The sequence below is a fragment of the Crinia signifera genome, chromosome 7, assembly GCF_055691185.1.
Source record: "Crinia signifera chromosome 7, ASM5569118v1, whole genome shotgun sequence".
Taxonomy (NCBI): domain Eukaryota; kingdom Metazoa; phylum Chordata; class Amphibia; order Anura; family Myobatrachidae; genus Crinia; species Crinia signifera.
In genome coordinates, this window is record NC_139223.1 from 124636092 (window position 1) to 124780270 (window position 144179).

General features: G+C 44.0%; 2 protein-coding genes across 2 annotated transcripts; both read right to left on the reverse strand.

Moving 5' to 3' along the window:
- Positions 1–1618: 1618 nt before the first annotated feature.
- Positions 1619–76458, reverse strand: LOC146020529 (sterol 26-hydroxylase, mitochondrial-like). Its single transcript, XM_083153725.1, has 9 exons — positions 76140–76458; positions 42664–42854; positions 31909–32108; positions 27923–28120; positions 25450–25613; positions 23822–23988; positions 17474–17555; positions 15366–15566; positions 1619–1859 (listed from the first exon to the last, which is right to left on the reverse strand). The coding sequence occupies exons 1-9, from the start codon at positions 76374–76376 to the stop codon at positions 1737–1739; spliced, it is 1563 nt and encodes a 520-aa protein (XP_083009851.1). The 5' UTR covers positions 76377–76458; the 3' UTR covers positions 1619–1736.
- LOC146020530 (uncharacterized) lies at positions 60365–64048 on the reverse strand. Its single transcript, XM_083153726.1, has 2 exons — positions 63633–64048; positions 60365–61047 (listed from the first exon to the last, which is right to left on the reverse strand). Exons 1-2 carry the CDS (start codon positions 64038–64040, stop codon positions 60532–60534), a joined length of 924 nt encoding a protein of 307 aa, XP_083009852.1. The 5' UTR covers positions 64041–64048; the 3' UTR covers positions 60365–60531.
- Positions 76459–144179: the final 67721 nt, after the last annotated feature.

Here is a 144179-nt window from a genome sequence, read left to right on the forward strand (position 1 = left end):
TGGCCGCAAACTGCACAGGAGAAAATTACAATGTCAAAACACAGAGTAATGGTGGTATAAACTTGGTCAATGGTCAACTGCAGGGGGGGGGGTTAATAAAAACATATGTAAAATTCCACATGAAAAGCCTGTGTTTTTCCCTCTGTACCTTATTCTGTAGGAGCCCTGACAGGCTCAGCGCTGCCTCTGATTAAAAACCCTCCCATGACGAGGACGCTGCTACTGCTATCCTTCATGGGCCTGAGAAACATATGATGAGCTCCACCAAGCAGAGCTCAGCACAAGCCTCTCAGCCTCTGACCTCTTGTTCAAAGTCTTATGGGACTCCCAGTAATGCATACTTGTGCAGTCAGTGTGCCGATGCTCAGCACCATTAATCATTGTCACATTGGCAGATAGGTGAAGCTGCAGCACTACCCCACTCCCATGCACAAAACCTTTAGGTAAAATTTTTTTTTTTAAATACATGCAAACCACAGGGGGCCCCTAGATGGAGGGGGGCCCAGGGGTACTGACCCCTTGTGCCCCCATTATAATCCAGCCCTGCGACCGGCAACGGTTGCATTTTTGGGAAAATATGACTCGTAAATTGGACAGTTTTACTAATCCGCCATATTTACAGGTTTCGTATTTCCCAGATGGCATAGACGGCCAGATGCAATCTTATTCACGTCCGTATATACGGCCGCTATATACAAATATGTATCAGCAGCCTGCAGGGATCAGTCAGTAAAAAAATAGTAAAATAAAAAAATAATTAAAAAAAACAGACCCGGGCTCAAAGAGCTGTTCCTCATTTTAAAGATTCAGGGAACAATTGACACAGGGGTTTCCTGTAAATTTCGAAATCAGCACCATTCTCAAGGGCCAGTCCTGGTTCCCAAAATACAGTGGACAAAATGAATAGTGGTCCCCCGTATTTTGAGAGCCAGCACAGCACCAGGCCCAACCAGCCAGCAGGGTAATGGCACAGACGGGGGACACTTATGTTATAAGTCCGGCGGCCAAACTATTAACCCCCTGACTAGTCAGCCCGGGCAGGTACCCTGGGGGAGTGGGGACCACCCCAATAAAGGGGTCCCCCCTTCCAGAATTATCCCTGCCCAGGCTGATCTTTGTGTAAAAAATAGAATTATTAACTATTGGGTTCTGCTGTGGAACTATGACTCCCAGCAAGTCCCCCGCATACTGGGACTTAGAGAACCAGCATGCGGGGCATTACTGGGCATGCTGGTACTCTTAGTTCCACAGCAGAACCAATAGCCCAATAAAGAGAAACAAACACCTAAAAATAAAATTTAATTCCATACGTAGTCCATTTATACTGATTCTTACCTACCTTGACACGAAGAATTGGTCCCCTTCTCCAGTAGAATAGCCATTTGTGGTACCTGTGGAAGGAAATTATACTTACAAGCTCCTCTGGTGTGGATCGCCTCCTCTTCTTTCAAAAGTAGCATCCACGCGAACAAAAATATAAGAAAACACCAGTACCCGGCACCAAATGGATCAAGGAACACCAAGTGTGATTTTATCTTAACCCCCCCAGCCAAAATCGTTCTGACGCCCCTTTTGTTCACATAAAGTTGTTTGTTACTTGAGTCTGAAACCCAAAATATAAATTGATGACATTGTAAACTTTAATTTGTACAGTTATACATATAATACATTCTGTGAATCGTAATGTCTGCCGAGTACTGATAGTAATAAAGTGTCCATAGTTGACTTTCTAATCCTTAAACTGACTTTCTATCTATAAAGCGCAGGTTGATGGGTTTGCTTGGTGTAAGGACGATTCGAGCAATGGATTTCACATCTCCAAGCTTAGAGTCTGGTTTTATCTCAAACATCTTGATCATCTGCCGGAAAGAGCAAAGTGCGAGAGAGAATTAACCTTCCGTTATTAACCTAGTGCAATATACAGTATTACTGAAATCAGTGGATGTACTGAATCAATTACAATCATATTACTTACAACAATAAATACCTCAGGGTTGCCAACCCTCCCGGAATGGCCGGGAGGATCCTGAAAATCGGATCCCCCTCCCGGTCCCCCGGAAAGGGGGGCAACCCTCCCGGATTCCGGCTGTCCCCTTCCCCCCTCATGTACCTTGTGGTGGCGGAAGCGTTAAATTGCCGCGATCTGCGGCATTTCGGTGGAAGGGGGCGGGGATAAATATGCAAATCGTGCATATTTAGCCCCGCCCCTCATCGGAGACCCGCGTATTGCAGTATTTGCATTACTGAGGGCAGGAACTGATGATGTCTCCATCAGGCCCCGCCCCCAGAAGTGATGTTGACAGTCTCCTCTCCGGGGTTCTACTCTTCTATGAGGTGAAGTACCACCAGTAACCACTAGAGGCCACTCCACTGACCAAATAACTCCTTTGGGCCAAATGTAATAGGGTGAGAGTTTCAGAAAGTGAGAGATTTTGGGAGGGTTTCCCCATGTTTTTTAAAGGAGCAATCAATTACACTGCTAAACCAGGTTGATTTTGCCATGTAATTGATTGCTGCTTTAAAAAACATGGGAAAACTCTCCCAAAATCTCTCACTTTCTGAAACTCTCACCCTATTACATTTGGCCCTTTGTGTTCTAAAAGATGTCATAACAGAAAGTGAAAGCAATTTTTACAGGAACACTGATCTATTTCAAACTTCCTGGATATGGAGAGAAGGAGGTGTGAAGACAGAGATCGGAGGTAGGAGCAGATAGGTACTTGGGTAGGGTGGAGAGTATGTGGGCTAAAACTGTCACAGCTCAAAGTGAAAGTAAAAATTGTCACAGCTCAAAGTGAAAGTACATTGCAGAAGCCATCATTTTGATGGGCTTTTAACTAGTCAATTGATAAAAAAGAAAAAGTGTTTTGTAGATCAGTAAATCAATCTGTACAATGAAGCCTGTATTATGGATAATATAGTACTAATCTCTCTAATTTTTTTTTTAAATACGGTACATATTTAAAAATAAAAATGCTATGTAATTGTGGGTTTTCATAGGTGGGGGTACATAAAGGTCTGACAAATTCAGAAGGACCTTTTACAGATCTGTGCTCCCACATATACATGGAAGTAATCTATTCTTTTTTTTAATAAGCTATACTATTCACATACATAATGCAGCATTAGAGTTTAGAACTCTGACTGCAGTGGTGCACAAGGGGAAGGGGGAATCCACCCTGGAGGGCAAAATTCATTTTAGAGACTGACACAACTGTCCATTTAAACGCAATCTAGGGAGTTCCAATCTGAAAAGATCTCTTTAGATTGTGGAGCATGGAGCTGCAATTCCTCTATGTCCTCACAAGTGCTGTGGCCAGGGACTGGCTGGCCACTTTCAGTCTGGGGGAAAACACAAGCAAGTGCTCCTGGTTTTTCTTCTAGCACACATATCCTACTGCCAGGGCCGGACTGGGACCAGAAATCGGCCCTGGCATATTAAACACGCAGGCCCACCTAAAGTAGGCGGGACCCTTGCGCGGCAAAAAGGGGGCATGCTCTCATGGAAACACACAAACACACACGTATACCAGGACTCAGCCACATACAAATAGAACACATGTATAAGCATTACACAGTCAGATGCATGCACGCGTCATTCATACCCACTTATCTAAAAATAAAGACTTTTTATTTATTTGAAGAGGAAGGCCTATTTATAACTAACTCTTAATAAAAGGTCCCTTCCTCTAAACTAAGGTGGCGATGAGAAGAATGGTTAAAATATGGACAAAAATGTATGCAAAAAATTATATAATTATATTATATAACCCTGATGGCCAAGGATTGACCATCTGCCACTATCCTTGGCCACCTTAAAATTAAGGATCGGCCTTCTGCCACTATCCTTTTTAAACAAGAAAATAACACCAATATTAAATTCAATCTACTAATGGGCCAACTGCCCCACAATGGTCAGGGATCAACCATCTGCCACTATCTCTGACCATGACCCAGGGGGGGGGATGCTCTAACATCCGCTCCCCAGCTCCGCCGCACATCGCCGCGTTAAGAGCTGTCCTTTGCGATAGTCAGAGGGTCCCATGGGGACCCGGCAGCTCTCCCCTCCCTCCCTTACCCGGTGCTGCTGCTGCTGCGCCGGGCTCTCCTCCTCCCTGCACCCGGAAGAGGATCGGCGGAGGGTTGTGGTAGAAGCCCATTGGCTTCTATGGGGCATCGCCAGATTTTTCTGGCGATGCCCCCTGCCTGCGGGGGATGCTTACAGCATCCCAAAATGCGGTAAAAACCCTGATAGCTTTGTTTTTACCGCATTTTTAGCTTAGAGAATCTCCCCCCCAATCGGTAATGGCAGAGCTGATTACTCCACCCCAATAATTGGGCCAACTACCCGTCAATGGTCAGGGATCGACCATCTGTCATTATCCCTGACCATGGCACAAATGGCAAAGCTGATTACTCTGCCGCCTACGGGAATAATAATTGGGCCAACTACCCCATTCATATAATTACGACAGTCAATCATAAAGTGCTGCGTGGACCCACCTGGACCGGTGATGCCCACCTTCGTGAGCTGATATACATGCCTAGCCACTTATATGACTAAACTGTCCTTCAACCAATATTTTAAATATAAGCAAAACATATAACCATTCTGAACCGGCCACCAATAAAGCCGACACAAAGATTCCAATGTAAAAAACCCAACCACTTAGCGTGGGAGGGTGGGCAACGAATCTGACTGAAAAGAGATGGAACCTTCTAGATCATAGGCATATATCATATGTAGAGCCACTCCCCTGATATTCCATCAACCAATCAAATCAGTACTCCCTTCACACAACGTTCCTCCCCTTAAAAGCTCAACCCCCACATGCCAGTGTATATGATTCCTTGTTACATGCTCATGCTGGTAAGCTTATGTTGCTTCGGATAAAGTAGTTATCCTCTGCAATCTTACACACAGCCACAAATGCACATAAACCAACATTTGTACACACAGCCACACTTACACATACATGTTTACACATAGCTACACACATGCCCATACACACACACACACACACACACACACACACACACTTGTGTATACACATAGATACACAAGTGGCTGTATCAACACAGCCACATGTGCACATACACCCACATTTGTACACACAGCCACACACATATATATATATATATATATATATATACACATAGCTACACACATGCCTATATACACACAACACACAAACGTGTATACACACATGCATATGTACACACAGCCACATATGTCCATATTAGTCTAAATATGAAAAAAGCCCCATATGCACATAAACACAGGAACTGCCCTCCTCTCACATATGAGACCTTGGTCCAGTCAGAAGGACAGAGAGGGCTGGGGAAGTGGAGAGCTGGACGAGCTGCAGGTCTGTCAGGAGGCAGGGGCATTGCCTGAAACTGCAACAAGCCCCGCCTCCTCCTCACACTGAGTCCGGGATTCCAGAGCAGCACGATTCTACACTCCCCTCTCCCGCTCAGTTGCGTCATGACGCAGCAGCGTCATGACGCAACTATGCAAAGTGCCCATTTGAGCTGGAAAAATTTGGCCCACCTGGTCATCGGCCCTTTTGGCATTTGCCAGAAGTGCCAGATGGCCAGTCTGGCCCTGCCTACCGCCCTATTCCAGTGAAAACTTTGGTGCATCCCGTCGGAAGCCGCTCACCATCAAATGGTTTTCCCTTCTGGACACAGTGCTGAGTAAGCCAGGACTGAGTCCGTGTTGCTTTGGCCATGGGGTGAAGGAGGCTGCTGATGATGTCAGCGGCCATCCATCCCAGTGGCCATGGAACACCTGTGTTTAATGGGGCACGCCCAGAAAATGCATGGTTGCCGCTCCCTAATGCCCGCAGGATGTCAATCATCCTGTGAGCATCCAAAAATACATGAGCGGCTTGCGCATATGCACAGCATACCGTGCACATGCGCAGTTATTCTATAATCACACGTGCTGAAATTGCAGCTGTGAGATCGGGTCTGAATCAGGCCCTATGCCACCCAGTAATTTTCCATATTCACATTACGCAACATCCAGTGCTCCTTTTTCACATGAATTCCCCCCGCCCCCCCAAAAATAGGCATAGGTCATGTCCCTTTACACATAAGTCATGCCCCTGTAAGTATAGGTCATGCCTCTTTTCACATATGCAAATCCCCTGTAAGATCAGTAATGGCACTCACCACCTCCTGTGTCATGGCTAGTGGGCTGGCTTGCTGTCTGTTGAGGGATGCAGTGCACTGGTGAGCGCTGATGCTCCTCATCTGTCTTCTCTCCCCCGCGGCCACTCCCATAATGCCAAGTGTGATGCCGACGCACCCAGTACTGGCATTCTGGGAGACTAGGTTTCCCAAGGGCCCGGAGAAGAAGGGACAGCGCCACTATTAGCTGGCGTGCGGCACGGCGCTGGCGGGGTGATTGTGGCTGCAGACCACAGACGATCACCCTGCTCTGCTTGCCTGCTGCTGCTGCCTGCTATAATACAGAGCCGGCCCTAGGCTTCCGAGCCGCATGGAGCTGGCGGGGTGATTGTGGCAACTGACCCTGCTTGCTTGCCGCTGCCTTCTGTAATCTGGAGCCAGCCCCAGTGCTGCATATATGTACTGGCCAGGGAGGAGTGGCTTCAGGGGGAAGGGGTGTGGCCACAAAATAATACCAATTTATATTACAGAGCACAGTTGTCTCCAATATTCTAATTACGGCAATAGAGTTCCACATACATAAATGCCCCCCCAGTGCAGGTGCATAAATGCCCCCAAAGTGCAGGTACATAAATGCCCCCAAAGTGCAGGTGCATAAATGCCCCCACAGTGCAGGTACATAAATGGCCCTCACATAGTAGGTACTCCGTGAACAGAATACACTCTTCCCAGTATACTGTTTCCTAGGTGGCGGGTCCAGCGATGTGGGTGCTGCAGCCACAAATTAGCAAGTTAATATGGCGGCCCAGCAGCAGGACTCGGGCCTGTGGGTGCTCATCAATTTCCGTGGGTGCTCGGGCCCTCGAGCACCCACAGAATCGATACCTATGACTGGTATGTCTTTGTCTGTGTATGAAAGTCATGCTTCTTTTGAAAACTACTGTAGAGTGATGGGAGTTACAGCAGGATGTGCCATCGAGGGGGTGGGTCACATTGCATCAAAAAACGAGCCTAGCTCCACATGTGGGTGAGTCTATTATTAAATGCATGTTGTTGCAAGATATTTTTATATAACATTAGTAACAATATATTTGGGGATATTTTGCAAGTATTGAAAATATTGCTGCCTGCAATTTCGGGTTTCTCGTTTGCAACTATATATTTGCTGTGATATTTCTTGTCTTCTCACTCAGCACAATATACATGATTAATGTGATGCCTGCACAATGATTTCCAAATGCAATTCGACCTTGTGTGAATTTATCCTTAAGCATATCATTATGTAATAAAGGTGTAATAAATGTTATTTTTTGAGACTGACAACCAAGAAGAGGTAAAACATTACAGTTAGTATCCCACCAACACATCTCAACACATTTGTTCCCTATTGGTTACAAGGAGGCTATAAGGGTAGAGAGATTATTCCTCTCTCTCACTCACACTGAAGAAACCAACAGGTGAAACGGTCTGTCTGGAGTCTCTGCTGTGCACGTCAGGGCCCCTCTCTTCACCCTATCTCACTCCTGCCTTGGAATACTATCATCAGGTACACCTTGTTAATTAACTTTTCTTTTTTTCTGGTCACCCGACTAAGGCCAAATGGCCCTCTGGTGGCTAGTTCAATAATTACATCTTCAAATAAAAACTATTTTTTTTTCTTGGGTGATACAGGGTGAGAGGGATATCACCCACTCCCCACCAATATTCTATTAATATGTGGGAGGCAGCAGCATATTCCCTCAATATATCTGTCACCCAATATCTAACACACCCATTTACCTATGCTCGCCTTCTGGATACTCTCATCCTACTGGAACCTACACCAACAAAATTCCTGCAATTGTAGGCCTACAAACAGGAACCAAGGTGTGGGAGACTAGGAAAGCAGATATCATAGGCCACCATACACACAGTGAATAATTGAGCCATGCTCACTTCCCCATCAACGCCCACCTATAGGACAACCTCTAATCCAAGGTGAAGCGCTGGGGAAGAAGCAGCTGCCTCACACACTGGTAGGTGACCTGCCACAGCTTTCTTATTCTCTAACCAAGGTGCATACCTCCCAACTCCTAGCACCTTTGAAGTGGGACCCTCATGCGGCGTAGCTGGGCCACGCCCCCTTTTACACCCGCTGCTTCTCTGAATAGACACTGTGCGCATGTGCACAGCGTCTATTGTGTCAGGCTGGGGGGACTCCCAACTGCCCCCCCTCTGCTGCGGGACACTGCCGGCCCCGGGCGGGGGGCAGGACCGTCCCAAAAAAACAGGACGGTCCCGCCAAAAACGGGACTATTGGGAGGTATGCAAGGTGTACATACCAGTACACACCAGCAAGACCTATAATCCTATCAGCTGACCATATACTAGTACTTAATTGTTTACTTATTACCATTCTTTAGTATGTGACAAAGTTTCCAAGAAGTCAATGTTAAACATTTTTAATTTTAATAGAGGGTGACTCACTGCACGTCAAATATCAGCAGATACAATATTGGATTCATATCCTTCGGAAATCCTGTATTTGATTTATTGACGTGCTTACTGTATATTCATATTTTCACAGGCTTTCAATGATGTTGGCATTTAACTTAACTGCCATTACTAATTGAGGGGAAAGTGTCATATATATATGTATATATATATATATATATATATATATATATATATATATAACAAGAGAAAAAAGAGGAGCGCACAGGTGAGCAAGATTGTAACAGTGTTTACTGAAAAAAGTGCAGGCTCACATACATAGCAGAAAACAGTAGTCGGCATATGCGGGAATCACCGTCAGTTCACCGTTGGATAGCGCGGACCCCAGAGGACATCCAGAAGACCGGCAAGATGGACACAGCGGCGACGGCGGCGTTCTCAGCACACGGACTCAAGACGGGCAGGTACCACAGGTGAGAGTCTGATACGTCGGGTGACCACGCCCCAACGCGTTTCGTCACTGATGACTTCGTCAGGAGGCGTGTCTAAGGTACGTATGGTAGGGCTTTTTATATACGCCGGCTCAATCAATACAAAGCAAACAGCTGATACTAATTGCACATAATATTCATGCAAACACAGAGAGACAGAGTAAAAACATGTAGTTTTAACAGTATCCAAACTGGCAGCAAAAATATACGCCCCAGTAGGAGTTACATACATATCATTGTACAGAAATATAATTTAATAATAAATATACAATATGAATAATATACAAAAATACAAAATACATAATTATAAAGACAATTAAAAAGCTTTTTATGATTAAAAATACACACAATGTATGTCCTCTGGGGTCCGCGCTATCCAACGGTGAACTGACGGTGATTCCCGCATATGCCGACTACTGTTTTCTGCTATGTATGTGAGCCTGCACTTTTTTCAGTAAACACTGTTACAATCTTGCTCACCTGTGCGCTCCTCTTTTTTCTCTTGTTGCATGTGTTCATACTGAGGCCGTGACAAAGCCTCGAAGAGTGAGCTGCATTACTCATTGAAGACAGGTTCCACTACTATAAGTATCATTTTGCGCATTTCCTATTGTATTTGTATTCCCTGTTGTCTTTTTTGGATTTGCTGCATGTGTTATATGTTTATTATTAACCTATTATAGGTAATTTTACAATTTGCTATTTGTATCTGATACTGTCGACCATTAAGGTGGTTTGGTAGTTTTTATGGAGAGACATTCTAAACGTCTGGAAGATTGTCATAGACGTTTTAATAATGTGTTTGAGACCAGTCACAGGATCATTGACGTGCCCGGTACTCAAAGCACTAATGACTTGGATGATCTATGTGCTCAGATAGAGAAACTTAATATTAAGGAAATGAAAATCAATTGGGAAATCACAACCCTGGAGAATTATATTCAAGCCAAAAGAATCCCTAGAGGTTTGCGGCTTACCAAACACCCTACGTTTGGAAATGATAAAAAAGATTTTTCTGATAGCTGGTTTGGTATTTTGGATGATTGCTCTGTACAATTAATGAAATTGATTATTAGAGAAAGAAAAAATGAAATTGCTTTGATTGGTAAAGATATAGATGCATTGGAGATTAAACTCAATCCTGTAAAAGAGCTGAAAGAATTTAAAGAACTAGTCGCCCTTAGTGACCTTAGATTTAAAAAAATTGAAGATGATATTGTGGACATTAAGGTCAGAAAATTCAAACGTGACCTTAATGACTACAAAGAGGGTAATATACATAAATGGCCACAAAATAGGATTTCTAAGTCTGAGAATCAGATGAGATTTAATACCCAAAATCGCCAACAAGATAATGGTTGGCAAAGAGTGCAATATAAAAATAGAAATAGAAATAGGAATTGGACCCGGTACCCCGACTCCCCCCACCAGTCTGAACGTTCAGAGATTCACACACAAAATCGCTTTCAAGTATTTAATACCCCTAATAGAAACAGACAGGAGGTTTTTCAAGATCGCCCTCAATGGAGGAACTACAAGAGAGGCGAAACAGGGACGGAGAACAGCCCCAATGTTTCACAAAAAAGAAAGCAGGAGGTTGTAGACGTGGGAAAAGAGGGGGAAAGAGGACAAAAGCAAAGGAGATACAACCCATGAAAAATATCGGTGTATTTAATTTGTCTAACCATATACTTACTAAAGATGAAAACGATGTACTTAGTAAAGGATTGTCATTTGCTCCCCAGAAAGGTCCTGATCCTTTCGAATTGTTTATAGACGCAAATAAATTTGTGCGCACTCTTACACTCAAACGCCATTTTGCCAAAATAAATAAAAATGATGATATTGTGGACCCTGATGATTCTCAGGTAACCATTATTAATAAATTAAAACCTAAATCTAATTTTTACCCAATTGAGTCCCGTGGCAGCAACGTCGAGACTTTCTTTAATTTGATTAAAAAGGACTTTGATAAATTATGCGAAAATAATAATGGTTCTAAATATAGGGATAATCTGAAAAGTAATGAGAGATCCGCTATAAGAAAATTGGAGGAGAACCCCAGCATTGTTATAAAATCGGCTGACAAGGGGGGTGGGATAGTTATCCTTAACCGCGATGATTATCTTGAGGAAGCCTATCGGCTCCTTAATGATTCTACCACCTACCGCAGGTTGGAGGCTGATCCCACCCCTCTTGTCACTGATAAAATTAAAACCCTTATGAAATTTGGCATTGATAACGGTTTCCTCACCATTAGTGAGTCTAAATATATTATAAACGATAATCCACCTATGGCATTATTTTATTACATGCCAAAAATACATAAAAGACTGATCAAACCCCCTGGACGTCCTATCGTTGCTGGGATTAAATCGGCCACTTCATCTTTATCAGAATATATCGATTTGCATATACAAAAATACGTGATAAAATTAAGCTCTTATACTAAGGACTCTACCCAGATCCTCATGATGTTGGAGGGTCTCGAGTGGAAACATACTTATAGATGGTGCACCATAGATGTAGAGGCGCTTTATACCTCTATTCCACATGAGGGTGGCCTCCAGGCTATCAAATATTACCTTGATAAAGATACCTCTATTAATGAGGGTTTTTGTGCATTTATCCTAGACAGTATTGAACTAGTGATGAGCAATAATACCTTTGTCTTCCAAAATGAATATTATGTCCAGTTATGCGGGGTTGCAATGGGGACTCCTTATGCTCCCAGCCTCGCTAATTTATATTTAGGACAATGGGAAGAGTGTAATACAGAGATTAACCTAACCTATAAGAAAAACATCATTCGATATAATCGTTACATAGATGATATCATCATCGTGTGGGACGGTGATGAAAATATTTTTAATGACTTTGTGAGAGATATTAACATTAACAATTATAATCTTAGGTTTACTTCCAAAACCAATAAATATAAAATTGAGTTCCTCGATCTGCTACTTGACACTACTGAATGGTCTGAAGATAATAAAATGATAGAGACCAGTACATATATAAAGCAAGTTGATAGTAACAGCTATGTCCATTATAATAGTTGTCATCTTAAAAAATGGATCAATAATATACCTTATTCCCAGTTTATACGTGTGCGCAGAAATTGTGCGAATGTAGCTAAATTTGAGGAACAAGCTGACATATATAGCAAAAGGTTTTGTGAGAAAGAGTATCCTTGCGAACTCGTTCGTAGTTGTAAGGAAAAAGCACTCAAAAGAGACAGAAAGGATTTACTTAAATATAAAGTAAAAACTAGTGACCAAAGATCTATGGTCCCTTTTGTCACGAAATTTAATAGTGACAACAATAAGATCAGACAAATCCTGACCCAACATTGGGATGTACTTTTATTAGATCCTATCTTAAAGCCTCTTTTGCCTACAAAACCACAGGTTATATTTAAGAAAGCCTCCTCTTTAAAGAATACATTAGCTCCTAGTATGTTGAGAGATGTTGAAGATCATAAAGAAGGCTGGTTGAAAACCCCTAATGGCTTTTTTCCCTGTAATAAATGCAAGGTGTGTAAGTTTGCTGACAAAGAGAGGTCCACCTATTGGAATGCTGAACATACTAAATCCTTTAAAATTAAAAGTAGGATGTCATGCCTGACCACACACGTGATTTATATGCTTATGTGTAGATGTGGTAAAAAATATATAGGCAAGACAAAAAGGGTTTTAAAATTGCGTATTTTGGAACATACCAGGAGCATTACCAATAAAGTGCTTTCACACAGTGTCCCGAGACACTTTGCTACATGCTGTTCTTCAGATCTTCAACACTTCTCCTTTAAGGCATTAGAACACATCAGCCTAGATGAAAGAGGTGGCGATATCTTGATGAAACTCAGTAAAAGGGAGACATTCTGGATATATACCCTTAATACCATGTCCCCTATGGGTTTGAATGAGGGGGTTGACATTGTGCCTTTTCTGCACTAAGGGCTATTAGTTTGGATCTCTTGTACTGGTCACGTGTTGTTGTTGGGTTGCGGCCCCTTCACGGTACCTATAGTGCTGAGGTCCCGACACTGGGTCTGTGCAGTTCAGTGTTCACCTACCTCATTTATCATTGCTTTTTTGCTTTTTATTGTCAGTATCATCTTTAGTGTTACTTGCTATATGTTCATATCTCTCTTTTCAAAGTTATTGTATTTGCTGCTATGTGACGTTTAATAATATTGAAAGAGTCACGTGATACTAATATTTGTATCTTTTGTCATTTATTTTTCTCCAATAGAGTTTGCCTCTTATCTCCGCTATTAGTAATCATCCGGTCATTCTTAATATGCATTTTTTGTATTTTATGTAGAATCCACACCTAATGGTGTGTGTATTTTTAATCATAAAAAGCTTTTTAATTGTCTTTATAATTATGTATTTTGTATTTTTGTATATTATTCATATTGTATATTTATTATTAAATTATATTTCTGTACAATGATATGTATGTAACTCCTACTGGGGCGTATATTTTTGCTGCCAGTTTGGATACTGTTAAAACTACATGTTTTTACTCTGTCTCTCTGTGTTTGCATGAATATTATGTGCAATTAGTATCAGCTGTTTGCTTTGTATTGATTGAGCCGGCGTATATAAAAAGCCCTACCATACGTACCTTAGACACGCCTCCTGACGAAGTCATCAGTGACGAAACGCGTTGGGGCGTGGTCACCCGACGTATCAGACTCTCACCTGTGGTACCTGCCCGTCTTGAGTCCGTGTGCTGAGAACGCCGCCGTCGCCGCTGTGTCCATCTTGCCGGTCTTCTGGATGTCCTCTGGGGTCCGCGCTATCCAACGGTGAACTGACGGTGATTCCCGCATATGCCGACTACTGTTTTCTGCTATGTATGTGAGCCTGCACTTTTTTCAGTAAACACTGTTACAATCTTGCTCACCTGTGCGCTCCTCTTTTTTCTCTTGTTGCATGTGTTCATACTGAGGCCGTGACAAAGCCTCGAAGAGTGAGCTGCATTACTCATTGAAGACAGGTTCCACTACTATAAGTATCATTTTGCGCATTTCCTATTGTATTTGTATATATATATATATATATATATATATATATATAGGAGAATGGGGCAACAGGGCGGCACTCCAAGGAAGAATTTAATCTGGTGCAAGGTCCATAAGAGAAATGCAAATACACTTACCCCCCCAGGGTGAAGGAGTTCAGACCAGCACTCAGTTGTGAAGTGAAGAAAACGGAGGTTTATTTCATGTACATCAGAAACAAGCAGCAGCTGTCCCGACAGCTGTTTTTGTAAGTGTATTTATATATACAGCGGCAGCGGCACTCACAGGAATTTCAAAAGTTGTATTAAAAAAACGTGACCAAACCAACGTTTCGGGGACTAGCCCCTTTGTCAAGGTGCAGGTAGAACTACCTAGGCTGGTCCCCGAAACGTTGGTTTGGTCACGTTTTTTTAATACAACTTTTGAAATTCCTGTGAGTGCCGCTGTCTGTTTATGCACTACTACACTTCTGATCCAGAAGGCACCAAGGTAAATGCACTGATGAGCTGGAGTGCAGGGCCGCATATACACGTCTGTCTATATATATATATATATATATATATATATATATATATATATAAACCAACCTTTCTCCATACTGTGTATGTTACGTTTATGAATTTATAAGTGTGTTCTACTGTCTGGAACAGTTTTCCAGCTTTTTTAACGCATATCGAATAATAGTTAAATTTTATATACCTAGAGTGCCCCCAGAAAAAGAGAGTGCTTTTCTTTTCCTCTTTCAAGTTTCTACATATACAGTATAGACTCTCAGGGGAGCACCGCTATGTGAGTCAGTGTCCTCTAATACTCTTAAGCTTGGACGATTATTATTGTGGTATCTATTTATGCATTATACCTAACAGCTAGTGCACAGCTTTTCCCACTCTCCCCCCTTCCCTGTTACTCAATATATATATATATATTGCCTGCTCAGTTATACTCAGGACTGCCATCAGAAATTGTGGTGCCCAGGAATGATAAAATAGGCAGGAGCACCTTTCCCCTTCTTGAGCCCCTGGCTTTCCTGGTGTGCCCTCCGGTGTCTGCAGCACTGACTGCACTAGGCAACCCCTACATTGCTTCATGGGAAATGTGAACTTTGTTTATGACATATTATACTTGAAAGACTCCAGTCCTGGGCCCCCTTTTCAGTCTAGGCCCAGGACTGGAATCCCTGCAGTCCCCCACAATGGTCACCCTCGTTACACTATAAATGACAATGCCGGGGTGACATTAATCCCCTCTTAGAGCAGCATAAAACTAACCTGAGATAGTGCTAGGTGCATCTCCAGCTCAGCGATCCGCTTACCAGCACAGGCTCGCACCCCATACCCAAAGGGAATAGAACTAAATGGATGATGGGTCATTCCCTTGTCCCGTACCCATCGTTGAGGAAAAAACTTTTCTGGATCTGAGAAATTAGCTTCATCTCTGGCAATGGCATAATGACTTAAAACGAAGAGTGTCTGCAAGAAGAGATAATACAGGTTGAGTATCCCTTATCCAAATATCCGTTATCCAAATTATTCCGAAAACCATACATTCCGGAAAGTGAACTAAAACATTGTTCTTGCTAAAAGTACTGCAGGGTACATCTGTAACAGCACTACTGAGGACATGATATGTAACTGGCACTACAGGGGACATCTATAACAGCACTACTGGGGACATGATATGTAACTGGCACTACTGGGGACACCTGTAACAGCACTACTGAGGACATGATATGTAACTGTCACTACTGGGAACATCTATAACAGCACTACTGTGGACATGATATGTAACTGGCACTACTGGGGACATCTGTAACAGCACTACTGTGGACATGATATGTAACTGGCACTACTGGGGACATCTATAACAGCACTACTGAGGACATGATATGTAACTGGCACTACTGAGGACATATGTAACAGCACAACAGAGGACATGATATGTAACTGGCACTACAGAGGACATGATATGTAACTGGCACTACTGTTGACATGGTACGTAACTGGCACTACTGGGGACATCTATGACAGCACTACAGAGGATATGATATGTAACTGGCACTAAATATGTGCAAGAAAATGATTGCTTGCCTTTTAAATTCAGTACCTGAGATAGTACACAAACTTTGAATCATGTTTTGGAACCTTGTTTTATGCACAAATAAAATATATTTGTGTGTATTTCATGTGGTTGATGTGTTTGTACAACATAAATGCAAGATACCTCAAGATACATCATTAAAATATAAAAATATTCTGAAATACGGAATAATCCAAAATTCTTCTGGTCCCGAGCATTTTGGATAAAGGATACTCAGCCTGTACATTAATGAGAGGACTCAATCTCTTTAAGTGTGTGTATAATTAGTGCAAATGTATACACACCCTAAAGCAGGGGTTGCCAAACCTGTCCTCAAGATCTACCAACGGTGCATGTTTTCCCGGCAACCTGTGGATCTATAGTAGGAATGAATGCAGCAGGTTTTAAAATGTGACAGTTAGTAATAGTTAGTTAGACTACAGCTGTGCACCAGCTAGGTAACCTGGAAAACGTGGACTGTTGGTAGATCTCGAGGACCGGTTTGGCCACCCCTGCCCTAAAGGAAACATATGTGCATGAATCTAAAATAATAATCAATAAATAAATTGTATAGATTTCAGAGCCTTTCATAACAAAGAACACACAGCACTAACATACCATTTAAAAAAAGGAAGTTTAATTTAAAATAGAACATTCAATGCTAATGGTTGTTAACAGTCCAAAAATACTTTTACATGGGATATTCCTGAAATGTTTAAGTTTTCTTTGAAATGCACTGTATGCTGGTTTGCCATCATTGCAAGACGTTGATAATTTTGTATACAGTATGTAAATCATGGGTCCTCAAACTGCGGCCCTCCAGATGTTGTGAAACTACAAATCCCAGCATGCCTTGCCACAGTTTTAACACTCCCTTATAGCAAAACTGTGGCTAGGCATGCTGGGATTTGTAGTTTCACAACATCTGGAGGGCCGCAGTTTGAGGACCCATGATGTAAATGGACACACAGAGAAAAGTGGGTCCAAGTGAGCGTTGTGTGACCTTGCCCTGTACTGGATGTCCCCCTGCAGACTACCGCTGGAGGCAGTCTGTGACCAGCTCTGAATCAGGCCCTTTGTGTATGCCTTCGCAAACAAGATATAACATGCACTGTAGGAACAAATATGAAAGTCTGGGAATTGCTACGCAAGTCAGATCATCTAAGTGTGTCATGGTATAAAAAAATATTATTGGGACAATTCTGTAGATTCATTTTTGCCCAAACAGCCCACACAAATTATAGATCATGTTATTATACATTCATTTCCCTCACAACTTAATCCAGTTTGTAAAACTTACATTTTTGGGGAATTTATAATTGCCAATTGTCACCTCATGCTCATGGACAATTCTTGCATTGGTCGGTATAACAGGATACAGTCTGCAAATAGGTGTAAAAGAACAGGGCCTTTGTCATACTATTAGGTCAACATTTAAATTCTCTCTACAAAAAGAGAAATACAAATATGTAAGATAAAACCCTTTACTGTAAAATGCTGACTTTGTTGTTCCTTCATTTGCACAATGGCACCTACATGCATACTTACCCAGTCTACTGGATTATCTGCAATACTCCTAAAATGTGAGGAATCTTCCTGCTCTCCTTGAAGAGTAACTAAGGGATAGATGTATGAACGGAAGCAGTGACACCGGAGAAGTGAGCCAGTGGATAAGTGGCCCATGGCAACCAATCAGCACTGAAGTAACATTTATAATTTGCATTATATAAATTTATACAGAGCAGCTGATTGGTTGCATGGGCCACTCCTCTGGCTCACTTCTCCTCCGCTATCACTGCTTCCTTCATCTACCCCTCAGCCTCTTGCATTATACCCACTTATCCAGTGTAATGGGTGGACACTGGACAGGTGTCTTGAGAACATGATTTCTAAAGAATTACCTCATCATAGCTCCAACCCCCCATATATCATGGCATTGCACTTTCAGGGCCACTATCCACTATCACTTGTCCCTCCCCTTCAGGATCTTCTGGAGTGGAGCATATAAAAGTCGGCAAGTATGCATAGTCTATATAAGGTAACAAATCCATTACTTGAGCCCATGTAATATAGGTATATGCCGCATTTTCCATTTGTCTCATGTCACAAGTTTAGGATCTTTCATTTACAGTAGCTGCTCTCTGTGGATAGCTAGGCAAGCTTCAGTCAGGACCATTATACTGGCAGCACAGAAATGACATTAGCTGATGTCCCTAGTGCTTAAACAATCAGGGTCAGATGCACTAAGCTTCAAAAGTGATAAAATGGAGAGTGATTAACAGCCAGCCAATCAGCTCCTGCCTGACATTTTTCAAATGCAGCCCATGACATGACAGGTAGGAGCTGATTGGCTGGCTGTGTAGGACTCTATTTTATCCCTTTTGTAGCTTAGTGCACCTGGCCCTCAGGGGTAGATTTATTAAGCTTGGTGAAGTGATAAAGTGTCTAGGTTTTATCACCGGCCAATCAGCTCCTACCTGTCATTTTTCAAACCAAGCCTGTAACTTCACAGTTAGGAGCTGTTTGGCTGGAGATAAAAACCAGACACTTTATCACTTCACCGAGCTTAATAAATCTGCCCCTGAGTGAGCCAAGCTAGGGTAGGGGATGAATGGCACAGAACCATTTTCTGTACATGCATAGAACTAGTGTGCGCTGTTCCCCCACTGTTGGGTTTATGTACTAATCTGAATCAGACTCATTTGGGCAGATGTATTAAGCCTTAACAAGAGATAAATGCGAGTGTGATAAACATCCAGCCAATCAGCTTCTTACTGACTTTAACATGGCAGTAATCAGGTGATCGGAGGGATGTTTATCTCTCTTTGGGGGAATTCTCCAAAACAGAAATGCGGTAAAAACCCCGGTACTTGTTTCCTAGCACGGCCACAACGATCATGATCGTGGGCATCGTTAGGAAAAATCGGGGATACCTGTGAAGCCCGCGAAGGGACGCGTTTACCTGTGAAGGTATCCGCGTCCCCTCGCGCGGCTCGCTGCGCTCGCCACGCTTCGGGCTCGGTGCCTCGCTGCGCTCGCCACACTATTCTATTCTCAACTCCACGCCGACGTGGATAGTGGGGGTATGAAAAGGTCGTAGGACGCGTACCACCGCCCCTCGCGGGCTCGCTGCGCTCGCCACGCTTCGGGTTCGCGTTGATCGTGGGGTGGCGTCAACTACTTTTGGGGGGACATTTCACTGTTCAGGGGTGTTTTTTGGGTTTTCTGGCCCATTTACCATTGTTCCCTATGATGATTTGGGTCAATTGTGCCTTTTAACATTGATTCCTATGGGAAATCGGGGGCATCGCGAGTAAATTGAGGCATTTAACATTGTTCCCTATGGGGAAATCGGGGGCATCGCGTCTGGACCATTTAAGCCTTTTTTAGCCGCATACGACGCGACCGACGCGATATTGACTTTTTTCAATGCATTTCAATGGGAAAATCGGGGGCATCACGTCGCTCGCGTCATATACCACTAAAAATGACACCCGATGCCCGCGATTGTGGCCGTGCTAGGAAACAAGTACCAAAACCCCGTTATCGGGGTTTTTACCTCATTTTGATATGCAGCAAAACCCGCACGGTGGATTTTCGCTGCAGGGGTTATCGCCAGCTTTTGGCCTATGGGCTTCTTAACGCGACCCACGTCGCCCTGCACCGACCACCGCCGACCCCCCCTCACCTGTGTCCGGGCAGAACAGCGCTGTGCTGCCAGGACCTGTGACCTCCTCCTCCCTGCACTGAAAATCATCTTCCGGGTGCAGGGAGGAGCAGCAAAGTTAGCCGGAGAAAGGGAGGGAGGGTGGAGCCGCCGGGACCCGTCACACATCGCCGCCTCACCGCAAAAGACAGCTCTTAACGCAAGAGCTGTCTTTTGCCATAATTATCGCATATTTTAGAGCATATGCGATGATTATGTTTGCGGTAGCCAGCGATGTGCGGCGGTAAGGGAGCTCAGATGTTAGAGCTTCCCGCCCCCCCCCCTAACACCCTTGCATTTATCTTTTGGTAAGGCTTAATACATCTGCCCCAAAGTCAGGTAAAATGTCTGTCAGAACAACAGTTATCTTATCTGACAGCCTGAAACTTCCTAAGATATCATGAGCATGCACTCTAAAGGCCCCCATACACTAGCCGATTTTGGTCAGATTTCAGCCAGATCAGTCGGATCTGGCCGAAATCGGACCAAAATCGGCTAGTTTTGATGTCCCCTCAGATCCGATGCGCGGTCCCGTGCGCATCGGATCTGCGTCGGGTGGTCGGACCTGCTGCACGTCCGACCACCCGACTTGGGACCTAGTGGGGCGGCGCGGCGGTGGAGGGAGCAGGGGGGGCTGGGGACGCTGCGGGGGACACGTCTGTGTCCCCCGCTGCTGGGGACAGCGTCTGTGCGGCGAGAAGGTAGAGGGAGCAGGGGGGGCTGGAGACGCTGCGGGGGACACAGGCTGCATAGAGCCGTGCAGGGGGAGCCGGCCGGGAGCTGTCAGTAATGAATAAAAAAAAAAAGCCCATACAATGAATGGGCAGCCTGTGATTGGCTGCTGAGCGCTCTCTCAGCCAATTGCTGACTGGCTGAGAGAGCGCTCAGCCAATCACAGGCTGCCCATTCATTGTATGGGCTTTTTTTTTTTATTCATTACTGACAGCTCCCGGCCGGCTCCCCCTGCCCGGCTCTATGCAGCCTGTGTCCCCCGCAGCGTCTCCAGCCCCCCCTGCTCCCTCTACCTTCTCGCCGCACAGACGCTGTCCCCCGCAGCGTCCCCAGCAGCGGGGGACACAGACGTGTCCCCCGCAGCGTCTCCAGCCCCCCCTGCTCCCTCTACCTTCTCGCCGCACAGACGTGTCCCCCGCAGTGTCCCCAGCCCCCCTGCTCCCACCAGCTCCCACCTCTTAGCCCCCCCCCCCCCCCCTGCTCCCCGGGTTTTTTACATGTGATAAATCGAGACGATTTATCACATGTAAAAAATGGCACATCAAGTGCCATTCTAATCAAGCTCCCCCGGGGAGCAGCCGGGGAAGCTCAGGGGGAAGTCGGGGGCGACTTGTCCTAAGGACAAGTCGCCCTAGTGTATGGGGGCCTTAAGATATTGCAGAACATACAATATGCTTATGATAACCGCTTTTACTGAAGTTATAATGTCTGACGGTTATGTAGCCCACACACGCACCGATCCCGGCGTGCGTTGTGGGCTTAACTAGCACACATAGCATCGCATCGTATGCCTTGTGCATACGATGTGCATGCGATGCGATGCTATGCTAGAAAAGGCTAGTACAAAAAGTATGTGCAGCACATACTTTTTGTACTGTACGATGAGGTGCCGCGGGAGCGCGCACCCCATCGTACAGCATCGCACCGCCCGCATCGGTGCGTGTGTGGCCTCCATTAGCCGCGGCGGTGCATTTGCTATGAGATGGAGCTGACCAATGATCGGATCAATGGGGCATTTAGTAAGATTTTGATATCCGTTCAATTATCGCTCACCATATATGACAAGTCAATATGCAATTATTCTCCTGATCCGCGGATAACTGCATTATTTAGGCCCCACTTTAGACCAGACTTTCCCATAGTAAAGTACACCATGTTTTATTGCAATTACACCTATTGTAAAACATCTTGTATTATAATATATATATTGCCAATCACATAGTACATGCACTCCTCAGCTCTGTGCGCATAGGTGTTGCGTTCACTATCTCCTTGAAATGTTTTTTCGGTACTTGTTTCCTAGCACGGCCACAACGATTTCTATCGTGGTGGTCGTGTCGGAAAAAATCGTGTCGGTCGCGTCGGGTGCATACCAAAACGCACCCGACGCGACCGACGCAATGTACCCGATTTCTCCATAGGTATCCGCGTCCCCTCGCGGGGCTCGCTGCGCTCGCCACGCTTCGGGCTCGGTGGCTCGCTGCGCTCGCCACACTAATCTATTCTCAACTCCACGCCGACGTGGATAGTAGGGGAATGAAAAGGTCGGAGGACGCGCACCGCCACCCCTCGCGGGCTCGCTGCGCTCGCCACGCTTCGGGTTTGCGTCAATCGTGACGGGGCCATACCCAATGAGAAATGGCCCATATTGGGCCTTTTCCCATTTTTTCCTATGTTAAATTCAATGTTAAAATAATTTAACATTGAAGCCTATGGAGAAATCGGGTCCATCGTGTCCATAGGCTTCAATGTTAAATTATTTTAACATTGAAACTGAGTCCATTTAACATATTAAAAAATGGGTAAAGGGCCAATATGGGCCATTTCTCATTGGGTATGGCCCCGTCAAGTGTGTAAAAAATAATGTCCCCCCATTGTGGCCGCCACCCCCACGATTGACGCGAACCAGAAGCGTGGCGAGCGCAGCGAGCCCGCGAGGGGCGGCGGTGCGCGTCCTCCGACCTTTTCATTCCCCTACTATCCACGTCGGCGTGGAGTTGAGAATAGATTAGTGTGGCGAGTGCAGCGAGCCACCGAGTCCGAAGCGTTGGCGAGCGCAGCGAGCCCCGCGAGGGGACGCGGACAGCTGTGAAGCCCGCGAGGGGACGCGGATACCTGTGAAGGTATCCGCGTCCCCTCGCGGGGCGCGCTGTGCACGCCACGCTTCGGGCTCGGTGGCTCGCTGCGCTCGCCACACTAATCTATTCTCAACTCCACGCGACGTGGATAGTAGGGGAATGAAAAGGTCGGAGGACGCGCACCGCCACCCCTCGCGGGCTCGCTGCGCTTGCCACGCTTCGGGTTTGCGTCAATCGTGACGGGGCCATACCCAATGAGAAATGGCCCATATTGGGCCTTTTCCCATTTTTTCCTATGTTAAATTCAATGTTAAAATATTTTAACATTGAAGCCTATGGACAAATCGGGTCCATCGCATAGGCTTCAATGTTAAATATTTTAACATTGAAGCCTATGGACAAATCGGGGGCATTGCGTCGGGCGCGCATAAGCTTCAATGTTAAAACATTTTAACATTGAAGCCTATGGGGAAATCGTGGGCATCGCGTCGGTCGCGTCGTGTGCCTTCTTAAGGCACACGACCGACGTGATGTACCACAGTTGTGGTTTTTTCAAGGGAAATCGCGGGCATCGCGGGCATCGTGTGCCTTAAAGTTAAGGCACACGATGCCTGCGATTGTGGCCGTGCTAGGAAACAAGTACCGTTTTTTCATAAGAAGGCAATATAATTGAATCCTTTGAGTGCCAGCAAATGTGCAAAATATTCACTAAAAATGCCAGCATCACTCACCTTTGTTATATAAATGAAATTAAAAAAAATGATGCGTAAAAAAATATCAGGTACTTGTGTATTTGCAAGGTGCCCAATTTACATACGTACGACACCGTAGGAAAATCGCATCGCATGCCATTTGTGGTGCGATGCGATGCAATTTTTCATTGTATAAGCACCCATGCGATGAGATGTGATGGTACTTAATTTTAAAAGCACCCATACACACCCCCACTATCCACATCACCCCCGAAGTGTGGCGTGTGTAGCGAGCCCCTAGAGGGGACATGTTTACGCGTCCTCCCGACCTTTTCATACCCCCACTATCCACGTCGGCGTAGATAATCACTTGGTAACCTGCCTAAACATTACTACTATTGAAATGAGAATGTCTGATCTCTATAATCATCTGGACCTACCGCAGGGTCTCCTTAATTACACCCCTCAGCAGCGGCATCCGGGAAATATCATCAGCTATTGGCATACGATCTTCAGGAACAGCCTCCATGACTTCTTCATACAAGGTATGCTGGAGCTCTGGATCTTTTGCCAGGTGATACAGAGACCAAGATAATGTGTTTGATGTCTGAAAAAAAGTTTAACACGGGCAGATTGTGAGATTTGGGGGTTTAAAATCACATGAATAACTATATATCTATATTTCCAGTTGGTTGCTATGTCAAAGTGTTGCACATTGCCCATATTTTCAGTCATCGACAAGTCAATCTCCAAAATAGGGAGGTTCAGGCGGGTGGGTCGGGGGCGTGGTATGGTGAATTGGGTCATTGCAGATGATTTTAGGCAAAACATTGCCGAGAGAGTGGTGTGACTTGTTCACTTTCCTGAGAGCTGGGAGATTTTCCCCAAAAGTTGGGAGTATCCTGGAAAATACAGGCTGGGCAAGCATGACACTGTCCTATAAGTTGCAAACAAAAGTTTACTTTGCAAAACAGGGGTACGACAGTATTACAGGTGCAGCAAAAATAAATTCGGGTCTTTCTCTAATGTTCTCTTCCATTTCCCACTTTCTCCTCTATTCCCTACACCTTATCTGCCTGATGCACCCATCAACTAGTGTATAGACCACAAAGTAGCATACTATAATTAGAACAAACAATCCCCCTAGGCATAAACAGATTAATCCTGCTGCTAAAATTACTTTACTCTGATTTTCCTAAGAAACAAATAACATTTACACTAGTGCGAAGAGGGGGGAAAATCGGTCCGACTTGAGGAGCCAAACTCTGCCACCCTAGCTCCTGTTTGGAGTAAACGTTCCTTAATCTGGTACCTCCTTCAGCACAGTGTCAGTTTCCCTTGACAAATTTTGAGAGATGGTGCTGCATACTGAAAGTAAAGACTCTGGCTCAGTGTCAGAGCTTTTTCCTTCAAATGCTCATTCACCATCTTTCTGAAAATCACTAGGAAGAAGGCCTTGGTTAAAATGGAAGGACCAGCTTCATTGAATGTCAAGAGGAATGTGTGCTGCAGGTGCCCAGCATTAAAAAAAGAACCATGTATGTGCTCATTAATCCCAAAATCCTGGGATTAGAAGATCCAATATGTGCATCATCTGTATATATATACAGTAACTCTATCAATAATTTAAGATGCCTGCCTGTCAATCACCCTGTATGAAAGTGAGCACGTGTGCAGGATCGCTGGTGGATTTTTGCAAATTTATTTGCAAAAAACCCCCAATGTATTACATTTCATCCATTTTGCATAAAATTTCACTTCTTTTGTTCTAAGTACTTTGTATTGGTATTTTAGCGTTGCTAACTCCATGGCGAGCTAATCTTAGCTACAGTACTGTATTGAGGTTTGACGATAGGTGTAGGTCGACACATCTTTATTAATATAATAAAGGCCCCATGCTTTGTTGCTTGATCGATAGGATTGCTGCCTTATACAATCTCTGATTATGGATTTCGGTATATTTTTAGGCTTTCATTTTGTAGCGCTATCATGGGGTCTCTTACTATAATTTAAAAAAAAATTCTGTAAGACTGCAAACTGTATTTCTATGATCGTTATGAATACCCACCGTATCCACACCAGCCAGCAGCAGCTCACACACACTGCCGTATACCTCCGGCAAGGTCAGTTTACCGCTGGACAGCAGGTACGTCAGGTATTCTCCCTTTATTTCCTCCTCTTTCTCCACCCTGGACTGTATCTCACTCAGCTTCTTGTCAATCAACTTCTTCCCTGGGTTAGAATATCATGAGGTTATTATAGTGTCATCCTGCAGTATTGCAATACAAACAATCACATGAATAGTGAAATGTGGTCATTATCTGCAAACTAAAGATAGTGCACTTGGACATCTGAGAACACTCAACTGTAGAACAGGGGTGGACAAACAAGGCCTCCAGATCCACCAACAGTCATGTTTTCCAGACCACCTGTGGCTCTATACAATGTGTCAAAAATGAATGCAGTACATGATTGAATGTGAGTTAGTAATGATTACACCCAAGGATGTAACTACCACAGGTGAAGGGGGTGCAGTTGCTATGGGGCCCAGAGCTGAGAGGAACCCACCTTCCCTGTTAAAGTATCATGTGCTGTATACATTTTTCAGAATTGAGTGGTGAATAGGGTCCCTGACAAAATTTTGCTGTGGGGCCCACATCTATCTAGTCAGCTAGGTGGTCTGGAAAATGTTAACTTTTAGTAGATCTTGAGGAACAGATTGTCTACCCATACTGAAAAGAGACTTCAGGCATCAGGAGAGTATAGAAAGGCAGACTTAAATGAAGAAAGAGGCACCAGGAGATCTGGGGGCAATATACAGATACTGTATGTCCACATATAACTATCCTCTACAAGATGCTTTACACATATAACATACACATACAACCAAGTAATAATAATAATAATAATTATTTATTATTATTTTATATAGTGCTCTTTCTCCAATAGGGCTCAAGGCGCTGAACAGATAGAATTAATGTAATACAGTACAGGAACAATGAAGTATAAAAAAACTTTTCATTAACCACAGAGAGCATGGAGATAATTAACCCTTTAGTGCCAACATTTCTGTGAGAGATATTCAAGATATCCAGTAAAATGCCAGCATCGCTCACATTTGTTATATAAATTCAATTAAAAAATTTGTAAAAAAAAGATGATGTTTCCTATATAAGGTAAATATTACAGTTCCCTATGCTGAATAAAAATGTTTGCTTGGCAATTTTCACACCTATTTTGACAAATTCACATGACACTCAGAGGGTCAAGGGAATGATGGAAATGCTTGAGTAAACAGGAAAGTCTTGAGTCTGTTTTTTTTTTAAACTGATCTGTAAAGAAATTGTTGTTGAATGGAAACTTAATTGCTTAGTACTAATGCCGTACTAATTAATTAGTACTAATGCCGTAGCTTGAGACTCACGAAAATCTTGGCATTTTGGAGAAGTATGTAATTTGAATTTGTGTAGCTGTCCGATGCATAACCAAGAATCACCCAACAGTGTTTTACTGGAAAACACGGTAGCCTAGCATTTTAAATGCTTTGAGAATAAGAGACATTTTAATGGAAAAAGTGCAAATACAGATGGTGCTGCCGAGTACTGCTATGAAAAGGCGCAACTGGAAGGGCTATTTATGAGCAAGGAAGCTAGGTGTATGTGGACACATCTGTGCTGTAGCTGAATGTTATGAGGAACGAGGAATCAGGAGGTCTGTGGATGGTGGACCTGAGTGCAGAGATACATGGCATCAGGAGGTCAGGAGATGGTACAGATGTCTGAGCTACAGTACTGCAAGAAGAAATACCTGTGTGGGGTATGATGTTAAGCAGCCATTATGCTAGGGATAAAGAGTCCCAAGAGAAAAAACAATATAAGAAAGACAAAGTGGCACTATTAATAACCAATGAGTTGATACTGTACATTCAATAAACTTCTAAATATTTCATATAATAAAAACATAATTAAATCAGACCACCACATCTCATAATGAAGATAAGACTTCAGCTGTCAATTGTATGTACACATATCCGTTCCTATACATTCACACATTACCATGTATGTATGACATAGCAAGTATTGCAATCAGTGAAGCTTTCGATATAACGGGGCTTCTCTTTCCCGCTCAGAAGAACTTTAGAGATTTTCCAAGCTATATGTTGGCAAGTTAAACACGTGTTTAAGACACAGAAACCTTTTGGTTTGGGTTTCAACCAGGATAATCTCTGTTCTTTATTCACAATTGTTACCAGCGGTTTAAGGAATCTAGGAGATAACAAATTCTTCAAAGAAGAAAGACAAAAACTGGTTAAGAATATTACTTATATTTTATATATACTTATTACTTATATATATTACTTTACTATGTTCTGCAATTTTAGGCAATAGTCATGCAATTAGAGATAAAAGATATTTCCCTCTGAAAATATATATTTTTTATGGCCCGGATCATACTGTGAGGAGCATACTATAGTGAACAGATAATATATCTCATATCTGTGTTCTCTCTCTATCACTTATGTATACTTGTTGCAAGCTTACCAAAATCAAAGACATTATCCCAGCCTTCAATATAACGTCTCCAGTACGGCAAGATTCCTCGTGTCCACTCTGGAAGATAGGTCACGTATACTGAATTCTTGAACATTTGCCCAATAGAATCAATAAACTTCTGTGTTTCTGGAGGAATCTGTTTCTCTAGACAGCCAATGCGGGTCTCAAAGACAATATAGGAAACTCCTATAAGAGAAACAAAAAAAAGTTACTGACAAGCACCAAAAAAGTTTGTTCTGGATCCATCTCTGAGTTGCTATGATAACCAGGTGTGCAACAAGCTGTGGCCATACCTATAGAAGAAATTATCTTGGGGTAATGGGGAAAGAAACTTTACTCTGATCTCGATATGTGCTGCAAAGGAACCGAAAATTCACATTAGTTGGTCAGCACATTGCAGACATCTACTCATCACTTGGCCCCACAAGCTGCCACATATGCCACAATGCTGTTAGTTACACCGCTGACAATAAGGTGGATCTGTGCTCAACTAAGGTTTCTGATAATAAAGTGAAATGTCAATTTTACTATAGAAAGCTATTCCTACTTGTGGACCATGGCAGTTTTATCAGAGGAGGCAACATGTGTGTAGTTTCCATGAGGGCACTTCTCCCTGGCATTAGCACTTGTGCAGAGACAATGCTGACAAAATCTACTTTGTATCCACATAGATGTAGCTGGGAAATGCAGCAGGCCCTTGACTCAGGAAGCCTAGTGTATGTCACTCATGATCCTGCAGAATGTGCAGTGGAAGCACCGATGCCATTTCAGATGTGCCGGTTCCTTCGTCTGACAGGTGTCTGGCTGGTGATGCCCGGTGGTCAAGGAACTCTCTTCCGGCTACTGGAGAGGGGCACTGCCATCTTGGAACATGTCACATTACACTCTGAGACCAATAGACACTATTCTGCCCTCAGTTGACTGCTGTGAACAATGGCAGTTGTCTCAGGGGTTTATAAACTGCTCGCAGGATTTGCTCTGGGCGGAAACAATTTCCTCTACAGTCTACAAAGTTTGGTACCTCTTGTCCTTTGCCGTGGTTCTCTGAAACTTCGTGCAACCCCAGATCAAGCATTATTTATCACTGAGTGCAGGTGCAAGTCTCAATTATTCAGTTGTGCCCGGATCAATCATTATTTATCATGTTCTGTAGGTGCAAGTCTCAGTTTTTGCCTGTATCCCCGGATCAAGCATTATTTATCACCAAGTGCAGGTCTCAGTTATTCTGGTGTCCCGGATGATCAAGCATTACTTATTACCAAATCTAGGTGTAGGTCTCAGTTATTCTGGTGTCCTCAGATCAAGCATTACTTATCACCAAGTGCAGGTGTATGTCTCAGTTATTCCGGTGTCCCCGGATCAAGCATTACTTATCACCAAATCTAGGTGTATGTCTCAGTTATTCCGGTGTCCCTGGATCAAGCATTACTTATCACCAAATCTAGGTGTAGGTCTCAGTTATTCTGGTGTCCCCGGATCAAGCATTACTTATCACCAAGTGCAGGTGTATGTCTCAGTTATTTTGGTGTCCCCGGATCAAGCATTACTTATCACCAAATCTAGGTGTATGTCTCAGTTATTCTGGTGTCCCTGGATCAAGCATTACCTATCACCAAGTGCAGGTGTATGTCTCAGTTATTCCGGTGTCCCCGGATCAAGCATTATATATCACCAAGTGCAGGTGTATGTCTCAGTTATTCCGGTGTCCCTGGATCAAGCATTATATATCACCAAGTGCAGGTGTATGTCTCAGTTATTCCGGTGTCCCTGGATCAAGCATTATTTATCACCAAGTCCAGGTGCAATCTCAGTTATTCCAGTGTCCTCGGATCAAGCATTACTTACCACCGAGTCCAAGTGCAAGTACTGTATGTTTATTTTCATATTTCACATACTGTGTTTCTCATATTGTGCCTGCTTCCCTTAGTCATAAACTGTATTATGAGGGGTTATTCTGTGAATTTGCAGCCTTGCGAGTCCACCAGGTGCTGCGCGCCAAACGCTGGTCCACCCGCCTCCCCTTCGCACGCTGTGTAAGTTTGCACGGGCTGCGAATGAATGTCACTGACCATCAAATGATGTGGAGGGTCCACACATATCTAAGGTTACTCTCAGGTAATTTTTTTTTTATATATTTTTATTTTGCAATTAAAAGGCATCATATCTTTACATGTTACATAGCCACGCAACATTGGCATGGCTTGAATATTATTGACATATGTTGATGCATGTTGCCTGAAAATACTTACATATACATTAAACATATAAACACATAATTACATATAAATTACAATATTAAGACAAACAGAAGGACAGTGAGGTGCCTGTTCTATTAGCTGTATGTTAGCCCGATTGGGCCCCGACTGAGAGACCGATTGCGTACATAACCTTTATACAGAATTGAAAAAATGTACATATTACTTATATATTGCCTTAGTTCACAGACCATTTACATATGGATATTTACAAAGAGCAATATACACAAAATGGGATACATAGGACAAAACAGCAAACCCGGTTTGGTAAACCACTGCATAGATAAGTCCCACATGTTCTAACTGCATTATCATGGCTAAGATTGTACAGCTGGCGTATTTAAATTTACTGTGTTCTAACAGCTCGATGTGTTTGGTTCTGCTATCAATATATTTAAAGAATTGCTACAGACAAATTAACGTGATTCTTGTGCATGTGATTATTTTTTTTTATAAATAATTATTTATTGATACAAAGGAGAAATTTACTGTATTACCTTACCCTTAATTTTATTAGTTCCCAAATTTACTGTGTTTTACATCTTGTGCCAATCATTTTTACTTTCTGCCCTATTGTATTTAATTAATGAAAAAGCCTGCCGGAATATAACCAGAGTTGTGCCATCTGTGCCAAATCTTAATATATCTATCATTTTTTTCCTACACAAATAAATATATTTCTCTTGTAAAACCGTGAAATTAATCAAAGGTGTCCAAGCTGTAAAATCCGGGCCATCCTTTGATAGCCATGACCTAGCTATCAGCACCTTAGCCAGTGCACAGGGTTACACATTCCCACATTCTCAGGTAATCTTAGATATGCGTGGACATTTGGCAGGAAGTGGGTGGGCAGCTGACATCCGGTGATGTCAGCTGCCCACCCCCAACACCCATGTCAAGGGGCAGATTACCATGGGAACGCCCAGGAAACGCTGGGTGTTCCCATGGGAGTGACTGTCTGCCACTGGCCACGCCCTCTGGCTGCAGTCTTGGGTGCGTGTAGCTGGCTAAGGTACGTGTACAGAAATGCCCCTGCGCATACCCATATGCCCAACATTGGTCCCCCTTGCGAACTCAAGGGGGTTGCGAAGCGATCTGAATAAGGGCCCATGTCTGCCAATTAATTTTTACCAATGCATGTGATTAATTTATTGCCTATGTATAGTGTACCGATTTACATAGAGTATGCTTCAATGAAAAATGCAAAGAAAAAAAATCAGGGTTTTAACAATTGCTCTAACACTAAAGGCGTGTACACACCGTGCGATTTTTGCTAGTGGACGATTTTGGCTAAGCCATTTTAACTACAGTATATGCTCTGCAGATTTTGTCTATGATAGTATACGATCTAGTCAAAATACACTTCCTTGCTCTGTCTATTTTGCTATGCGATACTGACTTTGCGGGGCCACAAATCGGTATCGGCTACATGTTTAACGCCGTGTTGCTAACCTTCCAGTCGATGTTGACTACCTAGTCAAAATTGCTTGCCAATATCGCACTGTGTGTACACCCCTTTAATTCTTTACCCCACTAACCAGCACATGAAATGCACAATTGAAATGGTGCTATCTATTTTCAGTGGTCAGTAATTAGGCATTAATCAGTAATCGTTGTTTCATTATTTAAGACAGTTAAATATACTAACGCAAAAAAAAAAAAACAGAAATACCATAAACTAGTAATAATTGTTTTCCTTATAATTAGGGTCATTGATACCTTCAAAGGCGAATCTGTACAGTTCATTTGCCACATCATTGACCATATCTCCAGATGGGCTTTCCTTGCGTAAATCCTGCAGTCTGACCATGAAATCTGAAATAACTTCATTGATACTTCCTACATAGGTCTTGGCTTCTAATGGCTTCAGCATCTTCTTGTTTAAAACTGTTCTTAGGGCGTGCCATTTCTCTGCTTGTCTGGGATAAAAAGATAGTCAGAATGTCATACTGGTAATGGTATACTGTACCCAGAAGTATTAAATAATGTAGAAAGCATTATTTATTTTATCTATCTAAAACTGGCCATATACATAAAGATTTATTGTTCAATTTATTGTTCAATATGACTTGTTGGAACAAAAAGCTGGTCATAAATGGGTGCAAATGACAATTGAAATGTTGCTCCCAAACTCTGAAAAACAGCCAAAAATGTTCAATCCACTTGATTGAACCAATTTGCCTGACCAGTTTTGTCAGTTTTTCAACATTTCAGAGCAAATGGTCAATTGTTATTTTCTCCCAAACGTTGCCAGATTTTCTCTTTTTCTCTATTGCATCATATAAAATGATAGAGAGACTATGATGGTTGCTATTGGCAACACTATGGAATGGTTTACTGTTATAATATCGTGTATATCGTTTGCAAAGATAGCATACTGTAGTTTGTACCAAGCTTAGCGTGCCTCGAGGACCAAGGTTGGGAATGCCTGGTATATAAGGTAGGGAACATGAAGCTCTACTCAGGGAGACTGATGGAGCAGCCTGTCCTCCGTACATAGGTGCCGATTTATGTTTTTGCTGGTGGGTGCTCAAGCCAAAAATATAGGGGAGTGGCTTCATGGGAAAGGGGAGTGGCCACAAAATAATACTGATTTATATTACACAGCACAGTTGTCTCCAATATTCAAATTATGGCAATAGGGCCAAATACATAAATGCCCCCACAGTGCAGGTACAAAAATGCCCCCACAGTGCAGGTACATAAATGCCCACACAGTACCTGTGCCAGCGACAAGGGAGGGGGAGTGCAGTGGGACACGGACGGGTGGGCCGCTGCGAAGCGGGTGGGTGCTCATATATTTCCGTGGGTGCTTGGGCCCTCAAGCATCCACAGAATCGGCACCTATGCCTCCGTATGATCATATTTGGTCATCATCAGATTATAGGGCCCATTTATCATTTAATATTTGCAGCTAATTCCCTGAAAACACCTATTTTCGGGGACTTGCCGCAAATGTTAAGTACTTCCAGAATGTAAGTAGAAGGGGCCTATCCTATGCTAAATGCAGACACATCCCCCATAGGTTTTTGTGGGGATGCTAAGCTTCCCAATGTACCAATATTCTAATTGCAAAGCATTCCGAAATGGAGGTATCCCATTGTAGCCTATGCGCTACTACCACCAGTAGCGCACGCAGGGGGGGGGGGTTCTGAGTACCCAGGAACCCCCCCAGGAGCCCTAGCCTGAAAGCTGAGGGTCCCCTCTTTACATGGATACAAGAATTTTAAAAATCGTCCCTTGGGAACAGGAGATATCTGACTTTAAATCAGTGGTCCCCATCCAAGCCTGTTAATTGCTATTCCCAGTCAGATATTTCAGGTTCTGTCTGACGTTTTTCTGAGGGTATATTCCAAAAGCTGTGACTCTCCCCCTTTGAAGGGCAATAGCAGCTTGTCTTTACTGTTCCCAAAACCAGATATATCAGCCTTCCAGCAGCTGGTTACTGCTCCAGCTCCACACACCTGGTATGTTGTTTTATATACTCGTTGGCTGATTGCTCTGCCTTCTGAACTCTGATCCCCTAGTCCCCAATATCATTTGGTAGGAGGGATTCTCTAGTTTTTAATTCCATTAAAATCTAAGAAATTTATTTCTGAGAACTGGAGATATCTGCAGTCAAGCAAGCTGTCCTCCCAACAGAAAATTATGAATAATAAGCCCACTCCACTATACACCCCTCCTCTGCATATTAAACATCCTCTTCCACCCTGGAAGTTATGTATCAGGGGCCCTTCATTCAGCCCAATGCCCCCTTCTCCCATTATATCTCCCACCATCTGTGCAGTAAAGGGGTAATTAGTGGAAATTACTGATCCAGGCCCTACATGTTGAGCGGTTGATATAATACCCGGTAGGTGCCCCGATACATTGCTATGCCCAGGGGTCTACACTGCTGTTGACGCCCCTGTATATATATATATATATATATATATATATTATATATATATATATATGTGTGTGTGTGTGTGTGTATATGTATATATATATATATATATATATATATATATATATATATATATATATATATTTTTTTTTTTTTTATTATTATTATTTATATACATTTGGTCTATCTTTAATACTTTAACTGACCCGGCATATACTGGGTCACCTAAGTGTCCATCTTCGTGCTTTGCTCCGCCCCTCTGAAAACCCCCTTCTGAAAATCCTGTGTTTGCCCCTGACCACAGCGCCAGAGCAGAGCAGTCAGCCAGGGGTCATTGTTAACCGTGCATGAGCAGACCCACCAGCACCTGGCAGAGCAGATAGCAGGAATGGGCTCAATTCGGAGATCCTGTCACTGAGTCTGCCCAGACAATCATTCTGCCATTAAGATCACATATTGCAATGCGATCGTGGGCGGTAAGATCCCACCCAAATCGCATTGTATATACGATTTATAGTAAATAGCTTACCTCCCGCTCACTTATTAGATACATAGCCGTCCCATGCTACCCCACTTCTCCAAATGCACTATGCACCTGTCCTGGAGTAGAATCCTGCAAACGCCTCATTTGTGCCAAGATTGGTGAGTGCCAGAGGCTGGAAGTGAGGCAGGAGCTGCTGGCTACCTTCCTCTCATCACTCGCCCATTGGCCAGGACTCTTCCTGCACTGGTAATGGGTGAGCTGCTGTTGTGACTGTAGGTAGACACAGCTACTGTATAATAATGAAAGAGTGGAAGAAGCAACCTTGGTGGATCCTGCGCAGCCATGGTGGACTATTCGGTGAATAGGATGAGAAGGGAGCTGGCAGGCATACCACAGAGAATGTGGCAGCATGTTTTATATTAGGTGTACAGGTGGGTATGTGTGGGGAAAGCAGGTGGGTAATTTAGAACATGTGATAAAATTTTTGGCTTGCTGCAGGGTGCCTATGAGATAATGGCTTGTGGTCAGCCTGGCATATGAGGAAAGAGATGGTAGAGAGAGGAGTATTTAGGCGAATCAGTGTGCGTGGGGCAGGGGGTGGCGAGGTGCATGTAAAGTACAATATATACATATTTATTTTGTTTCTTTTATTTATAATAGATTCTTTAGCAGGGTACATAATATGTATTCAGCATGTACCCCATGTATTCAGCTAACGGCAGCAGGGGCTGGCTGGCAACTTTCAGCCTGGGGGGCAGACATTTCGAAGTGGCCCAGCTTTTCACAGGAAACGCAATGCAAAAATTGGGGAGACAATTTTGGGGGCATGGCTTTGTGTTATGTGGGCGTGATTTAAACAGCAATTAGGTGCAAGTTTACATTTTTTTTGATAATCAGTTGGGGGCAGGTTTTTCCTAACCCTTCTCTCCCTGTACACACTAACCCTGCTTCCCTCACACACTACACTACTGACAGCTCTGCACTAGGTCCCCGCACACAATACACTACCCTTAACTCTACATCTGCTCCCTATACACATTACACTATTGAAAGCCTTGCACCTGCTCCATGTACACAGTACTGCTAGCCCTACATATGTTCCCCACACACACGCTACCCCTAACCCTGCTTTCTCCACACACTACACCACCACTAGCCCTGCACATGGTCGCTGCACACACTGCCCCACTACACTACCGCTAGCCCTGCACATGGTCCCCACACTACTGCTAGCCTTACATGTGCTCCCTGCACACACTACACTACTGCTAGCCCTGGATCCAATACAATACCCCTAACTCTGCACCTGCTCTCTATACACACTAAACTACCGCAAATCTTGCACCTGCTCCCTGCAAACACTACATCACCAGTAGCCCTACATACAGTATGCTCCACACACTCCCACTACCCCTAACCCTGCTTCCTCCACACACTACACCACCGCTAGCCCTGCGCATTGTCCCTGCACACACTGCCCCACCCCTGCACCATGCACACACTACACTACCGCTAGCCCTGCACATGGTCCCCACACACTACCGCTAGCCTTACATGTGCTCCCTGCACACACTACTGCTGGCCCTGGATCCAATACACCCCTAACTCTGTACTTGCTCTCTACACACACTAAACTACTGCAAACCTTGCACCTGCACACTCAACATTACCACTAGCCCTACATACAGTATGCTCCCCACACACTACTGCTAGCCATACACATGGTCCCCACAATCACTACCCCACCCTTATCCATGCACACAATATCCCTAACCCTGCTGTGCGGGGACACACTACACTACCACTATCCCTGCTCATGGTCCATTCACACACTACACTACCCCTAGCCCTGCACATGGTCCATGCGCACACCACACTACCCCTGCACACACGACACTACCCCTAGCCCTGCACATGCGCAAACTACACTACCCCTAGCCCTGCACACACACTCCACTACCCCTAGCCCTGCACATGCGCAAACTACACTACCCCTAGCCCTGCACACACACTCCACTACCCCTAGCCCTGCACATGTGCACACTACCCCTAGCCCTGCACACACTACATTTCCCCTAGCCCTGCACAAGGTCCATGCACACACTCTACACACAATCAAACAATACATTACTGCTAGTCTTGCACATGCTACCTGCACAAACTACACTGCCACTAGGGCTGCACCTACTCCCTGCACACAAGCTAGTATTTACCTTAAAAAAAAAAAAAATCAAATTTTCACTTAATTGAATACCACAGATATTGGAAGGGTAGTGCACATACGTACCCCTTTGTAAAATTCTAAACAAAGAATGCACAATAAAATGTATATGTGTGTGTGTGTAATTATTTTTATATATATATATATATATATATATATATATATATATATATATATATATATATATATATATATATATATATATATATATATTCATACACACACATACATACATACATACATACATATTAGGGTTACCACCCGTCCGGGATTACTCCGGACAGTCCGGTAATTGACACCGGCGTCCGGAGTCCGGAAGGGTGGCTGTCCCGGACTATACATAGTCCGGGAATTGATCTCAACCCCGCCTGGCAGCGGCCAGCGGCACCGCCGATTACTGTAGGCAGCCATCACAGTGTGACTGTGTGAGTGTCACATTTAGTGACACTCACATGACGCCACGAGACATACCATACCAACTGAAGAAGGAAGATGGAGGGGGCGGCCGCGGGGCGGTGACACACGTCGGAAACCGACCTGTCCTCTTCTATCCATTGACGCTCACTTGGAGGACGAGGGAGGCGGGACACAGACTTGTAAGAGTCACTGTGACAGGTCTGACTCCTCCCCGGCTCCTCCTGCGGGCAGCAGCTGCGGCGCGACACACACCAGCGGCCCGCCTGTGACACGTGAGTGCTGCTGAGGCTGCCTGTGTCGGACTCAGTGAGTTAATGTGGGCTTGTGGCACCGCGCAGCACTGGCATCTTTCAGTAGTTATGATATGGGCTGTATTTACTAAGCAATGGACTTTTCTAGACCAGCTATTTTTGCTTGTAATATTTAAATAGTAATTGTAACATCAGGCAGACACTGTGAGGATGTGATGAAGTCCACTGCTTAGTAAATATACTGTACCCACCTTTTTACTGTGTTTTTTAGGCAACAGTACTTACTACTTAACAATGTTTATTTTCTCCCATTTTATGTTTTATGGACCTAAATTAATAGCTAAATCAAGTATAAGTTTATATAGAGTATTTTAATTAATTGAACTGGGAAAACTGCTCTAAAAGACCTATTGGGATAATTTATATCAGTGCTGACATACTAGTAGTCAGAAGAACAGCGTCAATCCAGATCATTCCTGTGCTAGTATCCTACAGCCTCTGAAAGTTCTCATAGTGGGGTATGGGTAAAAACCGGACCAGGACAAGACCCCCAGACCAGACCTCAAAATCTGCAGTCCGGAGCTTGTAGCATCTGGTCCGGGGTTGTCCTGTCTGGGGGGTGTCCTGTCTGGGTGGGCTGCCTGTGACACCTGTCACCAGGGAGTGGAGGAGGGGGAGAATAAAGCCTCCCTGTATGGTCCGGGCATGTACCAAAAACCGGACGGTCCGGACCACACGGGGAGGCTGCAATCTCCACTTCCCCATGTCCCTGATGATAGCTATCACAGGAACCCCCCCGGACAAGACACCCTCCCCGGACCGGACACTACAAGCCCCGGACTGCAGATTTTGATGTCTGGTCCGGCGGTCCGGGTCCGGTTTTTACATAGTCCCCTCATAGTGTCCTTTTCAGTAAGGAGACATTTATCTGCTCTTAGGGTCAGTTTATATGATATCTGGATGATCAGTCAGTAGGTCAACACCACATAGTCCACATAATCAAAAGTAGGGTTACCATCCGGGATTACTCTGAACAACCCAGTAATTAAGCCTGGTGTCTGGAGTCCGGATGGTGTTCCCGGACTATACAATGTCTGGGCCAGCTCTTTCCAGGGTATGTATATGGCGCAGAAGGCGGAAGCTCCCCAAGGACACTGGGTCAGGGGAGCTGCACTTGTGATCCAGCGGTCCTCTTCCCTCCCGGCGCCATTTGAATTTTGGGTGGCTGCCACTGTGACATCAGGCTGGCTGCTTCCTGTCTGTGTCCAGTGGCAACCACTGCCAGTTCCAGGGTGCCTGTGCCCTGCCAGCTGCCCTACAGAGCAGACTGAGACTGCTAGTAAGTGGGCACTAGCCGGGGAAGTACATCTTGCAGTGTGTAGTGCTACCTGCCCTAGAGGCTACAGCCCAGGGTGGCTGTGTGAGTCTGAGGCTGCCCTGTTCCCAGCTTGCTGAACCGCGTAATGTAACTTGCAATGTAAATGTCAGACCTGCTGTACGTTCTCTGCTCAGCTGCCTGCTGCTGTCACCCTCACCTCCCCTGTGGTAGCAAGCATCTCACTCCCCTTGGCAATGAGCATGCAATAACGTGTAATGGGCATTCTGGTATGTGGTATAATATGGGTGTGTGACGTGTAATATTCATTATGGTGCAAATTTTTGGTGCGCGCCTTGGCCGCGCACTGTCCATTTTGTCCTTATTTTCTTTCTAAATTTTACACTCATGGCATAACGTGTAATGGGCATCACGATGTGTGGCATAATGGGCATCAGTGTGTGGCATAACGTGTAATGGGGGGGCATTGCAGTGTGTGATGTGACGTAATGTGTATGTGGCATTACCATGTGCGAAATCAAGAATAAATTTGAAGCAAATGTAAAAAAAAAAAACTAAAGAGATCAAGGGGCGTGGCTGGAGGCGGGTCAATGGGTGGGCTGTGGGTGTGTCGAGGGGGCGGGTCATTGTCCGGGAATCGCTCAACACAAAGGTGGTGACCCTAATACATATACACACAAACACATACATATGCACACAAACACATATCTCCCCAATATTGTTTGTCAGCCCAGCCCAGCCCCAAATCCCACTTACATCTAGCTGTGACTCCTCACCACAGCCCTGAGCCCTCTCCTTGAGTCCATGGGCTCCAGAACAGAAAGTTATTTCAGGCTGCTCCTGTTTGCACGATGACACAGTTACTGATAAGCTCCGCCCCCTTTTGGCCTCGGGGTTACAGGGAAAGGAATCCTTTCTCCCCATTGGTGAATGATGGCCATCTTTTTGTAGCCTGATATGGGGGCATCCATTTTCTGTTTGCACCTGCTTCTGAATGTGTCCTTTGAGCAGTGACATAGATAGCAATCGCAGCTTCTGCCTGCGTACTGCAGTCCGACGGCCCTCAGACACTTAAATGAACTGGCCTGGGGGGCAGATGGCACCCTGCCCCCCGGCCCAGCCCGCCTCTGAACGGCAGATATGACAAACGACATACAGTATTGTGCAATCTGTACAATGCACAATCTGGTGAACTACTGCAGGCAATAGTTTTCCCGCTACTTCTGAAAGCATGGTATTGTCAGTCACATCTTCAGATTGAGCAGGATGTATGGTCGACTTAAAGATTTGACAACAAAGTCTCACATAGGGGCTAAATCAGATTGGATTGCTTCTGCAATCCAACCAACATTATGTCCAGTAGTGCTGTTCTGTGCACTAGCATAGAACAGCAAAAGTCAACCAATTGGAATCTAATCCTTAAGAACATTATCATCAAGCCATCAGATAAAGGTGGCACCATTGTCATCATGAACAGACAGTGGTACGATGAAGAAATATACAAATAATTACAGGAAATCACATATAGAAAGCTCAACAATGTGCATCCGCTTAAAATTAAGAACAACCTCTGAAGACTATTAGAAGAACATTTCAACCAAGGGACCATAACCAAAGAAGAAAGAAAATTCCTGGAACCATTAAATCCCCTGATTTCTTTCATTCACATCCTACCACAGATTCACAAAAATGCCACAAATCCACCAGGATGACCAATCATATAGGATACAGACATCTAAATAAGCAATTTGTCTATGCACATAGACCATTATCTCCAACCGATTGTCAAGAAAATCACATCATACAGTATCTTATGGATACTACAGACACACTTCTGAAACTCAATAAAATTAAGTTGGAAAAGGTGTGTATTATTTCAGCTGGTATTGTGCTCCACTCCAGTTAGTGCGGGGTGGTGCAGCAGGTTCCGGTTTTTTTTGTCTGTAAGACCCGGTAACTTAATGGCGATTGGTGAGGTGAACTGCGCACTCACTGATATGTCGGGCGTGTGTGGACCTCTAAGTTTACCCAATTAAAGTATTACTGGAGACCGAATCTGTGCAAAAAGTAGATCTTTATTCCAGCTTAATAACAATTGCAGTTAGAGTTTGTGGTGCATAGGGGTGCTGGTTGGTGGGGGTGACCACACAGCTGGGTGGTCATCACAACGACCAGTTCTGTCGTGCAGATCCCACCAGGGTGCCTTCTGCAGAATATGGTGTGTAACCACCTTCCCTGATGGTGAAAACCTGTGTGGTGGGGAGATTGTGGAGGTAATGCACGGATTGGTGTGTTTGGGCAATGCACGGAGTATGCTGGGTTGGACTGGTGGGGGGGGGGGGGGGGAACGAGAGGATGGTGTTGGGGGGGTCTGAGGCCTGGAGGCCACGGGCTGAAGTCTCTGTGAGTGCAATATCTCTGGGGTCAAGGAAAGTGCATGAGTGGCACCGGGGGCTGGTGTCCCTACCTTCCGGTGGTGCACCACACACTTACTCGATACCTGGCAGGCTGATGCGTCACAAAGGATCCCTCGCCATACGTCTCTGGAGTCATCACCGGCGTCCGCACTTCGATCCACACAGCTTCTACAGCCGCTCCTGTCATTTCCGGGGTCATTTTTTTATTTTGAGGATCGAATAAGACAACAATAAAAAAAAAAAAAAACAATTGGGGGGAAATTTACTAAAGGAAATTTGTAAAAAATAGATGTATTTGTATTTAGAAACACACTTATTTTTGACATTTACTATGCCGAAAATACGGCAATTCGTATTCGTATTGATAGCACATCAATACGAATACGAATTGCCATATTTTTGGGATAGTAAATGTAAAAAATAAGTGTATTTCTAAATACAAATACACCTATTTTTTACTAATTTCCTTTAGTAAATTTCAACCTTGGTATCTAATCCTATGAACACAAAATATCAATATTTGCCACGTGACTGGAAGTGATGTTTTATAACTTCCGGTTTGGTCAACGACCATGTGTGAAGTAGATGAGAATTGATGGTACATTTCATAGGATTAGATACCAATTTTTTTTTATTATTGTCTTATTCGATCCTCAAAATAAAAAAATTATGTTACATAAAGATGAGGCAAATAACTAAATCTCATACTGTACAATGTGAACATGAATGCAAAGCATATAAGTGTAATGCTGTTAGTGGTATGTTATAGAAACCACTTTTGCTTCAAAGTCTTTGTTGATTCCTGTAGGTATAAGAGTTTTTAGCTTGAAGATCCATTCCATTTCTTTTCTCGCTAAAAGTGATTCCATGTCCCTATCTTTCCAATTGTCCATATTGGATGCCCAAAAAGTTTTTTATGTGGTTTGGTGTGGTTTGGTGAACAGTCATGTTTGTTTTTAAAGTGTTTGGACAGTGAATGAGTGTTCAAACCTTTTTTTGATGCTTCGAAGATGTCATCCTCGTCTTTTTAAGCACGCCAAACAACAACACCAACAATATTGCTCATGGTACATAGGGTATTGTATAGTGTGTTCCCATCTTCTATCTTGCAGTCAAGGACTACTATACACCAGTAAAAGAGCATTGTCCAGAAATAACATTATTCTCTTCCAATTGAGCCGAGGCAGACCGGCAGTGTTATGTTGAGAGGCGCAGTTTGTGACAATGAGTATATGGTTCTTTGAATTATAAAACTGCATCAGTGGTGATTAGCTTAGAAAAAACTGCAATAATTTAGAGCTATATCTCAAGAGTGTACATTGGTTCTTTACTAAATTGTCACATTTTATTAATGTACAGTATGGTTGTAATTTCCAGCAATGACAATTTGAATATTTAAAAATGTATTAATTTTCAAAGCAGACAGAATATTTCACATAAGACTCTGCTCATTTGAACTCACTCTGTGAAAGGCCCATAGGCGTAGTTCCGTAGATCCCGATGCTCCTTCCAGAGGTCAATCTTCGTTCTCATTGGATATTTCCCTTCCTGCCTCACCATAACCTCCAAAATGTGTGGGTCAGCTATGTTTACCATTTGGAACTTGCCAATAACTGATTTCCACCATGGGCCATAGCGCTTCTTGTAAATCAACTGTCAAAACACAACATACCAATTAAAATGACGTGATACACAGAAGCAAGGAAAGGTTGTTTAATGAAGTAACATGATTTTAGTGCAAAAGTTTTGTTGATTAGTGTCGGTGCAATTTCATAAGTTAAAATTATAGTGACTTTGCGCTTATTGGCGCTTATTGGCGACTTTCAAGTGTTCTGACATGAAAGAATCCACACCACAATAAGATAATTCAAAAACGTCAATGTTTATATAATAATTAATTAGTAATGACAGGTTACAAATTGCATTTATAGATTTCCACACATAAAAATTTGCATAGAAATATATAACGATAATGGAAATGAAAAAAAAAAAGTAAAATAAATAAATAAATAATAGACTATAAACAATGGGAAGAAAAACAATAAAAAGCACAAAATGTATGGTAAAATTGATTGCTAAAATGTATCCGTGCTGTATGTTATTATACTAGAAAGGTGGATCTTAATACTGAGGTACAATTACCTCTGGACAAAAAACTTTGATGTGAATATATTTATATATAAGACTGCCCACTATATCCCCAAGCAAATAGTAGTACAACTGCTCGTTGAAAGCTGCTGTCAGCCACAGTCGACACAGTCTCTACATTTAAATGGAAAATGCTTAATCCTTAATGTCGGAACCAATGTCCATCAAGTCTAAATGCACACATTTATTTTAAGCACCAGATGTATTTATAAGGCTCTATACATTATTCAACTATAAATGTATCTGGTAATTACCACACAAGATCCGGTGGGTCTCCGAGCAGGGAATGGAGCTTCTAAGATGGCAGGTAAGAGGATATGGGCCATGTGGCAGACCCCAGGCACTATGATGATTTGCCAGGGTGATGATAGGTGCTGCCCATTCTGCTAGCTGCACCCTAGAGTCCAGCGGGTCCTCGGACTCGGGACAAAGCCTCTGGACAGGCAGATAATACTACTTTCGCACCAGAAAATGCAGGGACTTGCCCATGAATACAGTCCATGGATCAAGCAGGGACATTCCCAGGTTGGCCCCTTTCACACCAGCCTAGTCCTGCATTTTCTGGTGTGAGAGGGTAGTGACAGCACTGGGAGGGCGCCTAAGTGCAGCAGAGGGTCCTGGCAGTGATGATCCGGGCAGCAGTGGCTGGGAGCTTGTAGCGCTATTTGCCAGGCAGCAGGGTGGGAAACACTGCTGATTTTGAAAACATTTTGAAAAGAATAGCTGGACGCTAATTGGCTGAGAGCTGCCCTGGACTCTGCTGCCCAGACCCCACCACCCGCTGCCTGCCACCCGCTGCCCATCACCCGCTGCCCGGGTCAGTAGCTTTCATACCAGCCAGTAACAGGCTGGTCACAGGTTGAAATCCCCAGCAGGGATGAAATCCCGGAAAATTTTCCCTGGAATTTGGCCCGGGAACCTTTCACACAATCGCTAGTGAAATCCTGGAAATTTGGGCTGGTGTGAAAGGGGTATTAGCTGCTGAAAGCCGAGTAGCAGGTCCCGGGCGTTTGAGTGAATTGGCGGGGTTATGGCAAACACCGCTGAAGTAAATTGCCAGGATGATAGCACACACAGGCAAGTGTGCATCTGAAAGTCGTGTGCTGGGCCCCAGGCAAAGGAGTGGATTACCGGGGTGATGACAAATACCGTCCCTCTTCGCCGACAGCACAGCAGACATTGGGGCAGATGTATTATTGTGCCCTTTACAGCTAAATAAATAACAGGTCCCGCTTCTCCTGTATAACAATGAGAAGCGAGCACTCATAGGGGCTGAATGTATTAACCCCCACGCAGCTGATAAGGAGAGCCGTGGAGCCAGCAGGAGGGCTAGCATTGTTTCTGCAGTGGGTATAGGACAATGCTAGCCCTGAGCTGGCGAAGCAGCTGGGGCGGATTAATGCCTTAATGGCAGTTAATACATCACCCCAGCTGCTAATTACTGGGAGGATTGCAGGTGACAGCCACACCGAGTATTACTTGGCGGGATGTCCCTAGCGCACGTTAAGAAATACAATCCCCCCCAGTTAACTAGTGATCCCCGCAGGTGGTTGCAACCTGACTCCTGTTTGGGAGTTATTCCTCTGTAATGCAGCAGCCACAGATGTCTTCATTGGTGTGCTGTTAAATTGATCAGCATTAATGTTACCATCATAAGCAACAGAAAGGCTCCTGTCAGCGATCCATTCGGGGTAATAGTGGAATTAGTGGGTCCTTCTGAGGCGTTCAATGTTCTGCGCTGTGATCACAGAACCCGTCCTGTGCATGTGCAGATTGGGTCCTGTGTACACACTTAATCCAAACATAGGGCATAGGGCCTGACTCCATTGTAGAAGTGCAGAAATAGCTATTAGGCCATTCCACACCTCTGCGCATGTGCGTACACCAGTGTTCGCATGTACGAACCCTGAAAGTGTGATGATAGCACGACAAGCGATGACCGACCATTTTGTGGGAGTGGTCGGCACAGCACAGGCATGTACAAACCACTCGGGGGGAGAGCTGCGGGAGCTGAGTGACATCACATGTAGCTGCTACAACCTGAAACATGACCCACTGCGCAGCCAGGAGGTACCCGGTGATGTGCAAGTGGTTCACTGCGCTGGACACCCTTGTCTTGTGCTGGGTGGCCCCTCCCATAGCCTAGTGCCAGGAGTTGCAACTTAGCAAATCCTCGCTAAACTACAACAAAGTCTGAATCAAGCGCATAATGGGCCTTATTCTGGTTGGTGCGGCCGGGCCGTACGCGTACGTTCCGGGGTTTTTTATGATCTGCGCATGCGTACATTCGCTAATGCGCAGGCGCGAACACTCCACAACGCTCACGGACGGGTCTCTACGTGCGAAAAAACCTGTACGCGAGTGTACGGTATTGGGGGCGGCATAGGGGCGTGTTGAGGGGAGCGGCCGAAATAATGAGGGAAAATGGGCGTAATTATGGGCGTACACGGGGGTGTGCACCAAAAATGAGCGGTGCTACTACCGCACGATCGACTAAGGCACCGTTCATTTCGGACACAAAACAGGCGGCCGCCAACCGCCAGCTCAAACCACCCCTACAGATACCGCATGCCAGCGTGCGCCTGAGTTTGCTAATTAACGCTGATTCCTACTCAAACACATACACCTGAATGTAATAAGCAATGCTGCAGTCTATTAAGTCCAAACCATGATTTCACTACCTGCAAGCCACACACAGCACTCAAACACATTGGAAGCTTATCTTTCTATACTTCTCGACATTTAAAGGTTTGTTTAATTTAAGGTAAGAATCTTTTGAAGACCTGCTTATATATGCTAAGGTAGCTATTTGCTAAACAGTTAGACACATTCACTACGTGCTTTCATAGACTTTACACAGTAGCACACTCAATCTACACAAGTCGACATGTGTCAACGTGTTCACTCTAATACAAACATAGGTTTTGTATTTAGGATACAATAACATAAACCACATCTAACACCTACAAAGGATGTTTCAGCAATGTTTGAAGCCCATGACCACTATTTTGCACACAATCTTTGTATAGTACCCAAAATACAGAACTCTACCACTATCTCATCTGCTATGAATTGGATTTGACTACACTCTGGATGTAAGATGCCACCAATAACATTATTGCACTCACATCTCTCTAAAGGTGGCCATACACTAGTAAGATTTATCTGCCCAATAAATTGCATCTGATTTCCCGTGAACTTCCCTGGCAGCTCCCCAGGAGGGCTACATACAATTTGACACTTGATGTGCCATTTTGTACATCCAATTTGCCTCAGATAAATTGACTGCAATTTATCAGATGCAATAAATTGCATGCAATTTATCTGATGCTCATCACGTACCACCAGATTTATCTTGTGGGTTGGACCTAGGGGGGTGGCCAAAACAGTGACATAAAAAGCAGGAGACATTTTAAAACTGTGCACACTTCTGCTTACTGAGTAGTGAGGTTGGTTTATACCTTTGGAGCATTCCACTTAGCTACTGTGCATTTGCATTGCTTGGTTTGGCTGAACAAGGTGCTTTCTTGCCTATTTTTGATGGATCCTTATCATTACCTTCTTCAAGCCTATGGCTTTATGAAGTTAAAACGTAAGAGGGATCAGCAACGGAAGAGAGTCAGGTCCTGCTGGACAAAGGAGTGGCTGCTGAAGAGGGGCTCTCTTTCACATATGTCGCTCCTGGCAGAGATTAGGGAGAACAACCCTCACGACTATCATAACTACCTGCGCATGGACGACGCTACCTTCCAGGAGTTGCTGGGTCTGGTGTCTCCCTACATTGAGAGGCAAGACACCAAAATGCGGAAGTCCATCTCTGTAGAGGAGAGGTTGGTGGCTACCCTAAGGTTCCTGGCTACAGGGCGGTCGTTGGAGGATCTGAAGTTTGGGGCCTTCATCTCTGCTCAGGCTTTGGGGCGTATCATCCCTGAGACATGCCAAGCTATAGTGAAAGTGCTGCAGAAACAGTTTTTAAAGGTAAACCCAAAAAAACACATACCTTCGTTGTGAACTATTTAAAATAAAATTATTATGAAAAATCATTTGTTTAACCCCTTCATGACAGAGCCAGTTTGTGCCTTCATGACAGAGCCCTTTTTTTCAAATCTGACATGTCTCACTTAAGTGGGGATAACTTTTTTTTGCTTTTACTTATCCCAGTGATTTTGAGATTGTTTTCTCGTGACACATTGTACTTCAAGTTAGTGGTAAATTTTGGTCGATACAGTCTGTGTTTTTTTGTGAAAAATACCAAAATATCGTGAAAAAATGGAAAATTTAGCAATATGCAAAATGTTAAATTTTCTGCTTGTGAGACAAATAATCATACCACTCAAAATAGTTAATAACTAACATAGACCATATGTCTAATTTATGTTGCCATCATTATTTCAACCCCCTTTTCATTTTTTTGGACACTAGGAGGCTTCAAATATGACTAGCAAATTCTCAAATTTTCAAGAAAATTTCAAACACTGATTTTTTTAGGGACCAGTTCAGTTCTGATGTGACTTTGAGGGACTTGTATGTGAGACACCCCCATAAATGATGCCATTTCAAAAACTGCACCCCTCACAGTATTCAAAACAGCATTTTGGAAGTTTGTTAACCCTTTAGGTGTTTCACAGGAATTAAAACAAAGTGTAGGTGAAATTTCAAAATTTCTTTTTTTTTGCAGAGTTTCAATTTTAATACATTTTTCTAACAAATACAGTAGATTTTACTAGAGAAATGTGACTAAAAATTGATTCCCCCAATTCTTGTGTTTTCAAAAATATCCTATATGTGGCCCTAGTGTGCACGTTGACCAAACCACAGGCTTCATAATAGAAGGAGCACCTACTTGATTTTGGAGCCTCCTTTTTATGAGATTTTTTTTTAGGCACCATGTAGGTTTCTAGGCACCATAAGTGCTAAAAGTTAGGAACCTTCCCCACAAGTCACCCCATTTTGCAATCTACACCCCTCAGGGAATTCATCTAGGGGTATAGTGTACATTTCAAACCCCCAGGGGTTTCACCAATTTTGGTACAACTGGGATGTGAAAATGGAAAATTACATTTTTTTACACAAACATGCAGTTCTGGCTCAAAAGTTTTCATTTTCACAAGGAATGAAGGAGACAAAGCACCCCAAAATCTGTGCCCCAATTTCTCCCGAGTACGGCAATGCCTCACATGTGACCAAAAATAACCAGTGGGGCGCATAGCAGGACTCAGAAGGGAAGGAGTGATTTTTGGATTTGGCAGCACAGATTTTGGTGGAATGAATGGTGGGTGCCATGTTGCATTAGCAAGACTCCCAAAGCACCAATACAGTGGAACCCCCCCACAAGTCACCCCATTTTGCAAAGTACACCCCTCAGGGAATTCATCTAGGGGTATAGTGTACATTTCAAACCCCCAGGGGTTTCACCAATTTTGGTACAACTGGGATGTGAAAATGGAAAATTACATTTTTTTACACAAACATGCAGTTCTGGCTCAAAATTTTTCATTTTCACAAGGAATGAAGGAGACAAAGCACCCCAAAATCTGTGCCCCAATTTCTCCCGAGTACGGCAATGCCTCACATGTGACCAAAAAATACCAGTGGGGCGCATGGCAGGACTCAGAAGGGAAGGAGTGATTTTTGGATTTGGCAGCACAGATTTTGGTGGAATGAATGGTGGGTGCCATGTTGCATTAGCAAGACTCCCAAAGCACCAATACAGTGGAACCCCCCCACAAGTCACCCCATTTTGCAAAGTACACCCCTCAGGGAATTCATCTAGGGGTATAGTGTACATTTCAAACCCCCAGGGGTTTCACCAATTTTGGTACAACTGGGATGTGAAAATGGAAAATTACATTTTTTTACACAAACATGCAGTTCTGGCTCAAAATTTTTCATTTTCACAAGGAATGAAGGAGACAAAGCACCCCAAAATCTGTGCCCCAATTTCTCCCGAGTACGGCAATGCCTCACATGTGACCAAAAAATACCAGTGGGGCGCATGGCAGGACTCAGAAGGGAAGGAGTGATTTTTGGATTTGGCAGCACAGATTTTGGTGGAATGAATGGTGGGTGCCATGTTGCATTAGCAAGACTCCCAAAGCACCAATACAGTGGAACCCCCCCACAAGTCACCCCATTTTGCAAAGTACACCCCTCAGGGAATTCATCTAGGGGTATAGTGTACATTTCAAACCCCCAGGGGTTTCACCAATTTTGGTACAACTGGGATGTGAAAATGGAAAATTAAATTTTTTTTACACAAACATGCAGTTCTGGCTCAAAATTTTTCATTTTCACAAGGAATGAAGGAGACAAAGCACCCCAAAATCTGTGCCCCAATTTCTCCCGAGTACGGCAATGCCTCACATGTGACAAAAAAAAACCAGTGGGGCGCATGGCAGGACTCAGAAGGGAAGGAGTGATTTTTGGATTTGGCAGCACAGATTTTGGTGGAATGAATGGTGGGTGCCATGTTGCATTAGCAAGACTCCCAAAGCACCAATACAGTGGAACCCCCCCACAAGTCACCCCATTTTGCAAAGTACACCCCTCAGGGAATTCATCTAGGGGTATAGTGTACATTTCAAACCCCCAGGGGTTTCACCAATTTTGGTACAACTGGGATGTGAAAATGGAAAATTACATTTTTTTACACAAACATGCAGTTCTGGCTCAAATTTTTTCATTTTCACAAGGAATGAAGGAGACAAAGCACCCCAAAATCTGTGCCCCAATTTCTCCCGAGTACGGCAATGCCTCACATGTGACCAAAAAATACCAGTGGGGCGCATGGCAGGACTCAGAAGGGAAGGAGTGATTTTTGGATTTGGCAGCACAGATTTTGGTGGAATGAATGGTGGGTGCCATGTTGCATTAGCAAGACTCCCAAAGCACCAATACAGTGGAACCCCCCCACAAGTCACCCCATTTTGCAAAGTACACCCCTCAGGGAATTCATCTAGGGGTATAGTGTACATTTCAAACCCCCAGGGGTTTCACCAATTTTGGTACAACTGGGATGTGAAAATGGAAAATTACATTTTTTTACACAAACATGCAGTTCTGGCTCAAAATTTTTCATTTTCACAAGGAATGAAGGAGACAAAGCACCCCAAAATCTGTGCCCCAATTTCTCCCGAGTACGGCAATGCCTCACATGTGACCAAAAAATACCAGTGGGGCGCATGGCAGGACTCAGAAGGGAAGGAGTGATTTTTGGATTTGGCAGCACAGATTTTGGTGGAATGAATGGTGGGTGCCATGTTGCATTAGCAAGACTCCCAAAGCACCAATACAGTGGAACCCCCCCACAAGTCACCCCATTTTGCAAAGTACACCCCTCAGGGAATTCATCTAGGGGTATAGTGTACATTTCAAACCCCCAGGGGTTTCACCAATTTTGGTACAACTGGGATGTGAAAATGGAAAATTACATTTTTTTACACAAAAATGCAGTTCTGGCTCAACATTTTTCATTTTCACAAGGAATGAAGGAGACAAAGCACCCCAAAATCTGTGCCCCAATTTCTCCCGAGTACGGCAATGCCTCACATGTGACCAAAAAATACCAGTTGGGCGCATGGCAGGACTCAGAAGGGAAGGAGTGATTTTTGGATTTGGCAGCACAGATTTTGGTGGAATGAATGGTGGGTGCTATGTTGCATTACCAATACAGTGGAACCCCCCCACAAGTGACCCCATTTTGCAAACTACACCCCTTAGGGAATTCATCTAGGGGTATAGTGTACATTTCAAACCCCCAGGGGTTTCACCAATTTTGGTACAACTGGGCTGTGAAAATGAAAAATTACATTTTTTTACACAAAAATGTACTTCTGGCTCAAAATTGTTCATTTTCACAAGGAATGAAGGAGACAAAGCACCCCAAAATCTGTGCCCCCATTTCTCCAGAGTACGGCAATGCCTCACATGTGACCAAAAAATACCAGTTGGGTGCATGGCAGGACTCAGAAGGGAAGGAGTGATTTTTGGATTTTGCAGCTCAGATTCTGGTGGAATGAATGGTGGGTGCTATGTGGCATTAGCAAGACCCCCGATGCACGGTGAAATGATGAACCTAATAATCCATCGATGTGTGGTATATTTTGAAACACTCCTTTATACATAGGCCGGGTTTGTCGGGGCAAGTTTCACAGTGGAAAATAGTTTCCTTTCTTATTCCCTTTTTATAGCAAACTTTGCACCTTTTTTGTGTCCTGCCCTTTCTTGCAGTGGAGGGGATTTCGTTGGGAAAATGCTGCCCTGGTACAATACGGGGGCCAGTACTAGAAGTACTGGGGCCCTCTGCCTGCTGGTTCCCAAATATTAGGCCCTTTATGACTTCCTCTTGAAAGTGCATAAATGTCCCCCTCTGGCCGGTAGAACGGAATAGCACGTAAGCGTTATACAGTGCCATCTGGATGATATACACGGCCAGCTTCTTGTACCAGATATTTGTTTTCCGCAGGGCACTGTACGGCTTCAGTACCTGATCTGAAAGATCCACTCCGCCCATGTACTTATTGTAATCTAGGATACAATTTGGTTTTGAGGTGTGGGTACTGGTACCTCGTACAGGGATGGAGGTGGTACTGTCTCCATGAATTGTTGTCAGTATAAGGACATCCCTCTTGTCCTTATATTTGACCAACAACATATTTTCGGTGCATATTCCCCTGCTTTCACCCCTTCTCATTACTTGGGCAATGTGCGTTTTGGGGAGGCCTCTTTGATTCTTGCGCACAGTACCGCAAGCTGCTGTACCTCTTGAACCAAGGGCCTTAAACAGGGGGATGCTGGTGTAAAAGTTATCCACATAGAGGTGATAACCCTTATCCAGGAAGGGGTGCATTAAATCCCAGACAATTTTGCCACTAACACCTACGAGGGAGGGGGGGCATTCTGGCGGTTCAATTCTTGAATCCTTCCCTTCATATACCCTAAACTTGTGGGTGTACCCTGTGGTGCTTTCACACAGCTTATACATTTTTATGCCATACCTTGCCCTCTTACTGGGAAGGTACTGGCGGAATTTAACCCTTCCTTTAAAATGTATAAGGGACTCGTCAATACAAATAAATTTTTCAGGGATGTATAGCTCTGCAAATTTGGCACTGAAATGATCAATGACCGGCCTGACTTTGAATAGCCGGTCAAAGGTGGGATCATCTCTGGGTGGGCACTGTGCATTATCGGTGTAATGTATAAATTTATGGATTGCCTCAAAACGAGTCCGAGTCATGGCCATACGGTAAAATGGGGTGCTGTACAGAACATCTGTACTCCAATATTGCCTAATTTGTGGCTTTTTTACTATGCCCATATGAAACACCAGACCCCAAAACGTCATCATCTCTACTGCATCTACAGGGGTCCACCTAGCAAATGATGACGTGGGGTTTTGAGCAATAAACTGCTGGGCATATAAATTAGTTTGGTCCACCATTAAATTTATAAAATCATCAGAGAAAAATAATTTGAAAAAGTCAATTTCTCTGAGACCTGTGGAATCAAATTGGATTCCTGGCATGGCCAAAAACTCAGGAACCTGGGGCTCAAAATTGTCTGGTGGTGGGGTCCATACGAGATCAATTATTGGGGGGGGGGGTCTCAGCTGCTCTACGGGGGCGTCTTTGAGGGGGTCCCTCATCACCAGAGGAGGAAGAGGAGCTTAAGACGAATCCTTCAAATTCCCCGCTTGCCTCACTGGCTGTGTCAGAATCAGAGGCAAGCATGGCATATGCCTCCTCCACTGAATACATTCTTCTGGATGACTGGGATGACATTTGGGATGACATTTGGGATGACATTTTTATTTTTGTGTTACTGGTAGTGAAATGTTTCAACACGTGTATAGTGTAGGGGGGGGTACAAACTTTATTTCAACCCGGGGGGTATGTAGTGTGTTGTGTGTATGTAGTGCAGAACAAAAAAAATACTTTATACAAAAAAAAAAAAAATGAAGGGGTTAAAAAAAAAAAAAAAAATTGAAGGGGTTAAAAAAAAAAAAAATTGAAGGGGTTAAAAAAACAAAAAAAAAGGTCCTGCACCAAAAATTGAGCACAGATGTTGGTCAGTAACGTCTGTCACTGAACAGCGCTCAAAGGCAACAGGAATTTGATCAAAAAAAAAATAATAGATCAACCCTGTGCCGAAAAAGCTGATCAGTGATGTACGTCACTGATCAGCGCACAGTGGCCACAGGACACCCACAAAATCACAGTGTGTGTAAAAAAAAAATTAAAAAAAGACCACACAGCACCCACAAAAAAAAAAAAAAAGGTGATCAGTGATGCGACACTGATTACCAGTGAGGGGCAGCAGGTGCACAACCTTTGGTGCAACTGGCAGCAACTGACAGGTATATATAAAAAAAAAAAACCTCTGCACCCCCAAAAAGTTGCTGATCACCTCAGATATAGTGATCAGCACAAAAGGCGGGGGTAGCAGACACAAAATATACACTCTCTATCACTCTCTGTCACTATCTCTCTCTATCTCTCTATCTCTCACTATCTATCACTATCTATCACTATGACACTGCAGCAGCAGCACTGACAGTTATATATATAAAAAAAAACCTGCACCCCCAAAAAAGGGGGGTAGCAGACACAAATCTCTCTATCTCTCACTATCTATTACTATCTATCACTATCTCTCACTATCTATCACTATCTATCACTATGACACTGCAGCAGCAGCGACAGTTATTTATATATAAAAAACCCCTGCACCCCCAAAAAGGGGGGGTAGCAGACACAAAATATAGCTCTCTCTGTCACTATCTCTCTATCTCTCTCTATCTCTCTCTCTCTATCTCTCTATCTCTCTATCACACTGCAGCAGCAGCAGGAAGTCTCAGGAAGTCAGATCCAGGAAGCGTCCAGCACGCTACAAGCAGTGATCAAGTGATCAGGTAAGGTATTTGCAAGGATCAGGTAAGTATTAGCAAGGATCAGGTCAGTATCACGGCAGATAGGCACGGTGACCGCTCTGCACGCTACTCCAGACCGGAATGGCGTCTGCAGCGCAGTCACCGTTAGTTTAAATGTCGCGCCTTGGCTGTGATTGGTCCGTGGGTCCCACGGACCAATCACAGCCTTGGGGGCAGGTGGGGTGAGGGTTGGGTGAGGTGTCATCGTCACCGATGACCCCCTCATGCCCCCTGACGCCCGGCGGTGATTGACACCTGTGTTACCAAGCGTCTGATTCGCTGGTAACACAGGAAAACGCTGTGAATGGCTGTTCACACTGAACAGCCAATCACAGCGATCGCCGACGGGGGGGCGACATCGCAGCCCCCCCTGGGCATGCAGGGACATGTCTGCTGTCAGGGACAGCAGACATCGTCCCTCTGTCACTGCGTCTCGAGACGCAGTGACAGTTTAAAGTCATGACGTATATATACGTCATGTGTCGGGAAGTACTTCCCGGCCATGACGTATATATACGTCAAATGTCGTGAAGGGGTTAACATATTGTAAATCACAAATGTGTGTTTAGCCTGCATGTGAGAAAAAAAATGTAGAAATGGTTTTGTACGGTTGTAAAGTTAGTAATAAATATGGCTAAGAATATGCAGTGGTGTCTCCTACCTTATGGTAGGAGAGGGAGACTATCACTGTCCATGATACCAGAAACCACAGTCACTACGGTTTATCCTTTCCTTGCAGCTGCTGTAGTACGATGCTGAAAGGCACCAGGAACGCTGCATTTGCTGTAGCTATTGTGGTACTGCGCATGCAGACAGCTCTATAGCCAACTTTGTCAGCTGCACATAGAAGTGAAATCACGTTCTGGCACCTGTACAATGCATCTGACATGCAGCGGGACCAGCGATTGCATAGTTGCGACATAGGTATTGCCAATGCCCCTGGCAGTGGGCTCCTTTAGCTGCAGGCCATAGAACAGGGACTGCCTTGGGTGTCTGCAGTCTATAGGTAAAAACCACCACTAACTAAATGTATACATAAAACCTGGTTAGGCTATACGTTGTTTTGATTTGATATTTGAATATGACAATAAACACAAGCTGTAAAGTTAAGAATCCATGGTCCTGACCCAATGAATTTGCTACTACAGCATGTGTGTAACCATTTATTGAATGTTGGTGTTGGCAAAGGCAGGGGTGGGCAAATAAATTCTAATCGGAGCAACATGAAAAATATGAACTGTGCTGCAAGGCTGAACCAATGATTCTGCCTCACAGTGATTCCACGCATCTGGCCCGCCTTAAATATTCTAAATATCTGCCTCCCCTAGTAGTTCCAAATACCGTAGTAAATCCTCCCCTATAGTAATTCCCCACACACCCCCCTCAGTTATTTAAGGAACCTGCCAGTGGCACTGGTGCCAAATCTTAAACACCATGGATCTAATGGCGCTACCTGCACTGCAGACCTACCAGCGATAGGAGCCTTTTGCGCATGCGCCAGGAGGCTCCTTCTATGCACAAGCTGATCACAGGCAGCAGCTGCACAGGACTGCGCCCCACATGCACACACGCACACGAGTGCCTAGTTGAAGTTGCTCACCCCCCCCCACGAATACACTACGTACACACTCCACACGGTTACGCCACTACTCAGGAGGCGACTGAACTTGGGGGTGTCCATGCAGCTCACCATCAGTTGTGGCTTGAGGGCAGTGGGCTAGTCCGGATCGGTCAGTGTACTGCTTCCAGCACATGGGATGTAGTTTGGCCACCCCTGGGCAAAGGTGTGTTAATGGGGGTATGGTGCCGTCCTCTATAGTAGGTAGTGGCACTGTATTGTTGCAATTGTGTGACAATTATCAAAGCTTGGTTTCTTGGTATATGCACCTTTCAAATTTGGAAGCTTTATGTAGAATAATCTTAATTTAATTACATGTTTTTCTTCCTTTTTTAGCTCCCTGCAAGTGTGGAAGAGTGGCAAGCCGTGGCTGAGGAGTTTGAAAGCAGATGGCATTTCCCTAACTGCGGGGGTGCAATTGATGGCAAACACGTCCGCATCACCCCTCCTGCAAATAGCGGATCAATGTATTATAATTACAAGGGGTACTTTAGTATAGTATTGATGGCAGTAGTGAATGCCAACTATCAGTTTATATTTATAGATGTCGGTAAAAATGGTCGGGCTTCAGATGGTGGTTCATTGAAAAAAACAACATTTTATGACAGTCTGGAAGCAAAGACCCTAAAGTTGCCTACAAGAGAGGTCACTAAGCATGGCCTCAATTTTGTTTTTGTCGGGGATGAGGCCTTTGCGCTGCATGAGAATATAATGAAACCGTTTGCGCAAAGGCACTTGACTAAAGAGAAGCGGATTTACAACTACAGGCTATCCCGGGCACGCCGCATTGTAGAAAATGCCTTTGGAATACTTGCCAACCGCTTCCGTATATTTCATACAACTATAAACTTGAATGTAGACAAAATTGACTGGGTAGTATATGCATGCTGTGTCCTCCATAATTATTTGCGTCACAAAGCAACCCAGCATAGTTACTTTGGCAGCACAGCAATAGAAGACCCCGACCTACCAGAGGAGCATGTACAGATGTCCTCTGTTCAAACACCTCTGGCCATCACTAGGGCAACTGCCCGTGCAAAATTAGTAAGGGAGGAATACTTGGAGTATTTTAATGGGGTAGGTGTGGTCCCCTGGCAGGAGGAGGCCATTAAATAAATTTGTTTAATGTATTTGTAGGCGAGTGAGGCATAGAATGGACTGCAGAATATAACAGCACCTTTCCTTGAAGCCGGTTTATGTTACTCATTTGTAAATTAACGTAAATGTTGAGTTTAAACATTAAAATATATATTCATTGCAGAAATACATTGTTTCATTTCTGATGTTCATTTTTTTCTTAAAATAAGTAGCTAAAAATAAAAACACATGTTCATTGTGGTACTGGGCACATAATTGAGACTATGGTGGGGAAAATATTGCCTTAAAGTGTGGAAAAACACTTTTGCCCTGTTTAAATTGCTTTAAACACATTTGGAAGTGCATAATAGTGACCATAATATGGACATTAATCTGGAATCCTGTTTTAGAATAAACATTCGTAAATAGTATGTTATGTAGATTGGTGGACTGGGTATTCATTCGTGGCTAGTGAGTCTTCCACATCAGGTTGATTGAAGTATACACAAATAAATATGCAATAAATAAATGAAAGGACTGAGATCACGAAAGTGATGTTGACCTTTCCTACCCCTTTTACACCAAAACCCCTGGTCGGACCCTGGTCTTTGAACGCTCAAGTGTTCAGGGTCTGACCCTGCTTTATACCGCATTTACACAGCACTTCAACCTGGGTCGGACCTGGGTCTGCACCATTTACACTGAACCTGGGTCAGCCCTGCCTTTCCTTGTTGATATAGATATCCATATATATCTATATCTATATATATATCTATAGATATATATAGATATATATAGATATATAGCAATACAAAGCCGCCGGCACTCCAGTTAGTCTCAGTCAATATAGGGCCCTGGTGGCCGGACAGAAAGCAGATAATTATCCGAAAAGGCAGCACTCAAGAGGCAGTTTTGATAGAAAAGAACAAGTCTGGATTTAAACGACAAGCTTTCGGGGTGTGACCCCCTTCATCAGGCACAGACAACCAGGTTGTCTGTGCCTGATGAAGGGGGTCACACCCCGAAAGCTTGTCGTTTAAATCCAGACTTGTTCTTTTCTATCAAAACTGCCTCTTGAGTGCTGCCTTTTTGGATAATTATCTCATATATATATATATATATATATATATATATATATATATATATATATGGAAAGGTTTAGAATTTGGTAAGGTGTGCGCCAGGAGGATGTAAACAGGTAAATGTCCAGGAGCGTGATCCCATATATTGCACTCCCCTAATACTCTGGTTGGGGCGTCAGCTAAGTCCAAGAGCGGTGGTGTGCCACTCAGGGGGGGATTTGTAGAAAAGGTTTTTGTTTTGGACTTTGGATAGCGACTACTGTGCACGTATTTCACATGGGACAATGTATAAAAAATAGATGATTTATTTAAACACAGAAGAAAAAAGTTTAAAAATACATATGGATATTCACACAATATTCACACAATATTATAAAACCACAATATAAAATGTATCAGATATATACCACAAGGGAGGGGATGAAATGGATACTAAAAAATGACAATAAATAATACCAGTCTGGGATGGCAATTATATAGTATGATGATTGGACTAGTGGAACACAGCAAGTGTGTTGAAAGAACTGTATTCAAAAAAAGTGTCAATGTGCCAACTGGTATATACGCACATCCGAATAGACCAAGATATATAAAAGAAAATTTAAGAAATGAAATATAGAACAAAGAAATACATAAATAATTTATATAAATATAGTGAACTGCCGTATTTGTTGATAGCAGCCTGAAACGGCAGTTCACTATATTTATATAAATTATAAATATAGTGAACTATATCACATATATATAATGTCTAACACCGACACCATATAGGTCATCGGTCTTTACACATACTTCCTCACACATATACCCATTTAGAGTGAGATAACCAGTCCCTCTGCTAGCCCACAACAGCCCTTAGATGCCCACCTGCCCCATGAGTCAGACATAACTATCGTGTGTACCTCCTGTATCACTCCATCGACATGCCGACACAGGCATAGACGACAGCCTTGATTCACATATAAACAGATGTAATCAGCGAACATGACATCCTTTCCAACAAACAACATCCTAACAGCGGACCCATACTATAATAACTGGACAGTGTGCTATCAAGATCGCTTTATTATAAGTTTTTTAACAGCATGTCATTTTCACTTGTCACGCAGGTGTATTCGGCAGGCAAATGATGACGCCCAGGGGACGCCGCGTCGATCTCCATGGAGATGCGGCGAGTCAGAGCAGGGCGACGGGAGGAGGGCTGAAGCTGTGCTGACGCAGCCTCCCTGAGCCCGCCCTTCCCGGAAGGCGATCGGAGCCGCCGATGGGTGGAGGTTTCTTCCTTTCTTTACTACTTAAGGTAAGCACCTTAGGGTGATCGTTTGTATCTCTTTCTTCCTTGAAAACGGGGCGCATGGGACCCCGAAACGTCGGTATAGAGATGTCTGTTGTCACCAAGTAAAATCCTTTACTTACAGCCAAGTTGATCAGTCTCCGTTATTGTGCTGCAGCACACCCCACCAGCCTATTATATATATATATATATATATATATATATATATATATATATATATATATATATATATATATATATATATATATATATATATATCTTGGAGGGGGTAGAGGGGGGAAGCTGTCCCCAGGTGCTGTTAGAAACGGGGTCCCTGCGGCTGCTGAGGGGAGAGGGGGTACCTGTCAGCCTGACGGGATGATGACCGCCACTGCTGTACCTCCCCCCGCCAGTTGCAAAGTTCCGGCGGCGAATGGACAGTCAGTGTCGGCGTTCCCTCTGGCGCATAGCAAATAGTACTAGTTCCCATGCGCCAGAGGGTCCGCCGACACTGACTGTCCATTCGCCGCAAGGACTGGCTGCCAGGGGGAGGTACAGCAGCGGCGGCAGCAGTCACCATCCCGTCAGGCTGACAGGTATCCCCTCTCCCCTCAGCAGCCGCAGGGACCCCCCTCCTCCTGCAGCACCTGGGTACAGGTTCCCCAGCGCTGCACGCTGTGGACCCGCTGCGGTTGCCTGGACCCGCAGTGGGACCATTCACACGGGTCCTAGCCGGGTTCTACCCAGGTCAGGACCTGGATAGAGGACCAGTGTAAATGGAGACGGATATACCCCATTTACACCGGCGAGGATCCGGGTCTGACCTGCCGCGGACCAGGATTTGGCAGCGGTGTGAAAGGGGTATTATTTTGGAAAGTTAGGAATTTGGTTACTATCAGACACACCAATGTTAACATCATAAGATGGGCATCTATGGAGCCGCTCACGTTTTTTGATGTTGAACCTTTTGCAGCCCCTCCCTGATAAAATCACACATGTTTGGACAACTGCCAACAGAGGAGAAAGCAAGCTGCATTTATTTTTAAGGTAATTCAAAACACTCCACAACTGTTTCGAGACATATTTAGACACTTTTATAATTTGTTTTACATTTTCTAAAGAGTGTGTATTATTGGCATCCTGACAAATTTGCAACATGTACATTTGAAACTTAGCTGCCAAGATGGCAAGAAATAATAACATTAAACATTTTGAAATTGTGGAAGATCTGCTTCGGCTAAGAGTGCACTATATATAGCAGTAGGGAAGCTGCTTAGGGGGTTTAACGGCATTTGTTCTGCAACAGGTTGAGGTTGCATTGGTAACATTTGGCCTGGAGGGTCCCTAATAGAGGTTAGTGGACTTAATATGCCAAATCGAGCTTTGTACATCAACTCACTATTAAGGCGTTCATATTGAAGGCCTTGGTCTGGGGGAAGATTTCGCATACAATTTGCTATATAGACCGCAAATTGGTCAAAACGGTCTGGGGTTCTTGCAAGTGACTTTTTTAAATTGTCAAAAATTGCATCATCTTGTTCCACGATATATCTTTGCTTTCTTTTTCGCTTTTGCGTAGTTTCTGTAGGGCGATGAATATTAGGAGTTGAAGAAACATTTCCTTGTTCCACTGTAGGCACTGGTGTTTGGCTGTAATTCTCCAGCACATTGGAATTTAGATCACTTGTGCAGGAGGATTCTAACTCTGTATGATCCATCTGAAAATGAATGAAAATTTGGATATGGGAAAGAACTTACCATTCGAACCCCTTTCTCTGAGTCCATCCTGGTGTCACAGCTAACTTTGGGATTTTGGAGGGTCTGCAGGAGTCAAGGCACCTATGCTGAAGTCTTTTGACGCAGGCACCTCCCTTCTGCATCCCATCATGTATGGAGAGAAATGTTGCCCCGAACACAGAGCAGGAAGAGAGCAAGTCTCTTCTTCAGCGGGGTAGGGTAGCCGTTTTGGCACCTTTCCCCCTAAAGCCGGGCCCACAACTGTTTCTCCTCACCTCCAGTGCCTCCCCTTCTCTCCAAGGCCGCTTTGAGTGACAGGACACCTGTTATAGACTTCACCTGCCTAGTGGGATTTCAGTCTACAAACCATTCTAAGATGGTGGCCGCCATCTTGGGAGGTCCGTCCCCCATGCTCCCCTTCTATGTAAGGAGCTGGTTCAGGACACCCACAAGGGCCCAGGCAAACATCTTCTCTTCTGCTTACAGGTGAAGCGCTGTGTAGGGAGAGCAGACAGCTTCCCCCTGCACACAGAGAGCTGACAGGATGCGATTCTGGTAGCCACGGTTGCGCTCTCAGTCTGTGTAACTTCTGTCAGAAGTATTACACTGGTCAAAAAGACCTGTACTAATTAAAACAGTTAATCATATACTACAAATCTATCTAATCTGTTAGAAAATCAATAAAAAACGGCAGCTACAGGAGCTGCCGATCAGCATACCACCCAATCCTGTAGGCACCTTAAATGAAGTTGAGCATGATGGGATGCAGAAGGGAGAAGCTTGTGTCCAAAGACGTCAGCATAGGTGCCTTGACTCCTGTGGACCCTCCTAAATCCCGAGGTTAGCTGTGTCACCAGGATGGATGAAAGATAAACTTTTTTCACATTGTTAAATGGTGGTTTAATTTCCAAAAACTCCATGCAAATGTGGAAGAGTTAATAATCTATTTCCACATTGGCACATGATTAAGTAGTTGCGGAACTGTAGCGAGACCATTTTTGACAATAAAGCGAGTGGGAGAAAGAGTAACCGCTTCTGGATATTCCAAATAAGTGGGTGAAGATGGGTGACAGATGACTGATCGACAGTTGAGCACCCAAGAATAAGTATACCAACATGTGTATCACAAATGACAGGGGCTTTACACTTCACCGGTGGTTACATGCATGGGTTACCCCATAGATAGAGAATAGAACAGGGTGCTAGTACAGCGAGCCTACTAGTGGCTTTGCAGTAATCGCTCCCTTGTCAGAGAGCCAATGGTCGTGTTTAAAAAATTCGTATACAAATTTTGGCCCACCAGACTTTCGGTCAGTTAACCCCTTGAGTGGTATGCCCAGCAATTTACCGGACTAAGCTGCGCTGCTGCAATGGGCTGTCCACGAAAATTTCTGGCCATACCAATAATATACAATCGGTGAGCACCAGTGGTGTCCAGGTGTGCACCACCTCTAGAGCCTCCCATCAACCGTCACATCCCAGTCCCCCATCACCTTTGCTCCGGCCATCAGTGTGCCGGAGCTCCTCTGACCCAACCGCCCGCCAGCCGTCAATCATTTTACAGTGACGTATGCGATAGGCTCAGGGATGGTCGGTGCGGCTCGGGGGGGACTCGGGAGTGCTCAGGCACCCGAGTCCTCCCGAGCTGCCGCAAACATCCCCCAGCCTGCCGCCGACGTCACTGCCGAATGTGACAGGTGACCGGGCTAAGGCAGAGGGGACAGCGGCAGCAAACAGGTGAAGCTCCGGCATACTAACGCCAGAGCAGAGGTGAGGGGGGCTTCCAGCTTCCTGTGTTGGGTTTTGCAGGGGCAGCTCAAACCTGCCCTGTTAGCTTTGTTCTGCCCCAGCAAAACCCACCACTGAAGGGCTTAAACATCCCCTTGCATGTGGCCGCTGCTGGTGAAATAATTTGTAGTTGGGTGATAACCAACTTATTTCTCAATGGCTGGCACATATAAGTTAGCGCTTATTGACTTTTAATTGAGTAGTTTCACTAGAAGACAGGGCACATGGCACTCAGCTGCACGGCCACATGCCCATGGGAACTACAGGCATTTCAATGGGGGGGATGCAGTTAAAATCCCGGCGGTCGGGATCCCGGCGTTCAGAATCCCGACGCCGGAATCACGACCGCCGAAATACCGACACATTCTCCCTCCTGGGGTGTCCACGACACCCCTGGAGGGAGAATAAATTTGCGTACCGAGCGTAGCGAGGCACCGGGCCCACTGCGTGGCGAGCGCAGCGAGCCCACAAGGGGGGGCGATCCACGTCCCCCCCTTGTCGGCATTTCGGCTGTCGGGATTCCGGCGTCGGGATTCTGAACGCCGGGATCCCGACCACCGGGATTCATTACTGAATCCCAATGGGGATGCACATGATACTCCCAAAAGAAACTACACATGCGTATTAACCATTTTGTGCTTGTTCAGAAGCAGAACATTGGTCCACCCGTGACAAATTAATCTAAATGATCTGCTATGTAAATGACATATTTGTATTGATTTGTCCTTTATGCCTCAATAAAATAAATTATTTCTTAAATGTAAATATGTAAATTTACTGATGGTGTTTGAGACGCTTCTCTCTGTTCCGGCTCTGCTGCAGTAGGACGTGGGTGGGAGGATAACCCTGTTCTTTCTGGCTCCTGGTTCAAAATGAATTCAAACAGTGGATAATACCACAAATTAGGTTTATATATTGCAGATGTTGAAGCTCCAGACGCAATGGAACTCTGAACTTTTTTATGTTCTTTAACAAAAACAGTGCGCATATTTTGCAACTTTTGTCGCACCCAGGCTATGTTAGCGGATGGGAAATATTGGCGTGAAAAGCCTACTAACTCCTCCAAAGCTGCAGTTCTCCGTATCTTGTCACTGTACCCTTTGGCTTTAACCTGCCACAAACATTCATGGCTCCTATATAACTCGAGGAGGCCGGTCACAAAATCAGTATTTTTATCCAAAGACATTTCTATATAAAAAGAAAAGAGTTACAGATATTAAGAATGTATATATTTGTAATATTTCAGTAATGCTTTATATATGGGTAATAATTTTATCATTTTTTCAAAGTATAAAGCCTGTCAGTGCTCAGCTGCAGATACGGCCCGGCTAACCAGTGTATGGGCTTGGCCTTTGTATTTAGCTATGCTCGACACACTATTATATTCTACAACCACGCCCTATTGGATGGTAGGGCATGTAATTCCGCCTGTCGGCATAGGTGGCGATTTATGCTTTTGAGGGTGGGTGCTGAAGCCAAACATATAGAGGAGTGGCTTCATAGGGAAGGGTTGTGGCCATAAAATAATACCTATTTAACTTGGGCCCGTGGGTGCTCATCAATTTCCGTGGCTGATTGGGCCCTTGAGCACCCACAAAATCGGCACCTATGCCTGTCGGAACATGTTGGCTCCCAAAAAAGTGAGCAACCCCATGCCGACCTTTTTACTGTCGGTGTTGGGCATGTCGACCTAATGCTTGTGTTGGGCTAATGCCATGTTAACATTCATGCTTGTCGACATTAATGCTTGCAGACCTAGTGACCGTAACTAATTTTGATACTTGTGTAGTTTCACGGCAGCACTGGGATTGCATCGCATGTGATGGTATGTGTGTAGTTTCACGGAGCATCAGCCCACGGATGGCTTCTCAAGCAAATTGAATGCGATGCAATTCGATTAAGCTCAATATGCAATTCTATTTAGTGGGGGGGGGGGGGGGGGCTAAATCACATTGCATCTCAAGCAATGCAATAGGATCTGTGGCCAGGGGCGCCTGGAAACTACACAAGTATCATCGCATGCAATGACGTACGATCTCAGTGCCACCGTGAAACTACACAAGTGCCCTCACTTCATCTACAGGAAGATTATTTGATAGAGTTATTAATTGATTTACAATGTAGTTATGATAAGATATGGGCGCCGGTGCCTAAGATTTTGATTTAGAGATGTTGGCGGGTTTTAGATTTAGCAAGCGTTGCTCAATGGCTTGGTTTTTGTTTTTTATTATTATCTAAAAACACCCAAATCAAGTTATTTATTACTTTATTGGCCACTATACTTAGATAAAACTCAATAACTTAATTTATCAGCCCTTCCGTATTCTTGAGACATCTAGGGCAAAATGTATTTGGGTGCAATTTTTGGTAAAAGCTACCAAAAATCCCACAAAAAATATACCAGGTTATAACAGGTGAATTTGACAGAACCATGCAGAGATCATTGAGATATGTGCATGGTCCTGTTTATAAAAATGTTTGAAAGTGTGTTTTTGAAAAAAAAAAATGCCGTGGGGTCCCCCCTCCAGAGCATAACCAGCCCCGGGCTCATTGAGCCGGACCTGGTTCCAAAAATGCGGGGGACAAAAAGCGTAGGGGTCCCCCGTATTTCTGAAACCAGCCCCGGACTCTTGGACCGGTCCTGGTTCCAAAAATACGGGGGACAAAAAATCTGGGGGTCCCCCGTATTTTGAAACCAGCACCGGGCTCCAACAGCCCTCGGTGTCATGCCACAGCCGGGGGACACTTTTTAGACAAGGTCCCCCTACCGAAACATGAGCACCGTGGCTGGTCAGCCTTGGACGGGGTACCTGGAGGAGTGGGGACCCCCCCAATAAAGGGGTCCCCCCCAGGCTTCACCCGTCCAGGGCTGAAGCCCGGGGCTGTCACCGGCGTCCGTGGCCAGTGGACGCCGGCCTGATAGGGTTAATTCGCACATACGTCACATTGCTTTATGCAGGAGAACTACAAGTGGCAGCAGACCTCCCCCGCATGATGGGACTTGGAGAACCGCAAGTCCCAGCCAGTGGTGTAGCTAGGAGCCACGGTGCCTGGAGCAAGGGCATGTTTCGCGCCCCCCCCCCCCACCCCACCCCACACACACACTCAGACCAAGATTTGTAGTAGGCAGGGCTCTTGCGTGGCAAAAAGGGGGCACAACCTGACATTACAGGACACACCTTAATGCACATTACACATAATACCACATGCCGTAATGCCAATTGCACATAAGCCACACATGATGCCCATTATACACACATATATATATATATATATATATATATATATATATATATATATATATATATATATATATATATATATGTACACACACCCACCCCAATTTGTTTGCAGGAGGTGAATAGTAACAGATGATGATGAATAAGTGAATAAGCTACCAATTTAATTATCTTATTAAAAAAAACGATCTTTACCAGGTCAGTGAAAAAGTCAGCACATATTGTGCATGTAGGAGTCCTCTTCCTGACACTGCTGCTCCTGCTTCGATAAACACAGGGGAGGTAGGGAGAGCATCCAGAGCTATCTCCCTCCAGGACAGCCTTATCGTCTGAAGTTAAACTCTCAAATGTATTCACTCACTGACTCTGCATCCTGATCCCACCAGCGCGGTTCCCATTCTGTCTGTCTCACAAGTTCACCTGTGTGAGACTTCCTCCCAGGGCAAAGCATGGCCTCATGGGATTTGTAGTTTAAACGTTAACTGCTCAAAGTTAGAGCAGTAACATATAAACTACAATTCCCATGATGCCACTGTCCCTGCTGCTCTGACCTGCCGGGTGCCTCTGAGTCACAGACACAGGCAGCTAAATCTCGGCACCTCCGTCCTCCACTCCGACTACTACTGTAAGTAAGCGCTGCAGCTGGGCGGGGAAGCAGGGCAGGGGAGCCGGTGGCACGCAGCTCCGGCGCCATTTGATCTCTCTGCGCCCGGAGCGCGTGCTCTGGTGGCTCCGCCCTCGCTACACCCCTGGTCCCAGCATGCGGGGCATTAATGGGCCCGCTGGGACTTGTAGTCCACCTGTAAAAAGAATGTTAAAATAAAACACACACACAGAGAAGTAAAACTTTATTACACACACATTCGCAATCCTCACTTTTACACCAACATACTCACCCATCCAGGATCCAGCGCTGGTCTCCCTGCTCCCCAGCCGGCTCCCCCCCGCACTGACAGGCAGCGGGGAGAGCCGGCTGTCTCCCCCGCAGTTAACAGCTTCTGTAGCGCTGTCCCAGCGCTAGAGAGGCTAAGAGCGTGTTTGGCCGATGCCTCTCCATGGAGACGCATAGCCCAGCCAATCAGGACTGAGCTATGCGTCTCCATGGAGACGCATCGGGCAATCACGCTCTCAGCCTCTGTAGCGCTGGGACAGCGCTACAGAAGCTGTTAACTGCGGGGGAGACAGCCGGCTCTCCCCGCTGCCTGTCAGTGCGGGGGGGAGCCGGCTGGGGAGCAGGGAGTCCAGCGCTGGATCCTGGATGGGTGAGTATGTTGGTGTAAAAGTGAGGAGTGCGAATGTGTGTGTAATAAAGTTTTACTTCTCTGTGTGTGTGTTTTATTTTAACATTCTTTTTACAGGTGGACTACAAGTCCCAGCGGGCCCATTAATGCCCCGCATGCTGGGACTTGCGGTTCTCCAAGTCCCATCATGCGGGGGAGGTCTGCTGCCACTTGTAGTTCTCCTGCATAAAGCAATGTGACGTATGTGCGAATTAACCCTATCAGGCCGGCGTCCACTGGCCACGGACGCCGGTGACAGCCCCGGGCTTCAGCCCTGGACGGGTGAAGCCTGGGGGGGGGGACCCCTTTATTGGGGGGGTCCCCACTCCTCCAGGTACCCCGTCCAAGGCTGACCAGCCACGGTGCTCATGTTTCGGTCGGGGGACCTTGTCTAAAAAGTGTCCCCCGGCTGTGGCATGACACCGAGGGCTGTTGGAGCCCGGTGCTGGTTTCAAAATACGGGGGACCCCCAGATTTTTTGTCCCCCGTATTTTTGGAACCAGGACCGGTCCAAGAGTCCGGGGCTGGTTTCAGAAATACGGGGGACCCCTACGCTTTTTGTCCCCCGCATTTTTGGAACCAGGTCCGGCTCAAAGAGCCCGGGGCTGGTTATACTCGGGAGGGGGGACCCCACGCCATTTTTTTTTAAAATTTTTTACCACAGAATCACATCTTTTAAAAAGGCGCACATTTTCAAGACTGAAAATGCGCACATTTTTAAGTCTAACAATAGGGCAAAATCGCACCATCTCGCACGTTTTGGCAGCAAATTACACATCTCATTACATATGCAAATGTGCATCCGCATAAGCATTTTTGGTAAGGTGCAATTTGCTGCTATTTTTTGGGGGGGCCCAAAAAATCCCACCCTATGACATTTAGCCCCTAGCCTATACAGACTTGGCATCTCGTGAAAATTAAACACAAGATTACGCCAATTGCCCGCGCTCAGGTTTCAGGGGAAATTTGAGGAAAAATTATTTGACAGAAAGAGTAGTACATAAGTGGAATAGCCTACCATCCGAGGTGGTAGACGCAAATACAGTAGTACAATTAAAACAGTCTTGGGATAAGCATATTGGGGGGCGGGGGGGCGGGCGGAGAGGGGGACACCGGCCTGCCTCTGCTGGCAGAGGGGGACATGGAGAAGGAGAGGGAGGGGGGGTGGGGGTGGCGGAGCGGAGGGTCCATCAATTAAACGTATGAAGAGACTGACCGGCAGAGAACACTACGCTGTCTGTGCTCAGCCTGGTCAGAGTGAGGAGTGTGGTACCACTTCCCGCCGCTGCACTGCGCACTGTGTCTCCTACTTCCCCGGGACTCGCGAGATGATGATGTCATCATCTCGCGCGTCACTACAGGGACGCAGACACAGCAGCCATGGCGGCGAAACCCCACCTCTCCCGGTATGTTAAGCACATCAGATAAATTGACTGCAATTTATCTGATGTGGTAAATAGTAGCCTCAATTCGCACTTGACAAGTGCGCTCCCGATAAATTTAATGTGCTGCACGTCCAATCTATTAGGTCCGATCCGATGCGCGCGGGAGCGCGCATCGGATCGGAACTAATATCAAACACATGCGATTTCATCCGATATATCGGCCGATGTAATCGGAATCGGCCGAAATCGGCCGAAATCGCGCTAGTGTATGGGCACCTTAACAAAGGATTCCTACATCTGCTTATGATACTGTCAAATCATATATATGTAAAAACTTATACATGTTAGTTCACAAGCAATTTTATCATGTTTGGCCCATTCACACATCTTTTTTTAGGGAGGACACATATGCATTCCTACACAAATTTACCTTTTCACCCTTGTTTGTCTGCCTCACCCACTCCATGAGGAAAGCATTGTTCTGGACCTGCTTTTACCTACTACTGTAGGAGCTACCTCACCTGCACACAAACTGCTTTCTCACCTATTAAGTTGCTCTGCACATGTGCTGACACAAACTAATTAGCAGGGAAAAGTTGGATAGGAACATGGGAATGGCCATGGAGAGGGTTACACATGGGAAACTTCGACCACACTTCAACAAATGTTCAAAAATACCCTGGTCAGTAAGTACACATAAATCTAGTATTTGTTTCACACAAGAAATTACACATACAACAATTTTGATTAAATTGGTAAAAGAAATTTATTTGCTGTTCAGCATCACAGCTTAAAGTGTGAACACTTTAATGTCAGAAATCAAATAAACAAATCAAATAGACACAAAAATAAAAAAACAGCCAGAACAAGAGGTTGCATATCTCCAAACATGTGTTACCCTGCAAATGCAATGGTGAAAGAAATGGGGACACCAGAATACATACTGCAACAACCAGGGTGAATACTAAGCAAGATACACACCACCAAAAATTTATCCTGCATTTGTAGAGGTCAAAATAAGAACTTTAATGCCCATGGCACGCAAATGGATAGATGGCCAACTCAGGAAGTGGATGTCCAGTGCAATTTAAACATTTGGGGTCCAACCACAGAGGAAGTGAACCAGGTCTCATTATTTGGGCCCTTTTTTCCCCCTTTTAGATGGGGCCTTGGGGACAGGGGCCTTTGGGTCAGCTGGCTTGCGGCGTCTTCCCCTAGTGGACACAGGAGGGTCAGCAGAGGTGGAAGGTTGGGGAGCAGCTTGGGGTGGGCCAGCAGATGGGGGATTGTCCCTTAGGGACCTGGCGGTGGTCAGCTGCTCCACAAGAAGTTCATTCTGGCGGCTGAGGTGTTGGCCAATGCTTAGCATGCCAGCCGCCAGAGTGTCATTAATGCGGTTCAAGGCCTCACACTGCAGCCTGTTTGTGGCCTTCCACTCATCAAAAAATTCCCCAAACTGCTGCTGACGGAGCGCGGCATCCACCCCTTGCTGCTCGATCCTCTCCAGCATCACCATCACGCTCTCATCCCATGTCTCCTGTGGCTGGGGCTGAGGGTGTCTTCTTGGTGGAGGCTGGACCACTCGCTCCACCTGTGGCTCTGCAGAGGAAGATGCTGCCGGTACATCCTGGGTTTCTGCTTCTGCTAGGATAATAATTGAAAAAAATGTCACCATCACATACGCACTAAAAAATCTCTTTCAAAATACAATGCATTACTGTGACTTACCATCAAAAGGAGCATCAAAGACCTCCGCCGGGAGCTCACTGTCCATATTGGAGATCCCCCTGACCTCGCCCACATCAATCACGTCCAAGGCGTCCTGCTCCAGGGGGGTATACTCCAAATGATCGGGCATAGGACCTCTCCCGGTGGACATGCTGTGGTTGTACCGGTCAGTCATCTTCCTCTTCATTGCCGTTTTGAAGTCAAACCACCTACAAGTTTAAAAATACAAATATCACCATGAGATATGTGCACCACTGTGCTACGTGTAGGGTTACCACCTAGTCCCTTTAATTCCGGACACATGTTACTTACACAGGTTCTGTGGCAGTTTAAAATTAGGTGAAGTGGAGTCTTGAAGTCAGCCAGCCACAGAACCTGTGTAATTAATATGTGTCCGGAATTAAAGGGACTAGGTGGTACCCCTAGCTACGTGACATTTCCTAGTGTGGGTGATCTTATGTTTTTTAGCCATATGTGTCCCACACACACATTCATGTCTCCATTAGGAGGCATTTCAGTGTCTCATCACATTCATTAGGCCACTAAATGCACATACATACATCACTATGCAGAAATGACATCATCCATGGCCAAATTATGCACCTCCACCTGTTGTGAAACTACACATTCCACCATAGCTTGACAATGTGGTTATTATGGAGTAATTTAACTATGGGATGGCATACTGGGATGTGTAGTTTCTCACCAGCTACATGTGCACAGTTTGCTCATTCTTGTTTCAGTAGCATCATATGGAACATGTTACAACAACTCTTTCAAAAACACACTTTCTCTTGTCCCATCACATACTTCACATGAGCAGAACTGTGCCCATAACCTCACATCACACCAATGGTGCATGTTTCATATATCAATGTGGGTTATTAGACATGGTTGTGTTCACATGTGACATTGAAGTGTAGCACTATCTACAAACACACCTTTCTATTATTCTCAAAACATACATGTAACATATGTACACACATATGACATTATCAGGGGGACAAACACCAGGGCTATTTTTCAGCAGGCTCCAGCAGCAACTGAGGCCCTTATTCTAGGTCACTCTTTCTGACCACATATTTCTTAGATGGTCAAAACCATGTGCACTGCAGGTGAGGCAGGTGTAAAACCCCACCCAAATCTGATTATCTCTGCACAAGTAACACCTGCCTCACCTGCAGTGCACATGGTTTTGTCCATCTAAGAAATATTTTGTCTGAGTGAACTAGAATAAGGGCCTCAGTTCCTGCTGGAGCCTGCTGAAAAATAGCCCTGACAAACACACTAACCTTTTCTTCACCGCTAGCCAATCTCTGACCACTGGTGACACCTGGTTCACTTCCTCTGTGATCTTGTCCCAAAGCTTTCTCCTTGCACTGGCACCCGGCTTCCTGGTTGCCAATTCGATCCATTCGCGTGCCCTGGGCACTAAGATTCTTAATTCTGCCTCTACAAATGCAGGTTTTCTCTTTCTGGTGGTGGCATCCTGCTCAGTCCTCACCCTCGACGTTGCAGCCTGTTTTCTGGTGGCCCCAGTTCTCTCACCATGCACCTGCTGGGTCACACCTGTTTGGAGAGATGCAACCTCTTGTTCTGGCTGGTTGCTTGGCCCTTGTGGAGCTGGTGGAGGTTGAACAGGGCCTGTTACTGAGGGGCCCGCTTGGCCTTGGGTCCTCCTTGTCCTCTCCTGCTCCCTCTGCCTCAACCTTTCCAGCAAGGATTCTGCTCTGGCTCTCTGGAGAGCGTCCTCAGCTGCGGAATCGTCTGAACTAGACATGTTTGCAGCAATTGTGGCCTGCATCTGACTGAATATTTATATGTTAATCTCCCGCCATGAACAAGGGGGCGTATATTTTTTCCCGCAATTGACTTGCTAATTTACGCCGATATTTCCCGCCGATAACTGCCGCTTAAATTACGCAGGTCTCCGCGCACCTGATCAATCACCTGTATATGCACATACACAGGTTGTGGAGCATTGTGTTCTGCATCGTGAAATGTGTGCACCTGTCATTCCAATGATGAGTGTTGTCAGCTGGTATCTGTTGGAGTTCGTGTATGCTTTGTGAGTCACATTTCAAAACATCACGTTATAATGCTTTCCTTACATATGTTATGAGTCTGAAATTGTCATACACCAACATGTTGCATTGTGCCCCTTTAAGCAGCGTATTTGTAAGTAGACGCTTGCGTGTATTATTTTCCGCACACTGTATATACAGTACGTCTCTCCATGGAAAACGGTGTATTGTGCCCCCTTTAAGCAGCGTATTTGTAAGTAGACGCTTGCGTGTATTATTTTTCGCACACTGTATATACAGTTCCTCTCTATACATTGAATGCATGCTGTTGGTTTTGGTCTGTGTATATCGGAACGGTCCGCGTAAGTTTCTATTCGCATCCAGTTTGTTAATGTAAGAAGGATTAATAAAGTTAATACCAAACAAACAATTTTTTACACCAATCAGCAAGCACCAAAAGTGATATATGTACCTGCAATTAATAACTGCGCCATTGCCACCATGACTTCAACCAGGGCTAGGGCGTTTTCTACCCAGGAGCTATTGGCCTTGGTTGAGGTCATGGACCGCCGCCTGGGGCCCAGGGGCCCTTATGTGTCAAATAATGACAAGCGGCGGGCATATAATGCTGCCCGCCGGCTAATTTTCGCCCGGACCGGCGTGGATAGGAACCTGGGACAACTTGAGCAGCGCTGGTCTGACCTGCGCCGGCGGCAGCCAGTGTTGCTATGCTCACTTCGCCGCCATATTGGCCGATGTAAGTTTTTATTTACTAGTATGCCTGCGTTTTTTTGCAAATGTTTTCTGTACTTTTTATAAATATGTTCCTGAGTATGTGGGTGTATAGGGGGTGTATATGGGGTGTATATGGGGTGTATAGGGGGTGTATATGGGGTGTATAGGGGGTGTATAGGGGGTGTATAGGGGGTGTATATGGGGTGTATAGGGGGTGTATAGGGGGTGTATAGGGGGTGTATAGGGGGGGTTTAAGTAGTTGCTCAGTTTTTGGGTGTAGCATATCAATTAGTTTGCATGATAAATGTCTGAAATATAACAGCAATGATAATTTGGAAGGTTATGAGCATGACTAATGTGAATTTTTCTTTCCCCCTTTTTTATGCAACCCAATCTTCGATTTCGATGTCATCAACATGAACATTTCAGCACGGGCAAGGGCACGCATGGAAGCCCGGGAGCAGGCAGCCCGGGACCAGGCAGCCCTGGAGGAGGAAGAGGAGGAGGAGGAAGAAGAGGAGGAGGAAGAGGAGAAGGAGGAAGAGGAGGAGGAAGAGGAGGAGGAGGAAGAAGAGGAGGAGGAAGAGGAGAAGGAGGAAGAGGAGGAGGAGGAAGAGGAGGCCGAGACAATGGCTCAAGCTTGGGCCCACACAATTTCCCCATCCCCTTCCCCCACCCCCTCCCCAACCCCCACCCCCACCCCCTCCCCAACCCCCACCCCCTCCCCAACCCCCTCCCCCACCCCCACCCCCTCCCCACCCCATTTCCTACCCCCCTACACCTGTCCACCACCCACCCCCAAACCTCTCCAATCCCCACTCACACCCACTACCTCTATCCAAATTCCCATCCCATCCCCCTTGCTCCTGATCCCCCCAACCACCGCACAGCCAACCAGCGGCGACCAGGATGGCTCAAGTAGCCGTAAGTAAATAATGTGTCTAATGTTTACCTACACATTTCTACACATAAACAATCACAACAACCACATATGTGTATCCAACATCAACATTAGTTGCAACATATCACTGCAGGGCGACCATGAGGTGTGTCCTGTCCTTCTCCAGGAACAAGGGTCCCCTTGGTGGTTTTTTGAGTGTGGCCATGCCTCACCCCTTGAATAATTGACATAACAGTACATCCAATGAGATATCCGACATTAGTGGTGTGGTAGTAATGTGGCTCCAGGTGTTGGGTAACTCCAGTTCCCAGCATGATGTGCAACATAAATGTAGAGATTGTTTTGTTAATAGTGTGTGAGGCCATGCGGATGCATGCTTTACAAACATAGCTGTAGGCCTATAATTTGTACAGCAATGTCCTAAATTTAAAATAGTAAGGAGTGCTTAAGCCACAACAATGTCATAACCCTTAAATAGCACAGCCTAATTGTGAGGTTAGAGGACAGTCCCCCAAAACCAAACTACCAATTGGGTCTCAGCATACATACATTCAAGAAGGAGTAATTGAATTAATGTTATTTACTATGTACAGTATGTGTGTGTTAACATATTATTTTTTAGTACTGTGTTTACAGTAGACCCATCTTCAATGTAGTTTCTAAATGTATGTGGCCTTCACACATAACTCTGAACTTTTTATTATGTACAAATACAACAAACATTTGTGTATGTTATATATTAATTTTTTGTTTTATCCCTTCATTACAGACACTGAACAGCAGCAGGAGGAGGTGGCAGCACTAATGCGGGAGATCATCCTCACCCTCCTGTACCTCCAGATCCTGTTTGGCCTTCTGGAGGCCCGCATTTAATTTTTTTTTATCCCCCCCCCCCTTATTATTTTTGTTCTAAATAAAAGTTTATGTACAGTTTGAAATTGCCTGTGTTTTTAATCAGAAATATGTTAGAGGGCTTGTAAGGGTAGGTACATACAGATGTGTACTGTAAGTTATACTTGTAATTTGAGGTGAGGGGTAATGATTGATGTGTGAATGTGTGTGTTTTTGAGTAAAATAACACATAGTGAAAATGCATGAATGTTTAATGTTGTTAGATTAAAACATCACACATAACATCAGGGTAGGTATACATGTTACACATTGTGGACAAAGTAATTATGGACATAATTTAGTACATATACAGAAACACCAACATGACTTGATTTAAAAGTAACAGCAATATGGGGACACATAGATAGTGATTAAAATGCCACATTAGAACATAACAAATATACATGTAATGAGGGTTAAAATGTTGTTTTATTAGGGTCTTTATTAAGGTAGACAATTGAGTTAATAGAAAACAATAATTGAATAACAATTAGAATAATTAATTAATTGTCTGATTTGTAGTTGAAAGGCAAGATTTGCAGGTCCATATATGTGAAGGGTATGCCAGCGTGCACGGACGTACGCTCACTCTCACGAGCGGTGACATAAGCTGAGTTTTCCATTGAAAACAATAGGGACCCGTCCGTGCAAGCTGGCGTACGCTCAGATATCCGCAAGAAGTCGGTGGGAAGACGGACGAAAGACGTCCGTAAACGGCGCCGTACGCTCAGTTGTACGCCTGTTGTCGGAGTGCAAGGACTGGGCCGTCCGCGTACGTTGCCGTACGCTCATTTGTACGCCACTCCCCTTCTACGTTGTTTCTGCCCGTACGTAAGCGGCTGAGTTGTGGGTGGACCTAACCCCAACGGCCGCGTACGGCTAGCGTACGTTAATAGCGTACGTACGCACGTTTGGCCGCTCCGATCAGAATAACCTCCAATGCGTGTTAGATCGATTATCAAATCCATCATGAATAAGCCCCATTATCTGTTATATTGCACAATGAATGCTTATAGTTTGCTGAGACCAATTTTAAATTTAGTAAACCAAATTTTAAAGAAACAATCATTTAGATAGCTGGCATGTATCCAGCCACACTGACCTGTAACTCATGAGTATGGAGCAGGTATCCTCTCAGGAAAAACCAGTACAGATTTGTGAACAATGAAGGACCTGGTAAATCTTCAAATGTTTTCACCTTCTTGTCACCTTCTGCTATTCCAGCTGTTGTTGCTTCTGTCACTGCTCTGCTCTGGGTGCCCCCAGTCCTGCATGTATTCAGCAAGTGGGAGCCAGGGCTGAGAGGCAGGAAGCAGCGTCTAAGACAAGGGGATAACATGGCTGGAGTGAGCGAGCACTGCAACCAGTTACTGTAGCTTTACAAAGAGACGTCCCATTTCTATGGGAAAATAGTTGCAGCACAACCAGTGACTCTGTGTGTGTGTGTGTGTGTGTGTGTGTGTGTGTGTGTGTGTGTGTGTGTTGTCTTCAACAGCACAAAGTTCACTTTTATTTATTTTAGAAACAAAAATATGGCTTTCCTCTGCTGTTTTAGCTTGAGAAAGCCAATATATTTGTTTTTATTAAGTTACATTGATTCTCAAATGTAAAAGATGTTTGATATATCCTTAACGGTTGTCCTTCCAGTTCAAAGTAAATAAAGTATTACAAAGAAAAAAGAGAATTATTTTTGTTTTACCCCTTGCCACCCCCGTGTTTACTTTATGTATTATTTTTCTCTCTTATAATTTCTTTCTCTTGTTTGAGGTTGTTGTTTTGTCAAGTTGTAAATATACAATTAATAATCTAATAAAAATTACTCAATTAAAAAATACAAAACAAAACAAAAACATGTTCCGCTGCAGGTGGGGCAAATGAGAAATTTAGATTTGTTGAGGTGTGTGGAAACTGAAATGTAAAAAATAAAGCAGCCAGTATTTACCCTACTCAGAAACAAAATAACTGTTACATTTGCCCCACCTGGAGTTACTGTATGCTTTCCATCTCTCCCGGGTTTCTGGGTTCTCCCGGTTTTGGTGGCAACCCTCCAGCAGGCTTTTCCATTCTCCTGGAATCCGGGTGTTTAAAAAAGCCTCCAGCCCTCCGTTCCGCTACTGCGGAGATGCCCGTATGACAGACAAGTGTCTGTCTGAAAAACCGCCGCCCACCCACTGCTAGTGTGTCTGGTGATTGGGGGTGGCCGACGGGTGCGGTGCAGTCGTGTAGGCTGCCGGCGCCGCGTGAGTCGTGACTGTCTGAGCATCCGGCTGCTGCGCCGTGGCCTCCTGTCCTATGTACCCTGCGTGAGCAGCTGACAGCTCGGTCTCCATTATTCTTTGTGATTACGGCTGCTTCTGCACTGAGAGAGCCTGCACCCAGGTTAGTGCTACATACAGTACATGCTACACAGCTTCCCTGCAGGACAGGCTGCGGTACTCTTTACTTAGAAGGGCGCCCACGATTTTGATCGTGGGCATCGTTAGTAAAAAATCTCGGGCATCTCGGGCATTGAATGCACTAAAAAATCGGGTGCGATCAACCGACGAGATGCCCGAGATTTCCCATAGGGAACAATGTTAAATGTCTCAATTGACCCAATTTTCCTGTTCAATGCCTCAATTGACCCGATTTTTCCATAGGAAACAATGTTAAATGGGCCACAGAGGCCAAATAGGCACCCTGAAGTGTATAATGGCCACCCGAATTGTTAACGCCACCCCACGATCAACGTCAACCCGATGCGTGGCGAGCGCAGCGAGCCCGCGAGGGGCGGCGGTACGCGTCCTACGACCTTTTCATACCCCCACTATCCACGTCGGCGTGGAGTTGAGAATAGAAAGTGTGGCGAGCGCAGCGAGCCACCGAGCCCGAAGCGTGGCGAGCGCAGCGAGGGTACGCGGACAGCTGTGAAGCCCGCGAGGGGACGCAGATACCTGTGAAGGTATCCGCGTCCCCTCGCGGGGCTCGCTGCGCTCGCCACGCTTCGGGCTCGGTGGCTCGCTGCGCTCGCCACACTTTCTATTCTCAACTCCACGCCGACGTGGATAGTGGGGGTATGAAAAGGTCGTAGGACGCGTACCGCCGCCCCTCGCGGGCTCGCTGCGCTCGCCACGCTTCGGGTTGACGTTGATCGTGGGGTGGCGTTAACAATTCGGGTGGCCATTATTCACTTCAGGGTGCCTATTTGGCCTCTGTGGCCCATTTAACATTGTTTCCTATGGAAAAATTGGGTCAATTGAGGCATTGAACAGGAAAATCGGGTCAATTGAGACATTTAACATTGTTCCCTATGGGAAATCTCGGGCATCTCGTCTGTCGCATCGCACCTGATTTTTTAGTGCATTCAATGCCCGAGATGGCCGAGATGGGCGCCCTTCTAAGTAAAGAGTACCCAGGCTGCAATGCATAAGTGGGTAACGTGTCTGACTCCTGCAACTCTTGTAGAACTAGAAGTTACAGCATGCCACCAGAACTAGTAGAACAACAACTGTCTTCTCCATCACATGGGCACTACCTTCAGCCATACACCCAGTGCCTGGGTACTACCTGCAGCCATACACCCAGTGCCTGGGTACTACCTGCAGCCATACCCCCAGCACCTGGGCACTACCTGCAGCCATACACAACCACTGCCTGGGCATGACCTGCAGTCATATGCAGCCATATGCCCCCCACCAGGGCATTACCATGCCCACTTTTCTGAATAGATCATGCCCATTTTACAAGCAGTGGTAAATAGAACCTTGCATAACTGTTTGGTGCATGTAGCAGTGAAAGGAATGATCGTAGGAGGAGTGGAAGCCTATTGCTCTTCAATGATAGACATGCCCTCACACGAGACACATAATGCAAAAACTCTCCCTCCATATAGCATGTGCACATTGCTTGTCCCACATCTGCTCACCTATAATGTTGGATGGTATATTATAGTCACACTATCATACCAAGGTAATGCTTTCCACATTAAAAAATCTCTAGAACTGTAAACCTGGAAAAGAGGAAGTAATTCGCTTTTGGTTTCGAAACCAGAGCACATGGATGGTCCACCAGGCAGACATCTTTGTGCAATCACTTACCCTCCACTCCACTCTTGGGAGATGCCTCCACAACCTTTATTAGCTGGAATAATCACTAAAGGCATACTGTTCAGAAGTGTAACACCCTGCTAGATGGGGTTACACAGTGAGGTGTTATACCCCTAAATAATTTAAATATATGCCCAACGGCGAGGATATTTATAGGCATTTGAATATAATGTCCATACTAAAGTGCAAATACTGTATACAGTATTTGATCCCAGTATATCAATGAATTGGATAACTGCTTATGTAATTTGAGACTATATTATATCATGACTGAGTGAAGAACATTTTGTGTAATATCTGGTAATGAAAAATTGGTATACAAATAAATGCTCCGCAGTTAGTGGAACAGCTGACTGATGGCAACATGGTGGCACCCAGTACCCAAAGAAGCAGAGGGAGACATAGGTGGGAGCGGCAGGGTTTTGGGAGTGATGAGACTGACTCAGTAAAGAGCAGAATGGCACAGGACACCAGGAGCTAGACCAGGCCGCAGACTGGTAAGAGACAGGGTGACCAATGGTTCTTGATCCATATATTGAACTACTGTACAAGCATATGCCCTTACCTCTACATGTCTTCCATATGTCATACATTGTGCCAAGAGTTCCTATATGCCATTCTTATATATAACCTTACAAGCTATCCAGTATCTGAAAATCATTGTATGCCATTCACACACTAACCAATGCAACACTAACCCCTTTACCCACAAAATGCACCCATACTATCATCACCCACCACCCAACAAATCTCCCCACCCTAACCTCTCTCCAAATAACCTCTCTCCATATAAATACCATTCTCAAATATCACATGAATACCATCCCTTTCCCATACATCACACTAGTACTACTCCCAAATTTTCCACGTACTGTACCCTATTACACAAATGCCACTTTTATCCATCTCTACACACATTATACAAATACCAACCCAGCCATGGCATTGGTAAACTCTTACTACACTTTCATGGCACTGGCACACTCCCACTATACTTCCATGGAACTGGTACACTCCCACTTCGCTTCTATGGCACTTGTACACTCCAACTATGCTTCCATCCCACTGGTACACTCCCACTATGCTTCCATGTCACTTGTACACTTCCACTATGCTTCCATATCACTGGTACACTCCCACTACACTTCTAGGGCACTGGTACACTCCCACTAAGATTTGTGTCTCTGGTACACTTCCACTATGCTTCCATGGCACTGGTACAGTCCAACTATGCTTCTATGGCACTGGTACACTTCCACTATGCTTCCATGGCACTGGTACACTCCCACTATGCTTCCATGGCACTGGTATACTCCCACTACGCTTCCCTGTCACTGATACACTCCCACTATGATTCCATGTCACTGTGCACTCCCACTATGCTTCCATGGCACTAATACACTCCCACAGCACTTCTATGGCACTGGTACACTCCCACAACACTTCTATGGCACTGGTACACTCCCACCACCCCTCTATGGCACAGGTACACTCTCACTATGCATCCATGGCACTGGTACACTCCCATTACACTTCTATGGCACTGATACACTTCCACTACACTTCCATGGCACTAATACACTCCCACTACACTTCTATGGCACTGATACACTTCCACTGCACTTACATGGCACTAATACACTCCCACTACACTTCTATTGCACTGGTACACTTCCACTATGCTTCCATGGCACTGGTACACTCCCACTATGCTTCCATGGCACTGGTATACTCCCACTACGCTTCCCTGTCACTGATACACTCCCACTATGATTCCATGTCACTGTGCACTCCCACTATGCTTCCATGGCACTAATACACTCCCACAGCACTTCTATGGCACTGGTACACTCCCACAACACTTCTATGGCACTGGTACACTCCCACCACCCCTCTATGGCACAGGTACACTCTCACTATGCATCCATGGCACTGGTACACTCCCATTACACTTCTATGGCACTGATACACTTCCACTACACTTCCATGGCACTAATACACTCCCACTACACTTCTATGGCACTGATACACTTCCACTGCACTTACATGGCACTAATACACTCCCACTACACTTCTATTGCACTGGTACACTTCCACTATGCTTCCATGGCACTGGTACTCTCCAGCTATGCTTCCATGTCACTGGTACACTTCTACTACACTTACCTGTCATTGATACACTCCCACTATGATTCCATGTCACTGGTGCACTTCCACTACACTTTCATGGCACTAATACACTCCCACTACACTTATATGGCACTGGTACACTTCCACTATACTTCAGGGTTGCCGACTTTTTAATGTTCCTCTCCGGGAGAAGCCCGGAGAGGAGACTTTTCTTACCCGATCGGGGGCGGGGCTGGACGGTGACGTCATTAAGCCCCGCCCCCACTACGGTTAATAGTAGAAATGACTGATATCCATGGAGGGGGCGGGGCTAAAATGACACGATTGTGTCATTTTAGCTCCGCCCCCTCCTCTGAGACCCGCGGATTGCGGCATTTACATGCCGCGATTCGGGGGGTTCAGGGGGGTCCACCAGATTCCGGGAGGGTTGCCCACCCTTCCGGGGGGCCGGGAGGGGGACCCGATTTTCGGGAGACTCCCGGGAATTCCGGGAGGGTCGGCAACCCTGCTATACTTCCATGGCACTGGTACACTTCCACTATGCTTCTATTGCTCTGGTACACTTCCACTATGCTTCCATGGAACTGGTACACTCCCACTATGCTTCCACATCATTGGTACACTTCCACTATGCTTTCATGGAACTGGTACACTCCCACTATGCTTCCATTTCACTAATACACTCCCACTATGCTTCCATTTCACTAATACACTCCCATTATGCTTCCATTTCACTAATACACTCCCACTATGCTTCCATTTCACTAATACACTCCCATTATGCTTCTATGGCACTAATACACTCCCACTACGCATCTATGGCACTAATACACTCCCACTACGCTTCCATTTCACTAATACACTCCCACTATGCTTCCATTTCATTAATACACTCCCACTATGCTTCCATTTCACTAATACACTCCCACTATGCTTCCATTTCACTAATACACTCCCACTATGCTTCTATGGCACTAATACACTCCCACTACGCTTCTATTGCACTAATACACTCCCACTATGCTTCCATTTCACTAATACACTCTCACTATGCTTCCATTTCACTAATACACTCCATACTTGCCGACTTTTGAGCTGCCCTCTCTGGGAGAGGGCAGCCAGCTCTGTCAGGCAGGGGGGTGGGGCCGTTTCCAGGACTGGAAAAAGAGGCGGTCCGGGGAGGTGGCCACACGGATGATGCCCTGTTAGGGGCGTGCCTACAGCGTCGCGTCATTTTAGCCCCGCCCCCGCCGTGCAATGCCGGTATTTCAGTCATTGCACTGTGTGGGGCGGGGCTAAAATGCCGCAATCGCAGCATTTTACCTGCGGACCCCCCCGTCGAGGGACACTTCGCGGGAGCTGGGGGGGATATGCGGGAGGATTGTCACCCTTTCCGGGGGACCGGGAGGGGGACCCGATTTCCGGGACCCTCCCGGCCATTCCGGGAGGGTAGGCAACCCTGATACACTCCCACTATGCTTCCATTTCACTAATACACTCCCACTATGCTTCCATTTCACTAATGCACTCCCACTATGCTTCTATGGCACTAATACACTCCCACTATGCTTCTATTGCACTGGTACACTCCCACTATGCTTCCATGGATCTGATTCACTCTCACTCTGCTTCCATGTCACTGGTACACTTACATTACGCTTCCATGGCACTAATACACTCCCACTATGCTTCTATGGCACTGGTACACTTAGGGCTGTTTCACACAGTACGGTTCCTGCCGCACGGTGAAATCCCGTACGGTCAGGGAGCCGCGCCGCACTCAGAATTTTATAATGGCAGGGATGGCCACAGCCCGGCAGCCGTCCCTTCCAGTGGGGGGATCCGGCTGCAGCCGTGCGGCCGGGCCGTGGCCGTCCCGTGTGAATGGACACAATAGTGTCCATTCACAACTGCTGAGTGCGGCACGGCTCCCTGGCCGTACGGGATTTCACCGTGCGGCAGGAACCGTACTGTGTGAAACAGCCCTAAGGGCTGTTTCACACAGTACGGTTCCTGCCGCACGGTGAAATCCCGTACGGCCAGGGAGCCGTGCCGCACTCAGCAGTTGTGAATGGACACTATTGTGTCCATTCACACGGGACGGCCACGGCCCGGCCGCACGGCTGCAGCCGGATCCCCCCACTGGAAGGGACGGCTGCCGGGCTGTGGCCATCCCTGCCATTATAAAATTCTGAGTGCGGCGCGGCTCCCTGACCGTACGGGATTTCACCGTGCGGCAGGAACCGTACTGTGTGAAACAGCCCTTACTCTATGCTTTCATGGCACTGGTACACTCCCAATATGCTTCCAGGGCACTGGTAATTTCTTACTATATTTTCATGGCACTTGTACATGTCCACTATGAAAACACCCGCAATATCCCTCTATGACAGAGATCTGTATGAGTCAGAATCAACCCTTAAATGTGCAGTATTTAAAGTAGGTAGGTAGACTGTTTTGCACCATACATCTCCACAATTTTCCTATCAGTGTGCTACAGTATTGGCTGTATTGCAATGAACTTTGGAATGTAATAACAAATATTTATTTAGGATTACATAATGTTATGTGCTGCACAAAAAGCAAGGGAGCTAGGCAGAGATCCTTAAATTCCCTGTCATGTAATAAATACAAATGGGGGGAAATTTACCAAGACTACAAGTATGACTCAGTCGTATTCGTATTCTTAATATGACAGAATACGTAAATAGGGCAGATTTACTAATCTGCCGTATTTACAGATTTTTATTTTGCCGATGGTGTAACCAGTCATATTCTGCCATATTTATACATATTTAGTGGCTGAATATACAGCCGCTAAATACAAATACGAGTCGGCAACCTGCAAGGATCACTCAGATCCGTGCAGGCTGCAGTGTTAAAACAAATTATACATATTTAAAATAAATGGTGTGGGGTCCCTGGTTCCCAAAATACAGGGGACAAAATAAGTATGGTTCCCCCGTACTTTGTAAACCAGCACCAGGCCCAACCAGCCAGCAGGGTAATGCCACAGCCAGGGGGAAACTTTTTATACAGGTCCCCCCATCCAAAGCCTATATCCCCTGACCAGTAAGCCTGGGAAGGGATCCTGGTCAAACTCCAGAATTTCCTGGCCAGGCTGAAGCCTGGGGCTGTCCCCGGTGCCCCTGGGGCAGTGGGCACCAGGCTGATGGTGCTGTAAAAAATGGATAAAACTATTGTGTATTGCTGTGCAACTATGAGTCCGGGTAAGATTGCATTGCATGCATGTAGAACCACAAATCCCAGCATGTGGGGCATTAAAGGGCCCGCTGGAACTTGTAGTTTCACAACAGTACAAATAGTGAAATAAACACACACACACCAGTAAAGTAAAACTTTATTACATACTGAGCCCACAGATACATATACTTACCTACCTTGACATGTAGGCATCCCAGGGACTTGACAAAATAAAAAAATTTGTACCCGATGCCCTGCATGGACTGGGGAGCAGCCGAAGAATGTCTGTTTACATCCTGTGGCTCTTCCCACTGAATAGTGCTATTGGCTGCCTAGCGACTCCTGAATGGCCACTAGGTGCAGCTAGGCGGCCAATAGCGCTATTTGAGGTGAGGAGCCGCAGGATGTAAACAGACATTCTACAGCTTCTCCCCAGTCCGTGCAGGGCATTGGTTCTTGTTATTTTATTTTGCCAGGTCCCTGGGATGCCTACATGAAAGGAAGAGCATGTGATCTACGCTAGTGAACCCTGGTGAGTTTGGTTTCCTTCCACAAGTACCTAAATTGAATTACTACAGGACCAGTGGGTGGACGGATACCTACAGTACCTACAGTATGTGTCAAGGTGGACCCCTGCTTGTTTTGTCTCCCATATTTTGGAAACCAGGACCAGTCCTTGATCCTGAGGCTGGTTATGGTCATGGGGGGGGATATTGTTTTTTTTTTTTCTTCTTCATTTTTTCTTTACACTGAAGCCTGCATGTATCTGACATCCGTGCAGGCTTCTGCCAAGTACGCCTGGAAAATTAAGTGTATTTTCCAGGTTTATTTTACCGGCAAAAAGAATACAGAGGAAAACTAAGTAATCCTCCACGGAGAGCGCTTGTGTCAGGGCTGTTACCTCAATATGAGCAGCTGCACTGGGGATTAGTCAGATCCCCGAAAGAAGGTAAACAAAAAGAACAAGTGCTGCGCTCAGTAAGCACAATGCAAATTATTTAATTAATAAAACATGGTTATGTATACATTAAAAACAATATACACAATATAAGAACAATACTGGGACCTAGATGGGTGTAAAAATGAAAATAAAATAAACCTGCTCTGGACTGTCCAACTCCCAGGAGGAGTCCAATGGTAATCCAATTGGGCCAATAGAGGAGGTGTCCCGTAGGCTGGATAGATGGTATGTGGCCAGAGGGATCCTCACCAGAATGTGGTGTGTTGGGGGGGGGGGGGTAGCCAAAGTTGCCGCTGGAGGTATCCCTTGAGCTGGATAAAATGTCAAGTTGCCCGGGGGATCCTCACCAGAATGCGGTGTGCTGAATTGCTCGCCAAAGATGTCGCTGGAGGAGTGGCCAGTTGGAGGGGTTGCAATGGGAGGGAATGGAAGGAATGGGTGGTAAATCACATCCAGATTTTTAGGCAGGAAAGGATAATGTCCAAGGTAGGTCCCAGTCCTATCTCCAACGCGTTTCGCTGTCTCTTACAGGACAGCTTTAGCAATTAGCGGCCATATCCTGCTAGTTAGCGGCTGAATATTACATATGGCCGCCTAGTAAATTAGGACTCACCATTCGAATGATTCCTAGTCATATTCTTTTGATGACGTATACCTTCGTATTCATAAATACAGTTGTGTCATGAATACGAATTGACGTATTTTCATCATATTAAATGCCAAAAATACGAATACACCTAAAATAGGTGTTTTGTCAGCCATATGTTTTTAATGAGAATTTTTTTTATAATTGGGTGGTACACATGGCCTTTACAATTGGTTTATGGGGCCCACAAATTTCTAGTTAGACCCCTGCTAGGTTCTGTCTGTGGATACACACCTCTTTTAAACTACTTTCCTGGAGTGCTACCCTTATGGGAGAGGGATTGGTGGCATTTCTCCACTCCTTAGATTCTGAAGTAGACTGCAAAACTAATCCCTTATGAAGATTGTGGTACATTGTCCATCACAGACTGAAAATTTGCTCAAAATTTTCCATATTTCTAAACTTCCTAGACAACCTGTATTTTCAAGAAGGGAAACCACTTATCCATTTAACTGTTGGAAAGAGAAGGGTATAATAAGAGTAGGTCAATTAATGGATGTTGGGAGTAGACAGCCTATGACTTATAGCCAGATCAGCATAAATTTGAGGGGATACTCATAATTACATAGTTACATAGTAGTTAATACTGAATAAAGACTTGCGTCCATCGAGGTCAACCATTAGTTCTTGCATTTATTCAAGCTCAGCATTACATACAGTCAGAGCCAGATTAAGGTCTAAATGGGCCTGGAGCTGAAAATGATCAAGGGCCTATTATGCGCAATAATGGGGTTGCGGCCAGCATCTAATAATGTGGGGGATGTGACCAGTGTTCTGTTTGGGTGGTCTGCTCATGGGTGTGTCTCTATTTGTGTAAATACTTTAAACTAATTATATATACCTGGAAAATGCAGGGGGCTGGCATAAGAAAAATGCAGGGAGATATATTGGCGGGTGCACTCCAAAGGTGCACCCGCAGGACGCCGATGTCCTAAGATACTTGCGGGGTGAGACTGCACTCCAGTTATAAAAAAATACTGAAAACCAAAACTTGGTAGACAGTATGTCAGCACCTTTTATGTGGTAACCTAAGTTTACCACACCATATACCCCTTATACAAATCATGCAACACAATAGTAACCCCCTTATACTGTACTTGCCTCTTACACATTATGCCACATGGAATGAGAAAAAATTCACACCGATTCACACTATGGCACACAGATGGAGTCAAAATTCACGTTGTGCCACACAGATTAAGGCAACAGTCACATTTTGCCACATGGATTGAGCCAAAATACACAATATACCAGGCATGTCCAAACAGTGGCCCTCCAGCTGTTGTGAAACTACACGTCCCAGCATGCCTTGACATAGTTTTAGCATTCCCTAATTGCAAAACTGTGGCAATGCATGATGGGACTTGTAGTTTCACAGCTGGAGGGCCATAGTTTGGACATGCCTGCACTATACCAAACAGATTGAGCAATAATGCACAATATGCTTCATAAATAAGGGCATTGCGCGCCAAAGGCGCACATTAAAAATTTACACCATAATGTTCATTACATGTTAACCTTCACACCATAATCTCCATTACGTATTATGCCAAACACCATAATGCCTATTAAAAATGATGCTACATAAGTGTTGCTTACCTACATGTTCATTGCCAGGGGCTCCATGTTCATTGCCAGGGGTTCCATGCTCATTGCCATGTGGGATTACATGCTCATTGCCAAGGGGAAATTCATGCTCGCGGAAACTGGGGGACAGTCTCTGCCGGGCAGAAATGACAGCCATTAACAGCCGGGCAGAGAGCAGGGGGCTGCCCGGCTGTATTCAGAGCACTGCAGGTCCCAGCTATTTGAAATAATACCCCTTTCATACCAGAAAATGCAGCGAATATGGTCCCAGGATCATGCAGGGACATTCTCGGACTGGCCCCTTTTACACAAGCCTAGTCCCTGCATTTTCTGGTGTGAGGGGGAGAGAAAACCACCCCGCCCCCTTTAAACAACCAGCTATATCTTCGAAACAAACTGACCCATTTACATGTAGCCTTCGAATGATTTTGATCCCGTGAAACTGGGCCGTTTGGTTCCAGAGAAATCTGCCCTCAAACAACATGAACAGCCATGAAATTACATTTCAGAAATGAAAAAGACAAATAGTTTTACCTGCAATATCTCTAGAACCAATGAACCCATATGGACCAGGTATCAGATTGAAGGCCCAGCGATTTGGGTTCGACTGAGATCAACCTCAAGTTTCTGTGATGCTGTAGGGGGAACTGGCAGCCGTTGGAACGGGGTGGAGGTCGGAATTAGCGGGTCCCATGTTATCTTATGGGGAAAACGTTCCAGGTTTTCCTGGCGGTATCTCCGGTTCCCAGGGGGCTAGTGACGCGGGGCTGGTCTCGTTGGAAAGCCCTGACCCTCAGCTACAAAATGGGCCTTTTTGGAGAGTGGGCCTGGAGCTATAGCTCCATCAGGCCCATTGTTAATCCGGCTCTGCCTACGGGTACAAAACAATAATATAGCCAACCTAACTGAAAGGGTACATGGGCAAACACAAGCTATATCAGCACAGACTAATGCCTTGATTGTCATGCAGGCACAATTAAATTTAATAATTAAATGCACTAGGTACAGCTACATCCACTATTAGTAGTGTGTCAAGTACACCACTGAGCGGCTCACCCACTTCACCACCACGTAGGAGTGTGCGAACCAGGGGTGAGCTGGGGTCAGGGGCAAAGGGGGGATGTGCGCTTACACAGGTACCTAAAAAGTGATTGTACAAGTTGCACGTATCTATTTTTGTTCTTTACAGTTTTATCATGAAGAATATTTTTGTGAAAATGTATGGTCCAGTAATAAAACCTAAAATCATTTTTTTGCATTAGTAAAGACGTTCCTTTACTGTAAAATGTGTCTGTGGTTTTTTCAATCCTAATGTTTTTATAATAAAACTGAAATGGTGTAACCTACTATGGTAATGTGCAGTGAGGGTGTTGAACTAATTTGGTATGTAATTTTTATAATTGCTATACAGCATCATAAAAATATACCAAAATAGCCAGGTCCTGGAATCGGTCCCAGAGGGCTGAGTGACACAGAATATAGGCATCATGGCAGTTCCCTGGGTAGCCTGCAACCACACTGAGTATTTTTAGGTTGGCGTCACATACCACCTGCACGTTCAGAGAGTGACACCCATGCCGATTGACGTAGATGTGTCCCCTCACGTGCGGTGGCCGAAGCCCAATGTGGCTTCAATCTATGGCTCCCACCACATTTGGGAATGCTGAGAGCCTATAGAAAGCCAACTTAAGGTCCTGCCACTCGGACTCACAACGTGGGAATCTGATATATGTGCACCACAACTTCTTGAAAGCAAGTAACACTTGAGTGAAATGCTTAGAGAAAGTGGCTTGTGAGACCCCCAATGACCATGAGGTCACAGACTGAGTGGAGACTGTGGCCAAGAAGTAGAGGGCACACATTCATTTCTGCAGCCCAGACACTGCATTGTTGGCACCCCAATAAGGGTCCAAATCATCTCTCACCTGCTCATATAAGTTCAAAAGGTTATTGCGGTTCAGCCGAAACATCCCCACATCCCCAGGGAGTTCAGGTACAGCCTAGCACGATACCTATGTGAAGCACGCAGTTCTCGGGGTACCTGGATCTGGCGCGCAGCTTGCTCCCTCCTTCTGCACAGCTTCTCCAAATGATGAAAGTCACAAACAGCCAGCTCCACACCACTCTGCACAATCTCCATCTCTCAAACCCTCACAGGTGTCCTTAATGATGTTGGGGTATATGTAGGGGAGTTTATGATTAAAAATGAAGACACCTGTGAGAAAATTAACCATTTCTGCACTTGACCAAAGTTGCTTTTTGGTCAATTCGCCCATCAGCACCTGGTCTGCACCAGTGGGGATTTTTAGACACTTTTGAAATGCGAATTCCGTTTGCGCATTCCATAAAATAAGCAATATGTATACTTTTGTATGGGAAAACATCTGGATGCGATAAAAATGTGAATTGAAACCGGCAAGTGAGAAAGTGCGAGTTATCACACAAAATGTGCGAATTACGGGATTTAGCGCACCCGATTAAGTACGCGATTTCGGCAAAAAGTGCAATAACCCCATTTTGTTGCCTAAAAATCGCAAAAAAAACCCCAAAAAGCGCATCTTATTAAATGTCACCCTCCATGTCTGGAAATAGGATTTCCCCACTTGGGGTATGAATATAGGAAGTAGGTCCGCCTCTCCACATGCCTTGAATAAGAAACCTTTTAGGTTTTGAAACGCTTTGGCCGTGGAGAGAAGGGTGGACAACACTGGACTTCACTGGGACAAAGGCTCCAGGGACGCCTGTGATATAAAACCAAGTGCCTGATTTGTCTACAAATGCTTTGTGGACAATTTTACTCGGTGAGAGTCTGCTGCTCTTGTTTTTATGTTGAATTGTTTGTTGTGAATAAAAAAGCGGTATTACACTATACCAGCTTCATTTTCTTTCATATACTACAATTGGAATTGGAAGCATTGGTGACTTGATGGTGACGTTACTGCTCCCTAACAAGTGAATTGTGTCTACCTTAAACAGTAGACCACCTTATAGGGTATGAGTCTCATCTACTTCAAAATTCCTCCAAATGAAAATATATGCATAATTGCAAAAACTGTATTACACTATTGTGGTTTTTCTGTTCCTTTATTTTGGGTGAGAAAATTAATGAACGTGAAAAAAATCTCTGTTGGCACCAAGAATTTGTCGGTATCTTTTCTTGTATTTATTCAAGTGGAGTTACCACTCCCCCAACTAATGTCAGCACAAATCTCTGCATTTGTATGTGCTCCCCATGGGCGATCTGTACACCAGAAAATCGCCTACCCTAAATAGCTTAGCAAAATTGCTTAGCATACATCTCTACGTGTGTATGCCTCTTAAAACAGTAGTGAAATGCAATATACAGATGTGTCCTCATACATCCAGCCTCAACACGCTGTGCAGCACGTGATGAGTGAGCCACCTGGTCACATGCGTCTTAGTAGCATCTGAAATGCAGACATGTGAAAATGTTAATATTCTGCAAGGACTAGATGGGTAGGATTGGGCTATGAGATGGGAGGTTAAGGATAGGCTATAGGAGGGTAAAGGGTACATTTACTAAGATGGAAGTTCTATTGAGGATGTGATGTTGCATATAATAACCAATCAGAGTCTCCTTCTTACTAATTTAGCAGCTTTTAGAATCTAGAAGACAATAGATAGAATCTTGTTGGTTGCTATGGGCAGTAAAGAGAAACAGTTGTCTAAATCGCTAGGGAGTCTCGCAGTGTGTAGTGTAGCCCTGCAGCCACTATGCTGGAGGACTGTGAACCTCCAAAAAGTACCACAAGAAAGAAAACAGCGTGGGGCGCTCAACGGTACACACTGATATTTAATAACATTTATTAAATCTAAAAACACAAAATAACATAAAATGACACTAAAAAATGTTTTATAATGATAAAAGGTTCATATATGCACATATGGGCTTAATAACTCTTATTTGATCGATAAACCAATAGCTGGATTAGCAGTTTTAGTCCGTTTTGGTAAGTATCACAATATACTGCAATGGCTGAATAGTTCTTGCTCAATTAGTAGGACCAAGACTCAGCTGTAAAGTGCAATAATCGCAATCTATCCAGCATCCAGTGTAGTCTGCTCAATGGACCAATACGAATATTTAGCTCCAAATAAGAATGTGTATTACCTCTCAAGATTCCACATAGGTAACTAGTCCAGGCAGCAGGTGTCCGTGTATTTGTAAATGGAAAGGAGTGCCTGCATCTGTGAGCTCACACGGCTCACCAATTTAGTGCAGTCTGTGTCGTAGGCTGTGCCGTTCTCCTCCTATCCACATGGAGGTCACCCGGCTCTGATATCTGTCAACCCAGCTGAGATGTAACAGCTAGCACCGCTTCTCCTGCAGGACTCACATTGTGCAGAAGCACTGTCGGAAGCTCTGCCACAGCGCCGGCAGCGCAGATGTGAACGCACCAGTCGGGTCCCTTGTGGCAATAAATATGCGGGCGGCCGGGTGTCAGTTTGACCAGACTCCTTAGGAAAACTCATTTCTCCACTCAAGGGTGGCTTTCTCAATTCCAGAGATGTCGTCCTCATCCTTTGATTCCTCACCCTCTTCAGTGTGTACTTACTCATCCTCACAGATTATCAATTCATCCCTGCTAGACTCCACAATCACAGGTCCTACTGTAGTCTCTGGCGGCAATTGCTGGTCTTCATTCAAGAATTGATAATTAATTTCGATGAACATCATCTTCTCCACATTTTGTGGAAGCAACCTTCTACACCGCTCACTGACCAGGTTCCCTACTGCACTAAAAACTCTTTCAGAGTACACACTGGAGGGGGGACAACTCAGATAAAATAGAGCCAGTTTGTACAAGGACCTCCAAACTGCCTTTTTTTCCTGCCAGTAGAGGTATGGACTGCTTGACATGTCTACTTGGATGCTGTCACCAAAGTAATCCTCCACCATTTTTTCAATGGTGACAGCATCCAATGCAGCGACAGTAGACATGTCAGCAATCATTGCCAGGTCCTTTAGTCCGGACCAGATGTCCAAACTTGCTCCTGCCTGCCCGGCATCCCCGCCAGCGGGTTGTGTTGGAAATTTCAGCTGTTTCCTCGCAACCACAGGTGTGGGAGAAATGAGGGAGGAGCTCTTGCCGTGTCATGGTCCGCTTCAGATGACAATCTCCTGACCAGCAGGTCTTTGCACCTTTGTAGACTTGAGACTGCCGGAAACAGAGACACAACATACTCTTTAAACCGGGGATCGAGCACAGTGGCCAGAATGTATTCCTCTAACAGACCACCCTCATATCCTGACAAAGCGTATGGAGGGCTTCATCCATAGGAGCTACATGCTTTGCAGAATTGCAATGCTTTAGCTCCTCCTTCACTTTCGCCAGCTGCTTCTGCAACAGCCTGATCAGGGGAATAACTTGACTAAAGCTGTCAGTGTTGGAGCTGACTTCATGTGTGGCAAGTTCAAACTGCTGGAGAACCTTACACAACACTGAAATCAGTCTCCACTGCACTTGAGTCAGGTGCATCCCGGCTCATCTGCCTATGTCGTAGGTGGCCGTGTAGGCTTGAATGGCCTTTTGCTGCTCCTCCATCCTCTGCAGCATATAGAGGGTGAAGTTCCAGCGCGTCACACCACCTCTTGTTTGAGGTGATGGCAGGGCAGGTTGTGGAGTTTTTGCTGCCGCTCCAGCCTTAGGAAGGCAGTGGCAGAATGGCGAAAGTGTCCAGAAATTTTGCGGCAAAATGATACGCCATTAACCCCACTCCCAGAACACAATATACCCCCCTTGCCAGCACACATAATTATACACCATCCCCCCTCTCAGCGCACATAATTATAGGCCATTCCTTGCAGCACACATAATTATATGCCATCCCCCCAGCGCAAATAATTATACACCATTCCCTCCCTTCTCAGTGCAAATAATTATAAACACCCACAGCCAATGCACATAATCATACACCACCCATCCCTTCCAGCGCACATTACTCTGTGACCCCCAGCAAAATAAGCTGACACTCCCTTAGCACACTCTGTTAGTGTCGTCGTCTTCCCCCACTACACTAATCTGTGGCACTCTCCGCAGAACTCACCACCAGGAACCCCCCAAAAAGTAGTTTTTACCAGAGTCTCTTTTGTGCATGCTATTCAGCTGCTCCACTCGTCGCATCAGCTGGGCTCCTCCAGTCCAGTCTCCAGTGACTGTGCACCATGTGAGTCAAGAGAGGGGAGAAAATGACGGAAAAGGAGACGTGGGAGAGGGGAGGGCCGGGCGATGGTCTTGCATGTATGTCAGTACCTCACAGTTGAGACCTCTGACAGGGCCGCTGCTGCCTGTGTGACAGGCGCCGCGGCAGCGCAGACTGGCAGCCAGTAGCGCACAGCAGGGTATTCTCATACCCTGTGCGCTACTGGCTGCCAGTCTGCGGCGCCTGTCACACGGGCAGCAGCAGTGCTGTCAGAGGATGCAGGGAGTGGCTCTCCAGGCCTGCGCGTCCCTGCACCAGCACCACATACCTTGCTGTGCGGGTAGCGACGGCCCTAGCCACCGTACACGAGACACATTTTAATGGAAATCCCCAGCGCTGTCTGCAGGGGATCTCAGAGGCAGACACGTAGCTGCGGTCCCCACTCTGCGGCCCTCCAAGTAGGGTGAGCGGCCGTTTCTGCAGGGCATTAGGGCCAGCCCACCGGAATCTGACCCGGTGTCCCAGCATGCCAATCCACCGCTGCCTATGGGCACCTTCACAGTCCATGTTTTAAGGATATCCTGGCTTGAGTCCAGTTGATTATATTCAGTTGAATGATGTAATTCTGTTCTCTCACATGGACATCCTTAAACCCTGGACAGTAATTGCAGAATTTGGGAAATTCAGCCTACACTGTTTTTCTGATGATCATGTGGTGTTAATTCCAAGATGTATCGCAAGACCCGTGACACTGACCCACAATATCATGTAATATTTTGGAGCTCTATAAATCATGATAAAAATATTATGTTATACTGAATCAGCTAATGTTAGCCCACATTTATACATATGTAAACAATAATAAGTGTAAAATAATGACTTATTGGCGATAAAAAGGGTCAGGTTTACTAATTAATAGCTGAAGTTTACCAGAGTTTAAATGTTCAAATTATTAAATTATCAATGAGTTGGATTTAATTGTCAACACTTTAAAAATAATTAGCAGCTTAGCAGCTCTTCCAACACACCCATGAGGTGGCTGCTCAATGTCGTTTTTTTTTTGGGGTGTCGCCAGTAGCCCTAATCCCCATCTTGTTCACGTCAATTCCCTCCAGTTTCAAAACAGATAATTAAAAGAGAAAAACACTGTAAACATGTAACAACAGTTGTTGGAACTGGAGGGATCAGTGACAAGTCTTTTAATTGTTTGAAAAATTCAAAAACTGTAAATTGAAAATAAAAACACTCTAAAAGTGTAAAATATTTTGAACTTTAAAATTAAACAGGAACTTACCGCTTTAGACCATGATCTTATGTTTGGTTGTTCTGCTTTGCTGGGGAGCCGTCAGTAAAGGTGGGAGAAATGATTCGGGTTCAAGAGTCTCATGCGGCACAGAGGGCAGATGTTGTTGACCTGCAGCCATTCTGTCAGACAGGGAACATGGAAGGTGTGGTGACAGTACGATACAGCCATTTCTGTACCTACCCCAATGTCAGAGATACAGATGGAGCAGTACTCTGGTTCCTCTCCGTCTGCAATGGTGCGCCTGCTGTAGGTGGGGAGATGGGACAGGACGAGCCGCATGATGCTGTCCAGCAGGAGGTGATCTACTCTGTCTGCAACTGCCTGATGGTCTCTTCCTCTTCGTCCAGATCTTCCTCTTCCCGATGTTGGTCCAGATCTTCTTGCTGACTGACTCCACCGGGATGGTCTGCGGCGTCCTGACCTCAGCCATGGCTCTCTGGTGTTCTGGCTGGGTCCATCTAAAACGATATTTCATATATTGTAGATATAACAAATAGCCATATGTAACATGTGAGAATCAGATATTGCTGGTGTACAATAAGACTTCCAGCAGTAACATGATTTATATATTATATTACTATACAACTGAAAAACAGAGCTGTAACAGTATGAGTGTATGGATGCAGGCCCCAATGCTTAGCGGTTCCTGATCTGTAACTGACAGCATGAGAGGCGCCAGCCAGTAACACAGGGACACTGGCCAGCCACCACTACTATAATCCCTCCCACTACAATGGCCAACTGCTAGAGATGAGACATTGGTCTAAGATTTAATTTACTAAACAAACATTTTACTGACCTTCATTTCCAATCAGCTGGGATAACTCTCGGCGGCTCATTGTAGCCGGAGGCAGAAGGTGATCAAATAAAAAAAAAAAAAAAAGGGGGGGAAAACAGAAAGAAAAAGCACAGATGTAATTGTGCGCTGAGCTCCACTCACTGATACTGTAACTCACTAGGAGAATCACTGTCAGAAAATAATCGCCTGCAAATTGTTCTCACCTGAGAGGCCTTTTCTCCTGCGTCCACATCAGCTGCTGTCCAGGAAATGCCAGTGATATTGCTGTGCACTGAGGATTGCAATGTGGCATGCGGGCGGCAGTTGGTGATGGTCATGCGGCACATCACATCTACAGTATACCCCACATTATTCTCTTCCCTCTTATGTTACACAGGGGGACAGGTGGGAAACCACCAAGAACAGGGTGTTTTAAGGCATATACTCAAACTATCTCACATCTGCTGCCAGGACTACTGGATTGTACAGAGCCACATGGAAATGCACATACAGAGTATATACACACATTGGTCTGGGTTTGTCAATCGCACAGATACTAATCACCTATAAAGTACCCCTTTATTGGTGTCTATCTACACAGATCATGAGTCATTTTTCTGGGGTGTGCTACCACTGGACAATAAGCAGGGGCTGGCTGGCAACTTTTAGCCTGGGGGGCAAGTCCAGAGCACTGGCCCATAAGTAACAACGCATCATTAAATGGCGGCTTTTCGGTAAAACAATATGTATTAATAAAAAAAACCATAATAACGACACCACAGGCTGCTCCCCCTGTATAATAACAGGACACCACAGGCTGCTCCCCCTGTATAATAACAGGACACCACAGACTGCTGCCCTGTATAATATCAGAACACCACAGGCTGCCCCCCAGTATTAAAATAACAGAATAGGACACCACAGGCTGCTCCCTCTGTATAATCATACCAGAACATCATAGGCTGCTCCCCCTGTATAATTATACCTTACACCACAGGCTGCTCCCCCGCATAATAACAAGAAGACACAACAGGCTGCTCCCCTATATTCAAAGATCAGGACACCACAGGCTGCTCCCCTGTATAATTATACCAGGACACCACAGGCTGCTCCCCTTTATAATTATACCAAGACTGTCCTGGTATAATTATACAGGGGGAGCAACCTGTGGTGTCCTGGCAAGACACCACAGGCTGCTCCCCCTGTATAATTATACCTTACACCACAGGCTGCTCCCCCTGTGTAATTATACCAAGACTGTCCTGGTATAATTATACAGGGGGAGCAGCCTGTGGTGTCCTGGCAGGACACCACAGGCTGCTCCCCCTGTATAATTATACCTTTCACCACAGGCTGCTCCCCCTGTATAATTATACCAGGACACTACATGCAGCTCCCCCTGTATAATTACATCAAGACTTTTCTGGTATAATTATACAGGGGGAGCAGCCTGTGGTGTCCTGGCAGGACACCACAGGCTGCTCCCCCTGTTTATTTATACCAGGACACTACAGGCAGCTCCCCCTGTATAATTGCACCAAGACTGTTCTGGTATAATGATACAGGGGGAGCAGCCTGTGGTGTCCTGGCAGGACACCACAGGCTGTTCCCCCTGTATAATTATACCAGGACACCACAGGCAGATCCCCCACCCCCATTATAACACCCAATACATAGTACTGTAACTTGCTTTTAGGCCCGGGTCCGTGCTCCACTGCTGCGGCTCCCGTCTCTCTGCCCTGCCTTGCTTCCCCACGCTGCGGCTCCATCCTCCGAGTAGCAGTCCTTCGTCCACCGCGGCCTGCCCCTTCCCCCCTAGAGGCACGAGTGGTTGGCCAGGAATCTGGCCAAGAATGTCAATGTAACAGGCGGCCGGCTCGGGACACAGAGCCAGATTAAGGTCTAAATGGGCCTGGAGCTGAACGATCAAGGGCCTATTATGTGCAATAATAGGGATTGTGGCCAGCACCGAATAATGTGGGTGGCATGACCAGTGTTCTGTTTGGATGATCTGCTCATGGGTGTGTCTGTATTTGTGTATATACTTTCAACTAATTATATATGCCTGGAAAAGGCAGGGGGCTGGCATAAGAAAAATGCATGGAGATATATTGACGGGTGCACTCCAAAGGTGCACCCGCAGGACGCCGATGTCCTAAGATACTTGCGGGGTGAGGCGGCACTACAGTCATAAATAAATACTGAAAGCCGAAACTTGGTAGACAACATTTCAGCACCTTTTGTGTGGTCACCTAAGTTTACCACACAATATACCCCTTATACAAATCATGCAACACAATAGTACCCCCCTTATACTGTACTTGCCTCTATTACATTATGCCACATGGAATGAGCCAAAATTCACACCGAGTGAGCCAAAATTCACACTATGGCACATGGATTGAGTCACAATTCACATTATGCCATACAGATTAAGGCAAAACTCACATTGTGCCACATGGATTGAGCCAAAATACATACTTCACCAAGCATATCCAAACAGTGGCCCTCCAGCTGTTGTGAAACTACACATCCCAGCATGCCTTGACATAGTTTTAGCATTCCCTAATAGCAAAACTGTGGTAATGCATGATGGGACTTGTAGTTTCACAACAGCTGGAGGGCCATAGTTTGGATATGCCTGCGCTATACCAAACAGATTGAGAAATAATGTACAATATGCTTCATAAATAGGGGCATTGGCGCGCATTAAAAATTTACACCATAATGCCCATTACATGTTAAGACACACACGATAATCTTCATTACGTATTATGCCATACACCATACTGCCTATTAAAATGTATGCTACATACTGTAAGTGTTGCTTACCTACATGTTCATTGCCAGGGGTTCCATGTTCATTGCCAGGGGTTCCATGCTCGTTGTAATGTGGGATTACATGCTCATTGCCAAGGGGGAATACATGCTCGTGGTAACTTGGGGACAGCCTTCGCTGGGCAGAAATGACAGCCATTAACAGCCGGGCAGAGAGCAGGGGGCTGCCCGGGTTTATTTAGAGCACTGCTATTTGAAATAATACCCCTTTCACACCAGAAAATGCAGGGATTTACCCGGGAATATAGTCCCAGGATCATGCAGGGACATTCCCGGACTGGCCCCTTTTACATCAGCCAAGAGAAAACCACCCCCGCCAGCTTTATATAACCAGCTATATCTTCGGAACCAACTGACCCATTTACATGTGGGCTTCGAATGATTTTGGTACCGTGAAACTGGGCCGTTTGTTTCCAGAGAAATCTGTCCTCAAACAACATGAACAGCCATTAAATTACATTTCAGAACTGAAAAAAATTGGTTTACCCGCATTATCTCTAGAATTAATGAACTTATATGGACCAGGTATCAGATTGAAGGCCCAGCGATTTGAGCTTGACTGAGGTCAACCTCAAGCTTCTGTGATGCCGGAGGGGGAACTGGCAGCTGTTGGAACCGGGTGGAGGTCGGAATTAGCGGGTCCCATGTTATCCTATGGTCAAAACGTTCCAGGTTTGCCTGACGGTATCTCCGGTTCCCGGGGGGCTAGTGACACGGGGCTGGGCTCATTGGAAAGCCCTGGCCCTTAGCTACAAAATGGGCATATTTGGAGAGTGGGCCTGGAGCTGTAGCTCCATCAGGCCCATTGTTAATCCGGCCCTGCATACAGTATATGGGATAACCCAAATATTCAAAGAAGAAGATTGGGTCAATGGCTTAGATAAGATGCTGCTACAATCCCACCCTACAAAAAAGCCATTTCTTTCTATTATCATTTTCTTAAAACTATACCTGAGGGTAAAGAAGTGAAAACGGGCATACAGTAGGAAGATGAATAGAGTTATTTTCAGGTGTGACGGAAAATGTTCTTTATGCTGAGCTAGAGAATATGGGGGTTATTCAGGTTCACTTACAAAGGCACAATCACTCTACAGTTGCAGGTGGGGCTGATGTAACACGTGCAGAGTTAGATTTGGATGTTTTATTGTTTCTGTGCAGGGAAATACTGGCTGCTTTATTTTTACACTGCAATATAGATATCAGTTTGAAGTACACCCCCCCCCCCACCCAAATCTAACTCTCTTTGCACATGTTACTGTACATCAGCCCCCACAGCAGTGCACATGGTTTTGTCCATTAGCGAGTGATTGTGCCTTTGCGAGTGAACCAGTATAACCCCCATATTCTCTAGTTAACGGCAGAATGGGCAATCTTTAGTATAAACCTCCCTTGCATGGGAAGGAGAGGTCGGGGAGATAAGAAAAAAAATTGTTAGCTATATCTGCGGTTACAAAAAAAAATATTCTGCAAATGTGGATACAGCCACAACCCCTGTTATGAAAATTGTTTTTGGACAAATGATACCACTGATTTTTTAATGGACTGGGTGAAGGCATCCACATATAAAGCAAAGCTAAATTCTTTGAAATCTGGGGTAGATTCATAGAGACCCTGGGGTTTATTCTAGTTCATTCTTTCTGACAAAATCCTTCTTAGATGGACAAAACCATGTGCACTGCAGGGGGGCAGATGTAACATGTGCAGAGAGAATTAGATTTGGGTGAGTTATTTTGTTTCTGTGCAGGGAAAATACTGACTGCATGATTTTACACTTTAATATAGATCTCACTTTGAAGAAAAACCCCACCCAAATCTAATTCTCTCTGCACAAGTTACATCTGCCCCACCCGCAGTGCACATGGTTTTGTCCATCTAAGAAGGATTTTGTCAGAAAGAATGGACTAGAATAACCCCCCCTATGCCCCTAATTCAAGAGAGGATTAAGATCTATTTTGAAAGGAAGCCAAATGAGACAGGATCAGGAGAATAATTTTAACAAATATATTGCTCGATAAAAGATTATATATGGAAGAAATGTAAAAAAATTTAAAATGGGGTTATGTCTGCCCTGCATACAAGGAGGTCACCTTATATGCAAAGAGCAAATACGGATTTTTGAATGAAAACTCATAGGGCAGAATTAAATTCTCGCTGCAATTCGCTGGTGTATTTCAATGGGGTTTTCACTGGGATTCGCCGAGAGTGTATTCAATGCTAGGATGGAGAACTGCTTTCAGCATGATTTTCGCCATGATTCACCGTTTTGCATCTTTTTAAGGTGAACTGAAATGTGATCTTTTAAAATAATGGTTTTGGGGGGTTTTTTGGTGTAAAAAAAAATCACAAATTGTATTATGTAAAGGAGCATGCTATTTTTATTCATGTGCTTTCAGCACATGAATATATCTGGAATTTTTAATTATTACTTTTTTTTTCACTTTCGCCAGCAGGGGACGGGGAGACACTCTTTAAATATTCACTGCACATTGGACCCGCTCATTACATATGCACGAGCGGGACCAGTGCAGCGGCTGCCACCTAAGCGGCCCTGCAGAAGGTTCTTTCCTCATTTTAAAAAGACTATGGACCAGTTTTTTCTTTAAATTATCGGATTTTCTAAAGGTAACCCCTCCATGTTGATCTAATTCATCTTTCAAAAACTCATCCAGCATCAATAAAGAAGATTTTTCTTTATAATCTCTTTAATTTTATATGCTTTATTATTGTATTGAGTTATAAACCTTAGAGGAGCTTTTTTTGTTCTTGTTTTGGCTATTAAATTAAATTTTCCCCCTTTTTTGTCTATCCAACAACAGTTCTTCTCTATTTAAACCCTGTACTTCATTAGTAGCTTGATCGGTCAAAATTTTAGGGTAACCTTGTTCAAGAAAGCACATTTCTAAAGAGTGTGCTTGTTGTTTAAAAGTCTCGTCTATGGAACAATTACGTTTTAATTGAATAAGCTGGCTCTTAGGAATATTATTCTTCCAACTTTTAAGATGAGAAATATATTTCAGATACCTATTCTGGTAAACCTCCTTAGTAAATGTTTCAGTGATAATTACTCCTTCTTTTATTCTGACAGTAATATCTAGAAAATGTATAACCTCAGAACTGACAGTGCTAATGAACTTCAAACCAAACTGATTATCATAAAAATTATTGGTGATAGTGCGCAGTGATTCAATGTCCCCTTTCCAAATAATAAATAAATCATCTATATATCTGCCATAGAGGACGAGGCCCTCGCCGGGTCCCGTGCCGAGTTCCGCCTACCAAACATGTCCCTCCTCAATGAGGCCCATGTAGAGATTTGCGAAACTTGGCGTGAACCTTGTCCCCAGAGCAGTCCCCTGTGTTTGTAAGTAATAACTAGAGTCAACAAGAAAATAATTGTGTGTTAAAATAAATTGGATACCGTGTAAAATAAATGTCTTAAGAGATTCAGACACATCTTTATCCTTATCTAGATAGCTTTCTACAGCTTTAATGCCTAATTGATGTGGTATGTTTGAATACAGGGACTCCACATCACAGGTGACTAAATGATAGTCATCCTGCCATGTTAGGTCCCTGATCATATTCAAAAAACTTTTTGTGTCTTTTATGTAAGATTTTAAATTCAAAACATATTTCTGTAAATAATGGTCAATCACGAAAGACAAATTATTTGTCAAGGATCCCACACCAGAAATAATAGGTCTCCCAGGGGGGTGCAGTGAGTGATTTATGGATTTTGAATAAATAATAAAAAGTGGGTGTGACCGGATGTGCGCATAAAAGAAAATTAAATGTGTCCTTTGAAATAGCACTTTGATATAATGATGTATCCAAAAAATCCCTGTACTCTCTCTGATAAAGGGTGGTGGGGTTGTCAGACAACTTTCTGTAGAATTTGGAATCTCCCAGCTGTCTCATTGACTCCCTTACATAATCTACAGTGTCTAGAATAACAACCCCACCACCCTTATCAGCTGATTTTATTGTAACTGATTGGTCAGCATATAATTGTTTGAGGGCTCTACGTTCACCTCTTGTTAAATTGTCTTTAAAAGATTTATCATTTCCGCAGTTACACATCTCAAATTTACTGAGAGTGGACTTATTGAAGCAGTCGACATAAGGACCCCTATATTGTAATGGATACAAATCCGATTTCCTCTTAAATTTATGACTATGGTCATAAATAGGGATCATCACGTCAACAGCCCCCTCACTCTCTGCTGACAGCGAATGCAACATTTCCAAATTTGACTCATCTTCAGCATCTAAAATAACTGGTATTCTATCTGTGTCTGAACTAGGGATAGTTTTAATAGCCTTCATTGCAAAGAACCTTTTTCTGCAAAGTGTTCTAGTATATCTACTTAAATCAATAAACAGATTAAATAAATTTGGTTTTTGTACTGGCGCGAAGTTTAACCCTCGCATTAATAATTTAGTCTCATCTTCTGTGAGTTTTTTTAATGAAAGATTGAAGATGCCATTTTTTCTAACATTTACCTCAGACATTGACTTTTGGCCTTCCTTAACTGATTTTCGTCCCTCATCATGTCCCTCTCCTTTGCCATTTCTTCGTCTTTTTAGGGAATTTGTTTGTGGCTCCTGATTCCAATAGGAGTCTCAACGTGGTTCTAAAAAACGTCTATTTGGAGTACTATCATACTCATCATCAGTCTCACATCTAAATCTGTTTGGCCTTCTCTCTTTTGGAGGTGGGTTTATATTCAGGGATTCGTAATCCTGAAGTTTCTCATATCTATTTTGATGGAAAAAGTTACTCGTATCGGTCTCCTATTTGATTGTAATCTTTCACCTCTTATAGAATTATTTCTATCTTGGAAGGATACCTGTTTATGAATCCGATAAGAGCTATCTGTTAGGTTTCGGGTGTGACCCCACCGCCAGGACTGCTGTTTAGGACAGCCACGGCCAAACCCTATACTACCTCTGTTGTACCCCCCAGGCTGGGTGACCGACTCCTGCAGGTGTTACTAGGCTTCGCCTGTAGCCGCCACGTTTGAATGGGTAGGTTAAGCCCACCCAAGCTCCGGTGCAGCCAGGTGTTATGAGAGGACAAGGAGCCGGGGACCCCCCTAGGGTACGGTCAAGAGGAAAGCTAACTGAGGGGCCTAACTGAAATTAACAAACGGCGACTTGCCGGGCCCTGGCTAACGCAACTAAGCGCCCGCGACCTGGTCGCCACAACCCGCGACAACCGTCGCCCAGGGAACCATACAAAATATAAGACACAATACCAAAGTATACAAAGAGCAGGAGGGACTGGAAAACCCCAGAAAAGCTGGGAGACAAGGGGAGAGAATGAGTGGGAAGCAATGGACCTTCCCAACATAAATGACCTGCCAATGCGGCAGACAGAGAACACAGGTAATGAGTAAGGTAATGACAATAAAGAAGGTGTGAATGAAAGTACCCCAAAGGGGCAACTCACGACACAGGAGGAATCAATGGAAGAGGAGACCACGAAGGAGCCGCTGGGAACAGCAGGGAAACGGACCGGAGAGCAGCAGACAGATAGGTCCAAACAGGAGCTATCACCGGCCAGGACTGCAGGGCTGGCTTCCTAGATAAGAAGGCTAGGAGCCAATGAGAATGGAGGCCTGAGTCCCGCCTGTCATAACGAGTCCTTTCCGACACCTGCGGCCTGTTGAATTTCGCGGCTTTTCCTCTCTGCCTAGCAGCGTCTGCCGTTGCTAAGCAACGGCGCTGCCGCGTCTCAGGCGCTGAGAGACGTGAGGAGGGAGGACGGGCGTCACGCTCCGACGCTGCGTCCTCCGGCGTCCCTGGTTGCTAGGCAACCGGACGTCAGAGCCGGAAGGACAGGCGGCTAAGCGTACATGCCGCTCTGTCCTTCCAGAAGCGCTCCCACGGCGCCTAACAGTACCCCCCCCTTGAGGAGGGGTTAAAGAACCCCGAAGCCTTGTTTTCTGAGGGAAATCCCGAAAGAAACTTGCTTTGAGGCGTGGGGCGTGCAGATCCCTATCGGGAACCCATGACCTCTCTTCCGGGCCATATCCTTTCCAATGGACAAGGAAACATAAAGAACCTCGAGAGACCTTGCAATCCAAGATCTTTTCTACAAGAAATTCTGACTGTCCATGGACATTAACAGGTGGTTTACCCAGGTCTGCCTTTCGAGGAAATTTCCTAGACGTGAAAACGGGTTTGAGCAGAGAGGCATGAAAAGTATTGGCTATCTTTAAAGCCCTAGGAATTTGTAACCGAAAGGCTACAGGATTAACTCTCTTAACAATGGCAAATGGACCAATAAATTTTGGACCAAATTTAGAAGTTCCTTGTCGCAATCTGATGTTCCGAGTAGACAACCAGACTTTATCGCCTACTTTAAAGTTGCATGGTCGTCTTGACCGGTCAGAAAAAACTTTTTCTTGAAGAGCAGCCCTCTTAAGAGCGTCGTGTACCTCCTTCCAAATGACCTTTAAACGGGCAGTAGTGGAAGAGCGAACTACTGATCCCTCTGGAGCCAGAGCAGTGGCTTTAGGGTGAAAGCCATAATTGGCTACAAAAGGTGAAGTCCGGGTAGCCGAGTGGTAGGAGTTGTTATATGCGAACTCGGCAACGGGGAGGAACTCCGACCAGTCATTCTGAGCTTTGGACACAAAAAGGCGCAGATATTGCTTCAAGGATTGATTAAGGCGTTCCGTCTGCCCATTGGATTGGGGATGATAAGCGGAAGTTAAACTCAACTTGATCTTTAATGCATTGCAAAAAAGTTTCCAAAACCGGGCAATAAACTGCGGACCTCGATCAGAAACTATATCGGTTGGAAGACCATGAAGTTTGAAAACATGAGCTACAAACAATTTGGCCAACTTATTGGCTGATGGCAACTGGGGCAAAGGAACAAAGTGGGCCATCTTACTGAACCTGTCAATAATCACCCATACTACTCGAAAACCTGATGATAGGGGTAGGTCGACCACAAAATCCATGGCAATATGTGACCATGGTCTGGAGGGAATTGCCAAGGGGATAAGTTGTCCTGTGGGCGACACTCTGGGAATCTTGTGTCTAGCACAATCGGGACAAGACAGGATGTACTCCTTGGTATCTGGAACCATGCTCGGCCACCAGACGCATCGGGAGAGAAGATCAAGTGTCTTCTTGATGCCGAAATGCCCTGCAATCTGGCTGTCATGGAACTCCTCTAAGACCCGTTTTCTCAAGGACTGCGGCACAAATAAATGGCCGAGAGGCATCTGTCTAGGTGCCTGACCCTGGACCTGCAGAAGTAGATCCTTGAGGGTCTGAGTAATGCCAAAATGGATAATTGATGCCGGAAGAATGGGCCGAGGAGATTCCCGCAACCCTTGTTTGGGTAAGAAACTCCGAGACAATGCGTCTGCTCTTACATTTTTAGACCCGGGACGGTAAGAGATAATAAAGTTAAAACGTGTAAAGAATAATGCCCACCGGGCTTGTCGGGCATTCAGACGCTTTGCTGATTCCAGGTATTGTAAATTTTTGTGGTCTGTGATAACCAGAATCTGATGGTTGGCCCCTTCCAACCAATGCCTCCATTCTTCGAATGCCCATTTTATGGCCAACAATTCCCGGTTCCCGACGTCATAGTTCATCTCTGCAGTAGAGAATTTTCGAGACATGTAGGCGCAAGGAAAAAAAAAATAAGGACTCAGGATCCTGTTGAGACAGGACTGCCCCTGCCCCTACCTCAGAAGCGTCGACTTCAACGACAAACGGTAGTTGGGGATCGGGATGTCTTAAAATGGGAGCGGACACAAAAGCTTGTTTTAAGGCCCGGAATGCCTCTTCTGCCTGGGGAGGCCACTGGGATGGATCTGCTTCCTTTTTTGTGAGCGCCACGATGGGAGCTACCACATCAGAAAAAGAGCGGATAAACCCCCTATAGTAATTTGCAAACCCTAAAAATCTTTGGACAGCTTTAAGGGTCGTGGGCTTGACCCAATCTAAAACTGCTTGCAGTTTTTTGGGCTCCATATAAAAGCCTTCCGAGGAAATCACGTATCCTAAAAAGGATACCTTAGTAACTTCGAATTCGCACTTCTCAGGCTTAGCAAAGAGACGATGTTCTCTAAGCCTTTGAAGAATTAACCTGACCTGATGGCGATGTTCTTCCAACGAGCTGGAGTAGATCAAAATGTCGTCTAAATAGACCACAGCGAAGACTCCCAAGAAATCTCTAAGGATGTCATTGATGAAATCTTGGAAGACCGCTGGTGCGTTGGACAAGCCGAATGGCATTACGAGATATTCGTAGTGCCCTGTTTGGGTACTAAAGGCAGTCTTCCATTCGTCTCCCGCTTTTATGCGGACAAGGTTGTAGGCACCGCGCAGGTCGATCTTAGAAAAGATCTTAGCGGTGCGAAGCTGGTCAAACAACACAGATATTAATGGTAATGGATACGTGTTTTTTACCGTTATCTTGTTGAGTGCCCTGTAATCTATACAGGGTCTTAAGGAGCCATCCTTTTTGGAAACAAAAAAGAACCCTGCACTTAAGGGAGACTTTGAGGGCCGAATAAAGCCTTTAGCCAAATTTTCTTGAATATAGGTATTCATGGACTGCGTCTCAGGTCCAGACAAGGAATAAAGTCTGGCTTTGGGAAATTGTGCCTTGGGAATTAGCTCAATGGCGCAATCGTATGTGCGATGAGGGGGTAAGACCTCAGCTTCGCCTTTAGAAAAGACATCCTGGAAGTCAGCGTAGGCCGCTGGAATCCCCACAACGGAAACCATTGCCCCGAGTATAGGCTGCCCTAGGCAATGACTGGAGCAATGACTACTCCAACGAGTTATTTCCCCTGCCTGCCAGTCAATCTGTGGGTTATGAACCCGGAGCCAGGGGTGACCCAGAACGATCGGCACAGTGGCGCATGAGATAAGAAAGAAAGAAATCTTTTCTGTATGAAAAATGCCCACACGTAGGGAAACTGGCGGGGTCTGATGGCGGACCACTCCGTTGACCAACGGGCTGCCGTCCAGGCCTCGCATTATTACAGGTTTTTTCAGAGGGAGCAGGGGGATGGCCAGTCTTTCAGCCAGCTGAATATCTAGAAAATTCCCAGCTGCCCCGCTATCAATAAATGCAGTAACTGACATCTTCACCTCTATACCCTGAATCTCAGTAGGGACTAATAATGCATTGTGAGGGGAAATAAGAAGAGAACCAAAGTGAATCCCCTCTACATTCACTTGGTTTTGGCGTTTCCCGACTTGTTGGGACAAGCACGGAGGAAATGCCCTTTGCTCCCGCAATAAATGCATAAACCGGCATTCATCCGGCGAGCTCTCTCATCTGAGGTGATGCGGTAAGCACCAATTTGCATTGGTTCTTCTTCGTCCTCTGAGGGTACAAAACCGAGGGAAGTAGGCCTCAAACTAGGTCCTCTCTCAGACCTGCGTTCCCTAAGACGCCGATCAATTTTAATCGATAACTCCATGAGTTTATCAAGGGATCCCGGGACGGGATACTGGATAAGGCTATCTTTAATGGCTTCAGAAAGCCCTAGCCTGAATTGGCTACGTAATGCCGGGTCATTCCAGCCATAGTCATTCGACCACCGTCGGAATTCTGTGCAATATACTTCTGCAGGGTTCCGGCCCTGCCTGAGAGAGCGCAGATGACTCTCGGCAGACGCCTCTCTATCAGGGTCATCATATAGAAGTCCTAATGATTTAAAGAAAGCATCCACCGACGCTAAGGCGGGATTATCGGATTTTAACCCAAAAGCCCAAGTCTGGGGATCCCCCTGAAGCAAAGACATAATTAAACCAACTTGCTGTAATTCAGAGCCGGATGACCGGGGTCGCAGCTTGAAATAAAGCTTACAACTTTCTCTAAAATTAAAGAAATCCTTCCGGTTACCCGAAAACCGGTCTGGAAGATTAATTTTGGGTTCTACCAGAACCGGCGGATTTCCTCGTACACCCTCCTCCTGGGTTTTCATCCTAAGAGATAAATTTTGAACCATCTGCGTTAAACCTTGTAATTGACTGGCAAATGCCTGAGCCTGACCCTCAGGAGTGGGATTCATCTTAATAACAGATCCACACCAGAGACAACAAAGATATACACACCCAAAATGCTATCTGTCCAGAAAAACGGGAGAATAAGAAAGGGGAAGGGAGAGAGGGGAAAAAAAAAAAAAAAACTTTTTTTTTTTTTTTTTTTTTATATGGCCGGTGATAATGTTAGGTTTCGGGTGTGACCCCACCGCCGGGACTGCTGTTTAGGACAGCCACGGCCAAACCCTATACTACCTCTGTTGTACCCCCCAGGCTGGGTGACCGACTCCTGCAGGTGTTACTAGGCTTTGCCTGTAGCCGCCACGTTTGAATGGGTAGGTTAAGCCCACCCAAGCTCCGGTGCAGCCAGGTGTTATGAGAGGACAAGGAGCCGGGGACCCCCCTAGGGTACGGTCAAGAGGAAAGCTAACTGAGGGGCCTAACTGAAATTAACAAACGGCGACTTGCCGGGCCCTGGCTAACGCAACTAAGCGCCCGCGACCTGGTCGCCACAACCCGCGACAACCGTCGCCCAGGGAACCATACAAAATATAAGACACAATACCAAAGTATACAAAGAGCAGGAGGGACTGGAAAACCCCAGAAAAGCTGGGAGACAAGGGGAGAGAATGAGTGGGAAGCAATGGACCTTCCCAACATAAATGACCTGCCAATGCGGCAGACAGAGAACACAGGTAATGAGTAAGGTAATGACAATAAAGAAGGTGTGAATGAAACTACCCCAAAGGGGCAACTCACGACACAGGAGGAATCAATGGAAGAGGAGACCACGAAGGAGCCGCTGGGAACAGCAGGGAAACGGACCGGAGAGCAGCAGACAGATAGGTCCAAACAGGAGCTATCACCGGCCAGGACTGCAGGGCTGGCTTCCTAGATAAGAAGGCTAGGAGCCAATGAGAATGGAGGCCTGAGTCCCGCCTGTCATAACGAGTCCTTTCCGACACCTGCGGCCTGTTGAATTTCGCGGCTTTTCCTCTCTGCCTAGCAGCGTCTGCCGTTGCTAAGCAACGGCGCTGCCGCGTCTCAGGCGCTGAGAGACGTGAGGAGGGAGGACGGGCGTCACGCTCCGACGCTGCGTCCTCCGGCGTCCCTGGTTGCTAGGCAACCGGACGTCAGAGCCGGAAGGACAGGCGGCTAAGCGTACATGCCGCTCTGTCCTTCCAGAAGCGCTCCCACGGCGCCTAACACAGGCTAATTGAGTTTTTTCTATTTCTATTAATGAGTAATCTCATTCCATTTTTTGAGCAGGAATCTAATGTATTATTCCATTCCTCTGTGAACTTTTTTTCATCTTGGAACGTTGATGTTTTAAGTATTGTAAGTCCTCTGGGGATCAAATCTTTATCCAGATATTTTTGGAGTGTGAGTTGATCCCACCAGTGACGGGTTTCTGAGACACATAGATTCTCGAGTTTATTGAAGAGTCTCTGCATATGTACATTCTCATTCCCTTCTACTAAGGGGGTATTTTCACTTGTCCTAGTATCACGTATATACCTAGACCTCTCCATTCTATCTGACAGACATTTTAAAGAGGACATGATGTATAAAATATAATCTTATGTGTAACCCTTTATACCAAAAGCACTCTCAGCAGCACCACCTAAGCAAAAAAATCAGAAAATGGATGGGAAAAACACAGATGGTGGTGTGCTTGAGGGGCCACTTAGGGTCTTAAATCACTTGTTTTCAATCAAAGAAGCAGTGAAAGAATGTGGATACTTGGCCACAATTAGAATGCGCTATGATGAAAGAAATGTGTAATTTATTAAATAAAAAATGAAAATATCATTTCACAATAATAAAATTATTTAAAGCTGTCTGCATAGCAACACAGTCATTGTATCCTTCAACTTCCCAGCTATCCAAGGGACATTAAGGTTGAGAGTTATGGGTTCTCTCCATGCTGTAAACTGGTCCCAGGTCAGACCCAGGATATCGGTTAGCACTGCACCATTACCTGGGTCCAACTCTGCAACATTTTCCACTAAGCAACAACCCGGGTCAATGTGCATTTATGTGGAAAATCTGGGTTTTTGAAGACAGTGAAAAGGTATGTTATTGGGTGCATAAGTTCAATTGACTTAGCCCATTATACAAAGAAAATATTAACTTTAGGACAAAAATTTTTTATAAATAATTTTCCTTGTTTCATCTCTCTAGAGCAGTTTCCTAAACTGCAATTAAAGTAAAGGTTTCAACTGCTTGAGTCCATATGGTTAAATCAAATTACCTGTACTAATTAAGCCACCTGTACTCAATCATGGATATCCTTAAGACCTGGACTGTAATGGAGGAGCATTGGAAACTCTGATTTACACAAAGGCCCATCTACGTGCTAAAAATTGTGGCCTGTCGCACAAAAATTGTAAAAAATCTATAAAAACTGTAAAAAAAATTACTACATTTTCCTGAGGTAGTTTTAATAACTTCAGTTTTATTCTGAACAAAATCACAGAAGAGATCATTATTAAATGTTCCTTCCAAGATTACAAAAGTTAAAAGTTGAAAATCTCTCCATCTTGACTGTCTAGCAATGAGAACTAGAGATTTGTTCCATAGGCAGTGGGCAGAGGCACCAGCTTTGTTTCAAACACAGTGGGAAGCTTTGTTTCATAGGCAGTGAGCAGAGGCACCAGCTTTGTTTTAAAGGCAGTGGGCAGAGGCACCAGCTTTGTTTCAAAGGCAGTGGGCAGCTTTGATCATAGGCAGTGGACAGAGGCACCAGCTTTGACAGGCAGTTTAGGCAGTGGCCACAAGTTTTTATTTTATTTAAGTTTAGTAGCACCACCAGCAGTATTGTTTAAACTTTTATAGTGTATAACTCTAATTAACCCAGTGTGTGCAGTGCACTGCATACTATACACCCACTGTCTGTAGTATATATGCCGATACTGTGACTGCCGTCTATAGCTCCGTACCTCATCTGTTTACTGTGGCTGCTGGTACCCCATCTGTACCAGTTTAAGGTACTGCTGTGACTGCAGGCCATACCCCACTGTTTATTTAAAATTAATAAAATTATTAAAAGTAAAAAAAAAAAAGTAAACAAAATGTCTCTGTCCCACATACTGTGACTGCTCTCTGTAGATCTGTACCCCATCTGTTTATAAGGTACTGTGACTGCTGTCTGTACCCCATCTGTTTATACAGTAGTGTGACTGCTGTCCGTACTCCATCTTTTTTATATGGTACTGTGACTGTTGTCCGTACCCCATCTGTTTATACGGTAATGTGACTGCTGGTACCTCATCTGTTTATACGGTATTGTGACTGCTGGTAACCCATCTGTTTATACAATACTGTGACTGCTGCCCACAGCTCTATACTAGTTTATAAGGTACTGCTGTGACCGCAGGCCGTACACCACTGTTTTTTTTAGTTAATAAAATTAATAATAGTAAAACAAAGAAAAAAAAAAATTCTCTGTCCCACGTACTGTGACTGCTCTCTGTAGCTCCATACCCCATCTGTTTATAAGGTACTGTGGCTGCTTTCCGTACCCCATTTTTTATACGGTACTGTGGCTGCTGTCCGTACCCCATCTGTTTATACAGTAGTGTGACTGCTGTCCGTACCCCATCTTTTTATACAGTACTGTGGCTGCTGTCCATACCCCATCTTTTTATACGGTAGTGTGACTGCTGTCCATACTCCATCTTTTTATACGGTAGTGTGACTGCTGTCCATACTCCATCTTTTTATACGGTTCTGTGACTGCTGTCCATACCCCATCTGTTTATAAGGTAATGTGACTGCTGGTACCCCATCTGTTTATACGGTAGTGTGACTGCTGTCCATACTCCATCTTTTTATACGGTAGTGTGACTGCTGTCTGTACTCCATCTTTTTATACAGTACTGTGGCTGCTGTCCATACCCTAGTTGTGCTATTACGATACTGTGAGACGGTGACCATTACGCGCTGTTTGGAGCATTGCTTCTTTTTTTTGTGGGGACCGAAACACAGCCACGGTCGTGTGGCAGACCCTGTGGCTGAAATGATTGGTTTGTTAAAGTATGCATGTCCTGTTTATACAACGTAAGGGTGGGAGGGCCCAAGGACAGTTCCATCTTGCTCCTCTTTTCTTTAGGCGCTGTTGGGAGCATTTCTTCATATAGTTTATTAAAGTGTCACACTATTATTTTTTAAAGTGTTAATAACACCATAGGAACAAAAAACAGGCTAAGATTTTTGCTGTTTTTATGAGTTTAAAGAAAAAATACAGATCCAAAACCGAAACCAAAAAGGACGGTTTTGGCAAAACGGAATACATATCCAAAACCGGAGGCAGATACAGATCCAAAACCGCAAAAAGTGGCCAGCGCACATCTCTAATGAGAACTAACTGTAACCTCACACTGAACATTTGAATATTGCCTGCGCATGTGCATGGGTGCTGGGACAGGTTTCCATCATGTGAATTCCCCCCTAAGGGTCAAAACAGAGAACTCTGCACATGCTACAGCTGCCCCGCCTGCAGTGCAGCATGGTTTTGTCCATTTGAGATAAAAGGTGCTTTGTGATCAGGTCTAAATCCAAGTTGCAGCTACTATTGAGATACCATATAAGAGCCATTACTGGTGCAAGGGTGTTAAGCACCTGCAAACTATACATTTATGCCCTACTTCCCATCAGGGACAGGTTATCTATATATACATAGGTGTGCGCACATTGAGTGTTAGGGGTGCACAGGCACCCCCTAATGCTGTGCACACCTTACGAAAACCTCCCTGCCACTAGCAATATCTGCAATACCTTTTACCAAAGACTTTTGCTTTTTAGAACTGTATTCCATTAAAAGAAGCGCCCATCAATTAATTACGCATTTTGCATTGTTATTTGTACTAGACCATTGTCATATCACTACATACCTTTGATAGTGCACCCCCTAATAAAATGAGCTGCACACATCTATATATATATATATATATATATATATATATATATATATATCACAACCCAAAATCTCTGAAATTGCGCTATTTATTTTTGTAATTTTGATTTATAAAATCGGTCGCTGTTGACACTCAGACCCCTACTAGCTGGGACTGAAAATACCTACAATACACAACACAATAGTGCCTTCAGCGCCCTTAGTTAGTAATGTCCATACCATACAATATAATACACAGTGATAATAAAATAGTAAAAAAATAATAATTAGATACAATTCATAGGTGGTTCTTTTGAAGAAATTTTTCTTTTATTTTTCAATAAAGCGTGATCAATACCCAACGCGTTTCGCCTCGTTAAGAGGCTTCATCAGGGGTTTGTGATCTATAAAAATATATATAGTATACATAAAAATCACATTATGGACATTTCATAATTAAAACATTACAAATTTATAATACATAGATACACAAAATTATACATAAAATTATATGTTATAAAATTATAGTGACAATGATATACAGATGGAAGGAGCAAACTTATATTATCAAATTCCTTTACATAATTATTAATATTAGAACATTTAGTAAATTCATTTAGTTTATTTATCAGTTCTGTGATCTTTTGGGACACAAAGGTACATACCTTTTCTCTTTATAGACTCTAGTATCTAGTACCCATCAGAATCTGGTCAGATTTAATTGCAAACAGATAGAAAGATTTCTGTTGATGGCCCAAGAATGTTTTTACTGGACGATAGAACCTAATGGATTTATATAGACATAATACTTCTATTTTAGAAAATAATGAATAACAGATATAATTTCCTATTTATTATTTTACATTTAGTGTACATACCTTATTAAAATATGAGCACCATGTATGATGTAATTTTTCAGAAGAAATGTATCTACACGTATGCGGTAGAATCTCTAAAAAGGAATAGAATGGTTGATTCTATTTTAAATGTAATTATAAAAAATAGAACAAATAATCCCTATATGTTCTATGGGATTAATAACAGACACTTATATTGATATTTCTGTCACATACCTCCTAGGATTAGTATTGGGTCATATTCAATGATATAATAGACTTTTGTTCCATAGAATTAATTGTCATGTGCCAAAAAACTCAAATAGTTCTCCTTATATTTTGAGAAAACTCCTAAAATAAACATATAGTACATATTGGTATATTAACTGGTACCATACTTTGCAATCATATAAATCCACAATTATTTAATATATACTTCACCTTTTAGTGTAGGGACATGTGCTCTCCTAGGGATCCAGCCAGCAAGTGAGTGAGCTGTGCTTTGGACTGTGTATATATAGTGATTATTCTATGACATCACTTCCTTTATTCTAATTTAATTAAAGTGCTAGTGATTTAAATTAATATAAACTTATTTTTACAATATAATTTGGTATTAACTAATAGAGAGATTTTTTAACCTCATATACCGTTGGAGTACTTATATAAACCCAGTATATATAGAAATGTGCATACGGAGAAATCGCCCCATAATGCATTGCGAGTTTCGTTTCTTTAATAGTACCTTTCTGGATTATTTACAGTGACTAAACGTGTTTTAATTTGGTTAGGTGACAGGGCGATATATGCCCGTTCTATTGGTTTTAAATTCTAATGTCTAAATTGTCTTTAAATAGTGTATTCTCTTTATGCGTTCCACCCTAAGCGGAGTGGAACGCACCGCCATCTTACCCGGAAGTGAGAATCGAAAATGTGTCTGACGCCAGTGGGCGTGTTGAGGTGCATCGCTAATGGTCTCCGCTCCATCCCTATTCTAAATAGTTCCACCTATCTCAGTCTAGAGCGCAACCTTAAGTTAATGGTGTTTATCTGCTTAGTTAGACAGTATGCGTCTCACCTAATATGGGGTGAAACGCAACGCCATTGTTAGATATTCTGACGTGGAATATAGAGTCTAGCGTTGTTTGAAAACCATTGGTTTTTACTATAATAGTGATTAATATTTATTCTTAATTTTTAATATTCAATTCTTAATTTTTTAATATATATTAGATTTATTTCTTTTTTTCTTTTTTTGGATTACCTCTGATTGCAAAATACTGGTCTCAGTTTTACAAAAATAACAATAGCATACAGTAATATAATATAGCCAAAAAAATAATAATATAATGAAAAATAAATAAATAAAGTGTGATTGCCATATATATTCACAATCAATTAATAATGCACATATGGATACATAAATTCCATAAGGATAGTAAACATGTGACCTAGAATGTATCAAATGATACAGAATATAACAGATTTCACATTCTACATGTGCAAAAAATTCATAATATTTGCCATACAGTGACATATACCTTTTAGATCCCCATTTTTCGGGAAAACAAATATAACTTGAAATGAAACATAATACAACAATATATAAAGAAAAATAAGGATACATGTATACAAATACACAATAACAATTATTAATTGGTACTTTTCTCATCAATATTATAAAAAGGCTGTGACTTCAATATTTTCATTAAGCCCATTAGGGACCAAAGTGTCTAATGTATAAATCCAATAGGATTCTCGCTTGGCTAAAGTACGATCTTTATCTCCCCCTCTAGGGTCATCTTTTATGTGTTCTAGGACTGAAAAACGAAATGTGCATACCTCAGAATTATGTTCTAATTCGAAATGTCTTGGGACACTGTGATTTTGAACTTTCTTTTTTATATTTCTAAGGTGTTCCTGGATGCGTAGCTTCAAACACCTTTTAGTTTTTCCTACATACCATTTATTACATCCACATTTAATTAAATATATCACGTAGGTCGTATCACAGGTCACTATCCCATTAAACTTACATTCTTTTTTTAAATTTTCTGGAATTTTAGGGCCTTGTTTTTCTATATATCTGCAACATATGCATCTGTTGCAGGGATATAAACCTTTTCTTTCGGGGAACAAAGAAATAGAAGGGTTAGAATTTGTTCCTGATGCAACATTGTTTCTTAATCCCAATTTCTTTAATTTGCTCGGAGCTAATATACTCTTCAAATTCTTAGCTTTTTTAAATACAATATCGGGTTTCTCAGGCAGATGGGGTCCCAAGATAGGGTCCAATTTAAGTAGGTACCAATGTTTACCCAAACATTTTTTTATTTTGTTATGTTCTTGACTGTATTGGGTTATGAACGGCCTAATTTTTTTATTATTGGAGTGGATCTCTTTCTCTTTTATGAGGTCCACTCTAGAGGCTACTGAGGCCTTTTTCTGATCACAACGAATAGTACTTTCCTTATATCCTCTTTCTAAGAATCTATTTACTAAGATATCGGACTGTTCCCAGTAATGTTCAGTACTGCTACAATTTTTTCTCATCCTCAAGAATTGAGCATATGGGACATTATTTTTCCATAGATTCAGGTGACAGCTATCCGCCGGAATGTAACTATTAGCGTCCGTTTTTTAAAAAAAAGTTTTTGTAATAATAGTTTTATCATTGGGATTGATAGAGATGACAATGTCTAAAAAATCTATTTCCATAGTATGATCTTTATACGTAAATTTCAGGTTATAGTCATTTGTCTGTAAAGTCAGAATAAAGTTATCAAGACTGATCTTATCTCCATCCCAGACTAGCAGGATGTCGTCTATATATCTCTTGTAAAACTTTATTCTTTCATCTTTAAATCCCCCTTCTGCATATATAATTTTGTTTTCCCAATTATCCATATATATATTTGCATAAGAAGGGGCAAATTTTGTGCCCATAGCAGTTCCCTGCTTCTGCACAAAATGAGCCCCATTAAATTCAAAGTGATTGTGTTCCAAGATAAACAAAACCCCGTTCAGCAGAAATGACCTTTCTTTTTCTTCTATTTTGGTGTCTAATAAGAGGATTTCTTTTATGGTTTCAACACCTTTAGAGTGGGGTATAGCAGTGTATAGCGCTTGTACGTCTACGGTAACCCACCTGTATGTGGATTCCCATTTTAAATTTTCAATCTCCCTCAAAACCTGTGTGGAATCTTTTAAATAGGATTTTTGGACTTTAACATATATCTGTAATTTCAAATCTAAAAAATGAGAAAGATTAGCAGTTAAAGACTCTATTCCGGCGACTATAGGTCTTCCGGGAGGGAGGTCTCGATTTTTATGCACCTTCGGAATATGATAAAAGATGGGTATCTTAGGTTTTTCAATATAAAGGTAGTCCATTTCTTTTTTACATATGATACCATCATCTTTAGCTTTTTTCAGAAGGGAAAACAATTCAGTTTTATAAGTTTCTACTGGGTTATCCTCTAATTTTTGATATGTAGTTTGGTCATCTATCAATTTATATGCTTCTGTTAGATACATAGACCTGTCTTGTAGCACCACCGCTCCTCCTTTGTCTGCTATTTTTATTATTAGATCATCATCCTTCTGCAGATCTTTCAATGCTTTTTTCTCCTGTGGAGTTAGATTACTACATTTTTTATTTTTTATTTTTAAAGTCTTAAAATCTTCTTTAACTAGATTTGAAAAAATCTCTAGATGGCTGCCTCTCGATTCCACCGGGTAAAATTTCGATGGTGGGGCCACTAATGGTTTTGGTGTAGTAGGTTCTTTATAAGGGTTTTTTAGAAAATGCCTTTCTAATGTTAATCGCCTAATGAATTTATTCAAATCAATAAACAGGTCGAACTTATCTGAATGTTGATCTGGGGCGAATTTTAAGCCCTTATTTAGTAACGCTGTTTCTGATTTGGATAAAACTTTCTTTGAGAGATTGATGACCCCTGTGTGGTCGGGTCTTTCAAGAAGTGCGCTATTCTTTTCTTTTTGGGGGAATTTTCGCCCTCCTCTTTTTCCCCTTCTCCTAAATATCTCTTTTTTGTCATGGGGGATTCCACTTCTATGGGGTAAATGTTTTTCCCTTGTGTATGTGGGGGGGTGGTTTCTCTTCTTCTCCCATCTAAAAAATGTCCAGTAGGGGGAGATCTGAGGGTTTCATATCTATTAGAGGTTTCTGGATAATACGTTCTATTTGGTGATGTATATCTATGATCTATCGATTTTTTATATACCCTTCTTGGTGGGGATCTATAGAACCTCTCATTTTGTCTTTGGTATGAGTTATCTCTTTGGTGAGGTATTCTTTTTTGATAAGAATTTCTTCTCTGGTAGTGATTTCTATCCTGATAATCATCTTTCCTCTGATAAGAATTTCTCCTCTGGTAGGAGTTTATCCTCTGATAGGAATATCTCCTCTGGTAGGAGTTTCTCCTCTGATAGGAGTTTCTCCTCTGATAGGAGTTACTCCATTTCTGATTATGTGGTGTTTTTTTGGAGAAAACTTCATCATCCTCATCATTTTTCTGATATTCTCGTGATCTAGAGCTGTCAGGCAGGGACCAATTGAAGATTTTACCATTCTCATAATCCGACTTATCTCTAAGAAATTTCTTTTGTTTCCTAGTGATAATATCGGACTCTAATGAGTCAATCTTTCCCTGCATATCCGTCACATCCTTTTTAAATTCTTCATCGTCCTCAAATTTTAACAATGTGGTTTCTAATTTTTTGATTTGATCTTCTAGGGTGCTTAATTCTTTTTTACGGTCATTTACTATTAAGTTAATAAGTTTCAATGAACAATCGTTAAGAATCTTATTCCAACTATCCATGAACTCATCATTCATTTGGCCCAAAGTTGGTTTCTTTAGAATTCTTAGACCCCTAGGTACTCTTCCCACCTCTAGATATTTTTCAAGGGTTATTAATTCGTACCATACTTTTATCTCTTTAGTAGCTAATTTTTCCATTAAATTTAGTGATCCATAATATTCCTCCGCTGTTTCCTCCATCTGTACTACATCTGTCACTTCTTCTAAAAACATAGAACGGCATTTGGCAGTCCTATTAGTCCTATCTCGAATGATAGGCATAATTAATATTTTAGCAGCAGATCAAAGATTGCTAGTAGTACAACTCCAATCACAACCCAAAATCTCTGAAATTGCGCTATTTATTTTTGTAATTTTGATTTATAAAATCGGTCGCTGTTGACACTCAGACCCCTACTAGCTGGGACTGAAAATACCTACAATACACAACACAATAGTGCCTTCAGCGCCCTTAGTTAGTAATGTCCATACCATACAATATAATACACAGTGATAATAAAATAGTAAAAAAATAATAATTAGATACAATTCATAGGTGGTTCTTTTGAAGAAATTTTTCTTTTATTTTTCAATAAAGCGTGATCAATACCCAACGCGTTTCGCCTCGTTAAGAGGCTTCATCAGGGGTTTGTGATCTATAAAAATATATATAGTATACATAAAAATCACATTATGGACATTTCATAATTAAAACATTACAAATTTATAATACATAGATACACAAAATTATACATAAAATTATATGTTATAAAATTATAGTGACAATGATATACAGATGGAAGGAGCAAACTTATATTATCAAATTCCTTTACATAATTATTAATATTAGAACATTTAGTAAATTCATTTAGTTTATTTATCAGTTCTGTGATCTTTTGGGACACAAAGGTACATACCTTTTCTCTTTATAGACTCTAGTATCTAGTACCCATCAGAATCTGGTCAGATTTAATTGCAAACAGATAGAAAGATTTCTGTTGATGGCCCAAGAATGTTTTTACTGGACGATAGAACCTAATGGATTTATATAGACATAATACTTCTATTTTAGAAAATAATGAATAACAGATATAATTTCCTATTTATTATTTTACATTTAGTGTACATACCTTATTAAAATATGAGCACCATGTATGATGTAATTTTTCAGAAGAAATGTATCTACACGTATGCGGTAGAATCTCTAAAAAGGAATAGAATGGTTGATTCTATTTTAAATGTAATTATAAAAAATAGAACAAATAATCCCTATATGTTCTATGGGATTAATAACAGACACTTATATTGATATTTCTGTCACATACCTCCTAGGATTAGTATTGGGTCATATTCAATGATATAATAGACTTTTGTTCCATAGAATTAATTGTCATGTGCCAAAAAACTCAAATAGTTCTCCTTATATTTTGAGAAAACTCCTAAAATAAACATATAGTACATATTGGTATATTAACTGGTACCATACTTTGCAATCATATAAATCCACAATTATTTAATATATACTTCACCTTTTAGTGTAGGGACATGTGCTCTCCTAGGGATCCAGCCAGCAAGTGAGTGAGCTGTGCTTTGGACTGTGTATATATAGTGATTATTCTATGACATCACTTCCTTTATTCTAATTTAATTAAAGTGCTAGTGATTTAAATTAATATAAACTTATTTTTACAATATAATTTGGTATTAACTAATAGAGAGATTTTTTAACCTCATATACCGTTGGAGTACTTATATAAACCCAGTATATATAGAAATGTGCATACGGAGAAATCGCCCCATAATGCATTGCGAGTTTCGTTTCTTTAATAGTACCTTTCTGGATTATTTACAGTGACTAAACGTGTTTTAATTTGGTTAGGTGACAGGGCGATATATGCCCGTTCTATTGGTTTTAAATTCTAATGTCTAAATTGTCTTTAAATAGTGTATTCTCTTTATGCGTTCCACCCTAAGCGGAGTGGAACGCACCGCCATCTTACCCGGAAGTGAGAATCGAAAATGTGTCTGACGCCAGTGGGCGTGTTGAGGTGCATCGCTAATGGTCTCCGCTCCATCCCTATTCTAAATAGTTCCACCTATCTCAGTCTAGAGCGCAACCTTAAGTTAATGGTGTTTATCTGCTTAGTTAGACAGTATGCGTCTCACCTAATATGGGGTGAAACGCAACGCCATTGTTAGATATTCTGACGTGGAATATAGAGTCTAGCGTTGTTTGAAAACCATTGGTTTTTACTATAATAGTGATTAATATTTATTCTTAATTTTTAATATTCAATTCTTAATTTTTTAATATATATTAGATTTATTTCTTTTTTTCTTTTTTTGGATTACCTCTGATTGCAAAATACTGGTCTCAGTTTTACAAAAATAACAATAGCATACAGTAATATAATATAGCCAAAAAAATAATAATATAATGAAAAATAAATAAATAAAGTGTGATTGCCATATATATTCACAATCAATTAATAATGCACATATGGATACATAAATTCCATAAGGATAGTAAACATGTGACCTAGAATGTATCAAATGATACAGAATATAACAGATTTCACATTCTACATGTGCAAAAAATTCATAATATTTGCCATACAGTGACATATACCTTTTAGATCCCCATTTTTCGGGAAAACAAATATAACTTGAAATGAAACATAATACAACAATATATAAAGAAAAATAAGGATACATGTATACAAATACACAATAACAATTATTAATTGGTACTTTTCTCATCAATATTATAAAAAGGCTGTGACTTCAATATTTTCATTAAGCCCATTAGGGACCAAAGTGTCTAATGTATAAATCCAATAGGATTCTCGCTTGGCTAAAGTACGATCTTTATCTCCCCCTCTAGGGTCATCTTTTATGTGTTCTAGGACTGAAAAACGAAATGTGCATACCTCAGAATTATGTTCTAATTCGAAATGTCTTGGGACACTGTGATTTTGAACTTTCTTTTTTATATTTCTAAGGTGTTCCTGGATGCGTAGCTTCAAACACCTTTTAGTTTTTCCTACATACCATTTATTACATCCACATTTAATTAAATATATCACGTAGGTCGTATCACAGGTCACTATCCCATTAAACTTACATTCTTTTTTTAAATTTTCTGGAATTTTAGGGCCTTGTTTTTCTATATATCTGCAACATATGCATCTGTTGCAGGGATATAAACCTTTTCTTTCGGGGAACAAAGAAATAGAAGGGTTAGAATTTGTTCCTGATGCAACATTGTTTCTTAATCCCAATTTCTTTAATTTGCTCGGAGCTAATATACTCTTCAAATTCTTAGCTTTTTTAAATACAATATCGGGTTTCTCAGGCAGATGGGGTCCCAAGATAGGGTCCAATTTAAGTAGGTACCAATGTTTACCCAAACATTTTTTTATTTTGTTATGTTCTTGACTGTATTGGGTTATGAACGGCCTAATTTTTTTATTATTGGAGTGGATCTCTTTCTCTTTTATGAGGTCCACTCTAGAGGCTACTGAGGCCTTTTTCTGATCACAACGAATAGTACTTTCCTTATATCCTCTTTCTAAGAATCTATTTACTAAGATATCGGACTGTTCCCAGTAATGTTCAGTACTGCTACAATTTTTTCTCATCCTCAAGAATTGAGCATATGGGACATTATTTTTCCATAGATTCAGGTGACAGCTATCCGCCGGAATGTAACTATTAGCGTCCGTTTTTTAAAAAAAAGTTTTTGTAATAATAGTTTTATCATTGGGATTGATAGAGATGACAATGTCTAAAAAATCTATTTCCATAGTATGATCTTTATACGTTAATTTCAGGTTATAGTCATTTGTCTGTAAAGTCAGAATAAAGTTATCAAGACTGATCTTATCTCCATCCCAGACTAGCAGGATGTCGTCTATATATCTCTTGTAAAACTTTATTCTTTCATCTTTAAATCCCCCTTCTGCATATATAATTTTGTTTTCCCAATTATCCATATATATATTTGCATAAGAAGGGGCAAATTTTGTGCCCATAGCAGTTCCCTGCTTCTGCACAAAATGAGCCCCATTAAATTCAAAGTGATTGTGTTCCAAGATAAACAAAACCCCGTTCAGCAGAAATGACCTTTCTTTTTCTTCTATTTTGGTGTCTAATAAGAGGATTTCTTTTATGGTTTCAACACCTTTAGAGTGGGGTATAGCAGTGTATAGCGCTTGTACGTCTACGGTAACCCACCTGTATGTGGATTCCCATTTTAAATTTTCAATCTCCCTCAAAACCTGTGTGGAATCTTTTAAATAGGATTTTTGGACTTTAACATATATCTGTAATTTCAAATCTAAAAAATGAGAAAGATTAGCAGTTAAAGACTCTATTCCGGCGACTATAGGTCTTCCGGGAGGGAGGTCTCGATTTTTATGCACCTTCGGAATATGATAAAAGATGGGTATCTTAGGTTTTTCAATATAAAGGTAGTCCATTTCTTTTTTACATATGATACCATCATCTTTAGCTTTTTTCAGAAGGGAAAACAATTCAGTTTTATAAGTTTCTACTGGGTTATCCTCTAATTTTTGATATGTAGTTTGGTCATCTATCAATTTATATGCTTCTGTTAGATACATAGACCTGTCTTGTAGCACCACCGCTCCTCCTTTGTCTGCTATTTTTATTATTAGATCATCATCCTTCTGCAGATCTTTCAATGCTTTTTTCTCCTGTGGAGTTAGATTACTACATTTTTTATTTTTTATTTTTAAAGTCTTAAAATCTTCTTTAACTAGATTTGAAAAAATCTCTAGATGGCTGCCTCTCGATTCCACCGGGTAAAATTTCGATGGTGGGGCCACTAATGGTTTTGGTGTAGTAGGTTCTTTATAAGGGTTTTTTAGAAAATGCCTTTCTAATGTTAATCGCCTAATGAATTTATTCAAATCAATAAACAGGTCGAACTTATCTGAATGTTGATCTGGGGCGAATTTTAAGCCCTTATTTAGTAACGCTGTTTCTGATTTGGATAAAACTTTCTTTGAGAGATTGATGACCCCTGTGTGGTCCCCCCTAAGGGTCAAAACAGAGAACTCTGCACATGCTACAGCTGCCCCGCCTGCAGTGCAGCATGGTTTTGTCCATTTGAGATAAAAGGTGCTTTGTGATCAGGTCTAAATCCAAGTTGCAGCTACTATTGAGATACCATATAAGAGCCATTACTGGTGCAAGGGTGTTAAGCACCTGCAAACTATACATTTATGCCCTACTTCCCATCAGGGACAGGTTATCTATATATACATAGGTGTGCGCACATTGAGTGTTAGGGGTGCACAGGCACCCCCTAATGCTGTGCACACCTTACGAAAACCTCCCTGCCACTAGCAATATCTGCAATACCTTTTACCAAAGACTTTTGCTTTTTAGAACTGTATTCCATTAAAAGAAGCGCCCATCAATTAATTACGCATTTTGCATTGTTATTTGTACTAGACCATTGTCATATCACTACATACCTTTGATAGTGCACCCCCCAATAAAATGAGCTGCACACATCTATATATATATATATATATATATATATATATATATATATATATATATATATATTATATATCACATGAAATGCCTGTGTTTGTCCCTCTGTACATTACTCTGTAGGAGACCCCAGAGGCTCAGTGCTGCCTCTGATTAAAATCCCTCCCATGATGAGGATGCTGCTGCTGTCTTCCATGGGCCTGAGAAGCATGTGATGAGCTCCGTCAATCAGAGCTTAGCACAAGCTTCTAAGCCCCTGATCTCTTGTGCAAAGTCTCATGTGCCAACTCCCAGTAATGCACTGCACACTTTTGCAGTCAGTGTGCATGCCAAAGGTATGGACAGTCTACCAAAAAGGCTGTCTGCAGTAATCATGGCATGTGGTGGACCTACAAACTACTAACATCAAGAAAATCCCATTGATCTTTTTGCTGTCAATGTTCAATCTTTTCTGATACTTTTTTACAATACAACAGAGTGGCCCTTATTCTGGCTGACTCGCAAAGCTGCATATTCGCAGCCTTGCGAGTCCCCCAGATGCTGCCTGACATTCCGTCCACCCCTCCTCGCGTGGCGGGTTTGCCCGCATGGCTGCGAATGGATGTTTAACATAAACATCCATTCCCAGGCCATAGGGAACTCCCACATCATTTGATGGTTGCTGACCTTTCGAATGATGTGGAAGGTGCACGCATATCTAAGTGACTCTCAGGTTACTTAAATTTGCATGCACCCTCAACAAGAACTGGGCGGGCAGCTGACATCCGGTGATGTCAGCTGTCTGCCCTCCACACCCGCATCACCGGGCGATCTCCATGGGAATGCCCAGGGGGAAGTTTACTAAGATGTGTATTCTGCTTTACATGTGATGTTGCTATGGGAAACCAATCAGTATTTTCAAAGGTTAGAATTGATACTTTTAGTAAAGTCAGGTACTGATAGTGCGAAGGTCATGTGTGTATCTGTCCCTGACAGGACCTTTATCTAATCCCTGTCAAGGTCTCAGTAGCTATCGACCTTCATACTTCAAGGTCTGTTTGTCTATTGGTCTTGCGTTCATCTGTAACATATGTACTAGACCCTTGCTCTAGTGCATAGATAAGGGTTTACAATTACCTACAGTATATACTTGTAGTTACAACAGTGGTGAGACTGATAATACATTTGTGAAGTCAGATTTATTTTTTTGCAAATAAGATCTCTTTATGGTTAGCAGTGCTGATACGCATCTCTTAGTTATAATATTTGTATACACTTAAATAAAAATCCAATATGAGACAGACGTATATTTAATCCCATTCCAAAAGGTGAGCAACAAAATTATCTCTATTTCCACAAGCTTTTTTATTACTATTTATTATCTTTACTTTGCCAGGACAGCTCTAACAAAAAAAACAGGGCTTTTGTGTCAAAGCAAACATCAAAGACTTCAGTGTGGATAGAAATTGTGTAAGAACTATTGGGCTAAAACGTGCACAAACCACAAAGGGCTGCCCATGTGCAGTAAATGTTAGTAGAATGTGTACAACCGATGGACTTTGCATGGAGTCTATGTAATCATAACTCAAGGGGTAATTCAGAGCTGATCGCACATCTGTGAATTCGCACGGCGGCCAATTATTGATAGACAGTGCATGCGTACGGCTCATAGTATACATGTTCAAGGCCATAATGCAATGAAACCCTGGGTTGGAAACAGGCCGTTTCTCTGAGCCTGTTCGGGTATTCCCACCGTTGGATCTCCTGAGATCTGGACCCTTTAAAAGGAGTGGGGCGGTCGGACGCCATCTTCACTCCAGACACGTAGAGTAAAGTGGCAGCGCATCCTGGCAGCCTGCCATCCAGTCAAGTGATAGTTCCATCCAGTCAAGAGATAGTGCTGTGTATATAGTCCAGTCCAGTGAAAGTGCTGAATAGTCCAGTCCAGTGATACTGCTGTATATTCCAGCCCAGTGATACTGCTGTATATAGTCCAGCCCAGTAATACTGCTGTATATACAGTAGTCCAGCCCAGTGATAGTGCTCTATATAGTCCAGCCCAGTGAAAGTGCTGTATAGTCCAGTCCAGTGATGTTGCTGTATAGTCCAGTTCAGTGATAGTGCTGTATAGTCCAGTCCTATGATAGTGCTACAGCATAAGTTCAGTCCAGTGGTACTGCGGCATAAGTCCAGTCCAGTGATACTGCTGCATAAGTCTAGTCCAGTGGTACTGCCGTCAAAGTCCAATAGTACTGCCGTTAAAGTCTATTGGTACTGCCAAAAAAGTCCAGTGGTACTACTGCATAAGTCCAGTCCAGTGTTACTGCAATTAAAGTCCATTGGTACTGCTGCATAAGTCCAGTCCAGTAATACTGTTGCATAAGTCCAGTCCAGTGGTACTGCCATCAAAGTCCAGTGGTATTGCCGTTAAAGTCCATTGGTACTGCCGTTAAAGTCCATTGGTACTTCCGTTAAAGTCCAGGTGATACTGCTGTTAAAGTCCAGTCCAATGATACTGCTGTATAATTGCAGTCCAGTGATACTGCTGCATAAGTCCAGTCCAGTAGTACTGTCCAGTCCAGTAGTACTGCCATTAAAGTCCAGTGATACTGCAGTTAAAGTCCAGTCCAGAGATACTGCTTTATAATTCCAGTGGTACTGCCATGCATGGTATATAATTCTAGGGGTGTTGCCTTATGTAGTGTATAATTCTAGGGGTGCCCCATGTGTGCCGTATAAATCCAGGGGTCCCCCATGTGTGCCGTATAGCTCCAGGGTGCTGCCATACTGTATGTTGTATATAATTCTAAGGGTGCTGCCATGTGTTGTGTATAATTCCAGGGGTACCCCATGTGTGCTATATAATTTCAGGGGTGCTGCCACGTGTGCTGTATCAGGTCAGGGGTGCCACTATCTGTGCCAAATAATTTCTCCACTGCCGGCTTCTACCGCCGATGGCCGCCGCCAGACCCTGTCCCTGAGCCTCCTGAAGGAACAGCAGAAGGAGCGCTCAGGGACGCAACAGGTAGGCAGCCACGGTGCCTAACAACAATATAAGAATAGGTCCTGAATAATGTCTACTAGTCCCGGTTCCTCTTCACCAGCGCAAGGAGGGACTTTACTATTTGTGGTTCTGAAGCAGATGGTTTGTTCCATCCAATTCCGTATCTCAGGTTGTTAAATTGTCATTTAACTCCTTATGGGTTAAAGATGGACTCCTGGTTAAACGATTTTCCAGAGGAAACTAGATTAGCAGAAATGTTTACACACATAGGAAAGACACCAAAAACACTGCCCTCTGCAATGTTGCAAGAGGTTCACTTTCGCACAGTGCACAGAGCCTACATATCGCAAGGCCAACGCAAACATATGGTAGCGGACGAGAGTGGCACATGTCCTAAATGTAAAGCACCTAATGCACTTTTTAAACATAATTTCTGGGAATGCAAAAAAATCAAGAGATATTGGTATAAAATAGTAAATTATATAAATCGTACATTTCAAATACACGTAGAATTGGACCATAAGGCGCTTCTATGGGCTGATTTCTCTGAATGGAACATTAGCCAGGATAGAAGGAAATTAAATTCAATATTAACAATAATAATGACAATAGCAAAAAAAACAATATTAAAGAACTGGACGATCAAAACGGCCCCAAGGTTAGAATCCATGAGAAATAGTCTAATAAAAACCCTGTATATGGAGAAATACAACGCGGAACAGGAAATAGGAAGTAAAAGACTCTACGAGAATTGGGGTGCTCTTATAGAAACATTAGATAGACAAACCCAACACCAAATTTTATACCCCTTTAAGGAAACACAATGGTGTAGAAGATTATTAGAAGTAGATGAATAAAGAAAATGTGGCCAATATAGAAATAAGTGGGAACCCAGGGCCTTATTCTGGTCGATACGTAATTTTCCGAATTCTTTCGGATTGCGTTTTTTAGCCGTCTGCGCATGCGTAGGCAACGCTATGCACATGTGCCACGCAAGGTCTCCGTACTTGTTCTCACTAATACCGTACAGAAATGTGCACCGCATTCACTCGGGAGATATGGGCGTATTATGGGCGTCATTCGGAAGTACACAGGGGAGTAGTTTCAAAGTGGGCTAAACTGGGCGTTAACATGGGCGTACACGAGGGAGTGCACTAATTCTGGTAGGCTTGCATTCGGACTGCACACCGACTGCAAACAAACCAAAAGGCAAGAAATATGCGGTGTCCATAAGCAAGTATTTCTTTGCGGACACCACTCGGTCATGCGCTAGGCATTCGGATCGCCCAATTAGTACTCCCGCACCTGATCCAATGTCACCTGAACACAATACAATCCACTCCACTCCTCTACTCATTACTCATTAATTACAATCTTTTCATTGCTTCAATTGGAAACCTTTCAGCTTAAATGGACCATTACTAAACACACAAATCTATGCTGAAAGCATGGCTGCATTTGTTACACACATTTACACTGCAAGCAATGGACAGAACTTGCTATCACTAATATAAATATACTGTACATGTCACTTTTACATTTACCAATAACAGCACAAATTTGGGGATCAAAATATAAATTTATAAACAATCCCTTTTTAATGAGGTAGCCTAATTGCATAAGTGTGTCATGTGTGTGATGTATGAGTTCCGATGATAGTAATATGTTTTGCGTAAATACACCGCATCGGTGCGTACAGCCATGTTCCCGTCCGTTCTGACGCTGTAAGACCGTGCAGAATATGTGTGTGTCCATCCGAATGCGGAGGACCGGTGGGCGTTTCTTCGTACCATGTCCGCACAGCGTGGCGTGCGGACCGCTCAGAAAGAATTCGGAAATTTACGCACCAACCAGAATAACCTCCCCAGTCTGAGAAATAACTAAAACGCCCTTAAAAATAAAAAGAAGAAGAAATAAGAAGTAAAGGTATTAATCCTATCCTACCCTTTCCTAATGTGTCTGTCCTGTTTTATGTTAATAGATCGCTGATTGTAATAGTCTCTGCAGGTTACGGCAGAGAAGAAATTGTAAGTAAAGTAAGACGTATCTAATACAAGATAACTCTAAAAGAAGTGGCATAAAGTCACAGGGAGTTCTTAGAAAATATGTCTTCAAATATTCTTTTGTATAACGTTTGTATAATGTTCTTATGTGAAGTATGCAAGAAAAATATTTAAAAAGAGAAAAAGATGGACTCTCTGAGGTTGGTAATAGCAAGCCTAGATCAAGAGGAATAACTTGGACCTTGGACATCAACGACGCCTACTTACACATTCCTACATGGGAACCACATCAGGAGTTTCTCAGGTGTGCAATTCAGGAGTCAATAATCAATTGCGGGCACTTCAGTTTGGCCTTTTCTCTGCACCCAAAATATTTACCAAAGTCATGGCCATCTTGCTAGCAAATCTTCGCTCTCAGGAGCCATCATACCTTATCTTGACAATCTTGCGCTCAAAGCTCCATCTTCAGTGAGGCTTCTGGAAAACATATCCTTGACATACTACTTTTTGCTACAACATGGCTGGATCATCAATTTTCCATAACTGTTCCTGACACCTCCTGTTCCTAAGGATGATTTTGGATAACTTTCTGCAGAGAGTGTTTCTTCCTGCAGACAAGGTGCAGTCTATCCAGGAACTAGCCCTTCTCATCCTTCAGCCACTCCAGGTGTCAGTGCAGCTCTGCATTAGTCTCCTGGGACTGGCTTGGCTCCAACATGACCCAACTTGACCCTTGCACGTTGGATCCGTGTCACTATTAGACACATCCCTGCCTCCACTGGTTTCCATTTCCATGCATCCCTTGTGGTCTGTTGGTCCCTCCTGGGCTGCTTCCAGAGCTGTTTCCTTATCCTAAGTGTATTTGCATCTTCTGATTGTGTTTCATTGCTTGGTTTTGCAGGTTTCACAGTGCTCTAACTCCCATGGGGTGGCTTTGGGATGACCCCACTGTTATAGCTCCAGTGTCCCCTGATAGATGAAAGAGAAAACAGAATTTTGTTACTTACCAATATATACCTTTCTCTGATTCCATAGGGATGTCACACCTGTAGTCAGATCCTGGCTGGAGGTAACCAGTCTTTATTGACCACACAGGATAACAATTGAAGACTTTGCAGAAAAGCAGTGGCAGATAATAACAGGTAGCAGGATATATGCAATACTGATAAAGGCAGAATAATAGTATTTGCAGTGTAGGAACACTGATGAAGTCCATTAGGATGTAGTATGGCGTAGATGTAGAAATGAAGCTGGTGCAGTACAACTGTACTGATGGAGTCCAGAATAAACACAGTAATGCAATAATGAAGGCAACTGGAAATTAATGACCACTGTGGAGATAGTGGAAGTGACGGAAGCTGGGTCATGTTAGAATGTCACGGATGATGGAAGCTGTCGATGAACCACACTGATGGTGGTGAGGGGGTAGCACTGAAGTAGCCCCAATGAAGATGATAGAATCACCAATGGTATGTAGAATCGATGGTTGTACACCAATGGTGTTGAGAACAGAAGTTGAAGACACTGGTGGTGAACTGGATCAATGGCGTAGCACCAATGGTGAGCTGTACAATGGCTGATATCATTGCACCAATGGTGAACTGGACTGATGGCAGAGCACCGATGGTGAACTGGATTGATGGTGAAGCACCGATGGTGAGCTGGATCGATGGCAGAGCACAGATGTGAGATGGATCGATGGCGGAGCACCGATGGTGAGCTGGATCAATGGCAGAGCACAGATGTGAGCTGTATCAGGGGCGGAGCACTGATGGTGAACTGGATCAATGGCGGAGCACCGATAGTGAGCTGGATCTATGGCATAGCACCAATGGTGAATTGGATCGATGGTGGAGCACCGATGTTGAACTGGATCGATGGTGAGCTGGATCAATGGCGGAGCACAGATGTGAGCTAATCAATGGTAGAGCACTCATGGTGAGCTGGATAGATGGCGGAGCACCGATAGTGAGCTGGATCGATGGCGAAGCGACGATGGTAAGCCAGGCAGCTGCTTGCAAGAGATGACACAGGACTAGGGCCAAATGTATCAAGCTTCAAAAAGTGACAACATGGATAGTGATAAACAACCAGCCAATCAGCTCTTACCTGCCATTTTTGAAACCCAGCCTGTAACATGGCAGTTATGAGCTGATTGGTTGGTTGTTTATCACTCTCCATTTTATCACTTTTGAAGCTTGTTACATCTGGCCCTAAGAAGGAGCAGAGTCCTCAGGAACAGGAACCTGAAATGCAGCTGAACACAGATAAATGCCTTGCAGGTAGATCAGTAGTACTGGCAACTGGCCTTACTTACTAAGCATAGATATAGCGAGGAGTTGAAGTGGATCGGCTGGGTAATTGGCCAGATCCACAGTATCCTTGAAAAAGGCCAGTTAATGGCCGAAACGCGTTGGGTCCAGTCAGGGCCCCTCTCACTATCCGTCCGGACCGAAGGCAGCCTGTAGCAGTGCGAAGCCAACTGTAACTCCTTGGCAACCCTGGAGACCGTGGCGGTCAGTCAGGCAGCAGGTCCAGACTCTTGCCACCTCCCACCTTATCACACACAGCCCTGAGCAGAAACCTCCTCTGCATACTGGGGTCCTCATCTGCAACCGCGTGTAGTGATCACAGCCGCAATTACATCTGCGACAGTTGCGGGACGCCGCACTGTGCAATTATAGACAAACTGAGCATATCGGAGAAATAACATATTTTTTCATCCACTTAATCACTCTGTAATTTTTGCTGTGGGTTAAAGGTTTCCCAAGGTTTACATCTTCCAAGGCGTCACCATTATTGTTGGCATTGCAACCCCCCCCCCTTTTTTTGTTTCATAATCATCCACTGTAGGAACTATCATGTATACAGTGTTTGCGTGAATAATTTTCAATATGTTTTTTAACATGTCTTTTATAAATGTCAATTGATTAATGTTTTCATACACCTATTAATATTTATGTAATGTATTCTTATCTGATTTTTAAATACATTTTTTTTTTTAAAGCATAGAGGGTCATTCACTTATTCCATATATTCTTAAGAATATATGAGAGCGCAAGGTATGAAATAAACTCGACTATCTATATTAACCTAAGAGACCGGACAACTCTTATACCTTTTCAGCACTAAAAACATTAAAGTAATTTGAGTGCAGGCACTATATGCCTCTTTTTCAGACTGAGAAATCGACAGGATTGACTGTAAATTTACCATGTGACAGGGAAAGACATGGCTGCTTCCATGCCTGGGAAAGGCGGCAAGCCTGTTTGGTAAATGGTCTAAGGCCTACAGTACTGGCGGCGACATGGAAGCTGCAGGAGGCTGAAATTGTGCATCAGGGATGACATGCAGGAGTTGGAGTGCAGCCGCAGGGATAGCGGCACCCAGGGCCGGATTAACAATGGGCCTGATGGAGCTACAGCTCCAGGCACACTCTCCAAATAGGCCCATTTTGTAGCTGAGGGCCAGGGCTTTCCAATGAGCCCAGCCCCGAGTCGCTAGCCCCCCGGGAACCGGAGATACCGTCAGGCAAACCTGGAACGTTTTCCCCATAGGATAACATGGGACCCGCTAATTCCGACCTCCACCCGGTTCCAACAGCTGCCAGTTCCCCCTCCGGCATCACAGAAGCTTGAGGTTGACCTCAGTCAAGCTCAAATCGCTGGGCCTTCAATCTGATACCTGGTCCATATGAGTTCATTAATTCTAGAAATATTGCGGGTAAACCAATTTTTTTCAGTTCTGAAATGTAATTTAATGGCTGTTCATGTTGTTTGAGGACAGATTTCTCTGGAAACAAACGGCCCAGTTTCACGGTACCAAAATCATTCGAAATCCACATGTAAATGGGTCAGTTGGTTCCGAAGATATAGCTGGTTATTTAAAGCTGGCGGGGGTGGTTTTCTCTTGGCTGATGTAAAAGGGGCCAGTCCGGGAATGTCCCTGCATGATCCTGGGACTATATTCCCGGGTAAATCCCTGCATTTTCTGGTGTGAAAGGGGTATTATTTCAAATAGCAGTGCTCTAAATAAACCCGGGCAGCCCCCTGCTCTCTGCCCGGCTGTTAATGGCTGTCATTTCTGCCCAGGGAAGGCTGTCCCCAAGTTACCACGAGCATGTATTCCCCCTTGGCAATGAGCATGTAATCCCACATGGCAACGAGCATGGAACCCCTGGCAATGAACATGGAACCCCTGGCAATGAACATGTAGGTAAGCAACACTTACAGTATGTAGCATACATTTTAATAGGCATTATGGTGTATGGCATAATACGTAATGAAGATTATCGTGTGTGTCTTAACATGTAATGGGCATTATGGTGTAAATTTTTAATGCGCGCCAATGCCCCTATTTATGAAGCATATTGTGCATTATTTCTCAATCTGTTTGGTAAAGCGCAGGCATATCCAAACTATGGCCCTCCAGCTGTTGTGAAACTACAAGTCCCATCATGCATTACCACAGTTTTGCTATTAGGGAATGCTAAAACTATGTCAAGGCATGCTGGGATGTGTAGTTTCACAACAGCTGGAGGGCCACTGTTTGGATATGCTTGGTGAAGTATGTATTTTGGCTCAATCCATGTGGCACAATGTGAGTTTTGCCTTAATCTGTATGGCATAATGTGAATTGTGACTCAATCCATGTGCCATAGTGTGAATTTTGGCTCACTCGGTGTGAATTTTGGCTCATTCCATGTGGCATAATGTAATAGAGGCAAGTACAGTATAAAGGGGTTACTATTGTGTTGCATGATTTGTATAAGGGGTATATTGTGTGGTAAACTTAGGTGACCACACAAAAGGTGCTGAAATGTTGTCTACCAAGTTTCGGCTTTCAGTATTTTTTATGACTGTAGTGCCGCCTCACCCCGCAAGTATCTTAGGACATCGGCGTCCTGCGGGTGCACCTTTGGAGTGCACCCGTCAATATATCTCCATGCATTTTTCTTATGCCAGCCCCCTGCCTTTTCCAGGCATATATAATTAGTTGAAAGTATATACACAAATACAGACACACCCATGAGCAGATCATCCAAACAGAACACTGGTCATGCCACCCACATTATTCGGTGCTGGCCACAATCCCTATTATTGCACATAATAGGCCCTTGATCGTTCAGCTCCAGGCCCATTTAGACCTTAATCTGGCTCTGTGTCCCGAGCCGGCCGCCTGTTACATTGACATTCTTGGCCAGATTCCTGGCCAACCACTCGTGCCTCTAGGGGGGAAGGGGCAGGCCGCGGTGGACGAAGGACTGCTACTCGGAGGATGGAGCCGCAGCGTGGGGAAGCAAGGCAGGGCAGAGAGACGGGAGCCGCAGCAGTGGAGCACGGACCCGGGCCTAAAAGCAAGTTACAGTACTATGTATTGGGTGTTATAATGGGGGTGGGGGATCTGCCTGTGGTGTCCAGGTATAATTATACAGGGGGAGCAGCCTGTGGTGTCCTGCCAGGACACCACAGGCTGCTCCCCATGTATAATTATACCAGAACAGTCTTGGTGTAATTATACAGGGGGAGCTGCCTGTAGTGTCCTGGTATAAATAAACAGGGGGAGCAGCCTGTGGTGTCCTGCCAGGACACCACAGGCTGCTCCCCCTGTATAATTATACCAGAAAAGTCTTGATGTAATTATACAGGGGGAGCTGCATGTAGTGTCCTGGTATAATTATACAGGGGAGCAGCCTGTGGTGAAAGGTATAATTATACAGGGGGAGCAGCCTGTGGTGTCCTGCCAGGACACCACAGGCTGCTCCCCCTGTATAATTATACCAGGACAGTCTTGGTATAATTACACAGGGGGAGCAGTCTGTGGTGTAAGGTATAATTATACAGGGGGAGCAGCCTGTGGTGTCTTGCCAGGACACCACAGGTTGCTCCCCCTGTATAATTATACCAGGACAGTCTTGGTATAATTATAAAGGGGAGCAGCCTGTGGTGTCCTGGTATAATTATACAGAGGGAGCAGCCTGTGGTGTCCTGATCTTTGAATATAGGGGAGCAGCCTGTGGTGTCGTCTTGTTATTATGCGGGGGAGCAGCCTGTGGTGTAAGGTATAATTATACAGGGGGAGCAGCCTATGATGTTCTGGTATGATTATACAGAGGGAGCAGCCTGTGGTGTCCTATTCTGTTATTTTAATACTGGGGGGCAGCCTGTGGTGTTCTGATATTATACAGGGCAGCAGTCTGTGGTGTCCTGTTATTATACAGGGGGAGCAGCCTGTGGTGTCCTGTTATTATACAGGGGGAGCAGCCTGTGGTGTCGTTATTATGTTTTTTTTTTATTAATACATATTGTTTTACCGAAAAGCCGCCATTTAATGATGCGTTGTTACTTATGGGCCAGTGCTCTGGACTTGCCCCCCAGGCTAAAAGTTGCCAGCCAGCCCCTGCTTATTGTCCAGTGGTAGCACACCCCAGAAAAATGACTCATGATCTGTGTAGATAGACACCAAAAAAAGGGGTACTTTATAGGTGATTAGTATCTGTGCGATTGACAAACCCAGACCAATGTGTGTATATACTCTGTATGTGCATTTCCATGTGGCTCTGTACAATCCAGTAGTCCTGGCAGCAGATGTGAGATAGTTTGAGTATATGCCTTAAAACACCCTGTTCTTGGTGGTTTCCCACCTGTCCCCCTGTGTAACATAAGAGGGAAGAGAATAATGTGGGGTATACTGTAGATGTGATGTGCCGCATGACCATCACCAACTGCCGCCCGCATGCCACATTGCAATCCTCAGTGCACAGCAATATCACTGGCATTTCCTGGACAGCAGCTGATGTGGACGCAGGAGAAAAGGCCTCTCAGGTGAGAACAATTTGCAGGCGATTATTTGCTACCAGTGATTCTCCTAGTGAGTTATTAGTGAGTGGAGCTCAGCGCACAATTACATCTGTGCTTTTTCTTTCTCTTTTTCCCCCCTTTTCTTTTTTTTTTTTTTTAATTTGATCACCTTCTGCCTCCGGCTACAATGAGCCGCCGAGAGTTATCCCAGCTGATTGGAAATGAAGGTCAGTAAAATGTTTGTTTAGTAAATTAAATCTTAGACCAATGTCTCATCTCTAGCAGTTGGCCATTTTAGTGGGAGGGATTATAGTAGTGGTGGCTGGCCAGTGTCCCTGTGTTACTGGCTGGCACCTCCCATGCTGTCAGTTACAGATCAGGAACCGCTAAGCATTGGGGCCTGCATCCATACACTCATACTGTTACAGCTCTGTTTTTCAGTTGTATAGTAATATAATAAATAAATCATGTTACTGCTGGAAGTCTTATTGTACACCAGCAATATCTGATTCTCACATGTTACATATGGCTATTTGTTATATCTACAATATATGAAATATCGTTTTAGATGGACCCAGCCCGAACATCAGAGGGACATGGCTGAGGTCAGGACGCCGCAGACCATCCCGTGGGAGTCAGTCAGCAAGAAGATCTGGACCAACATTGGGAAGAGGAAGATCTGGACGAAGAGGAAGAGACCATCAGGCAGTTGCAGACAGAGTAGATCACCTCCTGCTGGACAGCATCATGCGGCTCGTCCTGTCCCATCTCCCCACCTACAGCAGGCGCACCATTGCAGACGGAGAGGAACCAGAGTACTGCTCCATCTGTATCTCTGACATTGGGGTAGGTACAGAAATGGCTGTATGGTACTGTCACCACACCTTCCATGTTCCCTGTCTGACAGAATGGCTGCAGGTCAACAACATCTGCCCTCTGTGCCGCATGAGACTCTTGAACCCGAATCATTTCTCCCACCTTTACTGACGGCTCCCCAGCAAAGCAGAACAACCAAACGTAAGATCATGGTCTAAAGCGGTAAGTTCCTGTTTAATTTTAAAGTTCAAAATATTTTACACTTTTAGAGTGTTTTTATTTTCAATTTACAGTTTTTGAATTTTTCAAACAATTAAAAGACTTGTCACTGATCCCTCCAGTTCCAACAATTGTTGTTACATGTTTACAGTGTTTTTCTCTTTTAATTATCTGTTTTGAAACTGGAGGGAATTGACGTGAACAAGATGGGGATTAGGGCTACTGGCGACACCCCAAAAAAAAAACGACATTGAGCAGCCACCTCATGGGTGTGTTGGAAGAGCTGCTAAGCTGCTAATTATTTTTAAACTGTTGACAATTAAATCCAACTCATTGAAAATTTAATAATTTGAACATTTAAACTCTGGTAAACTTCAGCTATTAATTAGTAAACCTGACGCTTTTCATCGCCAATATGTCTCCAAGTCATTATTTTACACTTATTATTGTTTACATATGTATAAATGTGGGCTAACATTAGCTGATTCAGTATAACATAATATTTTTATCATGATTTATAGAGCTCCAAAATATTACATGATATTGTGGGTCAGTGTCACGGGTCTTGCGATACATCTTGGAATTAACACCACATGATCTTCAGAAAAACAGTGTAGGCTGAATTTCCCAAATTCTGCAATTACTGTCCAGGGTTTAAGGATGTCCATGTGAGAGAACAGAATTACATCATTCAACTGAATATAAACAACTGGACTCAAGCCAGGATATCCTTAAAACATGGACTGTGAAGGTGCCCATAGGCAGCGGTGGATTGGCATGCTGGGACACCGGATCAGATTCCGGTGGGCTGGCCCTAATGCCCTGCAGAAACGGCCGCTCACCCTACTTGGAGGGCCGCAGAGTGGGGGCCGCAGCTACGTGTCTGCCTCTGAGATCCCCTACAGACAGCGCTGGGGAATTCCATTAAAATGTGTCTCGTGTACGGTGGCTAGGGCCGTCGCTACCCGCACAGCAAGGTATGTGGTGCTGGTGCAGGGACGCGCAGGCCTGGAGAGCCACTCCCTGCATCCTCTGACAGCACTGCTGCTGCCCGTGTGACAGGCGCCGCAGACTGGCAGCCAGTAGCGCACGGGGTATGAGAATACCCTGCTGTGCGCTACTGGCTGCCAGTCTGCGCTGCCGCGGCGCCTGTCACACAGGCAGCAGCGGCCCTGTCAGAGGTCTCAACTGTGAGGTACTGACATACATGGAAGACCATCGCCCGGCCCTCTCCTCTCCCACGTCTCCTTTTCCGTCATTTCCTCCCCTCTCTTGACTCACATGGTGCACAGTCACTGGAGACTGGACTGGAGGAGCCCAGCTGATGCGACGAGTGGAGCAGCTGAATAGCATGCACAAAAGAGTCTCTGGTAAAAACTACTTTTTGGGGGGGTCCTGGTGGTGATTTCTGCGGAGAGTGCCACAGATTAGTGTAGTGGGGGGAAGACGACGACACTAACAGAGTGTGCTAAGGGAGTGTCAGTTTATTTTGCTGGGGGTCACAGAGTAATGTGCGCTGGAAGGGATGGGTGGTGTATGATTATGTGCATTGGCTGTGGGTGTTTATAATTATTTGCACTGAGAAGGGAGGGAATGGTGTATAATTATTTGCGCTGGGGGGATGGCATATAATTATGTGTGCTGCAAGGAATAGCCTATAATTATGTGCGCTAAGAGGGGGGATGGTGTATAATTATGTGTGCTGGCAAGGGGGGTATATTGTGTTCTGGGAGTGGGGTTAATGGCGTATCATTTTGCCGCAAAATTTCTGGACACTTTCGCCATTCTGCCACTGCTTTCCGAAGGCTGGAGCGGCAGCAAAAACTCCACAACCTGCCCTGCCATCACCTCAAACAAGAGGTGGTGTGACGAGCTGGAACTTCACCCTCTATATGCTGCAGAGGATGGAGGAGCAGCAAAAGGCCATTCAAGCCTACACGGCCACCTACGACATAGGCAGATGAGCCGGGATGCACCTGACTCAAGTGCAGTGGAGACTGATTTCAGTGTTGTGTAAGGTTCTCCAGCAGTTTGAACTTGCCACACATGAAGTCAGCTCCAACACTGACAGCTTTAGTCAAGTTATTCCCCTGATCAGGCTGTTGCAGAAGCAGCTGGCGAAAGTGAAGGAGGAGCTAAAGCATTGCAATTCTGCAAAGCATGTAGCTCCTATGGATGAAGCCCTCCATACGCTTTGTCAGGATATGAGGGTGGTCTGTTAGAGGAATACATTCTGGCCACTGTGCTCGATCCTCGGTTTAAAGAGTATGTTGTGTCTCTGTTTCCGGCAGTCTCAAGTCTACAAAGGTGCAAAGACCTGCTGGTCAGGAGATTGTCATCTGAAGCGGACCATGAAACGGCAAGAGCTCCTCCCTCATTTCTCCCACACCTGTGGTTGCGAGGAAACAGCTGAAATTTCCAACACAACCCGCTGGCGGGGATGCCGGGCAGGCAGGAGCAAGTTTGGACATCTGGTCCGGACTAAAGGACCTGCCAATGATTGCTGACATGTCTACTGTCGCTGCATTGGATGCTGTCACCATTGAAAAAATGGTGGAGGATTACTTTGGTGACAGCATCCAAGTAGACATGTCAAGCAGTCCATACCTCTACTGGCAGGAAAAAAAGGCAGTTTGGAGGTCCTTGTACAAACTGGCTCTATTTTATCTGAGTTGTCCCCCCTCCAGTGTGTACTCTGAAAGAGTTTTTAGTGCAGTAGGGAACCTGGTCAGTGAGCGGTGTAGAAGGTTGCTTCCACAAAATGTGGAGAAGATGATGTTCATCGAAATTAATGATCAATTCTTGAATGAAGACCAGCAATTGCCGCCAGAGACTACAGTGGGACCTGTGATTGTGGAATCTAGCAGGGATGAATTGATAATCTGTGAGGATGAGTAAGTACACACTGAAGAGGGTGAGGAATCAAAGGATGAGGACGACATCTCTGGAATTGAGAAAGCCACCCTTGAGTGGCGAAATGAGTTTTCCTAAGGAGTCTGGTCAAACTGACACCCGGCCGCCCGCATATTTATTGCCACAAGGGACCCGACTGGTGCGTTCACATCTGCGCTGCCGGCGCTGTGGCAGAGCTTCCGACAGTGCTTCTGCACAATGTGAGTCCTGCAGGAGAAGCGGTGCTAGCTGTTACATCTCAGCTGGGTTGACAGATATCAGAGCCGGGTGACCTCCATGTGTATAGGAGGAGAACGGCACAGCCTACGACACAGACTGCACTAAATTGGTGAGCCGTGTGAGCTCACAGATGCAGGCACTCCTTTCCATTTACAAATACACGGACACCTGCTGCCTGGACTAATTACCTATGTGGAATCTTGAGAGGTAATACACATTCTTATTTGGAGCTAAATATTCGTATTGGTCCATTGAGCAGACTACACTGGATGCTGGATAGATTGCGATTATTGCACTTTACAGCTGAGTCTTGGTCCTACTAATTGAGCAAGAACTATTCAGCCATTGCAGTATATTGTGATACTTACTAAAACGGACTAAAACTGCTAATCCAGCTATTGGTTTATCGATCAAATAAGAGTTATTAAGCCCATATGTGCATATATGAACCTTTTATCATTATATAACATTTTTTAGTGTCATTTTATGTTATTTTGTGTTTTTAGATTTAATAAATGTTATTAAATATTTGTGTGTACCGTTGAGCGCCCCACGCTGTTTTCTTTCTTGTGGTACTTTTTGGAGGTTCACAGTCCTCCAGCATAGTGGCTGCAGGGCTACACTACACACTGCGAGACTCCCTAGCGATTTAGACAACTGTTTCTCTTTACTGCCCATAGCAACCAACAAGATTCTATCTATTGTCTTCTAGATTCTAAAAGCTGCTAAATTAGTAAGAAGGAGACTCTGATTGGTTATTATATGCAACATCACATCCTCAATAGAACTTCCATCTTAGTAAATGTACCCTTTACCCTCCTATAGCCTATCCTTAACCTCCCATCTCATAGCCCAATCCTACCCATCTAGTCCTTGCAGAATATTAACATTTTCACATGTCTACATTTCAGATGCTACTAAGACGCATGTGACCAGGTGGCTCACTCATCACGTGCTGCATGGCGTGTTGAGGCTGGATGTATGAGGACACATCTGTATATTGCATTTCACTACTGTTTTAAGAGGCATACACACGTAGAGATGTATGCTAAGCAATTTTGCTAAGCTATTTAGGGTAGGCGATTTTCTGGTGTACAGATCGCCCATGGGGAGCACATACAAATGCAGAGATTTGTGCTGACATTAGTTGGGGGAGTGGTAACTCCACTTGAATAAATACAAGAAAAGATACCGACAAATTCTTGGTGCCAACAGAGATTTTTTTCACGTTCATTAATTTTCTCACCCAAAATAAAGTAACAGAAAAACCACAATAGTGTAATACAGTTTTTGCAATTATGCATATATTTTCATTTGGAGGAATTTTTAAGTAGATGAGACTCATACCCTATAAGGTGGTCTACTGTTTAAGGTAGACACAATTCACTTGTTAGGGAGCAGTAACGTCACCATCAAGTCACCAATGCTTCCAATTCCAATTGTAGTATATGAAAGAAAATGAAGCTGGTATAGTGTAATACCGCTTTTTTATTCACAACAAACAATTCAACATAAAAACAAGAGCAGCAGACTCTCACCGAGTAAAATTGTCCACAAAGCATTTGTAGACAAATCAGGCACTTGGTTTTATATCACAGGCGTCCCTGGAGCCTTTGTCCCAGTGAAGTCCAGTGTTGTCCACCCTTCTCTCCACGGCCAAAGCGTTTCAAAACCAAAAAGGTTTCTTATTCAAGGCATGTGGAGAGGCGGACCTACTTCCTATATTCATACCCCAAGTGGGGAAATCCTATTTCCAGACATGGAGGGTGACATTTAATAAGATGCGCTTTTTGGGTTTTTTTTTGTGATTTTTAGGCAACAAAATGGGGTTATTGCACTTTTTGCCGAAATCGCGTACTTAATCGGGTGCGCTAAATCCCGTAATTCGCACATTTTGTGTGATAACTCGCACTTTCTCACTTGCCGGTTTCAATTCACATTTTTATCGCATCCAGATGTTTTCCCATACAAAAGTATACATATTGCTTATTTTATAGAATGCGCAAACGGAATTCGCATTTCAAAAGTGTCTAAAAATCCCCACTGGTGCAGACCAGGTGCTGATGGGCGAATTGACCAAAAAGCAACTTTGGTCAAGTGCAGAAATGGTTAATTTTCTCACAGGTGTCTTCATTTTTAATCATAAACTCCCCTACATATACCCCAACATCGACACCTGTGAGGGTTTGAGAGATGGAGATTGTGCAGAGTGGTGTGGAGCTATCTGTTTGTGACTTTCATCATTTGGAGAAGCTGTGCAGAAGGAGGGAGCAAGCTGCGCGCCAGATCCAGGTACCCCGAGAACTGCGTGCTTCACATAGGTATCGTGCTAGGCTGTACCTGAACTCCCTCTCTGATCAACAGGTTGTGGGGATGTTTCGGCTGAACCGCAATAACCTTTTGAACTTATATGAGCAGGTGAGAGATGATTTGGACCCTTATGGGGGTGCCAACTATGCAGTGTCTGGGCTGCAGAAATGAATGTGTGCCCTCTACTTCTTGGCCACAGTCTCCACTCAGTCTGTGACCTCATGGTCATTGGGGGTCTCACAAGCCACTTTCTCTAAGCATTTCACTCAAGTGTTACTTGCTTTCAAGAAGTTGTGGTGCACATATATCAGATTCCCACGTTGTGAGTCCGAGTGGCAGGACCTTAAGGTGGCTTTCTATAGGCTCTCAGCATTCCCAAATGTGGTGGGAGCCATAGATTGAAGCCACATTGGGCTTCGGCCACCGCACGTGAGGGGACACATCTACGTCAATCGGCATGGGTGTCACTCTCTGAACGTGCAGGTGGTATGTGACGCCAACCTAAAAATACTCAGTGTGGTTGCAGGCTACCCAGGGAACTGCCATGATGCCTATATTCTGTGTCACTCAGCCCTCTGGGACCGATTCCAGGACCACCCCAATGCCGGAGGGCTGGCTATTTTGGTATATTTTTATGATGCTGTATAGCAATTATAAAAATTACATACCAAATTAGTTCAACACCCTCACTGCACATTACCATAGTAGGTTACACCATTTCAGTTTTATTATAAAAACATTAGGATTGAAAAAACCACAGACACATTTTACAGTAAAGGAACGTCTTTACTAATGCAAAAAAATGATTTTAGGTCCTATTACTGGACCATACATTTTCACAAAAATATTCTTCATGATAAAACTGTAAAGAACAAAAATAGATACGTGCAACTTGTACAATCACTTTTTAGGTACCTGTGTAAGCGCACATCCCCCCTTTGCCCCTGACCCCAGCTCACCCCTGGTTCGCACACTCCTACGTGGTGGTGAAGTGGGTGAGCCGCTCAGTGGTGTACTTGACACACTACTAATAGTGGATGTAGCTGTACCTAGTGCATTTAATTA

Bases quoted from the DNA above. Each gene is read 5' to 3' on its own strand.
- LOC146020530 (XM_083153726.1), bottom strand. From the start codon at position 64,040: ATGTCTTTGGATAAAAATACTGATTTTGTGACCGGCCTCCTCGAGTTA. The intron at 61,048-63,632 runs GTAAATTTACAT...ATTCATTTTCAG, and splicing joins AAGCGTCTCAAACACCATCA to ATGGATCATACAGAGTTAGA.
- LOC146020529 (XM_083153725.1), bottom strand. From the start codon at position 76,376: ATGTTATCCCCTTGTCTTAGACGCTGCTTCCTGCCTCTCAGCCCTGGC. The intron at 42,855-76,139 runs GTCAGTGTGGCT...GTGTTTTGACAG, and splicing joins TCCATACTCATGAGTTACAG to TTGATTTACAAGAAGCGCTA. The intron at 25,614-27,922 runs GTAAGCTTGCAA...ATTCTAACCCAG, and splicing joins GGATAATGTCTTTGATTTTG to GGAAGAAGTTGATTGACAAG.